This window comes from Sceloporus occidentalis, unplaced genomic scaffold, assembly GCF_023333645.1.
Source record: "Sceloporus occidentalis isolate IW3139 unplaced genomic scaffold, rSceOcc1.0.p SCAF_175, whole genome shotgun sequence".
NCBI classification, from domain to species: domain Eukaryota; kingdom Metazoa; phylum Chordata; class Lepidosauria; order Squamata; family Phrynosomatidae; genus Sceloporus; species Sceloporus occidentalis.
Genome location: NW_028317155.1, coordinates 487,258 through 624,065, shown reverse-complemented (window position 1 = coordinate 624,065; position 136,808 = coordinate 487,258). Strand labels below are relative to the sequence as shown.

The following is a 136,808-nucleotide window of genomic DNA, read 5'->3' as shown; positions in this document are numbered from 1 at the left end:
GGACCTTGAAATGCTTCTTACGAAGCCACTCCTTCGTTGCCCGGGCGGTGTGTTTGGGATCATTGTCATGCTGAAAGACCCAGCCACGTTTCATCTTCAATGTCCTTGCTGATAGAAGGAGGTTTTCATTCAAAATCTCACGATACATGGCCCCATTCATTCTTTCCTTTACACGGATCAGTCGTCCTGGTCCCTTTGCAGAAAAACAGCCCCAAAGCATGATGTTTCCACCCCCATGCTTCACCGTATGTGTGGTGTTCTTTGGATGCAACTCAGCATTCTTTCTCCTCCAAACACGACGAGTTGAGTTTCTACCAAAAAGTTCTACCTCGGTTTCATCTGACCATATGACATTCGCCCAATCCTCTTCTGGATCATCCAAATGCTCTCTAGCAAACTTCAGACGGGCCCGGACATGTACTGGCTTAAGCAGGGGGACACATCTGGCACTGCATGATTTGAGTCCCTGGCGGCCTAGTGTGTTACTGATGGTAGCCTTTGTTACTTTGGTCCCAGCTCTCTGCAGGTCATTCACTAGGTCCCCCCGTGTGGTTCTGGGATTTTTGCTCACCATTCTTGTGATCATTTTGACACCACGGGGTGAGATCTTGCGTGGAGCCCCAGATCGAGGGATATTATCAGTGGTCCTGTATGTCTTCCATTTTCGAATAATTGCTCCCACAGTTGATTTCTTCACACCAAGCTGCTTGCCTATTGCAGATTCAGTCTTCCCAGCCTGGTGCAGGTCTACAAGTTTGTTTCTGGTGTCCTTCGACAGCTCTTTGGTCTTGGCCATAGTGGGGTTTGGAGTGTGACTGTTTGAGGTTGTGGACAGGTGTCCTTTATACTGATAACAAGTTCAAACAGGTGGCATTAATACAGGTAACGAGTGGAGGACAGAGGAGACTCTTAAAGAAGATGTTACAGGTCTGTGAGAGACAGATATCTTGCTTGTTTGTCGGTGACCAAATACTTATTTTACCGAGGAATTTACCAATGAATTCATTAGAAATCCTACAATGCGATTTCCTGTATTCTTTCCCCCCATTCTGTCTCTCATAGTTGAAGTGTACCTACGGTGAAAATTACAGGCCTCTCTCATCTTTGTAAGTGGGAGAACTTGCACAATTGGTGGCTGACTAAATATTTTTTTGCCCCACTGTATATATATAGCCATCCTTTCTTCTAATGTTGTTAACTGACGATGCTAGTGCTTGAGGCTGGGGTTTTAAATCACTGTGTTGTTCCACATTTGGAAGATTGGACGGTGTATTCATAGACATCCTATACGGAAGGAGAATTTAGAAGCATGTTCCAGAGAGGGGTCTCACTGAGTCTTTATTTCAGTACAAGGGCCTCTTAGTATGCAGCGGCCTCAGGAAAAAAAAAAAAAAAAAAAAAAAAAAAAAAAAAGGACTCCTTGGACAGAGCTTCTGTTTCCGCCATTGGGATTTGAAGCAAACAGCACTAATGTAAACATAAGGGGAATGCAATCCCTGGCTGCGCTCTGGAAGGGTAAATGAGACCCAGATGCTGTAAGCCTCATAACAGGACAGTGCAGGGCTGGGAGCAACATGATGTACTATTTGTTACACGGTACAAGACATTTCAACTAGTCATGTGAGCCAGTAGCTAGGCGTAGCCCCATCCATATGTGAACTACGCGAACATTTAAAGGGTCGTCTTAGCAGGTAAGTGAAGGGCCATCTGAGCCATGTCTTACATGCTTTGTGTATATATATATATATATATATATATATATATATATATATATATATATATATATATGTGTGTGTGTGTGTGTGTGTGTATGTATATATATATATATATATATATATATATATATATATGTGTGTGTGTATATATCTATATGTGTGTGTATGTATATAAGTGTATATATATATATATGTGTGTGTGTATATATCTACATGTATATATATATATATATATATATATATATATATATATATATATATATATATTGTGATCCTGCACCCACACAGGGTACCAAACAGCACGGTCCTCTAGGGTATTAACGCCACATCTCAGTTAGGTAATCACCATCGATTTATTTGTAGTCCACGTATGCAGATATTTACAGGATTACATAGAACACAAATTCGCTACAAACAAAAGCCTAGCTCGTCTGAGCGCTTACTAACATATAACTCCCTCACTACTAAGGGTCTAAACTAAAACAAACCATAATCCCACCAACCTCTTTGATGGTCTCTTTTGGGCATAGCAAGCTCTGCTGCTTCCAAACAAACTCTCTCTCCCCCTCTGTCCAACAGGTCAGGTTATATTGCAGTCGGTGCAGCTAATTACCTGCAGCTGACCAGTGCATTGGAGTCAGCTTAAACTCCCGGCCTGGAACCCGCGTCAATCCAGGTGCATGTAAACTGCGGGGTGGAGCACCAGCCTGCCCTATATGTCGTATAAAACCCTGCAAAATCGAGGGGGAATGTATACCCCTTCCACGACAACACCCCGCACCTTGTTACAATATATATATATATATATGTGTGTGTGTGTGTGTATATATACTTGTATGTATATATATATATATATATATATATATAGTGGGAGGGTGAAATGCAGATCATGGAAGGAAGGAATCGTTAATGATGCTTTTGGGTATGTTTACAACAGACTGACGCTTTATAAATAAATGACGATGCTCCTAATAATAACTGTGCGCATGTTTCCTGTAAACGTTTGCAAAGTTAAACTCTCATGATCCTTTGCAATTGCATTTTTGTTCGCTGAATCACGTCCCACTACAGCAGTCTGACAAATTGTTTCCCCCCCACCACTGATACAACTCCCATTACCCTCTGCCAACACAGGGCTGGTGAGAGTTGTAGTCTAAAGAAAAGAGCTGGGGCTGCTGTCGGCTATCTCTGGTTGTCCCGCCATGACCTCTTTTTCAGGGGTTCTATGCTGTCATATATGTTACTCAGTGGTATGTGCTTGATATGCGAGTATTTATGGCCACTATCTGTGTTGCGATCAGATCGCTGATAGTCTACGCTGCTCCTCTCGTTATCACAAAGTATCTTTGTGTCGGTTATTTTTCCTGAGGTCTGCCCCCAAGATTTTTTGGGTCCTGAGCTATAAACGTGCCTTATCTCCCCTCCCGATCAGTGGCCTGATTGTTTCTTGTATCTGTAGCCCTGCCCTTGCTGTCATGTGTCTTGGAAGAGGGAAGTGAGAAGGGCAAGACGTTGACAAATTCCGGGTGATTCTTCAGCAAAGACGTGTAACTGGGGTAAGAATGCATGTTCCTGTACGCATGTATATGATCTTCCGAGCTATTTGTCCAGACGACACGTGTGTTGCGCTTATTACTTCTCTATAGCGGTATTTTACATGATCTCCATAGATTGTAAGCTCACAAGACCAGGACCCTCTTCTCTTTTTGTATGTGGTTTAATGTTATTATTCATTTTAAATTGTGTTTCTTAAACAAATTTTTGCTGTAACAGCGCTACGGAATCTGCTGGCGCTATATAAATAAAACAGTCATTGATACAATGCCATCATTTAGGATTAAATGAAACTATTTTGCCACATTAGCCGAAGAAAGTAAATGTAAAAACATTGGTAAAGATGACACTTTTTAAGTATAATAGATTGAAAGCTTTTAAGACTATATATATATAGTTCTCTTCTTTGTATATAATATGGCTGAAGAAGAGACCTTGATAGTCTCCAAAGCTTGTAATCTATTATAGAAAGAGAAAAAAAGGGGAAATTTGGTTAAGATGACGCCTGAATTGGCTAACTGAAGTATTTTAAGATACCGGTACTCTAGGTCTGTTCTTCAAATAATATGCATGGAGAAGGGATCTAGATGGTCTGCAAAGCTTGCAATCTATTATACTTGTTTGTCAATAAAAGGTATCTTCTTAACCGAAATTTGCTCCAATTCTTCTGATTTGCATTTAATTTTTTAATAATAAACTTGTGCAGTGCAGATCTGTAACGGCCTGAACGCAGACATGTATGTAAAGTTCATGTATGCAAAGTGCTGCGCAATCAAATCATGTATGCAAAGTGCAGCACAATCAGATCATGTATGTAAAGTACAGCGCAATCAGATCATGTATGTAAAGTGCAATGCAATCAGTTCATGTATGCAAAGTGCAATGCAATCAAATCATGTATGTAAAGTGCAGCACAATCAGTTCACGTATGTAAAGTGCAGCACAATCAGATCATGTATGTAACGTGCAGTGCAATCAGTTCATGTATGCCTAGCTTGCCACACGCTGCTATTTACCGTGACGGCTGTTTCTGTCGGTATGCCAGCTCTGTGTTTTGGTAAAGACCCCCCTCCTACCCCCGCACGGGCTCCACACCTCCGGGATGCCTTCGCTTGCAAATGGGAAACATCTGGCTAGCAGTTGTTTAAGGCTGCTTCTGATTGGCTGCGGAGGTGGGGCTTTAAATTGGTGACGTCACAAGGCCGAGGCCGCACCAGGCTGCGGGTACCTGTAGGGGGTTTATTCAAAAGTGGGACACAAACCGGATCGAGAGGGAAGGTCGGTGATCTGCGCGAGGTGAGAGTGCGGGGCAAGAGACGGCACGGCCGGGGGACTGCGGGCTTTACAGCGAGAGACCCAGGGGCTGGAGTAGACGGCGCTGTGCGATCAGGGGGCTTGATAGACACAATGCCAGACACGGGCAATCAGTGTGGTGGGGAGCCTGTGTGCTGGGGGTGTGGCGAGTAGGAGGCACATATGGGCGACATGTAGGAGAGAGGAGGAGGGAAGTCCTATTGTGTGTAAAAAGCATGTGGATGCGCTCGGTGCCCGCGTACAGTAACATCGGCACCGTCCTAAATCAAAGCCGGCATCAGACTTGGTTATAGTGTCATAGGCTGATCATGCAATCTGCAACGTCATAACAGGACGGGGCCTTGGAATTCTTAGTATTCCTACACGACCACATTATGTAATAACTCAGCATGCTGCTCTATGTATATATGTGTAAAAAAAAAAAATATATATATATATGTAATCGGCTACATTATTTCTTAGTTTGATTGTTTCCTCATCAAATCTGTATTGTAACACGATTGGCATCCCTTGTCTCACTTTTCAAAGTCGTTTGATATTCTGTATAGTTGCAGTTCTGGTGCAAAGAGGTTAACCTGGTGCAGTTGCCATGGCAGCCAATGCAATGTCCCAGCTGATTGCTCAAGTTTTATAATTTTATTTATTTTTGTACAAAAAATGTAAACCCTTGTCATTGCTTAACTATTCCATAACTAGGGACTAAATGACATCTCGATTACGTTAATAGCTATGATAGATTGATGTTTAATCTGGAACTTGGCCTGCATTATTTTAATTTTTTAATACATCTTGTAAACCAATTTTCAGACATTGCAAATGGCTTCTGCAAGTAAAAAAAAATGTACAGGAATGGTAAAACGTTTCGGGGGGGGGGGCTTACAATTTTTTTTCTTTCCATAAAAAAACTGCGTTGTATGGCAAAAAAATTCTTGGAATCCCACGGTTTGAGACCAAAACATTATTGTTAATTCTGATTAATTCGCATTAGCTAGCTCATGGCTGATGACTGGAGGCCCTTCTGAAGTCGCATTACCCCTTGATTAGGCTGCGGTATTACTAATTAAGGAGTAAACAGTTACTTTATGTACTCCAGAGCTCTTTTTTTTTTAATTTATTTTGCTGTACAGTGTGGCTTGATCTTCAGGTTTTTATTCAAAGATAAATGGTGTTTTGTGCCGTCTCTGCTCAAAGTTATTAAGGTCAGTAATACCCTGAATTTCTGTATCGCTGCTTGGGAGTTAAACCTCCTGACAGATTGTAGAGGCCTCGCAAAAATGTGTAGCGGATAATGTCGACCAAAGTAGATTAAGTGGAATTATTTTGAACTACAATTTGATGGTTTTCCCCCAAGTTACCTCCTGATCTTGTTTATTTTGGGAAAAAAATGAAGAATAGGTATGAATGGCTTGTTGGCTTTGAGGTGCTCCGTTAGATGGGGCACTAATAGGATTTTTAGGATGAGTGGAAAACTTCTACCAAAATCTCTTACCAAATTAAATATTTTATATATATATATATATATATATATATATATATATATATATATATATATATATATATATATATATATATACTTTCTTCTGTTTGTAGACCGGATTTGTTTTTGGTTTTTTTTATGGATTTTTTTTTTTGTTATAATGTAACCTTATGGGGCTTTCTAAATGAGCTGTCCCTGAGACTTCCGAATGTCACAAGAGGAATACTAGAAGAGTTTCAAGTGTACTCCGATCAGTAAGGAGAAAGATTGAATTGGCTCCAAGCTCGATGACCATATCTGTTAATTAAACCAGAAACTCTGGAGTTTATTCACATTTTGAAGGGTCAACCTGAGTGAGAATCCATTGGGGAAATAACCTCCTTATAACTCTCTCTTTAGTGAATAAACCCCTTTTGATCATATTCCATGATATACCCTTAATGGATGCAAGCATCCTCCCAGTGCTTTAGGATTTAACCCCTGCAGAAGGAGTTATTGGGTTATTTCCTTGGGTTATTGGTAGAAACACTCAATGCACACTTCTATTTGAATGATACCTGCAAGTGTGGATATAGCGCACATCATATCACACCGATCATTGCTGTTATTGTTCTTCTTATTATTATTGTTACCAGAATTAGCCAGTAGGGGAAGTAAGTTTACTATTTTTAATGCTGTATTCCATCAGTTGAGTTATAATGTTTTCATGTCTTGATATTTTCACAGTGAAAAATGGCACGTAATATTAATCCTCTGTGATTGCCCTTTTCGGCTGTCTTCTCCCCACGGCACGACCAAATCATTGTTCTTCCATCACAAAGATTGTTTTAAATATAAATTTGACATCCTTTGATTGTTTGGTTATATAAATAGGGTTTCACTGTTTTCTCACGGGCTGTGACTCGAAGTTGGATATTTTGCATTTTCATCAAATAGCCATTTTTGATAGCTCTGGAAGATCAGTTGAACTTACTTGGGCGGAGTAATTTGCTCCACTTATGCATGCCAGTGAAATAACTTTTTCAGCAAAAAATAAAAAAGTCATACGCAGTTACTTTTAGTTCTGGACAACTTTCTGCATATAATCTTGCATAGGCGTGCATATAAAGAATAGTCAGTGGTGTACAAAGGGTGCTGCAGATCTATGCTTAGGAATTGTCAGTGGGTTAACATTCTGGAATGGACATCTTTGTGTTTGTGACCAAACTCCTAAAACTTGTCTAAGTCTAATATTTCATGAGTAAAACGTAAAGCAAATGAAATCTCATATTATATATATATATATATATATATATATAATGTATATGTGTATGTATATATATATATATGTGTGTGTATTATAAATGGAATGCATAGACAGAAAAACCCACAAAACACGATAGTGGGCCAATAAGTGGCAGCTTTCCACAGCCTCCGTGGTGCTCAATCATGAGGTGTTTTTGTACATTCATCAGGTCGGATGGAAGTAGGGAACAAGGAGTACCTCAAATATGTTTTGGTACAAAACAGATGGGAAATGGGATCATTGTTATTAATCATTATGTGTTTCTTATTTATGATAAGAAAAAGGAAATATGCATACTTGGAAACTCTCCAGGTTTGACCTGGAGTCTCCGGGTGAAGGGCTGCTTCCTAAGTTCTGTGGACCAATATTTCTTATTCTCTGGGCAGGACAGCAGTTTTGACCCTGCCCACTACTCCTCCCAGTCCCTGCCCACTGCTCCACCTACTCCCTGCCCACCTAAGATGCTAACCCCACCCCATGCATTCCTCCACTGAAGGCTAGCCCAGCCCACTTGCGAAGTCACTCCATAGAAGACAATATGGAAATTATGTAATTGTTTTTGAGATTTATTGTTTGTTTTATTACAAAATTATTTTTAAGGTGAAGAATGTACCCCACCCATTTTTGTCTTCGTATAAACGGTGGCTGGATCTGATTGCTGTAGCCTTTTTTTCCTGTTTACTCAGAAATCACTAAGGGGATTATGAATAAGGGGCATTCTTGTGAAACAAATAGTCGCTCCATTCACATTATATACACTTTAACACCAGAGATATTTGATAGGGTTGCCGCATTCCGTTACAAGTACTTCTGAAATAAGGTCACTTTTAAGCTACAAGGCTGGTGTAGATCAGAATAACGAACTGGAATATTTCTACGGTTTAATTCACTGCTAGATAGGGTAATTCATTTTAGCACTGAAGAAAAGTAGGTTTTATTTTATAATTTTATGTATTTTTCTTCCAATAAACTACAGAAATGGAAGCTGCTGTTGAAGGTAGTCGTGTGATATTTTGGGTGACTTTGAAACCGCTTTTTCAAACTGTCTTTATTTTTTTAAACTTTTTTTTTTTTTTTTTTTTTTTAAACCAATGGTTTCAGGTAGCATTTTAGCAATTTGCATGTCATCTAAACCCAATCTACTAGACAAAACGCATTCACTCCTTTATACTGTCTTATTTTTCTATCGGACTTCCTCTTTATATTTTTTACTACTAGGCAGTATAATGGGGAGTCCGAGTGTTTGGTAGGTCGGGCTCAGGTAACACAGCTAGAACATTTTACAAATGGCTAATCTGTATCTGAAAACATGTGAAAACCAGGATTGAACAATTATTGAAAGCTAACTTTTAATGTGATGCTAGTAATAATTAAAAAAAAAAAAAAAAAAAAAAAAAAATATAATAATAATTTTTCTTTCACCTGTTCACAACCCTGTCTCTGTGTGGCTTGTGATGGCAAACTGGCATTTTTTTTAATACTATTTTCTGGTTTCGAGTAACAAATACTTTGCTGAAAGCTAAAGAATTCCTTCCCTTGCAGAAGGTCTGGTTAAAGACCCAGGGAACAATAGCATTAAGTTCTTCAACTCTACCATTTGACCTCCTTTACCCTAAGGCATTATGCCATTTATGTCTTCTCTGCAGGGCATCTATTTTGTAACCTGGTAATTACAGCGGGGGAAAAAAAGTTCACCTTAATCATCATGCACAGTTACTGGGTCCTTCTACACATGCGCATCATTGTAGAGTGTGTGGAGGGGCATTAATAGAACGTTTTAGTATAATATACCGGTATGTATTTTTTTCATAAATCTAGGTATAGCTGTTATCTCCCTTATTAACACTACCTGAATTGACTCCAACCAAAGAGGAGTAGTAACTTGATCATGCAAATCCATGGTTTTACACCTGTAGAGCACTGTGATAGACCCATGTCCAGCAAACATGTTGAGCTTCTAGAAACTAGAGACATCAAAGAAGGAAAGAGTGATTTTTGGGTCACTGCTTAAGTTTGGTTTGTGTATCTGTATGTAAGATGAGATTCAGTTACACCCACTCATACTCTCACTCTCTCCCAGATCACTCAGCCAAAGACTGTTCTGTCTGTTATCCATTGTGTTTCCCATGATGGGCCAAGACTAATATAACACGTCTTAGGTTTGTATAGGCATTAGATTCCATTCCAAAAACAAATTGATCCCCTTTGGAATTTTTAGTATTTAGCACATAATTATTAAATTGCACACATTTTGTTTGGCTTGCAGCAAACTGCATAAGGAAACACTGACAGGCTTGAACGGTGCCTACTGTTGGATCGGTGGAGATTTTCTGCACTGTCTGTGATCTCATGTTGGAAGATACACTTGTTTTCACTCAAAATATATCTAGGAAATGTAATTAAGATCTCTTAAATTGAATCTGAATGGGATTTAACTTTTTCTAACTACAGAGAGGGAAGCAGATTCACAGTCATTTGTAAAGGGGCTTCAACCCCTCCCAGCCTCTAGCCATGCACGCTCCTCAAACACAGATGTCCCGAATTGGATGCCTGAAATGTTGGCTGTATGGATACAAACATATTCAGGCCATCTGGTAAACCGCTTGCTGGTGGCACCGCACACTTACCTTTACCGTTGCTTGCTCAGCTCTTCAGTTCTTCGGTGTGCAGCTGCACGCTGTGACAGTAAAACATGGCTGGATAGGTGCAGCTGCACATACGACTTATAGATGTTATGAACTGTTTGAAATATGTGAAACCTTTTTCTCTTAATGGGAGACTCGAGCCATCAAATGCACTTTAAATTACAGTTGTGTCCCTCGTGGAATTGCATGGATGGATGGATACAGAATTCTCCTGTATGCGTTTACCTCTTGCTTCTAAATGCGGGAGATGTGGTGTTTGGCATAACACGTGTCCTGCTTGTCAAAGCACATATGTGGATTACTCATCAAGGCAAACGCTTCAGGGGGTCTACCCAGACTCTTGTGAGTGCCATGATATTTGGGACCACAGAGAGGATTGTATGCTGCAGCTTCTTCAAAAGATCATGATCTTCCACGCTCTCTGCAAAGTAAAAATTCTCTACACTAAAGTCTGTTTTAAGGGTTGAGAGTTGTGGGAGATTTGAATTTTGCCAGATACCTGATTTTTAGCATTCAATTTTCTTAGAACGGGTATAATGGGCACAAATACTAGATATCTCACTTGGTTGCAAAAATTGTGCTCTCTAAAGTATAACATTGCCAAATATCAATGAGATTGTATAGCCTGCATAGTTTTGGTTTCAAAATAATGATTTTTCTCTGTGTTAATATGGTATAATATATATCAGCTGAAACAGAATTTTATGTGGTTGAGTAAGTAGTCAATATTTTGAAGCAAATGTTTCCTTTAGGCTTAACGAGGTCTTAGGATAAAATTTTAGGTACACAAGTCTTGATCAGAGGAATGTCTCCTGAGAAAAAAGGTGACATCGGTTTCCCTAGCCGAGCATCTGGGGAACACTTCGCAACTGCCCCGTCTTTCAAATTCACAGCATCTTGGTTGTAGGTTTTAGTGAATGTCCATAGTGTTTGAAGTTTGTTGTTTACAGCCACTGGATACCCAGACACATTTACATGCGCAGCTCTACTTATATGTTAATGATACACGATTGCAGCTTTTGATAGTTGAGTGTCGCCTTCAAATTGTTTGTCTTTTCACACCTCTCAGCTCGTTGGCTTGCACGAGATGCATTCATGTGAGCACATCTTCAACTGTGAGTGTGTTGCATACTCCGCAACAAGCCAACCCTTATAAGTAAGAGTTCCAGGAGGCAATAGAGATGGGTGTTTCATTTCCTATGGGTAACAACTGCTTATTATTCTTCATTGTTTCCGGTGACTTGCTACCTGTGTGAATCTTAGGATTTGTTTTTCCAAACGTAAAATTCATTCTCCTGTACTGAACTGCAGAAGTTCTTGTGAATTTCACTTCCCTTTCTATCTGGAGGTGCTTTAAACCCCAAAGTGAATTAGTATTGAAAGTGCGTAGCTAATGAAACCTATGCAGTTCTGTTTTTGCCGTCCTCAGCAGAACATGCGGTGCTGCTGTGTACTCGGTCACCTGAAGGTAAGAATCCATTCACTGTACTCGTTTTGCATTGTCTAAAAAAAAATTAAAAAAAATGGACTCTGACGCTTTTTATAGAAGATTACTTTTGGAAAATACCATCTGTAAAATCATACTCTCCTCATTACAAACATACATCCAATATGCGTGAGCATAATTTCGTATGCTTTTGGATGATTGCAGTTTACCTGTGTGTGTGTGTGTGTATATACACACACACACACACACACACACACACACACACACACACACACACACAGAATTGGCTTGTTTTAAATAACAAATGAATATGCCTTTATATTGTTGCATTATATGCCTTCAGCTTCCCCACTATATAGCTGAGTTACACCCTGCGATCCAGTGCAGGCTATATGTTTGCATTTCTGGTAGAGCTTTTCCTATAGAATGTATATGTATAGGCAGGTATATTATTTATTTTCATTTTATCGATATAGCGCTAGTAGATTCTCAAGCAATAAGACAACGAGGGGAGAATGCAACATTGACAATAAAATAACGTGTGGCTCAGGTTTGGGGACGTTTTTATTAGGCCCCAACACCAGCCTCAACAACCCCCCCCCCCCCCGCCCAGCACAGCTGGCGCTGCGGGTTGCGCTTTCTCGGGTCTAACATACTAAGTCTGAGTGCCAGGATATGATGCCATTTCCCAAGGCCCAGATATATAGTGTGTGAGGACCTTGGGTGAACAGAACTGGTAACTGCCTACTCCTTCCTGAACCAACAAAGGGGGTGTGTCGGTGTGTCGGTGTGTCGGTGTGTCGGTGTGTCGGTGTGTGTGAATGGGTGGGAACAGAGGATTTTCTTCTGTTTACTCACTGTGCATTTTCTTAAATGATAAATTAGAGGCATCCCCCACATTAACATACGCGATGGGCTCAGAGCATGGATGTAAAAGAGAAAGTAGTTAAAAATGAAGTACCACCTCTTTTTCACTCATTAGTGCACTTACAAAACACGAAAGGCACAAGACGCTGAAAATATGAACTAACGCGCAGATGTAAACCGGGGAATGTTTGTGCTGCTGCTTTATCCTTACTTGCGAGTGTCCTTGCCCGTGAATGTCTTTTTAAAGCGGGGTAAGCCTTTATTAACATATCTGCTTTTTGAAAGCATCCTTACTTTATAGCATTTTCACATCTGCCTAAAACTTTTCCAGAGTACTTTGTATAATATATATGTGTGATTTATAATTATATTATATAGGACATGTATAGTGTCTTAATTAATGCCTGGGCACCAATGCCCATCCCATTAGACATGTCTAATGGGATGGGGCTGTCTAATGGGATAGGCATTGGTGTCTGGGCATTAATTAAGATTCCTGATGGCGGCCCTGTATACCACCACCATGGCATGTAGAGGCATTTCACTTTTTTATACCCTTTCATTGGTTTTATGTTATTTGCCCCACCATAAGTATTTGTTGTAAAATGACTGAAATATGGTCTTGTGGTATCTCACTAGTAGTTTGGTTGATTATTGCAGCCACCAGCTGTAAATGAGCGACTGCCTATTATATATTTTCCACATGGCCTGGTTGGGTCAACTCTTTGTAATAATTTGTTGATTGGATGGTGCGGCGTTGAGCTTAAATTTTATTCACTGAAAGGGAAGTTACGAGATGCTTGAAATAAGTGGGATGGAGTGAGGCATAGCTATCCTCCTTCCAGTAACCGCTAACATACTGACAGTCTCAAGCTAAATGAAATACAGCAGTTTGTGGATTGCAACCCTTAAAGTTCCAGACTTTGCATTCTTTTATGACTTCAAGTTGAAGAAGAAAGGGAACTAACCAAGAGCTGCCACCAATATTATTTGGCGTGTGGTGGTTAGAGGAGGGGAATGCTATGTTTTTTCATCTAATAATGTGTATGAGGTTTGTTTTAATGCGTGCACGTACGGCTTTTCCATTAGGATCTGTATACACTTCATACTCCAAGTACATGTATCCGCTTCAAAAGACAAACAAAAGTTCAGTACCGAAATGGCAGCAGAAACCAAATTACATCGTACTAACATCTGCAGCGCTCTTGGCTCCTCAAAAAGTGAGCTCATCTTTCCTTATTTTTTTTTTTCTTCTTAGTCCCAATGCTTTTGGTTCATTCCTCAACTGACCGCATAGCATCGCGCTTTCCCCAAAGCCGACTGCACCATCCCTTTCAGCAAACATTGAGAATTCTTTTTTTACCCCTCCATAAACCCAAAGTCTCCACGCCCTCTGGCTGGATTTAATAAAAAATGGTGTGGGGGGGGGAGCAATGAAATGTACAGGAGCACAACACCCAAGCCACAGCTGTACAAACCTAACAAGGAAAAGAAAAAATGTCGGTGCGCTAAGCTAGTCTCAGGCTCAAATAATACAAATGTATAATATGAGGCCTACCAAACAGTGTGAGCATGCTGCAAATACAGTGTGTTGGCTGTACAATGTATACAAAAAACAAAATACTGTCTGCGCTTCTCACCCTAATAAAGTTGGCAACAAATATATAAACATAATATAAATGAGAGGTTTTGGTTATATGAATTGGCCAAAGCATAATTAAGCTCACCCGCCACGTCAAGGCACACTCTCAATAGGGTGAGAACCTACTCTCACCTCCTACATAGTGGGCACACAAAGCAGTTTATACTGCTACCAAAACCAGATTAATGTGTTGGGGGAGGTGCAATTAAACCTCCTCCCATTTAACCCCTGGACAGCAAGCTGCAACCAGACTGATGAGGAGCCAACAACCTCAAATATGTGCAAACAGGGAAAAGAAAAAATGTCGGTGCGCTAAGCTAGTCTCAGGCTCAAATAATACAAATGTATAATATGAGGCCTACCAAACAGTGTGAGCATGCTGCAAATACAGTGTGTTGGCTGTACAATGTATACAAAAAACAAAATACTGTCTGCGCTTCTCACCCTAATAAAGTTGGCAACAAATATATAAACATAATATAAATGAGAGGTTTTGGTTATATGAATTGGCCAAAGCATAATTAAGCTCACCCGCCACGTCAAGGCACACTCTCAATAGGGTGACCTAACCTAACAAGCCAGACAGACTCCTTTTTCCAATATAAAAGAGAAAATTATTGCAAAGCATGTATTTTTAGTATAACTCTAAAAAGTAAGCGTTTTGGTGGGTTTCAAGGTTTTTATTTTTTTTTTAAAGGGAGTTCCGTGCAAAGGGAAATGGCCGTAAAAAGCGGTTTTTACGCTAGCCTCCTTAACTGCCATAAGAGTAACCTGTGTGTTTTAGAGTGTTAAAGCTACTGTTCCACTACTATGTTGCATTTAATGCTTTTCGATTTAAACCTATATTATATATTTTTTTAATCTTCATGATAAACTATATTAGTGTGTATACTATTTATCTTCTAAGTACGTTTTTTTTTAATATATATATATATATATATATATATATATATATATATATATATATATATAAAAACTCCATATTCCAATACATGAAATATATTATTTTTTTTGGTTCATTATATCTTTGTTACTGATCACAAGGTATCTTTGCAAGGTTACAATACAGCCTGTAGATTTAGTGAATGTGAAAAGGACAAAATAAACCTGTCAAGTCACAGGCAGTCTCTGGAACATCAAAGAAGCCTCACCCTTTGAAGTTAAAATTCACCATAAATAAAAGCCCCCCCCCCCCCTTTTTTTTTTTTTTTTCTCATTCTGTTGTAATCTTTGGGGTATGGTCACGCTGTTGTCAAGGTTGTAATTCAGTGTATTTTCCGGTGATAGAAGAGATGTGTATGCTTTGGGATATACATGTCTTAGAAGTGTTCAGGGATCAGTCACTAGATTTTAAGATCCTACATAACCAGGTAATGGGACGTGCGCAGCGCCAGTTGACTAAAATGTTAGCATTTTGCCAGAATTATGCTGTTGAAGAGGTGCTAAACTCCATAACACATTATTAGAATGTATGCTCTTTATCTGGCTAACATATTATGCTAATCCACTTAATTTCAGGGACCTGTTTGCGTCTCATGCATGCGCATCGTCTTGGTTTACCGTTACAGCTTTCAAGAGTCCTTTTGTAGATGCAACTCTTGCATTCCTCACACATGCTTACATTCTCCCTCACTGTTTTAGCCTCTACCACTTCCGCTGTGAGGCTGTTCCATTTATCTACCACCCTCTCAGTAAGTAAAACCTCTCCATTTAAGGGCTGAGAGTCAGGTTTGGGAGATTTGAATTTTGCCAGATTCCCTTTTTTTTTTTTTTTTTTCCTCAGAACGGATATGATGGTTCTAACCTTATTTGTTTGAATTGGCACAAAAACTAGATATGTGACTCGGTTACAAAAATAGTGCTCTCTAAACTTTGACATTGCTAATTATCAATGTATTGGCCTCGACCACTTCTACAAAGCATGTTGTACCAGATGTAGTCTATTAACTTCCTATTTATTATTATATTTCTATATTCTAATGAACCCCCCCAGCCCTGTGCCGTACATAATAAACATGTGAATAATATGACCTTTTTAGTTTGAGCAGGGCCTTCCTCACCTGTTGTCTCTGTAAGTCAAATTATGTCACATACTACTTGTTATGTCCTGTCCACCCATTGTACAGCGCTACGGAATTTGATGGCGCTATATAAAACAATAAATAATAATAATAATGTATCTGTTTTGTTTGATACAAGATCATTGCTTTCTCACATGCTGATTGCTTTGGTAATGCATTGCTTCCAGTGCAAAATCATTGTGTGCGCTGGTTTTGTTTTTATTATTATTAATAATAATAATAATAAAAAATATATATAGTCTGTGTGAACATCAGCCCTTTGAGAAGCAGGAAGTGTAGTAAAAAGTTTGCACTGCCTGTCCTTTGGGACGTTTAATTCCACAAGTACTACCACCTTTTGATACAAACAAACCAAAAATGCTTCCTGTCGGCGCTCTATTTTTATTTTGTGTTTATAGTAACTCCTTACTAATTATAGCTATACCTTACATTGTTACATTGCTCTTGAATTGCACCAGCAGATTAGTATCGCTATTACAGTGCGAGAATACATGCGCGAACCATATGCCTTTTCTTGCACTTCTAATGCTTGATTGGATTTATTAGATTGTTAAGCAATGGCATGATACCGTTGTGACCGAGGGATTAACGGATGCTGTAAGCGAGTTTTGTATGGAAGTATTGTTTGATTAGTTCGCCTTGTAAGTATGTTAACAGTACATGGGCTTTAAGGGGCGTTTGACCTTCTTACTAGTTTTCCTGTTCCATGTTGGGAAATAAAGCACGTGGACTTATCGGTTCTTGTGCTTAACCCATTAATTGACAGAGAGCTGAGTGACTCCTTTGTTGCAGGAGGAGAGATCGATGCATTGCTTTGCACAATTGTTAATTAGGAAGCTGGAGGGATGTGCCGCGGCCTCGCCAATAGCGGTGTTTTCGTAATAGCAAAACCAATTAAAGGAAACAAAATATTCCGTGACACAGCGTTTCTGCTACACTAGTCGCTTACTGGAAGGCCATTTGGCTTCTATTTAAAACAGGAACTACGCAGCTTTTCAACTGGCGGGCAAAGCAGTGCTGTAAAAGCCATGGCTGGCCGTGCTCTGAATCACAGGCATGCGTAACGGGGGCTAATCGATTCTAGCTTCAGGCCAGTGGCTCAAAAGCCTAGCGCCTGCCTTGCCCCCTGCCACGCTGCCTAATGGAGAGAGAATGCAGGGCTTCTCCGGCTTCCATTTCCTCAGTAGACGGCACCTCACTTCCTGCCCCTTTCTGATAATGGCTTCTGATGGTGGCTTTTCCTGCCCTATTTCCTGTTTCTTTAAGAGGGGGGGATGTAGAGATCAAATAGTTCTCTGTAGTTTTATATTGTGTGGGGAGGTGAGATTTTTCTGACACCTCCATTGTTGAAAGCAGCTGGTTTTCTTCTACCTCTTTAGAGATTTATAATTCTTTTATGCGTGTGACAATTTATTCCAGTCAAATTTCTGCTTCATATCTGCCTGACGCTTCAAGATAGGGGCAGTGCAGAACCGCACAATCCTCTTAATCGTAACAATACAATGCCGTAATCTTTTGTACCACGCCGATTTGCAGCCTCCTTCTCCGAGCCTTGCGATGGATCTGGTACGGTTGTGGTCTAGTTCCCGTAAGGGCCTTATACGTTAATTCAAATTATGAAACGTAATCTTCCCTTTTCATAAAGTCTTTAAAAAGAGTGCAATTTTTTTGTTTTATTGACATAATTATAGCAACAGATAATGAGCTTTACTGTAAAATCAGACATATAGTACTTTTGTCACCACCTTTGTTAGGTTTAAATGGGGAGAGGGGCATTTTAGACACACCTAAAACAAGCAAGATCTCTAACATTTTCCTGAAAATGTTTATCCCAGATTTAGCATGCCTAAAAAATTAGGACATGTCGTGCCACTGTTGTAGTATTGCGATCACTTGATTTAACATAAATTCCAGTATAACATGGTCAAATTCACTGTTATGCAGCTTTGACTTTTCCCAAGTTCTCTTGAGATGACTCTCCGTTGTCTTCAGTGACAGCCAACCTCAGGAACTACGTAGAGTATTCTAGTATGGATATTTTTTTTAAAGAAAAATCTATGATCTTTAAAATGAATGTCATTAACCGAACTAAAAATATGCTACGCATACTATCGTATGTATAGCTTATTCGTTCTTATCACATTCAAAGCCAGATTTCCCATGCGATTTCCCATGCGATTTCCCATGCGATTTCCCATGCGATTTCCCATGCGATTTCCCATGCGATTTCCCATGCGATACACACCTTAGTAGAGCCACGTGAACCGTGGGAAAACAAGCCAAAATATTTGGTTCATGTATCCATGAAAAAAATAAATCCAGGTGGCATTATGGTTGTTAGTCATGATAGAAGGTATCTCAACCAATACCGATTATTTATTTATTTTTTTTCTTTGGCAATCCATTTACTTTTTTTTTTACAGTAGTGTATAAGGAATTCCACAATGTATGTGTTCAGGGGGTGATTTTCTGTTGGTAGGTATTGGATCCAGGCCTGCTACGTGTACTTTCCCATGACAAATCTATGTGACTGATCTGCTTTACAGCAGGAACAAGGAACAGTGGAGTTTAGACACTGTATGGATTACATCTTAATTTTAGAAAGGGGGGAAAAAATGTACATTTTTCTTCTCCTGGAACAAAGTCAAAAGGAAAAAAAAATCCCACGCTGTAACCTAATTAAAACAAATGCAGAGCTTTCATATTTTTTTTTTTTTGGTGGGGGTGCTTTTCAAAACAAAAAGGCCTGTTGAAAAGTTTCAGAAGTAAACATTGTTTTATTTTTGTTTAATGGAGTAAGAGGAATGTTTCTTGAAAACGTGACCCATGCGGCTAAAAATATCCAAGGTTGGCAGCACTGCTTTCTCCTACCCCCTCGTCCGTGCCTCACCCTGGTGATGGGAAGTCCTTATTAATTGTAAATGCCTGACTGGAGAGAGCGATACATTTAAACACAAGCACGCAATGCAGCTTAGCCTGAATGCGGCTGAGATGTCCTTCGCTGCTGCTGCCCTGCGGTGAATTGCGGTGTTGTGTTCTGCATTGGCACTCTTGTTCCTTAATTAGAAAATAACTTAACACTCCAGCTGGCCCTGAGTCGTATAAATCTAGTTTATCCTCCTTTGTCTCACAGCTAAACAGAGCTGTAAAGATGGGTGACCTCTACAATTTCTGTTATCTTAAGTTGCAGCTTAGACCAGCTGGACATGCAGATGTTGGGACCTCAAGCAACTGAGCAGTAGGAACGTATTAAAGACTGTAGCATCCTTCCTAATTGGAGCAAGAGTGATATCACAGGTGTAGGTAGAGTGTTAATATTTTATGTTTACCCTTGGAATTCATTTGCTGGTTTGGAAAACTTTTTTTTTGTATATTTAAGTTGCTCCCAGTGCTCATCTGTGGGCCAGGTCCTTGAAACCCAACTTTTTGCTGCATTCAGAGAATAGAGACAACCAGTGCCCACTTTCAGCACTCGTAGTAGAAAACTTAAGACTCTTGAAGAACAGGATTGTTTGGAGGGATTGTCCATTTATTAGAGCATTAGAAACACACGGATATGTCAGTGGTCCACAATGCAGTCACTTGTCATCGCCATGTCTGTTTAATGTTTCAATAAATTCATTTTTCTCCAAATCCAATCCCAGGTTTAAATAGCAAAGCCCTCCTAGCCCCTCTCAACAGAATATTTATCATAGAATCAAGCCAGTTTAAGTGAGATGTCACTTTATGCTACAAATGGCAGAATGAGTTAAGCCTGTGGCCCTGAGCTCTGCCATTCATTTTCTTTACTGGTCTTTGAAACTTTCTGTGCATGACTACCTATTTAATAACACCATTTTACTGATCAAATCTAATATTGGCTTCCAACATAAAAGAAATGGTGATTTAAGTGATTTTTGGTTAACCATGCTCTCTGCATAAAAAAGGTGCTCCAAGTGGTTTTAGGGCCCCTGGGAAACCAAGTCCACAGTCTTTTGAGGCTACACTACTCCTAAGGGGATATGCAGCCCCTTGCTTCTCCTCCAGACCAAAGTCGCGGGAGGGCCAAATCCTCAGTAGAGGAGACCCACTGAAGTCTTCAAGGGAAGACTAAAATCAATTCCACATGTGTGCCCAACTGCGTGGCATGAGTATTTTATGTTGTAAATACTCGTACCAGAGCTGCTGGTCATTCCTGAGCTACGTGATGGAGACCATGGTCTCATTTTTAATCTTCATCTGCTGTCATGCCGCTTTGCATAAACGTTTGCCATATCGCTGATAACATTTAGTAACCAGGCGTATATAATACAAATTCAGGAAGCCAAACTTCCCCAAGAATAGATGTTGCTGGTTAATAGCATCCTTATTTTATATTGACTTCCTTTCCGGGAGGGGGGGGGGGGCAAGCTCAACATCCTGCACTTTACTTTTTGGTTTTAATGTAAGTTTTTTTTTTTTGGTTAGGAAATATTAAATATTTCATATACAAGTAAAGTATTAAATATATAAATATTGCTGTGACCTGTACCTTTATCATTTCCTGACACAAGCTGTGCCGCTAAGGTGTTGAGTATTGCTTCATATAGTCTGATACATTCAAAAGTTTGAAACCAAATTTTAGCCCAAATATATTTATTAAAAAAAATAAAAATAATGTAGGAAGTACAGTAAAACTTTTTTCGCCCCTATTCGGCCCTCTGCCTTCTCCCACTATAGTGCTGTCGGCTTATCAATTACTGACTAGTTCAACTTTCCTCTTCTATTTGAGTTTTGTAGCAGCTCAATACATCCAGCTCTGGAAACAATGTTTAATAGTGAAGCAGATTTAAAAGAACTTTCTCTTTGGTGAGATTGCCCAAATACGTTTTGGGAGTTTTTTTGTTTTGTTTTTTCGCCCCACTTGAAACAGCATATTAAAATATATATATTAAAAAAGGAACGTAAAATACAATGTTGTATATAGTAATTATCCCGGGTTTCTCTACTCAACATTGCTGTTTTATTCCATGAAAAGTAGTGTTTAGGTAATGTGCAGTCATTCACGTGTACATGCATTACACGTGAGCTGTTATGATGCGGCACATGGATGCCAAGTAAAGGTGCAGCGGGAATGTTTAGACCTAGATATACAGCTGAGGCCCCACATATGGAGTGATGACTGCTTCAGCTCTGATGGAGGTAAACAAGAGGAGGGGGGGTAGGCTGCCTTATATAACCTATGCACAGCTGCTGCCCGAGAGGACAGTCTCCTGTGAACCAGGCCACATGGTGAAATGAGCGAGGAATGTCATGTCTACGTCCAGCCGTGATCAGCGGAGCCCGGTAAACTGCATGAGTCTTTGGCCATGTTGCATAGGTGTGATGCGTTTAACACATCTAGACGTTGCTTATCACTGCTGCCATGTCACAGGTTATAAAGTGTTCATGCATGTTCTTGTGTGTTTTACTTAAATTAGTCATGAAGAGGTGCTGAGCAAATGGACAAAACCTCTCCAGCCCTAGCCTGCTTTGCTACTTAAGCAAATTGAGACTCGTCAATGAATGTTTGTTTTTGCCTCCATTGTTTAAAAAATATTTTTTTTTCTCGCTCCGCCACCCGCATAGTATGTACGTATGTTCTAGACCTTTTTGTTATATGATAACCCCTCCCTGAAAGAAAAGGCTCTTCTCCCCAGACACACAGCCTCCTCTCTGGTAAGTTGGATTGCATTGGGATTTAACACACACAGGGTATAATGAGATAGGGAATAAATCCTCCTCTGTATTAATCACTCTTGATGTAGCACAACGAAGATCTGAAGAAGTTGCCCTGGAGCAAGGATCCCAATCAAGAAGGGAATAGTTGTTGTGTTAATATGACACTGCCCGGATGTGTATGTGTGTTTTTAATGCACTTTACTGGGGGTTTTGTATGAATAACTCCATCCCCTTAGTTAATGGATGTTGTGGAATCCTTTTTTTCGACAATAATAAACAATGATATATTTTTGGAAGTGTTTCCTTTAGCCCAATGTAATACAGAGAGGTTGATTGTCATTGACTATTGTTTGATACAATCACTAAACCATGTGTGAGTGATTTATATCATGGATAAGCTTTGTGTGCTCTGCAAGTATGTATGTGTGTGTGTATATTATTATTTATTGTTTTATAGTGCCATCAAATTCCGTAGCGATGTGTGTGTGTGTGTGTATATATATATATGTTACAGATAATAAAACTTATTGAGACTGCTTTATACGTGCCACGGACAGAGGCATAAATAACTGAGGTCCTACTTAAATGTAAAAAATTGGCATCATTAATCTCCCTACAGCATAGTATGCTATTAGAAATGCATATATGCATTATGTATATTACATTGTATTTTTAGAACGCCAGCAGATACTGTAGAACTATTACAATAGAGGAGAGAGATTTAACAGTGATATACAAACGATCAGTTGCATTAATACACCTTAACGCATGCTGGTGTAGAAGATGAAGAAGAGGGCGCTGATCTCGCAAGCTTACAATCTATTACACACATCTTATGGATGTTGATGTATGTAGTTCTGTTGTAATTCTGCTCGTTGGAGATTTTATCTGGGTGACTGATATCATCACTGAGGGTAAGGCTTCTCTGAGGGCAGGGTAAAAGGCCTGACCTTGATCAGTTGTGCTACTAAGTGGTCACAAACACCGCTTTTGCACCCCCCTTGTCTTTGTTATGTGACAGAAGGGGAAGTTCTTGCTGCTGTGCGGGTAGGATAAGGATTCTCCCTCAGGGGGAGTGCAAGCTGCAGTGTATGAATGTGACGTGGGTCTTGACTTTACATCATAGGAGGGGAGAGAGGGACAGGCGCTGCAGGCCGGGAAGAGCACACGCTGATCCTGGCAGGGATTCAGCCTCCTTTCCCTCCCCAGCCCCCCCAAGCTCCCTCCCTCCTTCCCCGCTGCGCCTGTGCTAGCTAACAATGCAGCACAATAACCAAGGCTACCGGCTCTTAGAGAGCTTCCATGAAGTAAGTGCAAAGAGGAAAGAAGGCAAGAGGTAAGTTGGACATGGTGGGATGGGACCTTCTCATCCTCTTTTTCTTTAGCTGCATTGACCCAGAAATCTGTGTTTATTTGGTAGTTTTCTCTGCGTATGCGATACTGTAGCCTCTCTCAATGCTATGATCGTATAGCAGTTACAGTCGCTACTATCGTCTACATCATGTTTCAGCCCAGAACATCCTCTTTCAAGTGGCCCATCTTGGTTCTGGTGGGCTTTAGTCTTTTAACCATCATGTCTTGGGTTTAGCTATGTGTTGTTTGGCACGCAAAGGTCGTGTCTGTAGACCAGAGGTTTGTAACACGTTCCAGGATGGCTCAGCAAAACTAGTCTGGCATTTCATGATTTGATATTGGTATCCGAATTTAAATGTAAAAAGTGTTGGAAAGATTGATGGAAGGGAATGGTGTCCTAGTAACTCGAACATCTTGCACTCTAGAGTTTTGTAGGACATGCTTGACTGCGGTGCCGATGAGTTTGTAGCTCTCATGTTATTTAGAGCTTGTTAGGATAGTCTGGTTTTTAACTGTGTAACCTAATAATAATACAACTAACGCAACAGTTCTTACCATTTTATTTTATTCCTACCAGCTTTGAGTTTTAAATATTCTTTAAAAGAACCAGTAATTGATGCATTGCCCAAGCTGCAAACTTAGCGAGAGATATTCATATGCGCACGCTATTACCCGTCATTACCGCGTGTTACATTCTGCAAAATGACACCATGTGAAAAGTCATTATGTAGATTTTCTGTACATTAGAAGAATTCCCTGTAAATATCTCATATCGGTGTATAAACTGTTCTTTACTCCTTTTGTTCTGCAGCTGTATATCTGGTATACATATATCTACATACGCATACAATACATAAGTGTGTTTTATTATACACAGAGTTTCTAACTTTTGAATGTGTGTTTTTGGGACTCTCCAGTCACAATGTGGGGTTCTGTTTTGGTTGGTTCCCTGCGTTACTCTGCCTGACAAGTGCAGCAATACAGAGTATGGCACAGCCTGGTGACTCGGGTCCGGTGCTCATCCAGTTGCTGGCTCCCTTACAAATGATGCTGTACAAGGTCACTTTGTTTTTGGAAGCCCTTGTCTCCGTTTCTGTGCCTTCGCCGGTTGCTGAATATCGCACTGAGCAGAATGTATTTATTTCATAACCCGTGCCCTGAGTTTGCGATTTTTCTTAGTATCTGGGGGGGCAGCAAATCAGTATTAAGGAACTAATCCTGGCAAGATAATGAGGATGGCTTCTTCAGCCGACGCAAGGTTCCGAGAATTAAAGGGTATCTGTAGCACCGGTACCATTAATTCTGCTCTTGTGTCTAGTTGGTTTTATTTTGTGAAGGAAAGGGGTTAATATACTGACATGATCTAAAGACATAGCTAGTGGATAAAGGTTAACGATGGCTTCAGTGCGCTGCACATCTGTTGCAGCGCCTTTCAAATCAGTGACAGTGATTCAATGTTTAAGTGCTTTAGCAATACCGTGATTATATTTATCCCAGCAGTAATGGTGTTAATGTAGCCCTGTTCATTTTGCAGCAAAACAGTAACTGCCAATACATTCTTTCTGTCTCGGAGAGACCACGGGGGTCACCAAGTATAGCCAGACAATAGTATAGCCATATAGCCAGACAATATTCGCAGCAATTGTCCAGAAAGTGATTCATAGTAAGTGAATCTACTCGGCTGTCTGGTGGTGTCTGCCATAGGGAGGACGGTGTGTTACTAGTTTGCCCATTTATATCCCTTTTTTTTTTTACCATTTATTATTTCATTTAGATTTTATTTCTGCAAATTGTAGCACATGCAGCTGTGATTGTTCAGAGACTTCGTACCTGATCGATACCTGGGTATCGTGTAACTTCCTGCACTGTTCTCATTACCGCCAGTGCTAAAATGTGCTTGTGAACGGCCCTCTCGGGTTACCATTTCGAAGGCTGTTACACATGGCGTCCTGTACAGAGTAAGCTGGTGACCACTTTGTCCAGGCAGATGATGTCTTTCTATTGTTGCGTGCAGTTTTCAGGTCACATAACGAGGGGCTCTCATTCCTTCGGAGTGTCCTCATATCACTGGCACGCTACATTACTCCGATGTACACAGAATTATTCCCTGGAGCTGGCCTCTTCTGCGTATTCTTGCATGGAGTGGAGGGGCTATTGACCTGCTTGATCTGGTCCTGGGGTGGACTGCTTTGGCGATGCTCTGTTATACGCTGCTAGTTCCCCTCTTACAGTGACTGTCGAGTCCACCGGCTGTATACATCAGCCTGGTTATGCTGAAACCCAACAACTTCATGTTTAACCCTTTGGCTGCAAGAGGAAATGTGCCATCCCCGTCAGTGGAATACATACTTCTCGGTTATCAAATTTGGTGGGCAAAAGTCATTTTCTCTCCTGGCCCGTTCCAGCGTCAGCTCTTTGGTTTTAAAACATGAGTTGTAGTGATCCCACTGTAGTGGCCTATTACAGTATAATGCAGAACACGCTAGTTACCTAGTCTGTGGCGCATGTACCCCTTTGGTGGTTTTCTGGGATACTTCATTACCCAGTGAATAGTAAACCTTAATGGAGGGGGTGATATTAAAGGGTAACATCGTTATTTGCTTTACTTATTTATTGATGCTACTTAAATGCTTGACTATTGCCTTAGACTACTAACAGGATGTTTCTTGGTTATTCTGCTGAGAATAGTGTAGCTTTCATATGGTCATTCATCCTAATTTTAGCCACATCTTTGAGGGATAATGTTTTCGGGTTTTTTTTGTTTGACCCTTCTTGAACCTTAAAGGAACTAGTTACTGGAGTTAGAAAATTACGCTCTTTTTCCTCCTCTTCTTATTGCCTTACTGAATAAATGTGCATGCGCGGTAACAAAGAGAGTTGTAGCAGCCAATCGCAGCTGTCAGCTAGCTCACATGCGATTGGATGCTAGTACACCAAATGTGCTGAAAGTGTACTTAAGTATGCTTTCAGGACATGTAGCTCGGGGAAAAGTCCACCAAGACAGAGGCTTGTATTCCAACTCCAGTAACTAAAGAATGCATGCAGTAAAATGCATTGGAATGGAATCCATGCAAAATAGTCTAATATGTATTGAAAATAATAATCATTTCTATGTCTGGACTGCCCTTATTGATGCGAAAGGACGTATAATGAAACAAAATAAGAGATCCTCAATGTTGTTGTTAATTTCCGACACTTTGTTACATTAGAGGCAGAGGACCGGCTATATATTCTAAGATTATGTCACTGTATTGACACTAAAGTCGCATATTTTTGAAGCTCGTGCTATTTGAAACATTCCATAGTGAAGTGTTTTTAATGTAATTGCCTTCTGTTTGTAAGCAACGTATTAGCGGTCACTGGAGACCATAGTGTAGGGAGCTATGGATCTGCCCTCCTCGATTGACAGGAGTATTGCTCGTACCACCTGAGTCTTCATGCATGAGCTGGTTTCAGATGTAGGGAGTGAATTATCCCTCGTAGTGATGGATTTCAATACCTGCCTTTTAATCTATTTCTGTGCTTCTTGAAGTCTTCTCTCCTTGCAGTGTTTACATTTCATTGTTTCTTATGTCAGTTGCACCAGAATATCCCAGACACAGAAACTGATGACATCAAGGTTTTTTTTTTAAATGAAGATAATAAATACCGTCTCGTTTCTAGTCGAACAAACATTTCTTTATAGTTCAAAACTGATCCTGCATCATTATGACCTATTTAAACACAGACAAGAGATGCGTATGGTCCTGCTCACTAGAGCTTACAATCACAGCACTAGTGCTAGCGTCTATCACATTCTAATATTATCTACTGCAATGCCCTGCAGCGTAGAACTGTGATGATGTTGATCATGGTATGTATTTAAAGACACAGCAGAGCTTGTGAACGCAGATCATTAAAGCAGCCAGGCAGCACGGGCTAACAGATGCGATTGAAAGCTCCTGGGATGAGTGGGATATGGACCACTTTCTTCTACAGTTATTACTACTAGCATTGTGTTCAGGTTAGATCGATGATGCAATCTGATCTGAATATATAATTGTGGTGGGTATTTTTATTATCCTTGGTTATGTGATATTTTATATAAAGCCAATCTTTCCTACAGATGGAGTGACATGCAGCATCTTCAGCGCTCATCTTGTTCCTGGTTATGAGATCACATATAAGGTAAGGAAGAAAAGTGTGTGCGCAGGGGGGTGACCTGCTTATGTCTCTCGGGTTTCAGATAAAGGCATTTTGTATATACATACCATACAGAAAGCTGGGCATTGTGGGAATGGCCTAATCTCCATAATCCTGAGATCCAGACGGAGAATGTCTAGTCGCTCTGTTGTCACTAACCTGTAAACATCACCATTTCGGGCCACATCAAAACACGGAAGGACTGATGGAGTGTATATAACTTATTCATCTTTGTATGTGGTCAGAAAGAAAACCCTGCACTGTTGTGTTTTTTTCCCCCTTTGCTATTGTGTGTTTCTTTTAAATCCTAATACTGGAACTACAATAAAAACATCCAAGGGTATATGCAGAAAAAATGAAGTAATTAACTAAGGCTGCTGTGATTTTTCTGAAACTTTTTGTAAGTAAATAAAAGTTCGCAATTACAGAAACTAAAAGTGAGGAGGGCCTGTTAATAACGAATAAGTAAATGGAGGGGGGGGGGGATTCGGTTGTAATGTCTGTCTGGAAAACAAAAAGATACGGTTGTGTTGCCACTGTGTGTGTCCATATGACGGCAGCATGGTGGAAATGTGTACCGCGTCCCGTGTAAAGCTCTCCTTTTCCGTTTTACAGAGAATGACGTCCGAGGTGGAGGAAGACATCCGTCTTCTGGCTGGAGGTGTACCTGAGCCGCTCGTCATTCAGGAGCTTCTTGATAGGCTGCGGGAAGTAGAGGTGAGGTGTTGGGATGTGAACATTGATGGGAGAATGGTATATGAAGGTGATGTAAAAACCATAGCTTTTGGTACACCCAGTTTGTCCATTAAATGACATGAAATAGATCAGAAATACAGTACAGACATTGTTAATGATGTAAATGACCTTTGTTGCTGGAGGCGGCTGATTTCTAATGGAATATCTTCCTAGACATACAGAGGCCCTTTATCGCTCCCATCACTCCTGTGTTCCAATGACACGTTATGTTTCCTAGTCCAAGTTGAAGTTTTTAAAAGGCTAATTGATCATTAGAAAACCCTTTTGAAATGTATATTAGCACAGTTAGGAATGCCCTTATTTTGTATGAAAACAGTTGTGACCCCAAACTTTTCAACACTAATATATAATCATTGAGGCTTAGATGTGTTGTAGTTTTACTTTACTGGGGCAGGGTGGTAGAAACTTTTAGTCATATAGAGTATGTGGGCACTCCTACTAATTATTGAGTTTAGGTGTTTCAGCCATACCCATTGCGAACAGGTGTATAAGATCAAGCCCATAGGTAGGGATCTCCATAGACAAACATTGGCAGTAGAATGGGTCATCCTGAAGAGCTCAGTGACTTTAAACGTGGTACTGTCATAGGATGGAACCTTTGCCACAAGTTGGTTAATCAGATTTATGCCCTGGTCCAATGTAAGAGCTATTACTGTGACTTAGAATCGGCTAGGAGCAAGCAGGGACATCAAGTGCTCAAGCACATAGAGTGTGAAAAGGATCTGTCCTCCGTAGCATCACTCACTACAGAGGTCCAAACTGCCTCTGGAAGCAACATCAGCACAAACGCTATGCGTTGGGAGCTTCATGAAACGGGTCTCCACGGCCAAGCAGCTGCACACAAGCCAAATATCACTATGTGCACTGCCACTGGAGTGGTGTAGGTCCCGTTAGTGCCCGTGAAGGGCAATGTTAATCCTATAACATTTTAGATCGTTCTATGCTTCCAACTTTGTAGTACCAGTGTTTGGAAAGCACTTTCCTATTGACTGTCACTGTACCCCTGTGCACAAAGCACAGTCTTTTAAGACATGGTTTTAGGAGTTTGGTCTGGTAGAACTCTTGTCCGTGATCAGTGCCTGACCTCCCAAATGCTCTTTTGGCTGAATGGCCACAGGTTCCCACAGACACTCTCCAAAGGGTGGAGGCTGTTATAGCTGCAAAGGGGAGCAACTCCATATTAATGCCCATGGTTTTGAAAAGGGATGTCCAACAACGTCACATAGGTGTGATGGTCAGGTGTCCACATAGTTTTGTTCAAATAGTGTAAGGGGATTGAGAAGAGGCTAATACAGTGATGGCATTTAAACCTAGCTTTATGCCTCTACCATCTAAAACGAGACAAATACAGATTAAGATATTTACATCATTAAAAAAAAAAAAAAAAAGAAGAGACTAGATCGTTATCTTTTATTTATATGGCCCAAACATTTTACATACAATACATATATTCAAGGGGTATTACAAAACTAGAATTGACAAAGACAAACTAATATATTTGGTAAAGAGGGCTGTACTCGCAAGCTGCAATCTATACTAGATGGGCCCAGAAGTTCTTATCTTCTATGTTTGTATCCTGTATTTAGCTGGGGGTTTTCCTAATCTTACATTTTGGCAGACTAGATGAATACATACTTATTATTAAACGTATGGTTGACATTCTTTATTTCATGGGGAAGACTTGGGAAGCTGTTTTAAAAGGAGTTGGTGGTTAACACCTTAAACACTGGTGACTGACTCTTTGACAGACTGATTATTTGCTGTGCAAATATCCAATGTTAGAATACTATTTATTTTATTTATTTTTTTATTTTTTTAAAGCCCGGCTCTAAAGCTGTAAGTGGTGGTTGGCCTTTGAAAGGGTTAAAGGCACTTCAAGGGTATTTTTGGCAGTACTGCAAGCTTGTTCCCAAAAACCAGGCACAAAAAGCAGGCGTCATGTTTTAAAGGGAGGAAGCGTCAGCCCTAATGTGTTGATGCGTAAAACAGACCGTGAACTATGTATTATCTCAAAATAAATAAATATCTTTAGAAAGGTTGAGATTAACAAGAAATGGGTGTTGTTTAAACTCGTGTTTATCATGCATAGAGAATATAAGCACTGGCTCTGCCGAGAGATTATTTTCAGCTGCTCTGGCAGTGATAACCAGAGGAAGAATGTTGGGGTTGTGGATAATGTTATTTCAGTGTTAGTATGATACGCCTTGTAGCTGTGGTGTGTTTTTGGTTTTTTTTGTTAGTAGTTTTGGTAGTGATGGGTTTTCTATTTTTTTTTTTTTCTTTTTTTTTTCCGGGCCATCTGTCGGTCATGAACCAGTAGTGAATAGTGAAATCACTAATTAGCTCTTCACACAATGCCTGTCTGAATTATAATAAACCATTCATCACCGTATATTGGGCTCCCAGCTGATCAGTCTAGGATTTGAGTCTGTATGATGTGCTAGACTGGGGCCTTAGAAGCTCTTTTTAAGGAGCAAGGACAGGACCGGGTTTTAGGGTGCCGCAGCTGGAGAACAGGAGGGCCACCTGAAATGGTTGAAACCAGTTTAATCTGTTGTCTTGAAGCCATGATCTGCAGGATACTTGTCTTGTGTGAGGCCATGGAGACATGGCATTCGGAATATGTACCTGGGAATCTAATCGTGTGTAACAAGGAATGATTTAGATTTTTACATGCACATAAATGCTTTTAAACACTTCCATCATGGAATTGGCTAAATTAGACACAAGTATATGGCAACCTTTTTGTGACCTGTTCAATCCATTCTATCATTTAAGGGGGTGATAAATCAATATATTTATTTTCTTTTCAGATTGTAAAACAATTTAGCTAATATATCTCCTCATTGATCTATACATTGAACTGACTCTCAGGTCTTACTGGCCTTTTGTAATTAAGCTCACACTTTAAAGCCACGTGCTCTTACTAGAATATGGCACATTTAAGTTTCTTATTTGAATTTTCAACAACCTTCTTTAATGGATCCTAGCCCAAGCAAGGTGTAGGAAAGTTGACCTAGTTTAAGATTTTAACTTCTCTTCTTACCCTAGGCTGAGAATTCTGCTCTTGCACAAGCCAATGAAACGCAGAGGGAGACTTACGAACGTTGTCTAGATGAGGTGAGTTCTTTATATAAGAAGTATTTTTAATGCACACGTTCACCGTGAAAAGGTCAAACATGACACCTTGATGAACTGCTTTTCTTCTACTAACATTTAAATGCAGCCTTATTTTATACGGAAAGCACTGTAAGCGACCCATCGATGTTGGAGAATTCTCCCAGTGTGCCCGCAAGGCTCTTTACTCCTGGCAAAATGATTTTGTTCAGCTGTGAAGTCAGAAGAAATAACTGTTCAGGTTAAAAAGTAAATCTGCACAGCTCCTTCTGAATAGTTTTCTTTGTTGATGTGGAGTGTGTCTGAAACACAAGCACCTCACAAAGTGTGCAGTTTTCGGACGAATGGGTTCTCTATATTCCAATGGAGTTTTGAAAATGAAATAAGTCCATGTAACGCTTACAAGCAGCTGTGGGAACACAAATACTTCACAGCCCACGGCTGGCTTCAATTATTATGTCACGCGAATGGAATGCCAGAAATCTTCTGTATTAGAATTTTGGAGATAAGACCCCTTGCTTATAACCAGCCACAGATTTTCTAAGATGTTGTAACTGTGTGTAAGCCGTTGCAATCACGTCACCTTAACCCTTCTAGTGCTGGTGTGCATGCTTTTAGAGCATAAAGTCAGTTTTAGCGAATGACCATAATGAAAAAGTGGTTCCTTGTTGACTCTGAAAATACTTTTTTATGGAAGGAGACCAGAACTGTAACTAGGGCTCTTGCCACCTGCGGCAAGGTTGGAGGTCCTGCCCATCCAATCGGCTTCTCAGGTGCATAGGGCTTCGCCAACAATTGGGTTAACCACACCGCTCGCCTTGTGGCGACTAGGGCAGCTGCTCTCTTACCCAATGGAAACTACAGCTCTGAAGGAGAGGCGCCACATTTTCAAGAATTAAACTGTAGAGTCTGTGACGCATGTTCAAGGTTTTTCTGTGTTTCTTTCCCCAAGGTGGGTGACCCTTTGTTCTTGAAATATGAAAAATCCCAAGAAATTTAAGTTTATTTGGTCACTGCTGGTTAAAAAAAATCAGTGGTGTTGCATGCAAGTGAGCTTTCCAGTTCTTTGCTTCCCATACTTACTCTCTTTACCTATTTAAGCTTGTAAGCAGAATGCCCTCTTCCCATTGCCTTTTTTTGTTTAGATTTGCTTGTGATTGGGATCTAATATATAGCAGACAGGGTTGAAAAAAAAAAATGTTCTGAAATCCGCTTACACAAAGGAGAAGTTGAGATTCAGACACATGTTGGGTCATAGCAGCATGTTGCATATTTCTTTGCACAAAGCCAGTGATTCAGGACCAAAACTTTCTACAATACCTTTCCCAAGACATGGGATCATTGTTTGCATGTGTTGGGTTAGCCATAAGCTCATCAGCATGCATGATGTATTAACTTTAGATATTAAGACTGTATGAACACATACTTGGTCCAATTCCAACTCTTGTGTTAACTGTTCTTTGCCTATGATGAGTTCCTGATATAATCTAATATTTTTTAAGTGTATAATGCTATGTTTTAGTATGTGGATGTATTGTATGATATTCACATTGCTTGTTAACTTTCCTATTTCCTTAACAATAAGTGCCCATGTGGGATGGTTCCATCATATGATGTATTACTGAAACTAAACATTGTAGTGCTTTATTAAATGTGACTTATGTGTCAACCATTCACTTTATGCTAAAATTATTTTCAGGTTGCCAACCATGTTGTCCAGGCCCTTTTAAATCAGAAGGTAAGGTTTTATTTTACTGAAGCGTTTCTGTTATGCCTTCTAGGGCCTTTACTATGCATGTGTGTATATGTGTATGTATGTATATATATGTGTGTGTGTGTGTGTGTGTGTGTGTGTATATGTGTATATATATATATATATATATATATATATATATATATATTCCAATGTAGTGGTCAATTTTCCGACCGTTTGGAATCAAGTGGTTTCACAAGCACGGGCAACTTTGAATGAGTGGCATGCAGCTCTTTTTTATATATATTTTTACATGCGTTGCTCTGATAACCCCAACTTGAAATATACTGTCAAATACTATGTTATATTCACTGCTATGTATCATTCATCAGTAACTCGGCAAATGATCCCATAGCGTTTTATTGTTCTTTCGTGAAGGACACTAATGCAAAGATGATTTCACAAAGCCTGCTTGTAGCGTATTAAAGGCCTAACACTGCGCTCTTTATTCCAACCCTAATATACTGCTAAACAAGCAAAGAAAAAAATCCTTGTTTGAAGATTTAACAACTTAGTTTTGTTACTGGTACAAACTGGAATTTAACCTTTCATGGAAGAGACCGTAGAGGTCCTGAACGCTAATGCAGGTTTATATTTTTTCTCTTCATAGGCGCAATAAAAGGTCAGCTTCAACTAACAAAAAAAAAATGCTTATTTACAAGATTTTATATTGTCTAACCTTCAAACCAAATATATATAATCACAATATTTCTTCTCCCACCCCAGGATCTCCGAGAAGAATGTATCAAACTGAAGAAGAGAGTGTTTGACCTTGAGCGTCAGAACAGGACGTTGAGCGACCTTTTTCACCAGAAGATTCAACGTTCTTCAGGATCATCCCCTGAGGTAAGATCTGTTCCCATGGACAATTAGATTTATATTTCTGTAACATAATATTAATCCCAAAGATTTAGGCTAATTTGTCTAATTTAGAATAGCCAGTAAAAAAATACCTGTAAATACCTGTAACAGAAGCAGTGTTTTGTGACAGTAAAATGCTACAAAGGTCTCGTTTAAAATACTGTAGATCCTTACCTTCCCAAGAGGAAGGAGAATGCTTCTGGGCTGCCTGTTAATGAGTGTTTTGCTCTCCGCGTCTAGCTGCAACCGCTCCAGGTTCTGTCTGACCCTCAAGCAGAGGATTTGGAGAGGCTTTCTGGCTCCCTTCCTCTAGGACAATGTGCTGTACAAAGAGAGGTAAACAAATTAATCTCCTGGTTTTGTTGCGAATCCTACATTCTTCATTTTCATCAGTCACAAATATCAGCAGAGATCCTCTGCCTAACTGTACCTTTTAAACTAGTACCTAGCCTGTTGGTAGTATCTAGCCTGTTATTAGTGTAATAGTATGTAAATTATTTCATTAGAGGAATAGCTTATTCAGGTGAAAAAAACAGTTAAGTTGGCTTTTTAAATATATTAGTGAATAATTTAAATTATCGTTGGTGTGGTTATTCTCAAGCCAATTTGACCATTGAAACATGTTAAGTAAGGAACAATAGCGGGTGTTCTGCTTGTGATGTATGTTGATATCTGGGGGGGATATTGGTATTGGGTATGTAATAAAAGGGCCATTGTAAACTAATTCTACATTATAGTCAGTGTAATGCCACTTCTTGATTGTACTGTAAGCATTTTGGAAAAAAAATGGTTATTAGGCTCACTTGTAAAATAAATGCAATATAGGCTAAACTTAAGACTTAGGCTAATTAGGGTTAGATAATATATGGACTGTGCTTTGGGCTTTTTATCCAGAGGATTTTTTATAGATCAAATTCAGTAATATGCTGTTTCTGGCTCCCATCTGTTTGCCCGCTTGTAATTTAGTTCCTACTTTTTTTTGTATAATTATGGTATGAATAATGAAGTCCTGATCTGGTAATTACCTGTGCTTATTCCTATAGGGGAAACAGCGATCTTCCCGTGCCCAGTCATCTTGCCGCTCTCTAGACGCCATGTCCCCATTCCTCAGGAAAAAGGCACAGATTCTAGAGGTTTTACGAAGGCTTGAGGCCACAGGCTCCCAGGCTGGATTGTCCTGCACTGCTCCACCACTGCTGTTTGGGGGTCTTTCATCGGCAGGTGGGAATGGCCTGCGTTTAGGATCAGAGCAGGGCTTGGATTACTTGAATGGCGAAGGGCTGACGCCTCCGGAACTTGGTGGAGATGAGCCCTGGACATCCTGTCTACTCCTGGCTCAGAGTGGTTGGGAGGAGTTTTTCAAGTGGAAAGCTATCCAACGTGAGCCACCAGCTGGAAGCCCTGGTGAGGGGGGAGGGGAACGTCTTGGACTGACAGCAGTGGAGGAAACACAGCAGTTGGCAAGACAAGCTGAAGGCAGTTCTTCCTCCTCAGATGATGACATTGGGGAACCACCTCCTCCCCCTGACATAAGGCAGAGGCTGCCATTGACAGACTTATCAAAAGGCTTTGGACCTTGTATGTGCTCCCGTGGTACTGGAAATAAGAGGGGCCCTGGTGAGGGACATTCTGATGGGACAGGTTTAAGTAGGGGGCACTTTGGGCAACTTCACTCGTTAACCTGTTATAGTAGAAGCCTACGGGATCTGGTGGAGATTCAGCAGGTACCAGGGACATCACCAGTAGTTATAGAAAAGGCTGATTCTGTACCTCGATCTCATGGGAAACAGCTGGTTTCTGGGAATGTTTCAGATGGTTCCATCCTAAACTGCCCCTCCTCTCCAGGGGCATCCATTACTCCGCAACGAGACACAAATGGACTTGTTCGTAAGAGTTCAACCCAGGAGACGTTAGATGAATGCCCACCTTCAGTGGTCCCTAGTCCATCTTGTACAGAAACAGAAGATGAACTTCTCCCTCCTTGTGAGCCTCGCACGGCACAAGTACCCTCTCCAGCCAAATTCCTCAAGTTTCTGAAGCTTCCAGGTTCAGGGGAGAGGTTACAAAACCCCAACCCTCTGCGACTTAGTCCCCAGCTTACCCAAGCCTCTAAGATCCCTTGCCGTAGCAATAATTACGAGGCTTTCCCCTCTCCTCGTATGAGTAGGAAGACTGTGGAAGAGTTGCCTGGTCCTGGCACTGATGTTGACTCGCCTTCCCCTTCAGAATTCCCCCACTCTGATACAAACAGACAGGGATCAGTTGAGAGGCCCCTCAACATGATTAGTAAATCTGGAATACAGTGCTGCACCAAAAAATCACACGACTATGAAAACATCCCAGTTACCTCTGCTAGAAACTCTGAGCTTCCCAGTACAAATCAAGCTGCTGAGACTATGGAGCCTGCTTCCCATTTAACTGTTGAAGTGTGCTCTCCTACTTGCTCTACCCCAGGACTTTGCCTGCACTCTCAAGGGACTGAGCAACCTAATGCTCAAGTAAGCACTCCTTTTCTTAAAAAAACTGGAGTTTCTAGGAAACCCCCAGAGTCTGCTGGACACCTCCCATTCCGTGAGAGGATGGGAAAGTTAAGGGGCACAGATAACCAACAGTCGGACATTTCTGGAGAAGGAACTGATAGTAACAGGGTGGTGGGTGACAGCCTTGAGCTTCGTCCGTCTATGAAGAGATCCATTGCTGTGAGCAGTCTAAAAACTCCGGAGCCTGGATCAACAGAAAGTTACCCACCAAGATACCATGCTCAAAAAGGAGAGTCTGCTAGGTCTCGTCAGCCTTCTTCTCACTGTTCACCAGGATCACCTCATGGTCCTCGTAACCCAACCCGTGCTCCTCCTGTTCCTAGTAAATCTCCACGCAGTCCTCATGGCAGCCCTACAAAGTTACCGGCAAAGTCCCCAAGTAAGGCAACTGCAAAACCACTGATGTCTAGACCGTTAAGCGAGGAACTCAGGCAGAGCCCGCGGCATCCACCACAATCTAGCGAAGACAAACAGAGGATGCAGTCAACTGATCTAGGCAAAAAAAATGGAACGTGTCCTGAATATGCTTGCACCCGTTCAGCCGGCCAACAGAATGCAGAAAATATTCCTCTAAGTGCTTTGCATTCTGCAATTGAAGAAAAGGTAATGAAGGGTATCAAAGAAAATATGATGAGGCTTCAGGAACAACACCGTGCACCAGCCCCTGATCCTAAACAACGAAATTCTAGTGGCATAGCCAGTTGGTTTGGACTAAAGAAGAGCAAGCTCCCAGCACTCAGCCGGAGGCCTGAAGCTGGCCGACTGAAAGATGAGAAAAGAGAGAGGCTGGGTGGAAGTTCCCCTCGCTCTAGGGATGTGAAGGGGGAGAGCCTGAACATCTCTATGCTGATGGAGAAAGCTGAAGATCTGCGCAAGGCCCTACAGGAAGAGAGGGCCTACATCAATGGACTTTCCTTGGATAAGACTCGAACAGTACCTTCTGTGGAACAGACACAGAGTCAACGGCCCTTGACTGCTGACAACTTCATGCAGCAGCTCTTGAACAGGTATGTGTTTGAGGGCACCATGGTCAGAATATAAAAAGAAAAAAAATTGCGTAACATAATTACAGAACCAACAATACCAGGTATTCAGAAAAATATGATACTTTACAACCTGTGTGTATATGTGCAGTGATTTAGTATTGTGTGGTTCTGGGTAGCAGAGATCAAAACTTCCTTTTTAAAGGAAGTGATATTGAAATATATATATATATATATATATATATATATATATATATATACTATATTTTAGTCTAGTTTTTGATGGTCTTTAAATGGTCATTTTTGTTTTGTGCTTAGGGTCGATGGGAAAGATGCTCCACATGAAAGCCGCATGGACGGTAAGACTCCACTTCGTGACTTTGCAAGGCTTTCACCAGAGAACAAAGATGTCAGGCCTTTCCGCTCTCAAAGGAACGGCATGATTGCGCATGCCGAGCGCTGTGAACAGAAGAGCGTGGAGCAGGTAAGTAAATGAACAAGGTAGCTTTGCTTTGTCTTGGTGAAGATACAGGGAACGTACACATGCCACTTGACAATCCTTTTTTTCTGATTGCAGATCAAAGAAGTGGCTCTCCAATCTGATGACCGAGTTACGGAAGCGGTCGCTTCTCAGCACTTTGCAGGTAAAAGATTGTACAGAAATTTATGTATCTTTGTGTATGAAAAGCACTGGGGATGTCATGCATAAATGCGGACTGATAAAATCGCTAAATGATAAATTATATATAAATCTCTATGAATAGAGGTCTATAAGTCTGTTGGTGTGCCCTATGGACAGGGTGCAAGGAAATCCTGCCCTATCCACAATTGTCCAATCACCTGACCAGCAAGTCAATTTAGCCCCTTTGTGTCAGACGTACACCTGCTTTATTTGTGTTCCCTTATATTTTAAGCACCTTTATCTCATGCCTGTCATATGCTGTTTTGCACTGAATATTCACTTATTCTGTTATCTTCTTCCCAGCTTGTGATTCCCTCACTAGGACTCTAGACAGTGGCATAGGCACATTCCCTCCACCCGATTACTGCGGAGGAACGCCAAATAAAAGCACCCCAAAGTTAAAGCCTAGGCTGGAGTCCCCATCTGTTGTCCCTGTAGGAAAATTTTCTGCATTCCCAAAGGTACCACGGAAAGCAAGGACTTTGGAAAGGGACTTGAGAGGTGTGGAGGAGATGTTTCCTTCTACACAACATCAGAGTGTCCCAGCATTCCATGCTCTGTTGGCCCAGCCAGAGCCCACTTTGGAACACATAGTATATGGAGAAGGTGTGTATGCCACAATAATTTTTAATTAAGAAAAATATATATGTAGATGTATACCAATCAGCCATAACATTATGACCACTGACAGGTGAAATAAATAACACTGAATCTTGGTATCATGTTTAAGAAGCTGGGAAAATAGGCAAGAGTAAGGATCTGAGCGACTTTGACAAGGGCCAAATTGCGATGGCTTGACGACTGGGTCGGAGCACCTCAAAAACTGCAGCTTTTGTGGGGTGTTCCTTGTCTGCAGTGGTCAGTACCTATCAAAAGTGGTCCAAGGAAGGAATAGCAGTGAACCGGCAACAGGGTCATTGGCGGCTAAGGCTCATTGATGCCCGTTGGGGATGAAAGCCGGCCTATGTGGTCAAATCCAACAGACGAGCTACTGTAGCCTAAATTGCTGAAAAAGTTAAAACTGGCTCTGGTAGAAAGGTGTCAGAACACACAGCGCATCGCAGTTTGCTGCGTATTGAGATGCGTAGCCGAAATGTCTGACATTTGTGATTTCAGGAGCCAATATTGCACTGCTTATGATGAGTATGCAAACTTTTCTTCTGATTTTAGTTTGGACTGAAATACTAATGTATGGCTTATATTTACTGAACAGAAGCTGGACTGGATCGGAGCCATTCTCAACAGGCAAAAAACTGGACCTTTCCCAATGCCAAGTTCAGTGCTGGGTCTACAAACAGTTTTAGGTCTAGAACACATGATCTGGAGGAGGCAAGTAAAGTATTTAAAGGGCCAAAGGAAACTAGTGGCCATACTGTGTTTGAGTTCCAAGAATGTGAACCACCAACATTCCCCTATTTTCATCTTTTTAATGTCTTTTTTGGTATTTAAGTTTAATATATCTAACTTTAAACACCTTGTGAGATTAATTGGGTGCAAGACAAACCTTGGGATGGGATGGCGCTGTGAGAACGTTATCCCCTCAGTCTCATGCATTCCTGTTTATTCTTCTGGCTGCACTTGTCTTTTCAACCACCTTTTTGCTGTATCTATTTCGAAGAAAATAACCTCTGCCCCTTACAAATTTCCCAGAACACTGAATGAAACTAAGTACACAGGAAGCATTTCTGTTCCTCACGTCATACCCAGTTGGGAATCCCAGTTCCACGATGGCTTTTAGAATTGGTCATGATCAAGGAATCTCAAGAGTGCTATGGACTACTCTTGAATAACTTTTAACTTTTTGGGAGAGAGGCACTTAGCAAAAGTTCAATCTCATCAACTTCCCCCCCCAAAAAGAGTAGTGTCATCAGATGGATTGTGGCGACCATTCATTTTGGTGTTTTTACTGGCAATTATTCTAAAACTGATATGTCAAGCACAAGTCCAATATTCCTTTTTAACTGCTACTATAATCAAATTATACAAAAAGCTGCCGTAAACATGCGCTTTGTATAAATTCTCATCTTAGAGTCTCTAACTTTGTTCCGTTTCGTTTAATTAGCAACACTTCTATATACATAATCATCCTTTGTTTATACTGTTCTCCCGTGTCCAATGGGCGCCTTTTACTTGATTAAATCCAGACAACAGCCCTTGCTTTCTTGTCTGCTGTCATAACCTTGTAGAAATACACACAAAATAGCACTTTCTTCCAACCTAATACGTGCTTATGTCTTAACAATGTCTCAAATAAATTGCTGCTCGTGGATTCTGCCATCCAGTGGTGAAGATAAGACTCCCGTCTGTTTCAATATCTCCTGATAAATTAATTTGGACCTGTGCGTCTGCCCTATTCCCTGCATGTGTAAATGAGACTGGGATAGAACATCATCCGCTGCATCCTAATGAGCTAGACTGTTCTGTCTGACGTTGGGGACCGAGAAATGAACATCTTCAGTCTGCCTGGAGAAAACGGGGAGGTGTTGCCGCTAGCTCTCAGAACCCATGGCATTTTGTCTGCAATGTTCAAAGGAGGGTACCTTCGGTTAACTCTTTGATTGTTGGTGTTATTACCTCATAGCACTCAGTTAATGGTTTATTGTGTAGGTCTAGATTCCCTCAAGATTGGCCACCTCGCTGCACTCCAGACTAAATTATTATTTTGATGTGTGTGGAGCCTATGTTAATTATTCATTCCTCCTTGCCCTGCAGATACCGTCTGAAGGGGATAGAGACTGTGATGTGCCCGATTACCCACATCCCTCTCTCTGTTTCCCTGGCAGCGTGAGCAGCCGTACTCCAAGCACCTCTGAAGTCGGGGAGGAAGGAACAAGTGAAGCCAAATCTCGGGATAACGAACAGGGTCAGACTCGGTTGGAAAACTCTGAATCCCTGAGCGACTCTTTATACGACAGCCTTTCGTCCTGTGGGAGCCAAGGCTAAAACCATTTCCCACCCCAAATATTTATGCAACCAGTAACCTTAACAACTCGGGCATGGGTGGACAATGCTGGTTGTCTGTGGGTGCTATTCTGTGTGGAGTCCTTGTCCTTTCCATGACAGTGTTGCTTTTCTAAATTTGCCACTCCACCAAGCCTCCATGATCCCAAGTGTTAGCCGCAGACTAGAACCTTGATGTCCTTGACCTTACAGGTAAAGGTCTCAACGCTTCATGTTTGCTTCCTTCTGTCCCAAGCTGAACTCTAAACTCGATCCTACCCTCTGTCGCAGATGGGCATTTTATTTTTTTCCTAGCTGATATAGCTTGCCCCCTTTGCTATGCATTAATACCACCAGCGGATTGAACGTCATTCAGAGCAGTTAGACTGGTGAAGGGGAATTCACGGGTTTCTAGAATACCTCACGTTTCTCTGAGCTTCGTTTTCAAGTAATATGTGAAGCTCTGATTCAGAAACAGAATTCCACAATTTTATTTTCAGTTTAATTTTTTTTTTTCTTTCAAGGAAGAAGTTTAGGTGGATGAAAAATCCACATAGTTTATCTAGATGCCTCTATACTAAGGGGAATTATTACGATCAGCTGGAGCTTTGCCATACATGGCTCTTCACTCCTTGATGTGTATTTCATTTTTTTTCTTTGTGCTCTGATTATATATATATATATATATATATATATATATATATTTACATTTTAAAAAAAATATTATTGTGTAATATGTTTGGTATTTGTTGTGCAATTCATCCCCTCATTTTTATGTTTTCTATATAAACGCTATTGCTCTTACAAAGGTGCTAACCAGTAAAAATAATCCTTGTCCAGTTTCTCCCTCTTCTTGTTTCTTGATGGGTTTTTGTTTATTTTTTTTTTATACTGATGCTTTTTATTTTATTTATATAAGTTATTGTGACTCTGTTTTTCTGCCTCACTTTCTTTTAAGCTAAAAATAAAAAAATCATAAAAATAACCTGTAACCACTGGAATTTCTTTCATGATTTTAAACCCCAGGTAAAACTAAAAAGTACCAAAAAAAATCCAGCATAAATTGTATTCGCCTGCAGTCTCAGCCCTTATTGCTGGAGAAGCTTACCAGGGTCGGCCCTTCATAATCTATACAGAAGTCATATTTTAGATGCTTCTATTAGCACAGTGTGTGTTATTGTTTTGGGAAATTGCACTAATCAGAAGGAAAGGTCTTCTGAAAAATATCAGCTCCTTTAAAACTCTGTGCTTTATTTTAGGAGTATGTGCCTCTGTTTCTAATGCAAGTGAAACAAAGCTCATAGAATTTTGTGTGTTGACCTCTCCGTAGTTCTGTGCCAAAAACATTAGGTACCTAGATCCGGTAAATACGGAGTCAGGGTCGTAGGAATGGCGAGGCAAGAGAGGCACTGTGTGTTAATGGGCAGGTGTGTGTGTGTGTGTGTGTGTGTGTAAAGGCAGTGTAGGTATATGCGTGTGTGTAAAGGTAGCAGTGTGTAAGGGCAGTGTATGTGTGTTTATGGGCAGGTATGTGTAAAGGCAGTGTAAATAAAATAATAATCCATTCTTGCCTCGGGTGCAAAAGGAGCTAGCTATGGCTTGCAATAAGGCAACCGTACATCTGTAGCTAAACATCGGGTTAACATTTTAAATAGCTTTGTTTCAAGATAATCACAAAGACCACAATCTTCTGCAGTTGTTCTTAGGTTACTCCCCCAGCACACTTTTTATATGCCATCTGTTCAATGTTGAACTTTAAACCCTCCAATTTTCTGTAGGCACACTTGCTGCACAATTCTAAATTGCCTCTGGTAGCAACATCAGCACAAACTCTGTGGTTGGGTGTTTTATGAAATGGGTTTCCATGGCCCAGCAACTGTACACAAGCCGAAGATCACTGTGCAATGCCAAGCATTGACTGGAGTGGTGTAAAGCACATCGCCACTGGACTCTGTTCATTCGAGAGAATACTTTTCCACTGCTCCAATCACACTTTCTGGAAGTCTGCCACCTTAGGCCTAGGCTGACTAGGTCACCGGGCTCCATCAGTTTATATGGCCCTGCAAATCACTGTATAAACCATGTGGCATATAACTTGCCTCTTCCAACTCTTGGCATTTGCTGATATGAGCAGCTGTTGCACAACTTGCTTGAAGGTTTTTCCAAATGCTTGTGAAATATAGTTTATTACGATCACGCATTGTCTGCAATCTGCTTTTAAAAACATTTGTGAACATGAAACTAATGAATGGATCCATTAGATTATGTGAGGTCTGCTATTTGGACGAATACGACTTCCATGAATTTATTTTAAGGTAGATTTAGAGTTTTCACTCTTCTTACCTTGGACATTACTAATATTATGCTCTACATAATATTGAATATTCCTATTTTTGATGCCAGTTACATGGGTGATTGCAGGATAAGGCAAGCTTGGCACTCTTATCACCAAGGAATTTTGCACCTGAAATCCTCCTATAATCATCAATTGCTTGGCTGGGCCATTTTGTGGTACTAATATGTGGGGCACATTAAAGATGCTGCTCCATTTACTTAAAATAATGCCCACATTAATCTGTTGTGTAAAAAAAACATTCAAGGAAAATGCTTTGCAGTAAAATTGAAGAATCGGACAAAAACTTTACATTTTCTTTACAGGTACTAGGAGTTATTATTAGTAGTCACATTTCCATATCTTAATGGGACTTCAGATGGCGCTAACTACACACCTTTTTACTTTTTTCATTGCAACTCTTAGAAAAAAAATGAATGCTGACAGTCAATAATAGTAATGTTAGTGTATAATGAGGGAAATTGTCTGTAAAGAACATATTTTAATGCAGGTTCTTGGACTCTTACATTTTGTATTAGGGTCATGTACTAATAATAAATTAATAATATTGTAATATATAATGAAACATCTTATGTTTTAAGATCTTATCGTATAAAATCATATTGGGGAAAGGACATGGGGCAAGTTAAGCAGTTAAATAGCATCGGAACAAATCCGGCTGACAATACACTTAATATATGATGTCTAGTCCTGTCCAAAACTGCCCCTCTTGCCATCCCCTGCAACGGATATTTTATTTATTAATAATCTGGGAAATAGTTAAAGACCCCGTCTCACATTTTTAAAAGACACTGATGTGATGTTTTTGAGAAAAGCAAGGGGAGAATTGTTTGGATTGGTGCTTATGTTGTGCAGAAGATGAGATATTACTTGAAATAAGAATTTTGTGCTTGTGCAATGAGTGGGCTGCATCACTCCCACCGCTTTCGTAGCAGTAACAGGGAGTAGAGACCGTTTCTAAACAACATTCCATTTTTCACAGACCTGCTACTCTGATGGGAGTGTGGATTTATGTGTGGGCCGGAGTGATTTTGTGAATGTGCGTTAGTGTAAAATGAAGCTTGGATTGCAAAAAGGTGGGTAATCAAGTAAAACTTGATTGGCTTTTATCATCCGCGAAAGCAAATTTGGGCATGACGCCCCACGCATTTTACACAGTTTTTTTTTATCATAATGTAGCATCACTGCAATGTGGGACTGTCTGCTGCTTTCCATTGATAGCTTTTGTTTTTGCGCATGTGTCTTTTTACTTAAAGCCCCAAAATAATAAAGAGTTACCAAGGACGTGTTGCTAAAAGTAATCATAATATTAAAAGTTCCAATCATAATTGCCTAAAGGTGAAAGGCATGGAACATTTGCTCATCGTTTCATGTCGCCCTCTTTGATGTCACTGAGCCTTGAGTTTTCCAGGACCAGATCTCTGCCACGTCAGTGAGCGGACTGGTTTATTGGGCTGGCAGTGCTTCAGGGAAATGTTTATTTTTAAGCGAGTCCTCTGATGGAAGTCAGACTTATTTGCATTAGATTTTGCTTGGAGCGATCACTTGACTAGTGATGAAGGTAGCTCGCAGCTGTCGCACTCAAATATTTCTTTACATTTACATTTCTTTAGCATTTTCCTTGCAGGTGGCACACTTCTTGTATGTATGTTTTCTGTACAGATTCCGGTACATCTTGTTAAATGTACACAAATTATAATTGTTATTTTATTGCTAGATTAGCAGCAAACTCCTTGTGGTGGAAGGCAAATCATGTACCAGTTATGAAAAAGTATATAGGGATTTATATAGTGTACAGGTTGTGTATTAAGAGCCCTTTTGGTGACGGAGAAATGCCAAAAATGGTACAATCACTATAGCAACCAATATAATCTTCCAGCTGATTGCTCTCCATTTACCACTTTACACAATCATTTATACTTACCCCTTGCATGACAAGTTTTGGTTGGAAGAAGCAGGCATTGTGTGTCCGCAAAAAGGACCATAACTTTCGGCATTTTTAGAAAAGTGATCTGGAAAAGGAGAGCCAGACGCCCCAGAGCTGATATTTCCAGTAATGCTTTCAGAAGGCAATCCTGAGAATGATACCAGCGATGAGGGCCAGGAGATCCTCTCTACAAACCCAAGATTCCCATTACGTTTATATGTTGTTAATTTTTCTTAGACAAAAGTTAACTCGGAGTAATGACCAATGCATTGTCTGGCACTGGGGTTTTTTAAGGCTTTAACAGAACTATATGTCATATATATATCATCAAGGTGAGATGATCTGAGTTCCCATCAGTAAATAAGTTTCACTCTTAACGAGTGATACACTGCGGTGTGCCCTGTGTTAGTCTCCGTCTCATCTGACTTCCTTAAGAGTAAGTTCAACTTTTTCCCATGAGTTTTTTAATAGTAGTATAAGGCTTTTCTGTAAAAAGACACTTTAAATAGCCTTTGGTTCTTCCCATTTTTCCAATGTTGTCATCCAGTCATGTTATACAAGCTCCCACGGGACCAGTAAAAATAGGGCATCCAGTGGCTTCATCACTATCAAGCCTTTGAAACTGCTCCTATTTACGTAATCTAATACTTACATTAGGCTACTATAGGTGGGGATATTATATGGGGATTGTCAGGACCAGACTGGCCATCTAGCACACCAATGCCACACACTCGCCCGCGCAGCCGGCATCTCCAGCCATCAGCCACTATTACGTCATCTTTTATGCATTATAAGCCTTGAAAAAAACACAAACATTTCAGCATATAAATTATAATGGGCAAACTGTACAGTATAAATTAATAAATACAAATGTGTGTGGTTTAGAAAAGGTGTGCATGTATGTATGTGTAAATGTATGGTGTTGGAGTGGTTGCGTGTGTGTGTATGTATGTGTAAGGTGTTAGATAGTGTTTGTATGTGTGTGTGTATGTTTGTGTAAGTGTAAAGCTGCCCTTGACCATCACACCCACCAACATAATTCATATAAATCATGTCCCCCAACCACCATATTCATACCTCCCATCAACATCATATTCCTCCCCACAATTTCCATTCCCTATCTTTATAACCCCATATTGCACCAAGATCATCCCCTCCACCTCTATACCAAGCACTATTTCCATTTCATACCCTCCCCCAGCATTCCCCAATTCATATTTTTGTATGTATGTTAATTCTTTTTACCTCCCTGGCCTCTGGGTCAGTGTGTCTGCAGGTCTTCACGTCAGTTGACTGGCAGACCTGCAGCCGATGGGAGATGTGTGCCTCAATCTGCACTTTTACGGCCTCAAGTCCGGCCCCAGGTAAGGCAGCCTACAGGGTAGGCCTGTCCAATCCTGCCAGCAATGTGGTTGACCACAGGGCCCCAGATCGTGGGGCCCCTGGGCAAGTGCCCAGTGTGCTCATGCTCTACAACAGCACTGTTGTCAACTATAATATTTTACTGTTACAATGCTTTCAATACCTGTGAAGTTCTACCTTCCTTTTGCTGTTCCTAATTCTATTAAGGTCATCTCCCCCTGCTGGATTCACAAGGTTATGCAAGGAAACCATTGCATCTTCTCAGGGAGTGGGTATAAAGAGGTAATTCCTGGACTCACCTCTTTATCTTTCAAATTTCAAGGAGGAGATGGGCTTGAGCGAGATAAATGCAGCATCAATTTGCTTGAACCTGCTGTGGCAATGTGGCAGCTTGTACTGGGTGCGAGCTGCATTAAGGACAGTCTGAGGCTTCACAGTGTACAAGAGAGTGTGTGTGTGTGTATGTTTGAGTGTGTGTTTGGTTATGGTACTGTGTGGGTATGTTAGTGTGTGTGTTTGGGTATCCTAGTGTGTATTTATCTGTGTATGTTAATGCAGGGGAGGGCTGGCACTTTCTGGCCCCTGGGGCAGGTAAAAGCCAAGGGACCCCATCGGGAACTTACCTTACCTCCACCAGGTAACATACATAAACTATCACACTAACACACATACTCTCATATTAACACGGACTCTAACACACATGCACACACATATACATACTCACACTCTCATCTCACCTTCAGATTGCTTTATGGCTGTTTGAACACACTATGCTTTTACCACGGAGTCTGAGTGTCTAGTTGTGTAAGTGTCTTGGTGTGTGGTAGTGTGAGTGCCTTGTCAAGTTAGTGTGAGTATCTGGCTGTGTGTATTAGTGTTTGTGTGTGTTAGTGTAAGTGACCCTCCTGCGGTCAGGCTTTGAATGCGCCCCTGCACTAAAACCAAACAATAGTTTTAGGTTCTAGGCAACCGAACATGTACAAATGTTGGTTATAGGAGTTCACAGACATATTAGAGCTACAGGAAACATCGTCTGTATTTGTTTTTACCTTATCAAGTCATTTCTTTGCAAGATAATATTGTGGTATTCTATCTCCACAAATACCGGCATTTGATATGATGAGATTATCATATTATTATATTATATTATATTATTATGCACACATTAAGCTCTGTCCTTACTGGTATTTCATATTAATACAGGTCCTTCCATAAGCTTTCCGTTTTGGAGGAGAATAAGGTTTCCAAATATCTCACTATTCACTAACAAGAGTCAATACTGCTGGGTTTCTCCAGCAACAAGAGCTGATTTGGCCCAGCTTAACGTACAGCTCAATGGGTGAGGAGACCATGAAGAAATCTCTCCGATTTATCTATAGCTCATACATTATCAATCAATCTCTGCAGCAGAAGCTCACTGGGCTAATGTATGAAGGAATTGAAACCGGGACCCTTTGGCCAACATCTTTAGTGAATAAACCCAATCTCAAATTCCACAATTCAAAATCAGCGAGCAGTATACACTGCCAGGATCTCAATGCCAATGATTGACGTGATTCAGGGCAGGACAATGATTCTGTGGCCTATTCACCAAACAGTTACAAGTTACAGGCAAATTGTGATGGGATTAAAACATATTAGAAAAGGTGGAGCAAACTGATTAAGCTATTGCATAGATCCCTTTTTAATCTATGTACCAGAGGATGGAGAGGAAGCAAATTCATGTTACACAAACATAATTTATTTTTAGGGCTGCAACTAACGATTATTTTAATAATCGATTAGTTGGCCGATTAGTTTTTCGATTAATCGATTAATCGGATAAAAAAATGCAATTTTTTTAAATTTAAAATAATGTAATAAAAAATGTACAATTTACACTTTCATCTCTTTATCACAATGGCCTCTCTCTATTCACCTTCTTATTTTACTGACATAATAAAAGCTACAAGAACCCAAACACGGTGTTTCTCAAACTAGGTTTTAATACAAAGTTATTAGTAAATATTAATTCATATGTTAACTATTTTTCATATTTAATAAAAACTATGAGGAAAAAAAGCCTTATTTAAAATTTTTTTATTTTCCAAACTGCCCCCGGTTATGCACATCAGACCCCCAGCTTGCCACTCTGCCCCCATATATGCCTTATACCTCTTATATGCCAGATTCCACTGTGCCCCTGATATGCCTTATACTCCTTATATGCCAGTGATATGCAACTGAGCCCCCTGATATACCTTTTACCCCCAGATGTTTTATGACCCCCTGATATGCCTAATATCGATATGCCTTATACCCCCTATATTCCCTGAAATTCATAATACCCCCCATACACCACTATAACTCACCCATACACCACTCTGGCTCCTCCCCCTCCCATACACCACTCTGCCGCCTCCCCCTCCCACACACCACTCTGCCGCCTCCCCCTCCCATACACCACTCTGCCGCCTCCCCCTCCCATACACTACTCTGCCTCCTCCCCCTCCCATACTCCACTCTGCCTCCTCCCCCTCCCATACACCACTTTGCCTCCTCCCCCCTCCCACACTTCACTCTGCCTCCTCCCCTCTCCCATACACCACTCTGGCTCCTCCCCTCTCCCATACAACTCTGGCCCCTCCCCCTCCCATACTCCACTCTGCCTCCTCCCCCTCCCATACACTACTCTGCCTCCTCCCCCTCCCATACTCCACTCTGCCTCCTCCCCCTCCCATACTCCACTCTGCCTCCTCCCCCTCCCATACTCCACTCTGCCTCCTCCCCCTCCCATACACCACTTTGCCTCCTCCCCCTCCCACACTTCACTCTGCCTCCTCCCCTCTCCCATACACCACTCTGGCTCCTCCCCTCTCCCATACAACTCTGGCCCCTCCCCCTCCCATACTCCACTCTGCCTCCTCCCCCTCCCATACTCCACTCTGCCTCCTGTCAGCAACGGATCTTCACTAGACAAGGACTTTCACTGCAGCTTCATAGAAGCCACAGTGTAAGTGAAGTGCAGTAACGGACACTCACAGGCTGACAGAAAATCATCCTCTCTGGGGGGGAGGAGCCACAGTGGTGTATGGGAGGGTGGCTCCCATACACCCTTCTGACTCCTCCCCCCTCCCATACACCGCTCTGCCTCTCTACCCGGCTCCGTTACTGACAGTAACGGAGGCTGTATGTGCGATGCAGACCCCCACCAGCTGACAGAGAGGATGATTCTCTGTCAGCCTGTGAGTGTCTGCATCGCACAGACAGCCTCCGTTACTGCACTTCACTTACACTGTGGCTTCTATGAAGCTGCAGTGAAAGTCCTTGTCAGTAACGGAGCCGGGAGAGAGGCAGAGTGACGTATGGGAGGGGGAGGAGTCTGAGGGGTGTATAGGAGGGGAGAGAGAGACGGAAGTGAGAGACCGGCCGACAGTGAGGGGAATCCAGGTCTCCTGCAGCGTTGCGGGGGATCTGGATTCTGGTGTTATAATCCGATCTCAGTTTGAGATCGGATTATTATAAGGAGAGGAGTTTTTCAGAGCATTTGCTCTGGAAAAAAAACCCTCTTTTTATAATCGATAAAAATCGATTCGATTAATCGATGATGAAATTCGTTGCCAACGATTTTCATAATCGATTATTATCGATTTTATCGATTAGTTGTTTCAGCCCTATTTATTTTTTAAATGAAAACATATGCAGTACTGTGTTAACGTTTTAGGCAGGTGAGAAAAAAATGCTGTAAAGTAAAAATGCTTTGAAATATTTGGCTGTAGCAGAAGGCAGTTTGTTCATTGAAGACCTGGAGAGAGGTACAAGAATGAGCGTTTGCAGGCAAGAGTGAAGGATGGTGGAGGTTGCCTGCATATTTAGGGCTGCATTTCTGCAAATGGAGTTGGGATTGGGTCAGAATTAATGGACTCCTCAGTGCTTAGTACAGGCATCAGGTAGGCATCTGACTGGCCGCAAATGTATCCAGCAGCATGAAAATGATCACAAACATTAATGACTATCATCAGCGTAATGCAGAGTCCTGGAAGTGATGGAATGGCCCCCACAGAGTCTTGATCTCATCATTGAGTCTGTCTGGCATTCCATGGGGAGAGAAGCAATTGAGGCTGCCTACATGCACAGAATTCTCCGAGATGTTTGGAAGAACCTATCTGCCGATTGTGTGCAAGTGTACATAGAAGAATTTATGTCACACTATATACTGGTATTGAGTTTCAGATTTTTCTTCTGTTCACTCACTTTGCATTTTGTTAAACGATATGTCTATTTTTTATTTTTTTTAAAGCATCCTTGCCTTACAGCAATTTTTCACACCTGCCTAAAAAGTTTGCACCGTAGGGCATCTTAGTTTTAACTTAAACTAGATTTATCGTTTAGACATTTTTGTTTGGTTTGGTTTTTGGACAAATAATTTATCAGAAACAAGTTGGATGTTAATGTAGGTGGAAGAATTCCATCTTATTGTCTCTCTTGTATTTTTCTTTATAGACGCTGATACATTGAGGTCATCCACACTTTTCACAGCTGCATGGATTTACCCCAATTGTCCTGTGCTTCTTAAACAGAACAAGCCTAAAATACAAAGCTACATCAATAAGGCCAAAAAAAGTTGAGACCTTTATAAGGAAAAAAACATACCATGTTTCTGCTCATCTAAACTCTACCTTATCCAGCGATCAGAGGGAGGTGATAGAGTATTAACACTAGTAAGGATAGGGCATTGTGTCTCTGCACCTGAGGCACATCTTGGCAGCCGCCATGATATTTGACCTTAACCGGAGTTTTGCCTGCTTAATAAATAACTGCAAATCCTGCACTGTTTGTCTTGTAAAGGATCCAGACAGTTTGAGGCCAAGGTTTTCTGCACAGAACCTGGAGGGGCATTAACTATTTTAAAGCGCTCAATCAACCGTGGAAAATATCAGTAATGAAACCCTACTAGACAATATCTCAAACTGATCTGATGCAGTTTTACAAAGTGCTCCCTTTGTCCTACAGGTGACAACGTTTTACCCAAAATTATAATAAATCTTTTTCAGAGAAAGCAATGGGAGAAAAAAAAAAGCCCAGTCTCGTTTTTTTTTAGTAGTTTATTAAGTTTATTTTAATTGTACAAATTTCATCCATAATTTTTTATTTCAATCAAAAATCCTCACTGTGTTCACAGTCTGAGTTATTTATTCACTGCACTATAAAATAAAGTCATTATGAAATCAGGTTATACATTTTCACATATAGTTATTCATTTATCCTCATGGTAATCCTTGGCACAATTTCTAAAGCAGCTTGCGGAATATCCATATAAGCATGCAAAGTTAAGGGGGTGAGGTGGGATAGAAACAGCCGGGGCAAATAACACTTCAATCTGACCTCCCACACAAAGCCTCATCCCTCAACTGCTCAACTTCCATAGCACACATAACGATGAGGAAATGCAGCTGACTGGATTCTTTTTTTCTCTTAGAAGAAATCCAGTTAGTAGCAATCTGGTTTATGGAGATTGAGAAAGAATTTTGGAAGGGCTGTATCAAATACAGGAGGCTGGAGGAAAGGAGCGGTGGGAAGGGGACATCTTTTCTCAGCTGCAGGAGCCACGACAGTAGATGGCTACTCTGACAAAGGAGAAATGCACTTATAGATAAAAACACACAAGTCTATGAAAAAAACACATCTACACACAGTTACAGCTTATGAATACTTTTTGAGCAGGGTTTTTAACTCAGACTTGCCTTAATATGTCAGGTGAGCACAGAGATTGTGATTACTACATTAGTTGCCCTTTTCTCAGAGGGTTAATGGCTCTAGGTTACAGGGGATTGGAGGGGCATGTGTGTACATTTTTGCTCTAACATTTACCCAGCACTTAAAAGCAGGTTTATTTCCTTCTCGGGCAGGGAATGTGATTGCTGAGTAAACGAAGTTCTCAAATAAAGACCACGGCTAGGCAGGAAGCCAGGATGCAAATGCAGGACCCATCGGCAGGGTGCGGGAATCTCTGCGCATTTACGGCATGATGATCAAGCCTCCTCAAGTCCTTTTATCATTGAGAAGGGCCACAACCCTGCCATGTGTGAACCTTTGGCCCAAGTGGTTACAATAGAGAAAGAGCAAGTGGTGCTTGTCAAAGGAGTTTCGGAGGCATTACAACTCATACTGCATAATTTAGTTTTCAGATGAGTCCTAATAGTCTTTTTCCATACATAGGGCAGGTTAATTGTCAGAAGACCCATATCCTAACACAGTGCTGAAGGAATTGTAATTTTAACTAGCGGAACCCTCATGTACTGCCAGAAGAGGGACATCGTGTGCCAATATAAATATTGTATTAGATCAGGAGAGGATCAAGAGATCAGTGATGCACAAATTAGGTCTTTAAGAAACCGAGAATGAGAATCGGTTAAGTCGTAATACCTGTTAAGCCAACATCTTAGTGGCATTAGGTAAGTCTACTAGAGAGAGGTTTGCTTGTGGGTATGATGACCAAAATTGTGCATCACTATAGTAAAGTGACATGTACTCGTATGAAGACAAAAACCCAAAGTCCCTTTGGAAAAAACTTTAGGCTGGAAGGAGGGAAGATCATATGACAGACTGTACAAACGACTAATTGGTTTCCAAAGCTTTTCATTATAAGACACAAAGCCACCAGTAAGAAAGGTGTGAGAACCCAAGATGACACCGGGCAAGGAAAAGTGGTCCAATTTACTTCCGCTCCTTCTTCTTTTCCTAAAAAAGGAAAGAAAATGAATAGATTGAATATAATGATAATAGGCACAAATGACTCCCTGACTCTTTCCTCTGTTGGGAGCATATGAGTAGTGGGTTAAAGTAAAACAGTGAGATGAGTACTAAAAAACCCACCGTATAATTCTTAAGCAAGAAAGTATTGACCATATTAATTATAGGCTGTACCGCAACATTCACTAAATACAGTACAAGGAAAGTATTCTAGTTAACACCTGTTAGAATCACTCATTTTTTCTGCTTTTACAGAGAGGTGGATTAGTAATAGAGCAAAAAATAGCATTTGTCCAGGTCCCCTTGCTAGTGTGTCATTCCTATATTTGCCTGCGAGGCACAGCAGGAACACTGTGCTTATATGCTTGACATTGCGAGAGTCTAGCTACGCTCCATTGCTGACCAGCGTCGGAACGTGACCATTGGTTCAGCCAATAGGAACAATCTGTTTACAGTCACATGTTGCAGCCAGTAAGTGTGGAAGCAGCATGGTTTTCCGTGTGGAAGGAAAAGGCAAGGCTCGGAGTTACTGTGCGAGGATCTCCCAGCCAGCAGTCAATGGTGTAGGTAAGCAATGGTATCATTGTGCATTAAAGTGTGTGTGTGTATTTGGGAATGTCTATCAATACATATTGTTGTGTCCCAGGTTTCCACATTTCCGTGTAGGTGTGTGTTTATGTGCAAGTATACACATTATTGTCTTTGTGTGTCTGTCTATATCAGCTTTGTACCAGAGAGATTGTCTTTTCTTGTTCTACTATGATGTGTAATGATTCATTTTGAAGTGTTATGTTTATGCTTTAAAAGAAGGATCGCTAGCTCTGTCCGTGTTGCCTGGGGCTCCACCTGATCTTGATCTACCCTGCTTTTACAAATGAGTTCACTATTATGTGCCATGAAACATTATGTATGCCGAACATAGCAAGAAGCAGCAAAAAGAAACAAACGTACACATACCTTCTCATTCATAGCCAGGATTACCATGAGCTTCCTGAAAATGGTGATGAAGTCCAGAAACAGGTCTACACAATGCCTACAAAGAGTAAAAAAAATTTTTTAAAAACAAAAAAGATGGAGTCTTTCCCTGCTTTCATTAAATATGAGTCACATGGACCACAACTGCCATCATGGCTAGTTTAGCTATTTTAACGTGCATGTTTGAAGATGAAATCATCTGTATGTTTCTATGTTTTCTGCGGGGTTCTTTAACCTTTAGAAAAACAGCTCTCATGGTGTACACAAAAATTGCAAACATTTATTGGGCATTAAAGAAAGCGATCAAAATTCAACAAAATGTTTTCTTCTTGCACAAATGAAGAGCAGTAGCCCACGTAAATTATTAACGGCACCTAAAGGGATTAAAAAAATAAAAATAGGAACGTTATGGCTTACCACACATAATCCTTGTCCCCGTGTTCTGCCTTCTCAATGATAAGCTGAGTGTCAAACAAGACGAAGCCACACATGACCAGCAGACCAATGTACATGTGCATCTGGAACAGAGAGTGAATGATAAGCCAAACCCTGCCATTATTTACTTAACAGTGATAGTGAATTTGAGCTCTCCATCTTTTACCCGCCCCCAAAAAAGTTATAGCGCTCTGCATTCTGATCATTGCACATCAACTCCAGTGGAGATGAAAGCGAGAATAAATATGGTAAGGGATGTTACAATAACTTCATAAAGGGGTCTCAATGGTAAAAAGGGAGAAAGAAAAGGAGAGTCTTGGTCCTCCAAAACAAAAATCTATGCACAAGAATACCTGTACTGAGGGATTTTACTCAACATAAATTGTGCGTTTATTTTAAGCAGGAGCACTTAACCTATATAACACCTACCTAACAGTGTAATGTTTCTGCAAACTTAATTATTAACGCAAACATATGGGTAAAATAGCAGAACAGCTCATGTCATCAGCATGGGAAATACCCTGGCTGTGAAGGAATTAGGAACCCACACATTATGATGTAGTCATTGCCGACGGCTTGCAAAGGAGCATTCTTTTCACCTTAAAACCGCACTTTACATACATAACACATGCCAACAGCCACGTGACTTACTTTGAAAAGTATAACAGATCCCACAAACAGGTTGACCAAGGAAGACAGAAGAAGCAGGCTCAGCGCAGACATCAGCACACCTGGACATAAAACAATTAGAAATGGGTTTCTGGAAAAACAACTTACATATTTGCAAGATAAACCAGTTTGTTTTGTATCAGTGTACACTGAAAAATATCACACCAAATACATCCAACACATTGTAAGGCTTAAACAGGTGAACTGAAATGCAACCTGGAATAAAATAGATCATTTAGGTGTACCTGCAAGAGGAGTCAAGCAGATAAGACTGGTAGTTGGCAGTATTAAGTACGATGACCTTTCCGATATTTGTTTCATGCCATCTCTAATAAAGAGGACGTTCCCCGTTTAACTGTGTTTTCTTAATACATCTTGTCACCTATAGAAGCAGCTTCAGGGTTCATCCACTACATTCTTTACAACCGCAGTTCCGCATAGCAATAGGTGTTTTTTACCCCGAGCTAGAGATAACCTTTTAAAGCATACATCAAGAGATAAAGCAACGAGAGGCACTTACCTCCAAGAAACAAGAAGCTACGTCTCCGTGCGTACAGAGCGCTGAGTGAAAAGCAGGTGAATATAACAGCAGTGCCGAGGAAAGCAGTGGGAATGATGCTGTATGGAAACATAAGTAAAGAGTATGTACACCAACACACTAAACAAGCCGTGGTGGTTAAGGGCAAGCCCAGCATAATGCATACTTTAATGAGAGGGGTAAGTTTCAAGAACTCTGACTTAAGTATGCTTTTTTTTTGTAATACAGGGCCACTCGAAGCCATTGTACCATAAGTTCAATGGGGTTTGTCCTTTATAATGTATGGGAAGCTGCTGCTTACCAACTCATTTGTTAGCAAACAAGTACCTCTGAGAACATTATCCATGAACACCACACAGGCACCGAAAGGTTGTATATAAAACAAATAAAACCAAAGAGAAATTACCCAGCTGGGATTGAAATTCTGTTCAGTTAGGTGACTAAAAGTGATGCGCAAAATGTATGTTTGTATCGTTGTATTTAAAATAATTACATTGTTTGGCAAAAAAAAACAAAAAAAAAGACCCCACTTCACGTACCTAGGGTTTATGGCGATGCATAAATTCAAGGCAGGACCCAAGCCAACACCTAAAGAAGGAAAAATTGTTTAAATTCACATGGGCAAAGGATTTTGAATAAGATGATGCAGTAGTATTTTGGACTAATGTTAGGATCAAAATGAAGCAGACGCTGGCTCGGAATCAGAATCAGAGTTTTATTCAGTGAGAACTGAGGTTTTAACTACCCCACTTCACTATTCATTAAGAAAAGTCAGCAAAAGCCAGTTTCTCCAGCAGGAATAGCTGAGCAGGCCCTTCTGTGATCACTAGGACACAGAGATGTGTAGCCTTCACAGGCTTATACAGGCTGTGTTACCCTCCTCTTTGTCAGACAGGGAGACATCACTTTTACTAGTTTACTTTACACAGACCAGGGATAGGCATGGGAATGGTTCACAGCAGACATTTTGTACAGGGCGGTAAAATACAATATCTATTCCTCATCTATCCCCTTTCTTTTTCTTTCCACTCATCCTGCGGAGGGAGAGCAGACCTCTGGTTCATGACATCATATCCTGACACTCCACATCAACCGAGGGCGTACTAAAACAGAGGCCTGTAAAAACAGACCTCACACTGTACCCAGCGTTGAACAGTTCCGCCTGCCTCTGGGTTTAACCGGCGTCACTGTACGGAAACCTTGCTGACCCTTGGCCTGTATCATATTACACAGAGATTAAGTACACAAGTAATGACAGGGTTCAGGGTTTTCTTTTTGCAGATTTAGGTGGTGTGGATTTGGGTTGGGCGAGCTGTTAGAAGGAAGCAAATGTTAGTTGCACATGAGTTAGTATGTTAATAGCAAGCGAGCCAGTATGTTCCAATGCTCACCTGAGAAGAATGCAAATCCAGCCAGGATTCCCAAGCGCTTCTTCTCCGTCTCGTGACTGTGTGGGGTGAACATGAGCCACAACATCATGCCCAATGAGCCTGCAAAGGACAGGAAGCTGCCCTGTATAAAAGAGACTGTGTCTTAGTCAACGAAGGCCTGGCTTTGATCATCCTTTGAGCTGTAATTCTATTTTAAATTGAGTGACGCAAATCAATCTTCACCAACTTTCCGCTGGGAGCCACTTACCTGCAGAAGTCTTAAGACGACGTTTACATAGGCACCGGCAGCAGCCACCAGCATGCAGACAGCAAAGCTGGAGTATACCCTCTTCAGGTGCTGCTGTGTGGAGGCCGAGCTGAAACACAACAGGCAAAGAATACATTAACTTGGGACACAAGACTTGCTTGACTTATAGTCTGCATTGGATATATCACTCTAAACCACTTGTGTGGTATGCCATATATTTAGATTGACGTGAAGTGTAATCCATATAGCGCATATAATGGCTAAAGTACGAGTTTAAACTGGTTGCTCAAGTTAATATGTAGAGAAAAAAAACCAATTAGCGTTTCACTTATTATGCAAGCCTGAATCAGGGGTGGTATAACAATATATTCTAGCAAAAGGAGGTCCAACGGATCATGGGATCATAGCTTCGACGTTTAGCCTGTGCGTGCGCACATGTTGCGGAGCAACCCCTGGTCTAGGGACCATGATGAACATTCAGTATCAAACATAAAATGATCATTTCAAGTGCCTGAAGTCAAATTGCTTTCATCTATAGGACACTGCAGCCACAGGGATGTCACAGTGTTCAACAAAACCCAAAAGCAGGTGCCACAAGTGACTGAACGTTCAAGGAACTTCCCACCAACCATGTAGCGGTTAAGGGTTAAAATTAAGATGGTATTTTGCTTCAGGGGAAAAGCGTTCTGTAGAGAATTGTGCCAAAACCTGCACAACTAATTCAATGATCTGAATTCCTCTCCCTACGCCTTCCTGGGCAGATTAAAAGAAACAAGAAAGTCACTCCCCTCCGCGCTGAACTACAATATGGGATGTGGCGTCTGGGAACGCTGCTAGCAATGGAAACAAATGGATTGCTCAACCTCCGCGCACCCAGGATACCACATCTCTAACTGAAGCATTCTTGCTTTTTTGCCACCAAAAGGCAAACCTCTACAATATCTTTCTTTGAGAGGCACTATTATCAGAAGGTTGTCCAAGTCTTCTATAACACCAGCTCTTAAAACAAATTACAGCTGTTTATCACCCTGGCCAAAGAATCGCTGAATAAGCTGTATTTGAGCCCAAATACAAACGTCCAGCAGCCCTGCTACACCAGGACAGTCCAGGGCAGACATACCGGATGAGGAACAAGTTCTAGGTCAGGGCCGTCCAACGTGCGGCCCTCCAGCTGCTGCAGGACTACATCTCCCATACTCCTCAGCCAGCCCCTTAGCCAAAAGAGCATTATGGGAGATGTAGTCCTGCAGCAGCTGGAGGGCCGCACGTTGGACGCCCCTGTTCTAGGTGGACCAGACTTATGAGGGCAGAGGTTCCTATGGATGCAGTGAAGACTAAGCCCAATGACTCGTGTCTGGTGGGGCACCCACTTGTGTCCCATTATTTGCCCAAACCCAGCCTTAGTTTATTTCACATTCAATAGCATTGTCTTTTTTGAGGCTGTCCGAAGCAGAGAATAAAGTCACTTGCAGCACAGGAAGGGGAGGATTTAAAAAAAATAAAAGAAAAAAAATTAATTATCCTCAACACTTTTATGCTATTTCCAAAAGGGGGGTAAACTTAATAAGGATCCCTTGTGACCCATAGTTAACATTACTGTGCCCACTAGTATACAGACAATAAAGCCTACTTATAAATTGTACTGTACAACGTAATGTAGGGGATGGGAAAGCTCCACTTTAGGAGCCTGATTTTTGGAATTCATGTGTCTACACGGGTTACCTAATAGATTAAAAAAAGCTCAGGAGCCAATTTGTAAGAAGTACGAGCGCCATTATGAGACCCCCTCCCCGATAATGAATAACCAGGATCTGAAGAGAAATCCACAGGATATATTTATATCACACATCACCGAAGTAATGCTTCTGCAATTGTCTGATAAGGCAGCAATCTGTGTGTAGAGGACAGCAAACACTCCAGAGAATATATGATGCAATACACCGTAACGTTTAACGACAGCTATTGTAGCATTAACGACCAACGCTATCCACCATTTGAAAAGATCAAGGTATTAACCAAGGTCATTTTTAAGGAAGGAAAGGGTGGCAGGATTTGGCAAAAGGGGGCCGAGATGGACAGAACTGGATTCAGATAAAAGGGTTCAGAGCCACCACAAGAAGCTGGAGGGTTCCCCGTTAAAAGAATTGTCTGGGAACCATTTAAAAATAGACAAGACAACCCTTATACTATTTCTTCACAAGTATACAAAACACAATAGACGTGCGTAAGAAAAAAGTTAAAGAAGAAAGACTCACATGTGGGAGAACTTGAGGAGAGCATCAAAGTTGATATTTCGATCAAGAAAGTCCATGATGGAGAAGTCTTGTGGAGTCTGTTCTGAACACCTGCGGAGACAGAGGGTCAGGATGGTTCATAACACAGATGTCACAGATACCTTGGGGGTTGAAGTCTTACTCCAGGACAGGATCTCTGAGCCACCGACATGTCCCACAGTTTTGTTTTTGCAAAACAAATCTACAACCAACTTACAACGGGATGCCGCTCCTCCTGTACAGCGCGTGGAGATGCGATAATACGACCTCTCTGCTCGGGCTGTCACCGTACAATAATCATTCTCAGGCTTACCTGCGGTTACTCACAGACACAGGAACACCCCGGGGACCTCTTGATCTAGATGGTGCAATTATTGCGAGCTGTTGCAAGCAAATCGCAGCCTTGGGGTTTTCCACAGAGACACACGCGGTGTCCTCGGTATATGGAGTACCACCTCTACGTAGTCATTAATCATTTTAATTATTCCCCTTAGCAACATCAATGATTACAGAGGTAGAGCTCAGGAATGATGAACTGACACCGCAGAACTATTTACTATGTCCGTCCATACATTTTCAGACATGGCAAAAGCCGGACAAAAGTGAATAGAAAGCAGGATCGCACATTTGGCACAGATACAAAAGGATAGTCAACCGCGAGACGTCATGAAATGCTGATCGAATAAAATCCACAATGGATGCACAAGAAGTGCCGGTGATACCCAGAACAGTCCGGCAATATTATGTACATCCCGATAGCAAATCTGATTAGATTTTAAACAAAGAAAAATAAAAAATAATAATAATAATAAACACCTGGGTAATGGAATTGTTTGAGCGCTACAATGATACACTTGTTTAGTTTTCTGTTTAAAAATAATGTTTTGATTAAACAATATTGCTGATTTTGTCTATGTCCTCTGCAGCCTCACATATGGAGAATGTATATTACTTCAACGCGCGTTCTTTAACGGAGGTTTAAAGCCACTGCCCTTTAGAAGAAGCTGCAAACACTCGCTCCTCGGAGTTTGGTTCTGGATTTGGCCGCCTGAAGCCAATCGCTGGCAGGAAAATGCAACTTGGAGCACTCTCTGCTTGTTAGATCTGCTGGAAGGGACAGAGAGCTGGAGGGGAGTGAGTTTCCCGCATGCGCACACTGGCAAGCAGGAGCTGAGCCCAGAAGAACACACGTCCCGCAAGCCAAAAAAGGCCGAACAGCAGGGGGCAGGGAAATAGTTTAAATAAGCATATGATGGCTGGGGTGTCCCTTTAATGAAAGTATACTACAGGAATTTCCCTTTAAATAAATGCATAATACAATCCCAAACCTGCCAAGCAGGATTAAAAGAGAACAGCTTCCTTAAAAAACAACGACATGCTTCTTGATAGCAGCTAATTATTAAAGAAAGCAAAATCTCTGTTATCTTCTAGCACTATCCACTTTGTTCACCAGGGCATACTAAAGACTGAGGTATTGTGGTCTTACTCAACTCAGATTCCCAGTTTTTGTCATAAGCTTCATGATATAACGGACTCCAAGAACTAATAAACATCCGCGGTCACACATCGCCAGCGATCTCACGATCACTTTCATGCTGAATACAAATCAAAAATCTTGTTCTTCCACATTTTTTTTTCTCAAATGTTCAAAAAACAAAACAAAAAACACGTTGAAACTGCAAGGTGGATGTGAAAGGTGCCGGCATGGAGTCAGCTGCATGAAACATGTCTCCATGCCTCTAATAAGATTACCTGCAATGTCTAGTTTTTTGAAAATATAGTTATAAACTTAAGAGTAAACTTAAAATATGGGATCTCTACAGTGCCTCTAACAAGAAGTGGACCCAGCAAAGCGATCGGTCAAAAATCCTAATGTGAAAACCGAAACGAGCATGTTCTGACCCCGCAACATCGCAGAAACATTCCATAACCATGCGCGCGGGGTACTGCTGTACTACAATATAAATCATACAAAGTTCTTTCAGTAATTGTACGCACCCTAGTAAAGACATCATTCATTCATATTTAGTCCTGTTACTACCAAAATACCGTATTTGCTCGATTATAAGACAAGGTTTTCTCCAGAGCAAATGCTCTGAAAAATACCTCTCGTCTTATAATCAGGGTCGTCTTATAATCAGACCTCAGATAGGTCTGACTATGAGACTAAGATACAGATCCCCTGCAGCGATGCAGGGGACCTGGATCCTCCTGTGTTATGCCCCCCCCCAATTTACCGGCGCTTCTGAGTCCCCGGTGCTTAGTCCGGGCAGCGTGTAGAGCTCTACGCGATTCGCGTAGACAATTTCCACTCTACGGGAATCGCGTAGAGTTCTACACGCTGCCCGGACTAAGCACCGGGGACTCAGATGCACCAGTAAGTTTGGAGGAGGGAGGGAGTGTTAAAACGGGAGGGCATAAGGCATTTCTGGAGGCAGAGTGCTCTGTGAAATGCCTTTTAACCCCCTTAATGCCACTCTGCCTCCAGAAATGCCTTTTAACCCTCTATATACCCTCTGCCTCCTGGAATGCCCTATACCTCCCTATATGCCACTCTGCCCCATAATAGTGGCATATAGGAGTATACGGCATTTCTGGAGGCAGAGTGGCACATAGGGGGTCAAAAGGCATATCATGGGGCACAGTGGCATATAGGGTTAAAAGGCATATCATGGGGCACAGTGGCATATAGAGGGTTAAAAGGCATATCATGGGGCACAGTGGCATATAGGGTTAAAAGGCATATCATGGGGCACAGTGGCATATAGAGGGTTAAAAGGCATATCATGGGGCACAGTGGCAAATATGGGGTATAAGGCATTTCTGGGGCAGAGTGGCAAGCCTGGGGGGCAGGATGAAAAAAAAAAAAAAAAAAAGGAAAAAAAATTTTTTTTTCTCAATCTTAGCTTTCATTAACAAACAATTGTTCACATAGTTTACATGAATTAACATTTACTGGTAAAACTTTTTTCCTATAGAGTCGTCTTATATTCAGGCTTTTTCTTTTTTTCATAAATTAATATTCAGATTTTAGGGGGTCGTCTTATAATCAGGGTCGTCTTATAATCGAGCAAATACGGTAAATGGAAACACCGGGCACATTCCAAAAAACTCCAGTATAATTTGTAGGGGTGCACTAAAAGAGTTAGAAGGAAGTCACTATAGAATAAGAAGATGGCAAAAACCAGAATATTGCTTTGGTTGTTTTTGGAAAACTTTGTAAAAAAAAACCCCTGGCCCTTAAGGGGTTAAACCATGATTTCTCTGTTCTTGTATACAGTAGGTGTCACACCTGAACAATGATCCAATTTATGTTCAGCAACATCTCCTGGTTACAGACATACCCCACATACATGCTTTAAATATTACCACATTTTACATATTTTTTAATACTACTGACTTAAGGGTTTTTTTTGTTTTTGTTTTGTTTTGTCCAGTCGGCAGGAAGCCAGCAATGGTGGGTTCCATCGACAGGGGAAGGTCCAGGCTGTTGATAGACAGCCTGATCTCCCATCTAGTGTTCGGGAGATGTCCCTGCTGCTGCAACAAAGTCAGGACGTATTTGTCCTTACTAATGGGCTTTTTGCCATGGGTTTAAGGACGTACAGATACGTCCTAAGGGGACTCAACGGGTTAATAAATATATGGTAAAAATGACAAAATATATTTTGGTCCTTTGGTTATGAAAACTCCTTGGACTGAGTGGTTTAATCCTCAACTCAATAGCCTATCAGCCTAGAGTTTCAAGAGTAACGAAGACTGATCCACAGGTGGTATGATAAGGAGCCAGGGTGTTTGTATAATAGATTAGGCTACGATAACACAGCAATAGTACATGAAAGGCTGAACTTGATAGACACATGTCTTTTTTCAGCCTATGTAATAGAAGACTGCATTGGGAGGTGGGTCCCGCCAAAAAACTTGCGGGCGGTCAGGCACTGTACCTGTGGGTCCTGGTAATCACGCGCAGTCCCGCAAGGCTGCCTTCGTACTGCTCCCTTACAGTGTCTCTTCCCTTGCTCCGCCCAGGAACAAAGCGGAGTCACGTGATGTCACTTCCCGTAACTCCACTGTGTTCCTGGGCGGAGCAAGAGAAGAGACACTGTGAGGGAGCAACTTGAGGGCCGCCTTGCGGGAAATCTGCAGTTCAGGTAAGGAGGTGGGCGTGATTGAATACACATGCTGCAGGGGCGGGTGGGCATGGACAAAAAAATCAGCGGGAGCAGGATTAAAAAAAGCAGTCCCGCGCAGGGCTCTACTATGTAACTATGTACATACAAATGGCTAATATGCAGCTCCCAAAAACACATTCTATTGTGCAAAAAGTACAACAGTTTTCAAACTAACACAAAATATATATATATATATATATATATATATATATATATGAATACATGGTTAAAATCGGTTAATTGTTAATACTAGTAACAAAAAATTGAGTTCCCCTTTAAGAGTGAACTGCAGAGGACCTGCTTCAAGCTGTAAATTACACAATCGGACTCTTGAAGAATCTTCAAATCGTAATTACAAAAGGGTTAAGGTTAACAGCAAAAGAACTTTGCTCCCTTTCCATAGCAAAAGGAAAAAAAATCAAATTCTTCTAAATATGCATTCCCAGAAAGTACCGGCTGAGGCCGTCGTTATTCCTTTTCTTTGAATCGAAAAAATATTCTTAATAGCCAATCTCCTTCTAATGATAATATGTAACTTATTAGGAAATTAACTAACAAGACAACTTAGTTTGCTTGCCATGAATTGTTAAGTTAGACACCTGTTGTCTTCAGAAAAGATCACATAGTATACATTCTTCTTCACCCATCTGTTAGCTTCAAGAAAGGAGCTACAGAGCAAGATGTGTCTTAACGGCCCCAATTAAATTGTAAAGCGATGCATACTAAAGGTCATAATAAAATATAAATTAAAAAATATATATAATATATACTTAGATGTTATCAGAGTAATATAAGATAAGGCTCCTCCTCCTGAGATGGTTAACACACCATAAAGCATGGATGTATATGATTCAAAAGATAAACATAATGAGTTATATATCTTTCACAATTTGACGTTTTACACATTTTTTATTCAATTAAACTCAAGCGATGTTTAAACGCACATTGCTTAAAGTGTAACATATGAAGCATATATATTAACAACTTGAGCCGAAGGGAACAAAAAGATCAGCCTACACAGATGTATGAAAGCGTTTTCTTCCAATAAACATGTTATACGTGCTTGCATCATGTCATCCTCACAGTACTCAGGACGTGTTTACAGGCTCCCGAACATGATGCAACAGGAATGCAAACATGATGTTATTCAATCACATCCGCAGAGACACTGACCAGCAGCAGCCACTCAGCTGCTGTGATGCAAGCGGGCAGCTTATAATAGAGACCCCGCTGTGACGTCACACGTACCGTTATCGGACCCGCCGGTAGTATGTAGCGCCCACCAAGTGTAAAAGTGTGTACAGACCCAAGCGCGAGAAAACCTCACGGCCATTTCGCCGCACACAGCCCTGAATAAAGGTTGCAAGGTGACTGCACCGGGGATGGGCGACTGAGGGCCCGTCAGCCGTTTCAACCCAAACCATCCTTAACTAGTCGGGCAACAACCTACGCGGCCCTTATCTACACAGCTAAGCGGTTAAACAGGTCAGGCCTGTGTCGAGTTTCACAAACCCAAAGTGAAAGCAATATGGGACAATAGTGCAGTCGGGCTCGTCGTATGCTGAGGCCTATAAGCGGTGTAAAGACGGTACCAAAGGTTATCAAATAGGTCCTTGTACCTCACGTACACAGCACTGTATTCCTCTAATTTTGTCGCTGCTCACCTGTGTTTCCACTGTACTGTTTTCACTGCGTTTCCTCGCTGTTTGTCCCTCCGCTTCCGCCGTACGTGTCACACCACCTAATTCCAACACTAATAGCACCGCCCCAACACAACAAGCTCTTATTGGCTATTGGAAGAGAATAGTGAAATGTCGCGAGGGAGCGTCCTGTCACACGGCGATTGGCTCTGCAGGATGTCAATCAGCTGGAGATCATCCAAATTAAATATGATAATGTTCTAAAGACAAAGCCGGACTGTAACGAGAGGTTGTTGTACATTGGACTGTAAGGGTACAGACGCGCAGCAGTGCGCCTCTAGTGGTCGCGCTAGATACTATTTTAGGTTGCTGCAGCACAGCGCCCCACGCTGGCCGTATCAAATCACTGCAATTACTTGATAGACAACCGCTTACTTACACCCTCACACTAACACACGCACACACTAAGCACACACTAAAACATAGTTTCATATAGCTGCTCACGCACTGTGCAAAGGGCCAGGCTTTTACTATGGGGTCACGTAATGTTGTGTTTCCTTACTCCGCTGCAAAGACTCAATTAAGTACAATTATGGATTTTCTGGGGTCATCTTAGTTCTTCTTGCTGGAGCAGCTTGTCACTGACGGGCCTTCATAATAAATAGTGAAGTAAATCATTTGAAACCACAACTCTGCTACAAACCCTCCTTTTAGTGAATTAGCCCCTCTGTGTACCTCTGATTTGACAGTTTTGAGTCACCAGGAGTAGTTAGGCAGCTTTTATTCGATAACTGGATCCTTTCAGTGGTCCTTTTCTGTAGTCCTTGTTGATTGTATGGGAATGAACAATCTCCAACCATCTTATGCTTTGTCAAACATGCACGTTATATACAATTATAGGAGTGGTGCTCTTGGAAATGTGGGTTAAATTGGATTACAATTCCCATTAACCTTGGAATGTCTCTTGCAGACTGTTATGAGAATTTTAATATGGTAGGATAGTGCATCATTTCTTCTGGTCCACCCCCAAACATTTAACTCTTGCTTTACTCCTGTTTTGCCTGTTATTTCACTTAATCTTGCTCCGGGGCCCCAACTTCACCAAGCAACATGTTCTACAATGCCACCTTTGCACCAAGCAGCTTATCAGTGCTCCCAAACATCCTGCCTGTGCCACCAGCTTGTCAGTAATCCCAAACAGCTTATCTGTGCCATCTGTGCCTCCAAACAGCTTGTCTGTGTCCCCAAACAGTTTGTATGTGCCATCATTGCCCCTAGCCCCCTCCAACACTATGGCATACATATGTAAAATGGCTTACACAAATGTACACCTACACTTACTCATAAACACAAACACACATGTACACACTCATTCTAGTACACACACACTCCCTCCTTTCACACTCCAACTCTCACACACTTACACATCTATGCTCACACACACTTACACATCTATGCTTACAAACACTTACACATACACATCTATGCTCACACACACATACAGTTCCATGCTCACACACACTCATACATTCACATCCATGGTCACATACACTTATACAATAGACATGCATGATCACATACACCTATACATAGACATGCATACAAACATACATACCGCCTCCCTCCTGCCTGCAACTCTCCTGCAGGTGTCGGTTTGCTGCTCGCACACAGTGCCTGTCTCTCTCCAAGGTCGGAAGGGCCCTTTCTGAACAATTTTGAAGCGGTATGGAGAGAGACAGGAAAAATTTACAGGGGTCACTCCGGCCCCCTAGGGAGGCAGTACCTTGTTAGTACGTCACTACTCACTCCTACTAATCATCAGTAGTATTTGTGTTCTCCCACGTTGCTTTTCACTTTCCTCCTACCAACCTCTCCACGGTTTCCATCTTTACTTGAGGACGTTGCTCCGTTCCTATACCCTCAGACTTTCTGCCTCGTACGCAACTTTCAAAACCTCTCTGAAAACCCACCTGTTCAGGGAAGCGCACAACATTCCTTCCCATTACTCCCAACCAGGCCCGGACTGGCCATCGGGCACACCGGGCATTTGCCCGGTGGGCCGGACCACGGCAAGGCCGCATTGACTTGGGGCTGATGGAGCTGCAGCTCCAGGCCCCTACCCTACCTACGGCCGCATTAACCGCCGCAAAACCCCGATGTTTTAATTTAAACCCTGTGCGGCCGCAGACCCCTAAGGCCGGCCATGGTGGGGGCTTCCCGGCCCCTTAGAGCAGGGCCGGCCTTTGGGGTGTGCGACCGCACAGGGCGTCACACTCTAGGGGGCGGTCCGCACCGGGTGCCGCTCATCAGGGGGTGCCAACTTGCGGCACCCGGCACCCCTCCAGAGACGGACAGTAATGTCCGCCGCTGGAGGAGCAGGCTCGCAAGGGAGCGGTATCGGAGGTCTTTAACAGACCTCCGGTTCCCTTGAGTGATTTTAAGCCGGGTTCAACCCGGCTTAAAATCACTCAAGGGAGCCGGAGGTCTGCTAAAGACCTCCGATACCGCTCCCTTGTGATCCGCGCGGCAACAGCTGCTGTGCGCCGGGATTTGTTGTCAGATCCCGGCGCACAACACTGAAGCCGCGCCCACCGCTGTTCGTGCCCTCTGACCCGGAAGAAGACAGAGAAGACAGAAGAACTGAAGAAGAGGAGGAAAAGGAGCTGTAAGGAGAAAAAAAGGAAAGGTAGGAAAACATTCAGTGAGAGTGGATTGGTATATGTGTGGCTTAGTATATATGTGTGGATTGGTATATATGTGTGGATTGGTGTATGTGTGTATTGGTATATATGTGTGTGGATTAGTATATGTGTGGATTGGTATATGTGTGGATTGGTATGTGTGTGGATTAGTATATATGTGTGGATTGGTGTATATGTGTGAATTGGTGTATATATATGTGTGGATTGGTATATATATATGTGTGGATTGGTGTATACGTGTGGATTGGTGTATATGTGTGGATTGGTGTATATGTGTGGATTGGTATGTGTGTGGATTGGTATGTGTGTGGATTAGTGTATATGTGTGGATTGGTGTATATGTGTGGATTGGTGTATATGTGTGGATTGGTGTATGTATATGTGTGGATTGGTGTATGTATATGTGTGGATTGGTGTATATATATGTGTGGATTGGTATATATATATGTGTGGATTGGTGTATATATATGTGTGGATTGGTATATATATATGTGTGGATTGGTGTATACGTGTGGATTGGTGTATACGTGTGGATTGGTAGGTGTGTGGATTGGTAAGTGTGTGAGAGTGATGGGTGTTATGCTGTACCATTTCCAATGTCTTTTTCATGATCTAATTATGCTCTAAAAGTACATCATAACTCCCATCACTCTATACTGTTCCATACAGTGGCAGAGCTGGGAGGCAGAGGCCTTGCACCCCCACCGCAGGACTCCTGAAAGGTAAGTGAACTTCAAAGAGGGAGAGGGTAGATAGTTAGGAGGGGGTAGTTGCGGCGAGCTTAAGGGGCTCTGCGTTAATGCGGCCATAGAGGACCAGTCAGTCCGGTCCTGACTGGGCTTATTTTAAGGTGGGGGCCTGGAGCTGCAGCTCCATCAGCCCCTAAGTCAATCCTCCCCTGCCACAGGTGCGGTCGCAGTTGCTGCTTGTTCCGGCAACAAGGTAAGTAGGGTGAGGGAGGGGGGTGCAGTGAGAAGAGGCAGAGGGGGGTTAGATAGTGAGAAAGGGGGAGAGAGGATAGATAGAGGCGGTACATATTGAGAAGTGGGGAAGGGGGTTACATAGTGAAAAGGGGCAGATAAGATGAAGAGAGGAGGTAGTGTGAATGCGTATGAGAATGAATGAATAAATGTGTGGATGAATTGTGTGAATGAGTATGACAATTAATGAATTCATGTGAGGATGAATTGTGTGAATGATTTGTGAGACTGCATTAATGAATGTGTTAATGATTTGTGTGAATCATTAAATGCAAAGATGGTACATGAAGGGTGGGCTTTAACAATAAATAAATAAATAAATATGGGCTGCTCAGGCTTAAATGCCCGGGCCTATTTTTTGTCCCAGTCCGGGCCTGCTCCCAACCATCATCATAATCAAGCCATCTGAACAATCAACAGCTTCAACACATCATTGGACCCAGATCAACTCATCCCCATCCAAGCAGTCCTCTCCTATCGTCTCACTCCCCTCAACCACGGACTACATTGCAAGCTCGCAAGAGCAGGGCCCTCTTCTCCTTTGCACCAGTTTGTTATTGTATGCGTATCTAAATTGTTCTTCTGACTGTAACAGCGCTGTGGAATCTGCCGGCGCTTTATAAATAAATGTAATGTAATGTACCCTGCTATTCATCTCTCCAAACAAACAAACTGTATTTTCTTCATCTCTTCTCTCTCTCACAACCCTGAACATCTGTTTTTATGCTATTAACACACCCCAGTGTCCCCAGCGCGTTCTTCTCCTTCCAACCTTTCTGCCAAAAACCTTATTTTATTTTAACAATGAAATACATAACACGTCTAGATTGTAAGCTTTTGTAAGACGGGCCGTCACTGGTTGTTTCTGTAAGTCAAATTACTATGTTATAGACTACGTGCCATGTCCTGTTTACCCATTCTACAGCGCTACGGAATATAATGGCGCTTTATAAAACAATAAATAATATATAATGAATAATAATAATAATCATCCTCTATTCCGGATGGCAGAGCAGCCCCTTGTAGCAGCATATACCCCACCTCTGGGCAATCTGTTGCGCTTCTCCGTTTTTCCCATGCATCACACGTTACAGTACCACCAGTAGACAGCAGAGGGCGCTGCATAATCTGAATTGCCGAGACCCTTTCTAGAACCTATAAGAATGGAGGGTCTTACTCAGGAAGCCAATAGAAAATGGGCTGGTGGGCGTGGGTTGGATTGTGTGGTTGGGGTGAATGGAGTTCCACTCAGTGTGAGCTGCGAGGCGGGACTCGTTAGTACAAAGGATGGGTCCAGGGGACTTTCTGCTGGAATAGCGGGGGCGCGCTTTGGAGGAGGGGGGGACACCCGGTTTCTGGGGAGCGGCGTACCGGGGTTCCAAGGATGGGTAACGCGGAGAGCGCGGGGGGTACCCCGGGGACAACTCTGTTACCGCTGAAAGTGCCGATGCCGGACCAGGGAGAACTGGAGGAGAGATTTGCGCTGGTTCTGGTGAGTGCCGTAAAGTTGTAAAAGTGTGATGTACCTCACGGAGGAGGACTGCCCGCGCGAGTCCCCGCATATACGAGGGCTATTACTACGTATAAGAGTATTAATGTGCTGTCCGTGCTCTGCATCTTCAGCATAAAGTAACCCATGTGAGCAGTAACAACGTGCTGCTTCCTGTGGAGGAGTAGGAATAATGTCATTAATGATACCAGTGGATCATGTACCCTGTGTAAGAGGGCTGTTGGTTTTAAGAAGAGCCTCAGTCTAAGAAGAGTATCGGCTCTCCATAGGGTTGTGTCGTCTGCTTTATGCAAGAGAAGTTCTGAGTGTGCCTCTCATGCAGGGGCACGTAATGTTGCAGCGCTCCCGGTGACTGGAGTCAAGCTATCAGACAGTTTCAAATCAGTGGTCATGCCATCAGACGCTTTTTCTTAAGATTAGCAAAATGTGCCTTAGACCTGGAAATGTGATAATAATCATATAATGTTACAATTTTTAGTGGATTTTGCAGAGTTCTTACACAAATATATCTCCCTGCAAAATTAGATACGTTTATTAAACAAATTCAAGGTAAATATCCGCTCATTTCTAGCAAATTACCTTTTATAACATTTCTGCATATATTACAAAATTCCACCGTTGGACCAACACATTTACACTGCACATATCTCACACACACACCCCTATATAATATCTTACAATATGGTGCATTTTTACTGTGGCAATTTAAAGATATAGCACCCCAAATAGCAGTGCAGTACTTGATAAATGTCATATTTCAACATTCTACATGGAATTAAAAAAAATTCCCCCATTGGACCAATACAGTTACACTGCAGATATCTCAAACACAACCCCCTCTATTATTTCTGAGAATATGGTGCATTTTTACTGTGGAAATTTAAAGCTATAGCGCCCCAAATATCATCCCAGTACACAGCAACTGGCATTTTTCAGCATTCTACAGAGGGTTAAAAAAAAATTCCCCATTGGACCAATACAGTTACACTGCACATATCTCAAACACAACCCCCTCTATTATTTCTGAGAATATGGTGCATTTTTACTGTGGAAATTTAAAGCTATAGCGCCCCAAATATCATCCCAGTAGACAGCAACTGGCATTTTTCAGCATTCTACAGAGGGTTAAAAAAAATTCCCCCATTGGACCAATACAGTTACACTGCAGATATCTCAAACACATGCCCCTCTATTATTTCTGAGAATATGGTGCATTTTTACTGTGGAAATTTAAAGCTATAGCTCCCCAAATATCATCCCAGGAGACAGCAACTGGCATTTTTCAGCATTCTATAGAGGGTTAAAAAAAAAATCCCCATTGGACCAATACAGTTACACTGCACATATCTCAAACACATGCCCCTCTATTATTTCTGAGAATATGGTGCATTTTTACTGTGGAAATTTAAAGCTATAGCGCCCCAAATATCCTCCCAGTAGACAGCAACTGGCATTTTTCAGCATTCTACAGAGGGTTAAAAAAAATTCCCCCATTGGACCAATACAGTTACACTGCAGATATCTCAAACACATGCCCCTCTATTATTTCTGAGAATATGGTGCATTTTTACTGTGGAAATTTAAAGCTATAGCACCCCAAATATCATCCCAGTAGACAGCAACTGGCATTTTTCAGCATTCTACAGAGGGTTAAAAAAAAATTCCCCATTGGACCAATACAGTTACACTGCAGATATCTCAAACACATGCCCCTCTATTATTTCTAAGAATATGGTGCATGTTTACTGTGGAAATTTAAAGCTATAGCGCCCCAAATATCCCAGGAGAAAGCAACTGGCATTTTTCAGCATTCTATAGAAGGTTAAAAAAAAAATCCCCATTGGACCAATACAGTTACACTGCACATATCTCAAACACATGCCCCTCTATTATTTCTGAGAATATGGTGCATTTTTACTGTGGAAATTTAAAGCTATAGCGCCCCAAATATCATCCCAGTAGACAGCAACTGGCATTTTTCAGCATTCTACAGAGGGTTAAAAAAAATTCCCCCATTGGACCAATACAGTTACACTGCACATATCTCAAACACAACCCCCTCTATTATTTCTGAGAATATGGTGCATTTTTACTGTGGAAATTTAAAGCTATAGTGCCCAAAATATCATCCCAGTAGACAGCAACTGGCATTTTTCAGCATTCTACAGAGGGTTAAAAAAAATTCCCCCATTGGACCAATACAGTTACACTGCAGATATCTCATACACATGCCCCTCTATTATTTCTGAGAATATGGTGCATTTTTACTGTGGAAATTTAAAGCTATAGCGCCCCAAATATCATCCCAGTAGACAGCAACTGGCATTTTTCAGCATTCTACAGAGGGTTAAAAAAAATTCCCCCATTGGACCAATACAGTTACACTGCAGATATCTCAAACACATTCCCCTCTATTATTTCTGAGAATATGATGCATTTTTACTGTGGAAATTTAAAGCTATAGTGCCCCAAATATCATCCCAGTAGACAGCAACTGGCATTTTTCAGCATTCTACAGAGGGTTAAAAAAAATTCCCCCATTGGACCAATACAGTTACACTGCAGATATCTCAAACACATTCCCCTCTATTATTTCTGAGAATATGATGCATTTTTACTGTGGAAATTTAAAGCTATAGTGCCCCAAATATCATCCCAGTACACAGCAACTGGCATTTTTCAGCATTCTACAGAGGGTTAAAAAAAAATTCCCCATTGGACCACTACAGTTACACTGCAGATATCTCAAACACAACCCCCTCTATTATTTCTGAGAATATGGTGCATTTTTACTGTGGAAATTTAAAGCTATAGTGCCCCAAATATCATCCCAGTAGACAGCAACTGGCATTTTTCAGCATTCTACAGAGGGTTAAAAAAAATTCCCCCATTGGACCAATACAGTTACACTGCAGATATCACAAACACATGACCCTCTATTATTTCTGAGAATATGGTGCATTTTTACTGTGGAAATTTAAAGCTATAGCGCCCCAAATATCATCCCAGTAGACAGCAACTGGCATTTTTCAGCATTCTACAGAGGGTTAAAAAAAATTCCCCCATTGGACCAATACAGTTACACTGCAGATATCTCAAACACATGCCTCTCTATTATTTCTGAGAATATGGTGCAATTTTACTGTGGAAATTTAAAGCTATAGTGCCCCAAATATCATCCCAGTACACAGCAACTGGCATTTTTCAGCATTCTACAGAGGGTTAAAAAAAATTTCCCCATTGGACCAATACAGTTACACTGCACATATCTCAAACACAACCCCCTCTATTATTTCTGAGAATATGGTGCATTTTTACTGTGGAAATTTAAAGCTATAGCGCCCCAAATATCATCCCAGTAGACAGCAACTGGCATTTTTCAGCATTCTACAGAGGGTTAAAAAAAAATTCCCCATTGGACCAATAGAGTTACACTGCAGATATCTCAAACACATGCCCCTCTATTATTTCTGAGAATATGGTGCATTTTTACTGTGGAAATTTAAAGCTATAGCGCCCCAAATATTAGCCCAATTCATAGCAAATGGGATTTTTCTAAAATCTACAGAGGGTTAAAAAAAATTCCTCCATTGGACCAATTTAGTTACAGTGCAAATATCTCAAACACACCATTCTCTATGATTTCTGAGAATATGGTGCATTTTTACTGTGAAAATTTAAAGCTATGGCGCCCCAAATATCATCCCAGTGGACAGCTAATGGGATTTTTCAACATTCTACAGAGGGTTAAAAAAAAATCCCCCATTGTACCAATACAGTTACACTGCAGATATCTCAAACACATGCCCCTCTATTATTTCTGAGAATATGGTGCATTTTTACTGTGGAAATATAAAGCTATAGTGTAATTTAGTTATAAATATAAAGGTCCTGGTATATGTCACTGTCAAACAACCCCCCAATATGTGTTCAGCAACATCTCCTGAGTATGGTGATACCCCACATGTATAGGTTTGCCAGATTGTTTGGCTGGTAAAAGGCTACTTTTGGGACATGCGTAATTCAGGTAGTCTTTTGGTCATTCTGCCTCTATATCCTCTTTGGATCATCTTTGAAGCAGACTACTTCAATTTACCCCATCAAACCATATATTTTTGAAAACTAGACACCACAAAGTATTTCAAATGCTGGTATTTTAACCCTTTTATGCATGAGATTCTACTACCTGTCTTTCCCAAAATTTTATTTTGTATTTTTTTCCACACACATTGTACTTCAGGAATGAATTCATAGCTCCTGGTATGCGTCACTATCAAACAACCCCCCAATGTGTGTTCAGCAACATCTCCCGAGTGCAGTGATACCCCACATGCATGGGTTTGTCGGGTTGTTTGAGATTTAAAATCCCACATTTGGGAAGTGCGCTTTTTTTCTCTATTTTGGTCAGTCTGTACCTATGCCCTATTTTTGAGACAGGCCACTCCAATTTACCCCATCAAGCCATTTTTTATTAAATTAGACACCCCTTGGTTATTTGAAGTGCTTTTATTTTAACTCTTTGTATGTTGAGATTTTAGGACTTGCTCAAAATAATAAACTTTTTATTTTTTTATTTTTATTTATTTATTTTTTTTACACATTTTGCTGGTACTGGATGGTTCCTCTGGTGACATCACTGCATAATTATTTTTAAATGTTTTTTTTAAGCTTTTATTTTCCTTTTTTTTTTATATTTTACTAATCACATTGTGATTAGAAAGCTGGGCTCCATTGACTTGCATGGTTGAGTGCAGTACCTGTATTCAACCTGCAAGTGGAGCCAGAGTTCTCTAGAGGGTCTGGAGACCATCTAGCGAAATTTTTCGTCTTTATTATTTTTTTTTCAGGACGGTCGCCATCTTGCCGATGGTGAAGATCACCGGCAGCGGCGGCTGTGACCGCTCTCCTGAGCGGTCACAGTCCATCCCAGGGTAAGTGTTTGGTGTCCCTGAATGCCTCCTGATCGAGGCATTCTGGCGACACCATTGAAGTTTAGGAGGTGGACCGTCAAAGGTCGTTAAGTGACCGTCTTTCCGTGACGGTCCTGAACCGGCAAAGGTCGTTAATGGGTTAAATAATATAAATATTTTTTTTAACCCTCCGTAGAATGCTGAAAAATGCCAGTTGCTGTCTACTGGGATGATATTTGGGGCACTATAGCTTTAAATTTCCACAGTAAAAATGCACCATATTCTCAGAAATAATAGAGGATTGTGTGTTTGAGATATTTGTACTGTAACTGAATTGGTCCAATGGAGGAATTTTTTTTAACCGTCTAGATTTTTTAAAAATCCCATTTTCTATATATTGGGCTAATATTTGGGGCGCTATAGCTTTAAATTTCCACAGTAAAAATGCACCATATTCTCAGAAATAATAGAGGGGCATGTGTTTGAGATATCTGCAGTGTAACTGTATTGGTCCAATGGGGAATTTTTTTTTAACCCCTTGTAGAATGTTGAAAAATGACGGTTGCTGTCTACTGGGCCGATATTTGGGGCCCTATAGCTTTAAATTTCCACAGTAAAAATGCACCCTATTCTCAGAAATAATAGAGGGGAATGTGTTTGAGATATCTGCAGTGTAACTGTATTGGTCCAATGGGGACATTTTTTTTAACCCCCTGTAGAATGTTGAAAAATGACGGTTCCTGTGTACTGGGCTGATATTTGGGGCACTATAGCTTTAAATTTCCACAGTAAAAATGCACCATATTCTCAGAAATAATAGAGGGGCATGTGTTTGAGATATCTGCAGTGTAACTGTATTGGTCCAATGGGGAATTTTTTTTTAACCCCATGTAGAATGTTGAAAAATGACGGTTGCTGTCTACTGGGCTGATATTTGGGGCCCTATAGCTTTAAATTTCCACAGTAAAAATGCACCATATTCTCAGAAATAATAGAGGGTTATGTGTTTGAGATATATACAGTGTAACTGTATTGTTCCAATGGGGGAATTTTTTTTAACCCCATGTAGAATGTTGAAAAATTACGGTTGCTGTGTACTGGGCTGATATTTGGGGCCCTATAGCTTTAAATTTCCACAGTAAAAATGCACCATATTCTCAGAAATAATAGAGGGGCATGTGTTTGAGATATCTGCAGTGTAACTGTATTGGTCCAATGGGGACATTTTTTTTAACCCTCTGTAGAATGCTGAAAAATGCCAGTTGCTGTCTACTGGGATGATATTTGGGGCGCTATAGCTTTAAATTTCCACAGTAAAAATGCACCATATTCTCAGAAATAATAGAGGGGCATGTGTTTGAGATATCTGCAGTGTAACTGTATTGGTCCAATGGGGGAATTTTTTTTAACCCTCTGTTGAATGCTGAAAAATGCCAGTTGCTGTCTACTGGGATGATATTTGGGGCGCTATAGCTTTAAATTTCCACAGTAAAAATGCACCATATTCTCATAAATAATAGAGGGGGTTGTGTTTGAGATATCTACAGTGTAACTGTATTGGTCCAATGGGGGAATTTTTTTTAACCCTCTGTAGAATGCTGAAAAATGCCAGTTGCTGTCTACTGGGATGATATTTGGGGCGCTATAGCTTTAAATTTCCACAGTAAAAATGCACCATATTCTCAGAAATAATAGAGGGGCATGTGTTTGAGATATGTGCAGTGTAACTGTATTGGTCCAATGGGGAATTTTTTTTTAACCCTCTGTAGAATGCTGAAAAATGCCAGTTGCTGTCTACTGGGATGATATTTGGGGCACTATAGCTTTAAATTTCCACAGTAAAAATGCACCATATTCTCAGAAATAATATAGGGGGTTGTGTTTGAGATATGTGCAGTGTAACTGTATTGGTCCAATGGGGAATTTTTTTTTAACCCTCTGTAGAATGCTGAAAAATGCCAGTTGCTGTCTACTGGGATGATATTTGGGGCGCTATAGCTTTAAATTTCCACAGTAAAAATGCACCATATTCTCAGAAATAATAGAGGGGCATGTGTTTGAGATATCTGCAGTGTAACTGTATTGGTCCAATGGGGAAATTATTTTTAACCCCCTGTAGAATGTTGAAAAATGACGGTTGCTGTCTACTGGGCTGATATTTGGGGCCCTATAGCTTTAAATTTCCACAGTAAAAATGCACCATATTCTCAGAAATAATAGAGGGGCATGTGTTTGAGATATCTGCAGTGTAACTGTATTGGTCCAATGGGGAATTTTTTTTTAACCCCCTGTAGAATGTTGAAAAATGACGGTTCCTGTGTACTGGGCTGATATTTGGGGCACTAAAGCTTTAAATTTCCACAGTAAAAATGCACCATATTCTCAGAAATAATAGAGGGTTATGTGTTTGAGATATATACAGTGTAACTGTATTGGTCCAATGGGGGAATTTTTTTTAACCCCATGTAGAATGTTGAAAAATTACGGTTGCTGTGTACTGGGCTGATATTTGGGGCCCTATAGCTTTAAATTTCCACAGTAAAAATGCACCATATTCTCAGAAATAATAGAGGGGGTTGTGTTTGAGATATGTGCAGTGTAACTGTATTGGTCCAATGGGGGAATTTTTTTTAACCCTCTGTAGAATGCTGAAAAATGCCAGTTGCTGTCTACTGGGATGATATTTGGGGCGCTATAGCTTTAAATTTCCACAGTAAAAATGCACCATATTCTCAGAAATAATAGAGGGGGTTGTGTTTGAGATATGTGCAGTGTAACTGTATTGGTCCAATGGGGAATTTTTTTTTAACCCTCTGTAGAATGCTGAAAAATGCCAGTTGCTGTCTACTGGGAGGATATTTGGGGCGCTATAGCTTTAAATTTCCACAGTAAAAATGCACCATAGTCTCAGAAATAATAGAGGGGCATGTGTTTGAGATATGTGCAGTGTAACTGTATTGGTCCAATGGGGAATTTTTTTTTAACCCTCTATAGAATGCTGAAAAATGCCAGTTGCTGTTTCCTGGGATGATATTTGGGGAGCTATAGCTTTAAATTTCCACAGTAAAAATGCACCATATTCTCAGAAATAATAGAGGGGCATGTGTTTGAGATATCTGCAGTGTAACTGTATTGGTCCAATGGGGGAATTTTTTTTAACCCTCTGTAGAATGCTGAAAAATGCCAGTTGCTGTCTACTGGGATGATATTTGGGGCGCTATAGCTTTACATTTCCACAGTAAAAATGCACCATATTCTCAGAAATAATAGAGGGGGTTGTGTTTGAGATATGTGCAGTGTAACTGTATTGGTCCAAATGGGAATTGTTTTTTTAACCCTCTGTAGAATGCTGAAAAATGCCAGTTGCTGTGTACTGGGATGATATTTGGGGCGCTATAGCTTTAAATTTCCACAGTAAAAATGCACCATATTCTCAGAAATAATAGAGGGGGTTGTGTTTGAGATATCTGCAGTGTAACTGTATTGGTCCAATGGGGGAATTTTTTTTAATTCCATGTAGAATGTTGAAATATGACATTTATCAAGTACTGCACTGCTATTTGGGGTGCTATATCTTGAAATTTCCACAGTAAAAATGCACCATATTGTAAGATATTATATAGGGGTGTGTGTGTGAGATATGTGCAGTGTAAATGTGTTGGTCCAACGGTGGAATTTTGTAATATATGCAGAAATGTTATAAAAGGTAATTTGCTAGAAATGAGCGGATATTTACCTTTAATTTGTTTAATAAACGTATCTAATTTTGCAGGGAGATATATTTGTGTGAGAACTCTGCAAAATCCACTAAAAATTGTAACATTATATGATTATTATCACATTTCCAGGTCTAAGGCACATTTTGCTAATCTTAAGAAAAAGCGTCTGATGGCATGACCACTGATTTGAAACTGTCTGATAGCTTGACTCCAGTTCCCGGTGTGAGCGGGACATATCCCCGCGGCGCCCCCTGTTATGAGGGGGTGTATCCCCGTGGCGCCCCCTGTTATGAGGGGGGCTTGTCCCTGCGGTGCCCCCTGTTATGAGGGGGAGGTGTCCCTGCGGTGCCCCCTGTTATGAGGGGGAGGTGTCCCTGCGGCGCCCCCTGTTATGAGGGGGACGTATCCCTGCGGCGCCCCCTGTTATGAGGGCGGCGTATCGCTGCGGCGCCCCCTGTTATGAGGGCGGCGTATCGCTGCGGCGCCCCCTGTTATGAGGACGACCCTTATGAGGGGGACGTATCACTGTGGTGACCCCTGTATTTGGGGGTTGTATGGTTGCGGTGTCTCCCTGTATGTGGGGGCTTATGGTTGCGGCGTCCCCCTGTATGTGGGGGTCGTATTGTTGCGGAGTCCCCCTGTATGTGGGGGCTTATGGTTGCGGCGTCCCCCTGTGTGTGGGGGTCGTATTGTTGTGGCGTCCCCCTGTATGTGGGGGTCGTATTGTTGCGGAGCACCCCTGTATGTGGGGGGCTTATGGTTGCGGGTCCCCAGCCTTGTATAGTCCTGTGTATTAGAGAAGCAACTGTATTATACAAAGAGTAACATCAGTGAAACCGGTTACTTGATAAAAACCACAACGAGCGATAATTGTATGCCGCCAATTAGCGATTGGTACCTGAAGTTGTGATGGTAAATGAGTTAGAGTGATGATCCCACAGAGTACTCGTTTCCAGTTTGTCCTTTTGCTCGTTTCGTTTTGGTGTAGAACTTGTCCTGTGCCAGGATTACAGGTTAGTAGCGGCACCGCCAGACGTTGTCCTTCTGTAATGTAGCTGAGTGTTGCCCCGTCATGTCAGGACAGCTAGTCTAGCGGTGATGTCTGCTTGCTGCTGTAGTCCTGTGACTGCTCTTTCCAGCTTTCAGTAGAGTCTGTCTGGATTATGTTTCTGGTGTCTCCCTGTAGGGTCTGTCTGGAGTTTGCATTAAAGTTTTGTCTCTTTCGCTTTGGCTTGGGTTACGCGCTTTGGCTTTTGGGTAAAATTATACATGTTTTCTTTTTCCCTTTTTTTTTTTCAGTGTAGGACAGTAAGAAGTTTGTCTGCTTGGCATTTGCGATCCGCATTTGTAAAAGCTTTCTTATTTATTTATTTTAGTTTAGATTTTTTTTCCCTTGCACAACAGTGAAGTCTCTTTGGGATTTAAGGAATTTGTTCATAACTCTATAGAGGGGGCGGGATAGGAAACTTCTCCAGTACAGAGCTGCTACTTACAGCGCAGGACCCCCTCCTTCTTCACTTACAGCGCTTTCAATGGCTTTGTTGTGATCTGGGTACCTGTGATTCACATTCATCCAGCTTCCTAATACCGGAACACTAACCAGCTCCTCTGTACCACTTCCCAAGTCTTTAATATAAATTGCTAACGTATCCATTACTTGTATTTATAGATGATGATGATGACTGTTCTGGAACAGGAACTGAAACACTGGATTTTCCATAGTAAAGATTTTTGGCATTGGATTTAGGCTTTTTTTTTTTTTTTTTTTTTTTACATGCTATATTAAGAAATATCCCTTTTTGTTCTGGGGTAATATGAAACGTAACGTTTAGCACTTGGAGGGGTTACCACTGGCCACGTTGCAACACAAGCAGTTATTTGGGTTGTTGTAGCATTTAGAAATCATTACTGTATGAGACTTCTTATCAGAATATAGTAAGTGTTTTTTGATAGAAAACACTTTGCACCTATGCAAAGGCGATATTTACTATATATGCCCTGTACATTTTAGCGGCTGTTCCACCTACTCAGCTGACGTTAACACTTTTGTCACTATGTGCAGCATTAATAACCCAATTCCTAGCTCTAATCGATGTAAAATTAAGCCTCAATGATGATTTCCGCCACACAGACTTGTCATGTTGCACCGATAGGTTGTTGCCATAGAAGTAGAACAGTGCATTTAAGTAAACACCTTTTAATACTAGCAACAGCTTTAATAGATTAGCATAATCATATAGCACATTAATTGCTTGCCTTTTGATGCACATCTGGGATACGAGTTAAAACCCAGATGTTTTTAATATCACAGTTTTTTTATGGTTTTTCTTTTCATTTTGTAATGTATATTTATACATTAGTATATTTACTAATATTAGTGGTCTTGGTTTTATGTCAAATTAATTCTGTGTAAGGAGACAACCAGGAGTCTTTGAGCACCTATACCCAAACTCAGTGGCTTTATGGCATATTGTGAAGGTGATTTATACCGGGTTTCTAATAGCGGAGCCAAACTCGTGTTAACAAATGTTAATGTTTACATGTGTTGTAAACATTATTGAAAGGCTGTCAATTCAGCTGGATGTTTGCATTAGAACTGATCCTAGCTGCCAATCGGGAAATATTGGAGCAATAACAAGTCGTAAAATATGCTGGTTAAAACTTGAACCCCCAGCCTGCCTTGAACTCCAGTAGGAGCTCCAAACACACATCCAAAAAAATGTTCAGACGTAATCATTGTGGGCTACGGGGAGAGAAAGATGAGGAGGAACAACATGCATTGCATACAGGAAAACTGCTGAACAATGGACATTGAACTACACAAATCCAAGTTAAATAGCTTAAGGAAAACAAAGGAAATGGTTTGTATACCTTGCTAAACCTGTTATAAGAATCCAAATTGTACAATTGAAAATGAACTGCTCAGCGGGTGGTACTCAAGGATGTTTGTTGTTACAGATAAATGAAGAGTTCTAGGTCACCGAACCTCTCGAACCAGGGCTGTTGTTCTTATTTATTGATTTATAAAGCGCCATCATATTCCACAGCGATGTACATTACTTGTTTGTAAAGTCACTTGGAAAACTAATACCGTCAAATGGGGAGTGTGCTTGGGAATCTAACAGCTGGAAATCTCCTTTAGGATCGGATGTACTAACATAGTTACAAAGGCTGCAAAAAGACATGCGTCCATCACGTTCAGCCTTTCCTACATCTGTTAACTGCTGTTGCTGTTGATCCAAAAGAAGTTTGAAGCTCTTTCCAATTTTGCAACAAACTAGGAAAGAAAAAATCCTTCTTGACCCCAGAATGGCAGTGAGATCTCTCCTTGGATCAAGAAGCTATTTCCCCATAATTAAAAAATGAAATCCCTGAATGTTATGTTTTAGCAAGTATTCATTCAGTTGCTGTTTAAAAGTCTGTACAGACGCTGATCAAACTACATGTAACCTCTTTTCTGGTAAAGCAGCCACACCATTGGATTGGCAAACGCTAGATTTCAGCATTATCTTTCTGGGACTTGAGGAATTAAATGAGTTTATGATTTGCTGGATAGCCCCAGGTTTCTGTGTGTTCAGAAGAAGTTGATAGTTTTAGTTAGAGTTGTGCTACTAAGTCTCAATACTTCTAAGAAGTTCCTGTAATACATCTCGGGTTTCCCCTGCAAAACGGGAGCCGGTTCTGAATTACACACATTTTCAGTTTTTTTTGGACCATCTTGGTCCTTTGGTGAATAGGCCTCAAAACCTCTCTGAGAAAATTAGCACAGAGGTTGACAAAATTGGTTTATATCAAGGAGCCAGCTAATTTTTTTCGCATACAGACACTAACATACTTAAACATACGCTAACATACTAACACACATACACATTTTTTTTTTTACTTGTTGGCTGCCTGCTGGGAAATGATGTCCTCTGTCAGCACTTAGGATTTAGAAGGAATTTTTTTAATAGAGTCACAAACATTGGAATCTGATGATTTATGTACACAGATGTAAATTAAACTGACATAAACATATATTAAAAAAGTATTAGTATTTCAAGAAATTAAGAAAGTAAGTCTTGGTTATGGAGGCTACCCGCTTGATGTCATCCTTTCCATTTTGCTGATTATAGTTCCTTGTGTGATAAGATAAAATATGCTGTCTTTGTGAATGCATGGATTTTTTTGTCGCAAAGAGGAAGTTCAGTTACATCATAGGAATTCTAGGGGTTATCCGTAGCCTCCTCAACAATAAACGTTTCTGGACTATTAAACATAAATACAATAAAACCGTTTTACCGTGATGAGGTCATTCGATTAGTACTTGGTGTCTAGGAGAGCCACATCGGACATGTGCGATACGTCGCTCTGATAGTCTTCATGGGATCAGCAGTGATTTAGTGTCCTGAATACTGTTTAGTCCATCTCTTCAGTTGCGTGGTTTAAAGAATTCGCTATACTGTTATAATCAAAGATTTAAAAAAACTTTATCGGAGTGTCTTGCTGTAAACAGTCAAAGTTTGGTTTCCTCAGCAGCCCCCTTTTAAGAGCAATACAGAAGTTGGTGACATCATCAGGGACACCAGTATAATGGCCTTTTGAACTGTGTCCTAGCACAATAATTGCTCCATTTTTGCCAATTATTTTCCTTAACCTACGAGTTCCCTGTTAACAGGCTATGACTGCTTTGTAGTAGAAAGCCATAAAACGAGCAAAATATAGATATTGACAAAGAGGAAGCAATCTCAAATTATGAATAATTAACAGATAAGCACAAGAGAAAACATACTCATAAGGCAAACTTTCCATTTGTTGTGGTGATGTCTTTTGAAGAGTTGCACTTGAATTTTGAACTTGTAATTTCATGGGTAATGATGGGCTATTTTATCCCTTGGGTTTTACTCTGGGTGGAAAAAAGCAGACATACAACCTTTGAGTTTTTTTAGTTACCAGCATAATTTTAAGGTACGGTTCCTTAAAATGATTTTGCCGGACTGTATAATTTGGTTGGGCATTTCCAGCCATCAAAATAACATGATTGTTATGCTACAAAGCATATTTTTGGGATCTTCTTGATCTTACAATTTGTGAAATTTTGATGAATAACGATAATTATATCATTAACTTTTACCTCCTCAATAGACACATTAAGGTCCAGCTGAGAGATGGTGGTACATATATGAGTATCCATCTAAATATTTGGTGTAACCAGCTGATGTCATTCAAGAACATGATAACGAGCATGTGTGATTTTCTGACACTCTTACATAATAATGTTTATGAGTAAATTATTAGCAATATGTATATTTTTTTGTTGTCACGATGAACAGCCCCAGACAGACTGACACAAAGTCAAGAACACACTGATCAAACGTATGCACGCTGTGCGCAGAGACCATTCTCCACCACACTGACTCACAGCAGAACAGCAGGAGTTGTGGTCCCTGAACTGGTAGAGCTAACTCATGGGCTCATTCAGTAAGAGTTCTGGTATTTGACAAACGGCAACAATATAAACAATTTTGTGGGTCACTTGAGATCATCTCAATAATCTGCCAAGGGCAGGAAGCAGGTTAAATAGACCTGACAGGCTAACTCAAGGTGTAACCAGAAGTCTAATGAAAGATCTTGTGGATAAGTAGCGCAAGGATTACATTTTTTTTTGGCCGGTGGCAGGAATGTAGAGATCTGGACTAGAGATTTTAATTTGAAAAAGCTTAATACATAGGCTGTTGTAGGCTCTGTAGAATGACTGACTATACATGAAGTGATGGTTACAATGGTTTCTGTCTACTGGAGTAAAAAACACACAGCCTGGCATGTTTCATCCGATCTCTTTTTAACCCTAGAACACGAAATGCAAAAGTTTCAATTAATTTCAGTAATACTAATGCTATTATTTCTCCTATTTCACTGTAGTACATCGTTTAAGCCCCGGATACAAAAAAACTACCGTAATTTGTTAGCATTTGCAGAAAAGTCTGCTACGTGGTAGTCTTATGTTGATGTCCTCCTGACCGTAGCAAGTGGTAAAAGTTTTGGCGTTTCAGGTCTTTGCCTCTATCTTGGTGACTTTCATTTTATTTCTTTTCTAATCTCTAGGGCATGCAGGAGGGATGGGAAGTAATCTTTGATGGAGGCTTTTATTTCTGTAGGATCTTTACAGACCTTGGACTCATTCATTTTCTGTGTAGGTGTATGGGTTGCATTGAAAGTAGCAACAATGAAGCTGTGTCTTGTTATGGAGTAAAATTGTCCGTTGGGTTTCTTCTGGAAAGCAATTTATCACAGCTCATAAAAATGTAACTACTAGTAAATCAAACAAGGTTTACGTCAGCATGTCATCTATGATAGTAAACGTAAAATCCACACTTTTCCAGACTTTTCGGTCTATAATTTTTTACTTTTTACGTCGATCGGGGTGTATCCCATACTTGTGGCTGGATGTGGAGTGGGGGCTTGCAGCTCTGATCTCAAATTTGCTCTTTGTGGTGCTAACCCTTAGTTGTCCATAAGACAAAAACTAATGGTGCCATATGTAACATATTAACTCCATCTAATAAATAGAAGTCTAACGCAGGCCAGAGGTCCTATGTTTTTGGAACATTACAAACGCACTTTGGAGATGTAGCTATCCATGTCTGTTCTCTTACCCTTTCTCAGACGGTTTATGCCGTTTTTTTCATTTGCTTTGTGTGGTCTTATTAGTTAGCATTCATCGTGCTATGAAGGGGTTCCATGACTTGCAGTCCTCCAACACCCACCCAGTCCCCCTGTGCTTTCCTTACTCCTGACTGTGAAACTTTTCCACCACGGGACTGAAAAGCCTAGAAAGAGGAAACACAGCCATTCCTGTCACGTGGATTCTGGTTTTAGTTCTCTCTGTCCTGCATCGTGGCGTTTCTGAGCGTTGGAGGGTATTTCCCTGGATCCCAAACCACTAAAGCATCATATACTCCTCTGCTGTCACATGAAGCCATCTCATTCTGGATTGGATCTAGAACAATTAACTCTTTAGCTGATTCCGCAAACACCAATGCGTTTCAGAGGTACGAGCTAAAAGCTAATATGGAAAAGCTCTACACAGTCACCGGCACCTTCTCGAGCATCTGCTTTCAAACTACCTAATTAGCGTTAGTATCTAGTAACAAGGTTACTAAAATGCGATCCTTTTCCTGATGATAATGTTTTTGCAGCCTGTTTTTAAATTGCAAATCCAACCTGTAAAATGTACTTCAGTTCCCATGACCTTCACCAGTAAAAAGGCTGCACGTGGGTATGCAGCGAAAGCACGTCTGCTTGCCAAAGTGGAAAATAGGTTGCCACCTCAAATGAAAACTACCTCCGCAAAAATCTGGAACGTATCGGCTTGCCTTGGTCTGTTCATTCTAGTCTTGTCGTACCCCTTGATTGTCTGTATTGTAAGAAACGCTGCGGCAATTGTCAGCGCTATATAAATAAAAGATTATAATAATATGAGGCTGAAAAAGTAAAAAGAAAACTGATAGGGACTGCGTGATGAGCAATTCCTGTGCTAAAAGTGGCACGTTTCATCGGCTGCGCCGCGTTTCCACCTTCCATCAGATTTTCTCTGTACACAAACCCCCAGCGGTTCCGTTTACTGATATTAATGACCAGGAGTTTTGTTATTTGCAACTACGCAGCCTGAAACCATTGGGAAGGGTTTTTCTTAGCGGGATGGAAAGTGTGGGAGTGAAATCATTCAGCAAGCCTCACTTGTTTGAAGAATGACCTCTGTATCAATTTACAATTACACTCTGCTTCAATTTACACAACTTTTCTAATACTTAATCCCTACCCGTACTATAGTTAAATTATACGTCGGGCTACAAGCCCATACAGTGCGAGTTTGTTGGCTTCGGTATATCATTATTAGCATGTCTTCTGTGACATGGGGTGATCAGGCACTATTAATTCAGTTGTTCTAGACAATATCCCGTGGGTTAACGAGGAGGATGGGTACCGGGTGGAATCCAGAGTTTGGGATGAAAGTAACGTTATTCGGTGATCTCTTGTGCTGATGCAAAGAATGTGGTGAAATTATGTACAGCGGGACATTGGAAGAGGATTCTTGCATTTTATCAGCTCAGACAAGGATTTGTTGAGATCTCCTTGTTAACGGCTAGTTTGATGACAGAAACCAGAAATAAATCCCATTCCCTCCTTCACCTTTAGGAATTCTGGAGGGAGTCAAAGCCACTTCACCATCTGAAGAGGAATTAGTTTTCGCTTATCCTCTTAACCCTTCCGGTGCCGGGAGAGAGAGAGACTGTAACCTGAACCAGTGGCCCAGTATTCCTATCCCTCCTATCTCTACCCCTGGCCTTATCGCTCTTTGTTTATCTCTGTCAGCCTTGTGTTTAAAGGTGCTGTACCACTTACACAATACATTAATTGCACTCTGATCTGTTTGTTTGCTTATTCTTTCCTCTGAATGTTTATTCACATAAAACACCCTACCAGGGCCTGCTTTTCAGTCACGAGAGAAGTGTTCCCAGCAAAATAGTACTTGGGTAAATCTTTTTTTTCTGATAAGGGTTTGGACATTCACCAGTACTAGGAATGATGTTCAGGCACTATGATGAGATTAAAGGTACTTCACACATGTTTAGCACTTCCGGTAGATTAATGGATATAGTACAGAAAGCTGTAATTTGGCCCCCTCTTGAGCAATTGTAAATTATCTAATAGAAGGACAACCTGTCTGGATGTTGGGGCTGTATTTAATCTGATTTCTGAGGATAATGGGCATCATAGTCTGTATAAGCCTGTAGTGAAATTATCTCAGAAGATGAACTCGGTGACCCTTTTCAGAGAAATCATCCATATTTCTTAACAAGGTACAGTTATAGGAAGCGGAATGGGATGGAGTTCAGTTCTTACAAACAGTTTTGCAGCCACGGTTGTTAGTAATGGAATGTGTTTGATTATTATTATTATTTATTGTTTTGCTCTGAGTGCTAGCGGTTTTATACATCGTTGTAAGTCACTGGTGTATTCATAAACGCAGAACTTGGTGGGATAATTTTGGTTTCATCACATCATGAATTCTCTGTGCGTTACAAAAGGCCATCCCTGGCTAATTTCTGTTCCAAGAATGGCTGGACGTATAGGTCAATCGGTGAGGTGACTTTCAAGAACCCTCAAAGATTTTATAGAAGTTTTATACAGGGTTATCCATATATATGTTTGGAGCTGAAGCCCACCTGAATTGTTCCTTCTTAATGTGGATTGAAGCCCCGGAGATAACCAAGTCCCTCTGCGGTGAATGCACCTCGCTGTCAAGTACAACACTGTTTAGTTAAAATTTTCATCAATATTTGCCGTTGTGGGTAGCAAAGGATGATGAGAATTTGTAGTTTAGCGGCTGAAGCAGAGCCGCTTGATGTGTGTGCTGAAAAAGGAGTACATTCTTGTGGCTTCATTTATGCATGGAAATTATGTGAAAGTATGATGACTTACAATGACCAGTCTTTTCCACTTCATTTTTCCAAACTTAGATTTTTTTTTCGTGTCTGTATTTGGTCTTTGGCACAGTCTCTCTGCTTTACAATCTGTGAGTACACCTTTAGTCAAGCAGCACTTTTGTACAGATAATCTCAGTGGCCCATATTATATAGCCAGGTAAGGAAACTAGATGGTTTAATTGTGTTATGTTGAGCTGGCCCTGAATAATGCATAGTTAAATAGGTAAGAAAATGTTATATTGGTTATGCATTATGAAGGGCTAGTTTGCCATATTTTATAGTTTTTAATTACTCTTAAAGGGATACTCCAGCACTGTCAGGCGTATGATAGCCAAAAGCCCTCCCCCTATACATTTTACATGGGGTCCCTCTTGCAAATTCAGTAGAGATTTGCATCACTTTTTCGGGGTGTGGAGAAGGGATGGAGCTGCAGGACATAATCTTATTGCTCTACTTGTTTTTCCACTAATCTCGTCCCATAGATGCCTTTAATACCCAAGTGTTGTGTTTAGGAGGAACAGGTCCTATTATACATTGTCCTTCTTTAAGGACATTTGCGGGCTATATGTTAATATGTGTGTAATTGTGTAAATTAAATATTCTTCTAAATGGATTATTAAGTTACATAGAGAGCTATCAATAGTTTTTAAGCACCAGAGGTTCAGTGCTTCTCTGTGAAGACAAAAAGGTGGAAAAGGTGCTGTGTCCTGTAAGGGCCACGGCAGCCACCAGATCCCCCCAATCTTCGTCTTCGGGGTGTGTACTCCCCGGAAGGATATGGACTCCTTCCTTCCCTCCTTAGCCACCAAAGGGGTACAGGAGGACCTGATCTGCTTGTTCCTTTCCTACAAGGGGAAGGACTACTGGAGTCTCTGTCTGAGAGAGGTGGCAGCCCAAAAGCTACCTGACCTGCCTCTCCAAAAAACCCAAATCTCCAGGGGATCAGATTCGTCCTTGACCATTTTTTGTGATTCAAAATTAAAAATACTACACATGCCCTGTGCAAGAAAAAGCGCAAGGTGAAAAAGAAACATTTTAGTGCTTGGGGTAGTGATAGGAAAAACCAAAGTGCATGAAAATGTGGAAGTACATTATGCAAGTGAGCTCACAATCAACATGTTCTCTGAACAGAACTGTGAATTGCGGGCCTTATCTGGGTCCAGCTAAAAACATCTCGATGCATCAAACATTTTTGGCCTTAAGGCCAGAGGACCAAGCTTTCCCCCTTGGCCATCGGTATTATGTCGATAGGTTACGTTGTCTCTGAATCCACGACCTTTACCTAAGCCTTTAATCGCTCCTCCTGAAACGAAAATATCCAATACATTTTTAAACCAGATATCTTTTTAATTAGATAAAAAATAAAAAAAACCTCACACTATTGATACTTAAAGGGAGCTGCAACAGAAGCAAACCACAACAAACAAACAAACAAAAGAGGGCAAGTGATTTCAATGGGGCGAGGAACAATAATGCAAATCCTGACAACAGAAGGTGGCTGCTCCCATTGTATACAAATGAGCCTTGTTTTTAATACACACATCGCTTCTTTTAAATCGTAAATACCTTTTGTACATGGACTTTTTTTTTGCATAAGTGAGCCATTTGTCTTAAGAGTACTCAAAGCACGAGGTTCTCTGTAATTAGCACGTAACAGTGGTGATTCCAGAAGGCAGACACTTTAACCGGAAAAAGTTTCTACCAGCAAGGATTCCAGTTAGGCAAGATTGAAACAAATGCACAGAACTGCAAAAAAAGTCAAATTAAGTCTTCCTCGGTGTCTGCACGGCCAGTAGCTTCTTCTTCCTTGATGTCAGCATTCCTGCTTAAAAAAAGAAATTAAAAAAAGTCTCTCCTGAACCCACGGGACTAGCCTACGTGCCAGAGATTTGAATGTTCCTTTTAGATGGGAGAGGAACATGTGAACTGAAGGGAGGCAATTCCATAATCTGAGCGAGGAGCCTGCCCCAGATATGGAACTGCATAGGATGACATTAAGTGATCGCTCCAATGCACATTTATGGGAGATTACTCCGAGATCAAGCACCTTACAATGTTGGCTGAGGATGGGTCTTATGGTGTCTGATTGTTTTTGCAGACTTATACTTGACTAAAGGGCTTATTTTTTTTTTATATCGGTTGCGATGGTCAATGGAGAATCGCTGCTGTAAAGATCAACGCTGAGCTTATATTTGGCAGAATAAATGCTTTTGGATCCAATATCTATCACACATTTTCACGAATACTACCTTGATTTGGAACATGGGGCGAGGCAATTGCAAAACGGAACATTTATTACGCCTTTGGTAATAATGGTCTTCTGTATGATTTGGTGTGTTGTAGGGCTGAAACAACTAATCGATAATAATCGATAATGAAAATCGTTGTCAACGATTTTCATTATCGATTAATTGAATCGATTTTTATCGATTATAAAAATTATAATCCGACCTCAAACAGAGATCGGATTATAACACTAGAATCCAGATCCCCCACAACGCTGCAGGGGACCTGGATTCCCCTCACTGTCGGCCGGTCTCTCACTTCCGTGTCTCTCCCCCTCCCATACACCCCTCTGACTCCTCCCCCCTCCCATACATCACTCTGCCTCTCTACCCGGCTCCGTTACTGACTTCATAGAAGCCTCAGGGTAAGTGAAGGGCAGTAACGGAGGCTGGCTGTGCGCATCGTTTAGACCCCCACCGGCTGACAGAGGATCATCTTCTCTGTCAGCCGGTGGGGGTCTGCATCGCACAGACAGCCTCCGTTACTCACCTTCACTTACGCTGAGGCTTCTATGAAGCTGCAGTGAAAGTTCCTGTCAGTAACGGAGCCGGGTAGAGAGGCAGAGCGCTGTATGGGAGGGGGGAGGAGTCAGAGGTGTATGGGAGCCACCCTCCCATACACCACTCTGGCTCCTCCCCCTCCCATACGCCACTCTGCCTCTCTACCCGGCTCCCTGGTGTCTTGTGAACCTCCGTGGCTGACAGGAGGCAGAGTGGAGTATGGGAGGGGGGAGGAGGCAGAGTGGAGTATGGGAGGGGGGAGGAGGCAAAGTGATGTATGGGAGGGGGAGGAGCCAAAGTGGTATATGGGAGGGGGAGGAGGCAGAGTGGTGTATGGGAGGGGGAAGGAGGCAGAGTGGAGTATGGGAGGGGCCAAAGTGATGTATGGGAGGGGGAGGAGCCCGAGTGGTGTATGGGAGGGGGAGGAGCCCGAGTGGTGTATGGGAGGGGGGAGGAGCCAGAGTGGTGTATGGGACGGGGAGGAGCCAGAGTGGTGTATGGGAGGGGGAGGAGCCAGAGTGGTGTATCGGAGGGGGAGGAGCCAGAGTGGTGTATGGGAGGGGAGGAGCCAGAGTGGTGTATGGGAGGGGGATGAGCCAGAGTGGTGTATGGGAGGGGGAGGAGCCAGAGTGGTGTATGGGTGAGTTATAGTGGTGTATGAGGGGTATTATGAATTTCAGGGCATATAGGGGGTATAAGGCATATCGATATTAGGCATATCAGGGGGGCATAAAACATATCTGGGGGTAAAAGGTATATCAGGGGGCTCACTGGCATATAAGAGGTATAAGGCATATATGGGGGCAGAGTGGCAAGCTGGGGGTCAGATGTGCATAACCTGGGGCAGTTTGGTAAATAAAAAAAATTTAAACAAGGCTTTTTTCTCATAGTTTTTATTAAATATGAAAAATAGTTAACATATGAATTAATATTTACTAATAACTTTGTATTAAGACCTAGTTTGAGAAACACTGTGTTTGGGTTCTTGTAGCTTTTATTATTATGTCAGTAAAATAAGAAGGTGAATAGAGAGAGGCCATTGTGATAAAGAGATGAAAGTGTAAATTGTACGTTTTTTATTACATTATTTTAAATTGAAAAAAAAATATTTTTTTTTTTATCTGATTAATCGATTAATCGAAAAAATAATCGGCCAACTAATCGATTATTAAAATAATCGTTAGTTGCAGCCCTAGTGTGTTGTGTGGCTTTGGGCCCCTGTGGAATTACCAATGTACCATTACTGTATTAACGGTATTGGTGCCCATATCGCTTCAGCAAAACCAAAGCCATAAAGTGAGGTCCTGCTGCTGTTTTAGTCACGGGTCACATGATTAGTTAGCAAGTAAGCAGAAAAAAGCAGTAAAGAAAATAATCAGGAGGTATTTCTAACTGCAAGCTGCTTCGCTGGAAGCTTATTGTGTCCTTTACAGACTCTTCTCATTTTTGGTACATCCAATTTTTAATGATAGTTTTTTTTTTGTTGATTTGGGAATTAGGTTTAAAATCCCATACAGGGATCAAGGTCTTTCTTTTTGGGGTTTTTTTCCTTTTCTTGTGATGGGTTGTTGTTCTTCATCAGGCAATTATAATGTTCTTCTTTTAGAGCAAAACGTTTATAAACATCCTCTCTGGAACAATCCAAAATGGTCACTTAGGTCCTTCCAGTTGTTCTAACGCACAGGCTGTCTGGCTTTGTTTGATCTTTGGCCAGACTTCTAAGTTGTGAAAAATAATTTTCTTCCAAGTAATATCCTGATTGCTATGGGTAGCTGTGGTTTAGGAAGCATGGCCACTGTATTACCCCCAGGATCTGCCCCAAATGGGGTTCTCCCACCGAACTCACGCAAGAGTTAACACTCTTAACACATGTCATTTGTAACTGTCACGGTTGCCGTTGCCCTAATCCCACAGATAAATGGGTATAAGTACAGTTGTGTAAAGATTTAATGCGCATGCAGATCTTTCTTCTGCATACTTATTCCTACTTAAACCAAAAGTGAATTTCATGTCAAGCCATACTAATGTGAAGTGGGCTTACTGTGAACACCAGTGGGATGTTTATTTCTGTGAAGCTATATAGAGCATGTGGGCTTCCCACTCGTAGGCCATAGCTCATGTAATGAAGATCAAAGCTAATAATACTCATGCCCAATTGCATTTAAACTATACAATCGGCTACCACAATATTTAGGTATGGTAGGTTTTTCCCCTCTACCTTCAGAAACATTTTAAACACTATAAAATCTTTAAATTATTTATAGGGAAACCACTCTTAGTGGCATATTTATATTGGTCCGTACTAATCCTGACAAAGGGCGATTGCTATCACATGTGGTCCCACCAACACCATACATGTTGTTTTGATGTCATCCTATGATCACACTAGCATTACCTCCTTTTCCTCCGATTCGCTCAATGGGCACTGCCACTGGGTTGTAATAGCCAGGCAGTAAGGTCACTTTGTCAGGACTATCCTTACAAATGTAGGACTTTTAGTAGTCCTGGCATCATCATCATGTACCATATGTTACTTTAGGGCTGTTAGAACACTAGGTTTAAGGAATACAATTCAGTTTTTGCAGGTTGTTCTCTAATATTAATTAGATAAATCTGAAGACTTGATGTAGTCCCTTGATTATTTATTTCTAAAATGAATCTGTGTAGTATAAAGAACTAAACACAACACTGCTTTTTATTCCCATTGGCAAATGTAGATTCTCTTTAAAGTTGCTTTGTATCTGTATTTGATCAAATGCGTTGCAGCTTTATGGGCAATGTGGTTTTTTAGTATTAAGAAATCCCCTTTCAGAGCCCCAAATAAAATTGGCATATACAATCTCTATAACTGTGTTTGGTTCATTGACAAATAGGGTAGAGAGTCATTTCTTTCCACCCCCTAAAGACTGAATAGCTCTGCGTTGTGTACCTTTGTTTTTTTATAAAGCACGTCCAGGGTCCACAGTGCTGTAAAACTGACGTGATGACAAGCAAGCTGAAATCCAGCCTTACGTACATTATGTGTGGAAAAAAACATATCATGAGTCTCCAGTACTATGCAGGGTTGCTAAGCCGTCCACTGTTTGGATCGGGATAATGGGACTCGTGGTCCAACAGCATCTATTGATTGCATGCATTAAGAACTGACTTTGCAAAAGTGTTGAGCCCTGTCTTTTGTTAAGTAGTGTTTGGAAAGGGTGTGTAGAACAATTTGAAAGGGGATCTCCAGCTACTCGAGAGTACACACATTCAGGCCCATATTTAAATTAATGAGAGGGATTAGCATACACGTGTTTATTTACCTGGGCACCTTTGGCAGGTGCTGCCCTGCAATATGGCAAATTCATATATTCAAATAATAAATACTTATATGGCACAATTACATAATGCAATGCCCAAGTATCTAGGCCTATTCTACCTTACATAGCGGCCTGGTTATTCCGTTGGTTATTTTAGTCATTGGCTATTTCCATTTTAGCACAAAATACTTGGATGTGTGCTAATGTGGGACTTGACAGGAAATGGCGTGCATTTTTTAATTGTAATTCCCCAGTGTGTGGGTATTATACATTTGCAAAAATAATATAAAATAGCTGTGGTTTTAAAATGTGAACAATTTCCTTTTTAAAGTTTTACTATTTCCACAGAGCTGAAAATATATTGTTATATTAAAATCTATTTCCAATGCATTCAATGTGGTAGCTACTTAATAGAAGCCGCTCCAAAGACATTAATTCAGGGTTTTTACATGTTTCCTGCTAGGCATGTTTGCAGGACATTGGTTGGTTCAGTACTGGAACAATGATATCACCTGGTTTTGGATTTACATCAATGACATCATTTAAGAGAGTTAGGGAGATACTATATAATGAGGCATACTGACCCCAGAACTGCAATAGAGGCTACATTACATCTCTTACGCCCTTTGTTTTTAAAGGGAAAGTTTGAGGTCCGATGCAGACCCATCCTCTAATGTAATAGACCACTATGAAAGAAGTATGCTATATATGCATTAAAAATCTCAACATAACAAACAATATCCTAAGGTACCCATTGTAATGCTACCAGTATTGAATGACCGGACCCTCATGGAGCCTCCAGGAGCATATAACATATTTTGTACTTTGATTGTTCCTACATCAACATACACAAAGTCCAAAAAGCTATTTTTTATTAATTAATTGAAAATATCCAAAACAAAATAATGGTGGTAATTCAAATAGTTAACTGCACCTTCTAAAGAAGCCAGAGTCCCTCTGTACTAGAAATATATATTCTTTTTTTTTGAACCAGGTTGCTTCCATTTACTAAAGCACACCTATCTCAGTGGAACGCAACCCAAATCAGATCTCTAACCAGCAGGGCTCCATTAACCTGCTTGAACTGCAGGGATATAGCACATCACCCCGCTTCCAAGAACTTCAGGATTATGGAAAAAAAAAAAAGAAAACGCTATAATCACATAAACTAAAACTACATCTGATGATCCAAAAAACCTGATTATTCCTACATACACTCGGCCAGTAAGGTTACATCATCTGCCACCGGGTCCAGGGCTAGGTAGTGTGCAGGATCGCTAGTGCTACTTGGTAATGCAGGCCGGCAGTATGTACACATCTGGGATAACTGATTATCTTAATAACCAAAAAACCTTAGTAAGAAGCATTACAGCAATATATCCGAGGGGTTCTCTTTTGAATACATGTTATGAAATAGGGGGCATAACAAAAGGTCTTTATTCTATGCTGTTACTTGAGGATGCTTCATGTCTCTCAATATAAGACAGTGGGCTGTTGTGTCCCAAAGACTTTCAGTAAAACAAACTTTCTTGGTAATGACTACAGAGGTCTCAGGTCAGACCATCATTAACCTTGGGGTCTATGACTTATATTATTGTTTGGAGGAGGGTGTACTGTCGTATTCTTCAAAGAAATGCAATAAAGTGAGTCACCGCCTCATGCTTTGCCAAGGCACATTTGTGAATTTGTTGGATATAAAAGCCTTTACTGTACGTTGAGTAAGAGTGATAGTGTCGAAAAAAGTAAGGGGAACCCCCAAAATGTGTTGACTTTTTCACCCTGTTTGACACTGCGGGTTGTTCACTAACCCAGGAGTCTGCAGGAGAGCTAAGAGTTATTTCACTCATACGCATTGGGCATTAGAAATATGTTATTGAACAAACCTGGGTACTTTTCTCCTGCATAGTGCATATTTAAATTGGTGAGATGAATCGAGACTCAAGTTCCCCACATTAACCATAAACTTTAAAGGGCCAGCTCAGCCCTTCTTGCAGAAGACGCTCCTTGGTGTTGGCCCTTCATAATGCACCTCGTATGCAATAATAGCTGCTTGGTGATGTTCCAAGAGAGTGTGGAGCCAGGGTATTGTGGCTCTTCTCTTCATTTCTGTGAATTCTAATAAGGAAAATGGAAACAGAAATATTGGCTCTTTTTTATTAAACTTTCATAGAAAAATATCACTTTTGACCTAAAGAATCCTTGCTGTTCCAGGTTTAATAAATTGGGTCAGCATATTCATATCTACTGCACAATATATGTGTTAAATCCGATGTTTGGCTTCCTTATTACTGTCTGCATCAGAGAGCAGAGCGAAGCTCCCACAAATGATGGCCAAGTTTTAAGAAAGCTATCTAAACTGGGAACACTGTAATCATCTGTCTCGGGCTTTGCCCTCCTGTGTGAGCCGCTTCAGCCAAGGTTTAATTAACATTCAAGCCTAGCTGTTGGGATTGGCTCCAAAACCATTTGGGACACATTAGCATCAAGTGTGGGCTGCTCACAGGGAAGGTATGCGCTGGCTTTTCTTTTCCACCTCTGTGGGATTGGATCCACTATTCCTAGTAACCCAACCCAGGGGGCTGTTAACTTCAGTTTGCGGTTATATACCTACATTCACAACTCTAGGGAAAATTAAAGCGGATCAAACAGTGTAAATGGTCTGTTGGTTGCTATGGCGATTGTACCACTTTTAATAATTTACACCAGAAAGTCTCTCTGTTTAGTAAACACCAGTATTTTCAAAGTCGCATACAAGGTCCTGGAAAACATACCTTCTAAAATGTTATAAGAAATTATATTTTAGCTCCATCTAGCCCTTTTAAAAAAAAAAAAAAAAAGTTCAGATGAGACAGCAGCTTTTGAAGCTTTCTTCTAAAATTGCATATCGTGCTTCAAAAAATGTAAATAAACATGTTCTACCCTGACAAGTGCAATTTTTCATTGTCGGGTAATGAAAACGGTTAAGCCCAGCAGGATTGTACCACTGCCTTCTGTCTGCCTTGCAACGTCAGCACCTAATTCACTTCATTAGCTGCCTCCAACCTTCTGCATCATCTAGGAAACCAGACGCTGCCATCCCATTTTAGACCACAATATAATGGATTTCCTGTTTCCTCTTCAGTGGGCTTGGTTCTGCTTCTCTGGATTTTTTTTCTAGGGTGAGTGAGGCTGACGGATGAGAGTTTATCCTGTGGCCTTTTCAATAGGTGGAAAAAACAACCTCAAGCCAAAGCAATCCTCTTGTTGAACTAGCCGAGCGGAGGAATCTAATATTCATTGGATACTTGGGTGTGGTTATAACTCTTTCATCTTCAGACAAACCCATAATTTGAGTCCTGCCTGTCACTCGTCCAGAATGGAACATGGTTTCTCTGACTCCCCTAACATGGTACAATTCTATACCTCCTCCTTACTCTCACATATCATATGAAACGGGGCGTAAGTGTGAGGGCCTACTACTAACACCAAAATATATATATATTTACTCTTTATTTTTGTTCCTCATGGGTCACAAAAGCTTATTATTATTATTATTATTATTATTATTATTATTACTTTGTGTTGGCCCAATAAAAGCTATCGACTTAAGACTCGATCCAAAGTAAAGAGGAAGAACCTGGGCTGCATCTCAGCAGTCCAATGGTTGAACCTCTGGTATACTAATCTCAATTACCTATGAGATTTGGGCATGACATGCACCCAAGGTGCTCTTTCATAAAAAAGGTTTCATAATTTGCCAACACGTTGGTTAGTACGGTGCATATGTGATATTACTCATTCTAAAATATGACACTTTCTTTACATGTCCTCTGACTGTTCTGAGAGTTCAAAGAGTCAGTGGGATTATAGAGCTGGAGATGTCATCATGTAACTGCATGATATTCCCTGATCCTCAGCTGGTTAGCACTGAAGATGTATGGTGACATTTATTCACCAATTTGCCTCATGAGAAGGGAAACCATTCCATTAAAATATTTGTAAAGAACACTTTAAGGATGAACAAGGGATGTATCCTTGATGCATTGTGTTTAGGAGAAAACTCACACAAAAGGGTCTTAAAGCTATTGCGACTCCACCACTGTCACCGTTTTGTGTTGAATGTTCTTTATACATACCCACAATGTGTGTATTGGTCAGATCATCTCCCAACGACCATTCTCCTTTCCCTATATATCCCTCCAACATAAGGCAACATTTTATATACTCTACCAGTTATCACTGGTACAATCCCTCTTGTCATTGTAACAGATTATCCCCAGACTCTATTCTCAAACCATTACATATTATATTTACAATGTTTCTTTTCATTCAAGTCTCATTTAGAAAGTTCACACAAAAAGAAAGGTTGGAATGCAGCACTCAGTAGTGAGATGGTGCACGAGCCAGGGTACCATCAAGGCTTAAGAAAGACCTGTGTGTCGAAACGTTGCCTGCGTGAAATAAACTCACCTTATCATTTGAGTGCTGAGCCTCTGCTTCTTTATTTTGGATTCATTTAGAAAGTTGTCTTTGTTATATTGCTTTTGTTGGACTGGTGCTCTTTCGTTCATAAGATTACTACATAGAATTTGACAGCTGATAAGAACCATTTGGTCCATCTAGTCTGCCAGTTTATTGTGATGTAAAGACTCAGACCTTTATCAGTCCTTGGTCTTGTCTTGTCAGATTCAGGATAGCTTTATGTCTATCCCATGCTTAAGAGGTATTAGCCTCTACCACTTCGGCTGGGAGACTTTTCTATTTCTTTACTACTCGCTCAGTAAATTAAAACTTCCTTGCATTACATCTAAACCTCTCACCATCTAGTTTTAGATTAGGACCACTTGTTTCAACATTTATCCTCCCTTGAAATAAACTGCCCTCCATTGATGTATTTAAATGTTCCCATCACACCTCCTCTATCTCTTCTCTCCTCCAAGATAAGCTGATTGGGATCCCTCAGTGATTCCTGATCATTTGCATTATATGTTTGAGGCACCCTATATGGAACAGCACCTTTTTAATCTGTGTATATTGTCATGGCCAGGGGGACAACGGTTTACCGAGGCTTTTTATGTAAAATTGTAAACTATTTATAGCTATGCAACTATGCAGGGTATTTAGACAAATAAGGATGTGTTTTATTTACACAATGAAATATATTCATTTTACATACATGGAATTTTGACTATTAGGGCTCCAGCACTTTTAGAGAAGTCCTAGAAACCGCTTTGCCAGATCTATACACGCCTTGAGTTTTTAATTTATTACTCAGACGTGATCGGCTTGCGCCAGCCTGCTTATGTGTCATCCTCACCAACCATTGATTTTAGTGTGGTTGCTGCTGAGAGATGTGGTTTGAGTTAAGGCTACATTTCATATTCTTGATCACACAAATTCTGTTATTGGTATAAAATCTATGTGGATTGAATAGGATACTCCACAAGGGAGTTTACCGTACTGAGCAGTTCTTGGAAGCAGATATGTTCTATATGTTATCCACATTGTGTATGGCAGTGGCCACATAGCTTGTTGTTGTTCTTCTGCTCCTCTCAGAATTCAGTTTCATCTTTAGCAGCTGGATCTTCTGGGGAAATCCTGTGGAAAACCCAAACATTTTTCTTTGAACATTAAGGAGGGTGTTATACGCAGTAATGCCGTTTATCATTGAAGAAAACAACCTGATTTTGTTTCATTTTGTCTTAATGAACTTACATTATCTGTACACCTGGAGGCTTGCCTTTGTAGGAAGTCATGTGATTTTCACTGTTCAAACAACACACCGAGCTGACTGTTATGGCAGTGTTGATGAAGTCACACTTATCCAAAGCAGCTCTTTCCTAAATAGACTCTCATGAGTCATACTGTAAGTCAGAGTGATCGGGACTGAGCCATTCCATTGTTCACAATGTCAATATGATAAGGAGTCTAGTAAATTAGGCTAAAATGACAAAGCTAGAAAAAAGAAAATGGCACAATATTTTTGAAAACATATTATAAACAAAAATGTTGGGTTCTGCATCCATGCTTTGCTGTAGGCCAACACTAGGCTTTCTCAAACATGCTCGAAAACATAATCTAGGGTCTCAGCAATACACAGCAGTGCATTAAGTACTTATTGTAGACATAACTAAAATACATTGTGACAAATTACTGCACATTGCTCTACTATCCTCCCTGATACTCAGAAGGGTTAATTATATACAAGGAACATGTGCTGTAATAGACACCAATTATAAGCCATTTAACACAGATCCAATAATTGTTTTCAGATTGCCTGGTATTTATATGTGTCCTTATAGATGGAGACAGTCAGGTTTTTTATTGTACAAAGATATAATAACAAGCCAGTTGGGTAATTTTTGTAAATGGTGTTTTTCTTTTTTTTGGTTGTGGTTACATTTGTCACTTTTATATGTATTTTATAATGAAATGTACATGTAGCCCAATGTTGTGTAACTACCATGGTAGTTACCGATTTTAACAGGCCGTCACAATAACTCATGAGAAGTAGGGTCACCACCTCCTGATGACTTAGCCATTAACACATCTTTCTTACTTGGTCTTAGAAAAAAGTGGCGACATTCCAAAAACTTAGAATGCCATAATCGCCATAGTCAATAGGAACTGAAAAATCCAGCCAGCTAAAGAAAAACTAACCATGAATGTGATGTGCTTCTGAAAGTTATTACACGCTACTATAAAGAAATTCTCATAAGTAGAGCAAATATTATTATATCTATTTTATTTTTGCCCAGGGGCCAGGATTCACCTCAGGTGGCATGATTAGTAAATTGTCTGCTGGAAATACATCTGGTAAAGATTGTAGGAATCTGCAATGAATTTAATTGTCCTGAGAAAATCTGGGAGGACTGGAGATCCTTTTATTGTGGAGCTCGTCTGGGTTACTTACAGCAAAACTCCATGTATAGCCTTGGCTTTTCAAGCAATTGGACCCCTTTTAAGATTTTTGGTAGTCACAGCTGGTGGTTAGTATGTATCCCCTGCAGTACAAATAGCTGGTGCGCCGGGAACGATATAGAGGAGCTCTTGATTAATCCCATATGTAGAAAAAAAAACATTCAGCTATCGCATGCATTGAGGTGCATATAATGGCTGGGGTGTCCCCAGGAAGAGCCAGTAAAGTTTAGTTTCAATCACTTAAGAGAACAATTGCACAAACCTTACTTTTCATATAAGTAAAGTATGGCTTAAGAGTTTGATTAAAAACAAAACAAAAAACCTGCTAATCCCTTCCTGTTGTGTGCTTTTCCCCCTCCCCTTGCCCGTGTCTACTGAAGGCATGAAGTGTACTTAAGTATGCCTTCAAATCAACCAATCGCAGTCTTCAGCCGGCACACATAAAATTTGCTGCCACAGCTCCCGCGTGACAGCAATCTAATTTTCTAACTTCTAAACAACTGAACACGTTCAGGGTGCTAGACTGTCCCTTTTTAAAATATTAATATATTATATGGAAGATGGTATGCGTGTAACATTTTGTATCTCCAGAAACCTCTAATTTCATAACAAGCGTACATAGTGTTCTGCAGATTTTGGATAACCATCTTCCCACTGTTTTCTGCTGGACTGAAGCAACCAGCTGAAGGATGAATCAGCCGCCCCTCCCTTCCACGAGGAAACCGTATTCTTCGGGCACAGAGAGCCACGCGGGGTGTCTCTGCCATCCCCGATGCTGCCGTAACCCGCACATTAAGGACTGCCATTGGGGTTTGTCAGTGGTAGTGTCTGTTACTGCTACTTTCTCCTATTATGGAATTGTGTGTACTTCACACAAGACTAAAGTTTAGCAATCCCAGCAGGCCTACTTATTATTGAAAAAAATGATTTCTTAACTTACTACGTTTTAAAAGCACTGCATCATATCCCATTCCACCCTTGCTTCTGGGGTCAATTATGACCCAGCGGTGCTCTATCAGTAACGTTGGCCTGCAAAATGCATTAGGACAAAAGGATTGTGCTTAACCCATTAACTATAGTACAGTGCAGAATAGGCAGACATTTACCCATCTTGAATTCCTGCACCAGTTGTAAGCCAATTTTACAATTATTGGGAAAAAAGTTTGCAATCACAAGTTATATGCTTGCAGGACATAGTATTCAGCATGTTCAAGACAGGTTGTGTTTGTGCAGATCTCTTGAAACAGCTGAACATTTACAAATGTAAGAAAATGGACAAAACAGTGCCCGTTAGGTGATACTTTTTTTTTTTTTTGGCATGTTCATGCCTACACAAAGTACGCTTGCAAAGCTATTTATAATATATATATATATATATATATATATATATATATATATATATATATATTTTTTTTTTTAATTAATCAGAAGCTTGGAATTCCAGAGGTTTTGTTTTAATCATTCACATATGCACATGTATACAAACAAGCTAAAGGAAATGGTTCCATTGTGTTCAGTGGCCTCTGAGGATATAACAAATTATTATTATTTTGCACATGAGCGGGTACAGCAGAATAGAGGAGGAAGGATGTGTGTCTGTAGGATTTTGCTATTTTTAACCCCTTAAATTATATTCAGAGACAGAATTTCTTCCCCATAGGAATAAGAATCAACGACCAGCTTCTCTCATTGTTTAACTACGCTTCTCATGATCCAGTGATGCTGGGATCAGTAATCGAACAGGTGGAGAGCCGCAACCTGCTTGGTTTAAGTTAAGCTGCTTTTCTTGTACCCAGTTAAGCAGAAAGTACACCATAGTGCTAGTTAAATTGTTACCTTGGGTAGGAAATCTCAGAAAACATAAACTGTATGGGATTGTGGCTAAGATAAAAAAAAAAATAGTCTAACAAAAATGTAAACAAATTGCCATAATTAGGTCATTAGAGTTAAAGCATAAAGCAGCAAGCTCCATGTATAATGTGTTTCATGCTAGTAGTAATTGTAGTTATTGAGTCATAAAAATGTTTCTTGGTAAAACACAATCTGGTCCATTTCTAAATACATAGACATTAATATGTTGGTTCTCCCTTTGGCCCTATAATCACTTCCACTCTTCTGGGAAGGTTTTCCACAAGATCTTGGAGTGTTTTTGTGGGAATTTCTGCCCAATCATCCAGTAGAGAATTTGTGAGGTTAGGCAATGATGTTGGATGAGAAGGCCTGACTTCCAATCTCTGTTACAGTTCATCCAAAGGTGTTCGATGGGGTTGAGGTCAGGGCTCTGTGCGGAACAGTCACGTTCTTCCACATCAAACTCCTTCAACCATGCTGGAATAGAAAAGGGCCTTCCCCAAACTGTTCCCACTAGGTTGGAAGCATACAATTGTCTCAAATGTCTTGGTATGGTGATTATAACTACATCCTGGCTTGCAGAAAATCACCCAGTCACAGCAGCAAGGCAAGTCTGTAATGGCCTTGGTCCCCCTAATAGTTACATAGAGTTTCAAAGGAAACACACACTCAGTTGCTTGAATTATGGGTGTATTAGTGCCAATATTATTTATTAAGCAATCATGTGCCTGAGCTTTGGAACAGATGGGGGTACCGGCCTCCGCCAACGCACCAACTCTCAAGCAATGGCAAAAGTGTTTGCTTTTAATCTTTATAGTTTATTGCACTGGCCGTCAGCAGCCCAGGTGGATGCACAAAGCACCCAGCAGATTAATTTACAAGAAGATGGTAGTATTGCTCCCTTCACATTCTGTTATTAACGGTTACTTTGGAAATACAGGGAAATACCAAAAATCTTTAACTTGGAGCAGTCTGGGAGGCAATAACTCACCGCTTCCATACTAAAAGGGGTTCATTTCCAGCCTTACAGACAATGTGCTCCGCATGGCAAATTCCCAGTGTCTGTATTGTTTTAATGCATTTAATGCTGCACATAATGGTAATTGTTATAGGAAGCCTATTGCAGTATTACATCAGTGAGATCTGATTAACAGCAAGTGACCTTCCCTGCTTTCCCATTCTGCTGGATGTATTCTAGAATCCTGTAACATATGTAACGAGTGCTCTGTACGCATTCAGTATTTACATTACAACAGCCATCGACTGGCACATATAAGATCAGGCAAGGATAACTGTGCAGTACAAAATGTTTAATGGTATTTATCAAATACACAATGACTTACAATGGGATGAAAGTATATATGTATATATAATAGATACATCATATTTAGAGCTTTAGCGATCACTGCTTCACAGAAATACTTAATGGTTTCTAAGGGATCCCTTTGACCATGGGGGGGGTTGATGCACTTGTAAGATAGAAAGATGCTTGTAATGAATCTATATGTCTAAGACCTTTTCTATAGGTTAAATCTATAGAATAGACTACATTTCCCATCAGGCTTTGGTCATACAGAGTGAGCTGCTGTGTTAGAGAGTAAAGGAGCCCCAGTGTGTGCTTTTAGCGTGCCATGTCTGATCAGTTCCCGGTGTTCTGTATTATATCTTCCTCTGTGACACTTCACTGTGCTACACCATTTCCCACTCGCAAATAATATCCTGCAAACTCACCAGGAATCTTTTCACTTTTCAAAGGATGTCAGCGAGTCCTTACTCGTGTTTGTAAAGCTCCTACATGTATTATACCGCTGCACACTGGAGAATCTGGGTATTAGCGTTTGGGGCACCTTGCATCATCTCCAATTTAACATAAATTCCTCTTGTTTTCAGGCTGTTGGCGTCCATCAGTGCCTGGAGTTGCACGGCGCTGTTAATGCGTAAACAATACTGGGTTATGAACCTTAGCATAAATGTGTAGACATTGATCCATTACAGGAAGAACATGCTTACACGAAAAGGTTTTTACAGGTTTATCAGATTGTGCAGAGACTCTGTAGCAAACAATTGTGCAAAAGACATATTCAGTTTTATTTATATAAAAAACCCAAAACCCAGTACTAATGAAAGCTCTAAAAGCGAGCTTCTTACTAGAGCATCAAATTAGCAGGAACATCACATTGGTTGCTCCAATTTGTAAAACCCTTTTTATTACTCTTTATAAATAACCCCCATTATCTCTTTCCCCACCTCCGCTTAGAGTTATGCCGTGTTAGCCACGGAAAGCAAATGGGCAAATTTGGATATCTGTGATTGGCTAACTAAATTGTCATAGACTGCATTCTTTTGAGTCTACTTAGGTGCCTATGCCCGAACAAGTGACCCAAGTAATCTTAAAAGGTGGCAATCTATTGCAATTCATTTTGCCAATTAGGGAATCACATCTTGCTTGGAATTGCTATTTTTGGGGGTCTTTAGTTCCGTTCGGCGTGTGTAGTTCAGCATTCAAGACTAAAGACTGGAATAAATGTCAAATATTCTGCCAGAGAGAACATGAGTCTGACGTTGCATTGTTCCATGTCTACATGTCTTGGAGAAAGACCTATGAACATGTCCGATGCCCATTTTTACTTGCGTTTCATACAATTTTGCTGGTTCTCAGCCTGCAGCCTTTTGTGAAACCAAGGCAAAACAATAACTGCTTATGAGGTGTATCCTACTTTTTGATTAAAACCATCTATTTCAGAGAAATGCCTTTTGCTACACCACAGCACTTAATTAGTTAACAGGAAAAATAACAAAAAGGTTTGACCAATACACCCACACTATTCTAAAAAGCCTAGTTTCCAGGCCAAATCTAGTTGAAGTGTCCATTTTGTGAGGTCATTTGTTACATGTTTTATTTTTATTTTTTTTGCCCTCTTTTTGTGCTATTTTAGGTGTCCCAGAAGTGCAGTAGGAGTGGTTTTTTTTCCATTTTATTTGTTTATTTGGTTTATTATTGTGGGGTAATTGCATGCTGACCCATGTACGCATTAAACTCTTTCAATCCCCAAAACGTCTCTTTTTAGATGTCTTTTTTTTTATTTTTTTTTATGCGACTCAGTGCTGCCATATCCTTTTATCTCCAGGCAGACAGTGGTACTTCATTACTCCAAGCCTCCATGGCTGTGTTTACAAACTTTGTGCTAGAATGGAAGGAGAAAAAAAAAACCCACAAAAAATTCCAGAATAAGGGAAGAGGCAGCAGCCAAACCTGCACAGAGAGGGGCTTGTGATTTCTGAAAACATTGCACCCTCAGCGACGGGCCAGCTGGCTCCTGTTAAAGCACTCGGTCTGAAAATAACTCATTGTCTGTAGGCTAGCTACTGCAAAAGGGGCACTTTTCAGGGGTGGGAGGTTGAAGGTGGATGGGAGATTTTGGAATTTGAGATGTGTGTGTGTGTGTGTGTGTGTGTGTATATGTGTTCTGACTGCCGGGAAGGGAGAGGTGGGCCATGCTGGGAGCTTGGACAGATGTGCTCCAGTGTAGCAGGAGAGCACATAAGTAAAGCCAGCCACCTCCCCCATATAATAACCCCTGCTCTTCTTTCTTCATTACATTAGGAGAACTCCTATGGCTTTTCGATCTATCAAAAGTGCACCTTTTAACATTCCAGCAAGCAAACACGCTTAATACCCGCTCTTTAAAATATATCCTGCTCAGTGTGTTGCAGGAACGATGCAGCACATTAAGTCTGAGCTTCACTAAATCTGCCCGTAATGAGATCCTTTGGAGAACAAAATCTCGAAATTGCCAAATTCTGCCAAAGAACGTGCTCGAGAAACTGTGTTGCAAAGGCTGGTTGTGTGAAGGGTAGGCTTGCCTTAAAGGAAGAGATTTGATTTGGGTACTCGAGGCTTGAGCCCAAACGGTTAATAATGCCTTTACATAGGGGAAATCGGCACAAAGGCACAGTGTTTGCACTAAGGCAGAGCCGCAGCAGGTAACAGTTCATTAATTGTTAGCTGAGCCTTATAGACTCACTGCCTGCTTTTCATTACACTGGCACTTAGGTACTTGGTAGCCAAAAAATGCCTTTGTTCCAATGAGGAAGATCAAATAAGATCGAAAATAGTCCCATGTCCATATAATCTAATTGGAAGTGTCCGCAATCCTCATTTTAAGGGTTGCTTCTCTGTAAATCTAGATTTTACATGATTTAGGTTAGAGTATTCCCAAGGCATCCCTGTGTTCTGTTGAGTATTTCTTATGTGAAACACTCTGCAAGGCTGTTAATTTTTGTATTCTCTTTGTATTCTCCAGCACATCTGGAGTTGTCGATGGGTCCCATACCTAGCTGCTGGGATAGAATGCATGTATTCCAAATGATTGTGCATGCATTCACAGCCTGCGGCTTGGTGGTACTACTTGACTAATCTAGTCTGCTTTAATGATCAATTAGAAGAAAACAACAATTGTTCCTAAGAATGGCTGGTTTCTATTTCCTGAGATATATTTATCTCTGGTAAATTTAAAAGAAGTTTTCACATAGACGGACAATATGAAGATTAAATTCACTATGAAATTTTTAACATCGGTTAGAATTTAGATCAAGGCTTAATATTGATGCAGTAGTCTTGGTTAATTAACCATGAAGGTATGGATGCTGTGTGATCTATTCGGTAAAGTGATACCGGGGAGACGAAGAAAGAAGAAAGAACAAAAAGACTCTAGGGAAGAAAAGGAGTTGCTGGAAAGAAGACAGGGGCACAGATATGTGTGAGAGCGTGAGTACGAGTGAGTTTGTGAGTGAGATTGTGGGTGTTTTTTACATTTTAAAGTGTGTGTAGGGGGTTCCTAATATGAACGCTCCTGCCAGAAAGTTACTATCTACACGGGCTATAAGTGTGTGGGAAGCAGTGGGCTGTTTTTCACAAGGGCAGACAGCATACCCAGTGATTATCGGTGATCACACTAAACTACGTTTCTGTTTTTGTGTGTTGGGAGTATCCCTGTCCGGCACAAAGGAAGGAAGCGGAAAACTGATTCAGAAGATCCAAAATGAGCCAAGGGTAACATTAAATGCAGAATATTGCATTTAAATGTGAATATGCAGAATACTTGCATGTTAGCTTCATCCACAGCTATTGTGGTAATCCTTTTGATGCACTAGTTTATATTTCATATCCTCCAATAAAAAAAAGCAAATGTACTCTGTATTTATATATTCTGTGGTGTGCCTGACATCGCAATATGTGTGTGGCTTTTCTTATTTATTTTAAATGTATTATTTGAACCCCGTGGCCAGCCAGGCATGTTGGTGTTGTAATATTTTGGATTACGTTTCCCTATTGGATGGTGGGCTATGGAATTGAAAGTTCTGAACATGTCTCGTTGCCTGGCTCCGGTTTGGTTAATATTTTGTTAGTGAGTTTGTGTATGTTCACTGCAAAGGAACACATCTTTATCTGAACACTATGCTTTGGTAGAGTGCTGCGTACGCAGTTATCACAGTTTGTCCCTAAACTTCTCTTCATCTACAATCTCCATTCGTTTTTTCACCGCTGAAATATTGTATTGGTTGTAGTTTGCAAACTGTTTTACCTGTAGATTTTGCTGAAACATTCTTGGTCGCCTTTTCCCTTAGGTTGGAAAATTGAAGCATTCCACCGGTTTGCTTGAGCGACTTCGCCACTTGTACCGGATTTTACCAGACCTGCTCAATAGACATAAACCCAGAACTAATTGACATGTCTTACTAAAGTTGCTAATATGTTAAACGGGAATGCGCATCGAAACGTTTTTTCAGTTATCACTTAAAAAAGTTGCACGATTTTAAAAGCTTTTCATTTATTTTTTTAAACATGGTTTTCACATAATATAATATTGTTGACAACAGTATGTTTCATACCCATGTGTGCTTTATCTCAGTTTAACCCACTCTGCTGGTAGGAGCTAATAGGAGCCACGTATGTGGCCTTTGACAGTGAGATTGCTTTCCCTCTCTGCTCCACTGTGATCGCGAGAGAGGCAAAGATTAATTTATTTGAATAAACAAGGTCAACTTTACTCTGGTAAATCATTTTCTGGAAAGGCTTTGGACACTTAGACATACTAGAAATCAAGCTTTTAATGCAATCATTCAGGATTAGGCATCATCCTATTATCTACTATTTTTACTTATTTGTCACATTTAAATGTTTCTGATCATCCAACTGATTGTAATAGTTAACACAATGCAATATTTAAATGGTCATTTATTTATTGAAGGTAAGAAGTAATGAAACACTATCACTCATGTGAAAAAGTAATTACCTTACTAAACCCTATAACTGGTTGTACCACCCTTGGCGGCAACAACTGCAAATGTTTGCGAAAATTGGCAATGAAGCTTTTAGATTGCTGTGGAGGATTTTCAAGCATGAACTGCCTTTTTTAAGGTAATTTCATAGCATCTCAAGTCAAGACTTTGACTAGGCCACTCCAAATTCTTCATTTTAATTCTTTACAGCCATTTAAAGGTGGACTTTCTTGTGTGCTTTAGATCATTGTGATCTAAAGCTCGAGAGCAGTTGGGTTATGCAGCAGGACAAATTGAAGGGTGGACATTTTGCTTCAGCATTTTCCGATAGAGAGGGAAATTTATGGTTCCATCACTTATGGCAAGTCGCCCAAGTCCTGAAGCAAGCAAAGCTGCCCCGGACCATCATACTACCACCACGGTGTTTGACTGTTGGTATGCTGTTCCTATTGTGATGGTTTGATCATCTGAAACATTTATGTGTGACTAATATGCAAAAATAGGGAAATCAGGAATGGGGCAAATACTTTTTCACAGCACTGTATAATATTGTTAATGTTGAGCATTGTGCTTTTAATTCTGTTCAATTATTTGCTATGTGTATATATATATATATATATATATAATTTTTTCCTATTATTTTTCCTTCTCAGAGCTCCATGAACCTCCCTCCAGACAAGGCCAGACTTCTGCGACAATATGACAATGAGAAGAAATGGGATCTTATCTGTGACCAGGTAAAGAACACTTAATGTGAGCCTTTTTGGCTGTTAAGGGTTAACCGGCTCTCCAGTCACTACAGTAGAAACCGGGCAAAAATAGTTATCTTTTGCAAAAGTATGGGTTCGAGCTGGTATTTATGGAACCAGGGTGCTGAAAAGTGCTACTTTACAGTGACTATTTGCCAATGCAGAGTAACAGATTTGAAATGGTTTTGCTGAATTTCAGAGAATTTGGAAAACACAGCATTATATTATACCTTTTTGTTGAAACATTTGGTTTAAAAAAGGTTCCACTGTAATCTTTTACAGAATGTGATAGTTGAGGAAATGAATCCCTGATCCATGATCACCAACATTACTTTGTATTGGTAGCTGCAATTTATTTAGTTTATTCTTACTGTGGTTTTCTTTTTTCTTCCAAAAGGAACGGTTTCAAGTTAAAAATCCTCCACACACCTATATCCTTAAACTTCAGTCCTTTCTAGACCCGGGAGTTACACGGAAGGTAATGTAGTATTTGTTTTATCTTCTGGATCTCAAAAACCCTTTGTTTTTATGTGATTTTTGAATATTCTCACTGCTTCCGTTACTTGCACACAATGCCCAGAACTTGTCACTTAGTTTTATATTAATGGTGGCTGAAGGTCATGAGAATAGTAAAAACAATGAGAAGTACTGGTCAACCGCTTTAAGACTCTATTGGTACATTTTTGTTTAGTAACTGATATGATTACTTACTTTTTGGTACCTCCTGTATTACATTACCCTTGCTGAGTTTCTTATGAGCTGTTTAAAGAATGCAAGAACGAAAATTTTTAGTATTGGTTTTATGTTATTTTACACTGAAATGTATTAAACCTGCATACGTATTGTTTTAAATTATTTTTGTTTTCAAATTTTTTGTATTATTATTATTATAAATCATGCTTCTCCACTAATAAACAGCCCAATACTCAGAGGATGCTGGCAGTTGGATGTCATTAAAATAGTAGAATCAAGAATATACAAAAATTAACTTATTTATTCTCTGAAAACTTTATCCCTTCAAAACGAGAGTAGAAATAAAACAGGATGATAAGTATATTAGTGTTAACAGAGTCATTTTATGTCATGTTTTAGAAGTTCAGAAGAAGGGTTCAAGAAAGTACTAAAGTTCTTCGTGAGCTAGAAATCTCTCTCCGGACTAATCATATTGGGTGAGTACCAAAGAATTCTAGAAATTGGTTTGTTTATCTTAAATGAAAAACAATGTGCAACTTGCCTCCATATTTTAATATGCCTTTTAAACTACACAAATGTCTTTTTTTTGTAAACAAAGTGTTATATAGAACATTGGCCAAAGGAACCATGTCTGATTTTAACATCATTCACTGCGCCACAAAACATGGACTCCAAAGACGCACGTGAGGTTGCACTGAGTAACATTAATGAGGTGGCATAATTACAGCAACGTATTGGGTATATTCAAAGACATGGGGCCCTCAGTGATGTTTTTTTTTTTATTTAAGACATGATTATAAGTTTAAGAAAAAGTTGCATTATAGTTGTGACTGGACGTCCTGTACCCCGACTGGGTAGTCCCGCCAAACTACGATTCCTCCTCCCGAGACACAAGCAGTTAACCCCTTTAGCGCCAGACAGAACCAGCGTTGTAAAGAGAAGGGGGATGCCGCTGCACTAGAGCTGCGTTGGCGCTGTGGCTAGCTTTAGCTTAGCGTATTCAGCGCATGTCCTATCCTGAAAAGGACTGCGAGTTATTACAGCAGCCCACCCCAAGCATCAGACAACATCGATGTTAAGGGCGAAAACAGGACTCGGTTTATTTGGAAAAAGCACAGCTATTTATATACAGAAACATAATTGGATCAGGGGTATAATCCCATCATTTCCAGACAGCCAGACGCCTTCATACAGTTCTACGGCCAACAATGCCCACCCGACAAATAGTCACTATTTCGGGCTGATCCCGAGGTACCAATGGAGAGCTCAGGGTCCGAGTATGTTTTATTCCAAAAAGCGACTTAATCTAATGTCAGGACCCTGAGCGTCAATGTCCCCGGGAATAGTCTGCACGGTAGCCGGGCCAGAGTTCCATAGCCGCAGCTGGATAAACCCCGGTCCTAAAGATTGGTAACCAGGGTTCCCAAATGAGCTTCCTCTCTGTAACCACCTCCAGAGTGTTGTCCACGATGAGCATAGTGTAACCCTGAAAGAGCGACGTGGTGGGATGTCCGTAGCGACACAGTCCCGATTGTGGGTGGCATTGCCGTGGTTCCTGGTCAGGCGCATGGAGTGTGCATGTAGAGTCCCCATAGCCAGCTAGTTCATGGGAGTCTGGTTCCGGCAGACCAGACAGGATTTCCTATTCACCCTGTGCCCCCCCAATGAGCACAGGATGACATAAAAGGGGACTGGGCAGGCAGGTAATGAGTCTCCCCAGGAGTCCATAATTGCCCCCTTCCAAACTCAAACATACCCTCGTGTCCTCAGCCTCAGGGGGTTGCCGTGACTAAAGTGCTATAAAATTATTCTCATTTTCACCGCTCCTGTATTCTCTAAGGGGCTCCTTAGACCAATGGGGTCCTTGGGAGCTGCTTAATCTGTTTTATATGATAGTGCCACTGCAAGTTCTTGCAGTAGTCCTCTTGTCCAGTAGCTTTGGCATAGATAATTGATCAGCATGCTTTCATGGTGCTAATGAAACAATGATTGGATATGATTTGAAACTTATTTTGGGCAGACATACCTGAGACCTTCTGTTTACCATATTAGGCTGTAGTTTGGGCAGAGTTTAGGGACAAAAACATTTCTCTTTTAGTGCAGTGATGCAGTTGTCTGGTATCATTAGTGGTAGGACAGTCGTAGGTGGCAGCTGAAAAAGAAGCTGGAAGACAGGAATATGGTCACTTCCTGCAGACTGTTCACTCTGTGGGAGCCTTAGCAGCTGGAGATCCTTCCTACTGCCGTCTTTGTACCTCAATGGTACATTCCCCACCAGGTGCACGTTCAGGGATCCTAATATGCCTTCACCACTAGGTCATTTCTGTACATCTCACCTTTTGTGGTGCCTATAGAAGATCCTTATTTAATACTGACTATGCTCAGCACAATACAAGTTTTTTTTTATATAAGGAAAAGTCCCTGACTGGTTTAAAGCTTGTTGGTGCTCTAGGCAGTGATATGTTTTATAAGCAATGATGTACTTGGGATATATCTGTCACAGATCTGGCTGGTCTGACCGACTACCTCCGCTGACTTGTGCTTCCTTAGCCTGGGACACACACTTTCTCCGGTTTCCCAGTCACTAGCCGACACTCAGTGTAGGGTATGACCAAAACGAAGACTGCTTTATTTCTCACACACAGGGCTGGATATATCCAGAACATTAACATAAAACAAGATATTGGGATACAAACCGCCCCCTTAATCTGCCTCCCAGAGACAACAGGGGCAGTAAAGGGATTAACAATACAATAGGGTCTCAACCTCCACTATCTATTACTGGCCGAAATCAGTTCCAAGGATGGCCGGGGTAAATGTCTGTAGTGGTGGAACTGGGGGGAAGGGGGGGGGTAACATAGTAGTGCCTCATGGGGTGGGGGGGTCTGATATTAAAGTAAAACAATGGCGGTCACTCCCTGGTTGCAGATCTTGGCTGTCTGGGAGAGATAAGATAGATAGTGATGAGATAATATCCTGCTGGGGTAGCCACAGAAGTCTTTACAAAGTCAGGGCCCATAGTCAGTAGGGAGGAGGCTGGGAGCCAGGCCTCTCCAGGGGCCCTGGTGATGGAGGGTTCCGTCACAATATCCATACTAAAATCAGAGCTGCACATCCTTCTGAGGCAGAGTTTTCTAGAGTGTAAACGGGCTGGTTACAATGGATCTCCTCCATGGCCTATTGAGCTGCAATGCAAAGCCTGATTGTCCTATAGGATGATCTTCCCCAGTTAAGTGGTAATGGGGCTTCTGTCCCAGGTCGGAATATGCCAGTGTCTCCACACTAAAATGTCTCCATACTTCCCTAGCAAGTTTTAAGCAGAATCCTCATTTACCTTGAACAGGAGGGAGCTTATCCATACTGGTCTAATGGCTGTAGAATATAGGATTGCTGCGTCTAGTAGTATAGATCACCCTAGTACTGCAATCATACAATGCATTGCCAGAGAAATCTGTGCCACAGGTAGAACAAATGTCCTTATGTTGCATGGCAGTACAAGGGGGACAGTGGGTCACATTGACTTTTATACAGAAGGTAGGGTGCCGTGAGACTGGGACCCTTACACACCTTAATGTAGGGCAGGCCCTTTCCATTGGCCACCCGAATAACTTTCCGTGTTATTCATGTAGCAGGAGAGATAGCTCTGTCTATCCATTTAGAGCAGGACTCCTGCATGGGGCCTGTCTGGAGTTATGTGCTGCCTCTAAGATTACCCTTATGGCTGAAGCAATCCCGGGGACTATAAGGAGAAGGGGGTCCTAGAAAGATCTGGAGCATTGCTCTTACTTCTGGGGTTAGATAAGTACGGATTTAGCTGCAGCAATTGGAGGTTCGGCATCTGGAGTTTAAGGAGCTTACATTTGGCCTCAATTCAGTACCTTGTGCCCTTACTTCATCCACTAAAGAGAATAATTTGTATCTTCTATATTCTCATAATCAGAACCTTACAATCTCTGGGAGACTTTAGATGGATGTTTAATAAGAGGTTCCATCCAAGACTCTCCTCTTCAGAGGGTATTTCTTCAGACAGCGAGGTCCAGAATCTCATAACATCTGTTACAGCTTTGCAACAGTGGAGATGCAATTTTCCATTCCTGTTATGCTGGCAGATTTTCCCAGATGGTTGCTGTAGAAGAGAGACTGCAAGTAGGCATGTCCTGGTGGATCATGTGTGTACAATGTTCATGACATATGCCAGCCTAGAGTTGGGGAGCTGTTATACAAGACAATTTTCCTCAGAAAGTATTCTATAAATCTCTTGGAACTCTTGGAAGTCTGAGAAGCTCTAAATTAAAGATTCTTCAAGTAGCGGTGAAGGTATAAGAATCACTGCCTGAAGAACTAGACTGGCCCACATAGAGCCCATTGAACAACTTTGGGTCAAACTGAAATGGAGATTGCGAGTCAGGCCTTCTCGTCCAACATCAGTGCCTGTTCTCAAAAATACTCTGCTGGATGAATGGGCAAAAATTCCCACAGAATCACTCCAGAAGAGTGGAAGCTGTTTGATGCAAATGGGGGACCAACTTCATATTAATGTCATCAAAGTCCCTGTTGGTGTAATGGTCAGGTGTCCCAAAACTTTTGTCCATATAGTGTTTCCTACTTCATGCTACCGGGAAATGACGAGGAAAAGAAATTGTCAGGTACAAATCTTCTGTTTCCTTGTTCTTCTGAGGCATGTGGTATTGGTTTGTTTTCCAGTGTGACAGAGTTTTTAAGAGCAACTCCCTCTTCTATCGTCATTATTGGCAGCTACCCCTGATTATTCTGCCAGTCATGATGGGGACTTCCCTGACAATGATAATCTTGCTAGTAACCATAATGCTTGATACTTGTCCGGTGAACAACTTTTCTAATATCACATGAAATAATTTAAGCATAATTTGCAGAAAATGTTTTGAAGTAAAATAGGGTAAAACAAGAACAATTATTGCAGAAACACAATTTCCGTAATCTGTTTTCACCAGTTTTTAATTTAAAAAAGAAATGCATTCTTTATGGGAACATATAAAGTAGATATATGTGAAAGAAGAAAACGTAACTTATTCTTGCATCGATATAAATGTTTTTTGGCATCTTTTAGGTTGCTAATGCGTTTCTACCTCTGTATACGTCAGCTGAAAGCATCCCCAGAAATAGAGCATGCAGTCAGACAGGAAATGAGCAGGAGGTGGTGGTGGGGGAATGGAGAGCAAGCAGACAGGAAATAGGCGGGCCGCTGGCCTGGGAGAGGAAAAGACAAAGCCGACAGCTTTAGTGTCAGATTGAATCATTTGCCAAAGCCTGTGTGTATGAGCAAGAACAGCTACGGCTTATAAGTGGGATAAGACTCACGGCCAGGGGTTTAAAGTAGTCCGAGACATTGCAGCATGAAGAGAAGCAGTAGTTACCGGGTTAAGCTAATACAGCTGTCTTGGGGATCTTTGGGGTGATTTCTCTTCTTCTACTTTTAGTTTTTTCCTTGATGCCTCTCGAGTAAACAATATGCTGCACCAAGCTTTGACATGAAAACAAGTCAAAAGGAACATGTATTTCCTGATTGACTCTGCCAATTGTCGAACAGGGCTCATGCGTATACATAGAGACATATGCATCATATACAGAAAGGCCTGGAAAATGAATAGTAGGGTGTGTTCCCTTTTCTGTATATTTTTTATGCAGAATTGCAGGTTCTGACCAAACCTTAGGGTTGAGCACCCCACCTGCCAAACAGTTGCCTCATGAATGGTGTCTAGAGAGGGCTTTAAATTGCTTGAGAGTCTAAGTAGGTTAAAATACAAAGCAGTCCCACTAATTCAGCTCTTTTTGTAAGCAATATAGCCATGTCAAATTAGATAATACTTGCAGAAAATGGGGTACTTTGAAGTAATTGCAGGCTAAACAATATATGGCCATATAATTGTGATGGAGTCCCGAATGTTAATGCTTCAGTTAGGCGCTATTAAATAGCATTTGCTGGGTGTGCGCTGATCTCTTGCTTTGTTGTTTGTACATGTTGGTCTTAATTTAGCAGCACCCTGGAATCTGAATGTGTAAGCTTTTTAGGGTGTGCTCCCCTTTCTGTATATTTTGTAAAATAATACTAATAAAATACGGAAAAAAATAACCAGCCGGGGTATGTAGGAACAGTCAGCTTCATTTTTGTTACACAGGTAGACTATGTGAGTCAAGACTAACTGGAAGCATCAGAGGTTTCACCAGCGTACATTCTCGATGCAGTAATGTATTACAGAGTCTTAGTGATACAATAAATACAAATTCATGGGGTCCTTAATCACAATCTTTAATAATTGTAGGTTAATTCACCTCTGTGCGCATGCCCCTTTGTTTTTGCCTTACTGTTGCCTGGGGGAAAATTGCATTACTTCCCCATTTTAAGAGGAGATACACATGCACCCAATTCAGGGGTGAGCCTAATGTTAGTGGTGCCTGGGTGCAGTATTTCTTTGGTGCCCCCCTTAACTTACACACAATACACTCTAATACCATACAATAACACACAATGCACATACTAAAAAGCTATATGCTGATGCACACTCAAGATTGTAAGCAGGGCTCTCTCCACCTACTGTATCGGTTTGTCTTAGTCTGTCAATTCTCATCTTGTCATACCCCTTGTATATATGTACTGTACTGAGCTCTGTGTAAATCGTTGGCGCTATATAAATAAAAGATAATAATAATAATAATAATGCACACTCTGACCCATACATTAAGCCTAACATCATATGGTAACAGACCCACACACTATGGAGAAACATACAAAGTCCAACACCATATACTCATATACTGACAAACATGCACACATTCACTCTAACACCATACACTTACACATATATACACACTCCCTCCAACACCACACATTCACATTAACTCTTGTCACTAACACATACATAAACACACACACTCCTGCTCCTCCCGTACAGCTGGGAGCTCTCCCTCCTCCTCCTCTCACCCTCTTACCTTGCATGGAGCCCTCTCTTCACTGCAACTTCACGCTTCTCACCACCACAATTTTACCCCTGCCACAATTCTAGTTTTGATTACTGTAAAGCAAACATTTACCGTGAATTGGGGATGAAGACATTTGTGATTTTTGTGTGCTATTTTTCTAAACAATGAGGGATAGATCTGTATTGAAAACCAGACACAATTGTTCGTGCAGGCGAGATTGTCAATCACCTTGATGAGTACTGTGCACAATGCAAATGTCCAAATAATTCTCTCTTCTAAGGTTTATCTTGTAAAGGTCAAACTGTCTTTGCGGTATCAAGAGAAAGTAAGAGTGATTTTCATCACTCACGTTTTGACGCCTTGACCAAATTGTTCCACAGATGATCATTTTTCACGAATTCACTCATTTTGGTATACATTCCACGCCACCCCCATAACACTTCAATTCAGTGCCCAGGATATGATGTCAGTGCTGCTGAAATAAGTATGGAACGACCACCCAGTGTACATAGATCTTTATCACTCAACTGTTCCATAGAGATGTCATTTCCATTTTATCAACATGCTCTTAAAATACCCATTTTTAACACTGTGCACAAACAAGTCCTATTTTGACTTGTAAATGACAATCCATTGGGATTTATTCACTAACCCGTGAGATGAAACATTTTTCTTACCTGCTTAACCAAATGTTATTTGAGGTTGCTTCAACGATCCCTTAAAATACGGACGTGAGTGACGCTTTAAAGGCATTTACGTCTTCTCGCTGTCAACTTCAAACGTACACTTGACCTGTATCTGTGATGTTGCCCATCCTTGTTATAAAGCATACGCTGATTTGTTTCAGAATGCCTGCGAAGCTCAAACTTGTACAGATTCCTTTTTTATGTGTTGAGTATTTCTGTTTATGTGGTACTATTGGAATGCCAACAAATGGATACTTTTAAAACAGAATCTGGAATTAAACAATTTTGGCAAATCGTTTCCTTGGACAAAATGAAACTCCTGGTCACGTTTGCCAAGTTGAAAGCCACCAACGTACGTGTTGAGTGTCTGCTCAAAAGTATGTTTGCATTGCATACAATGTAGCAGGCAGCCATAGTCCCATGCCTGGAGTATCAAATAGAAGGGGGTGGTGGGTGATGGAATTAATTTCTTTAGTTGAATTAAATTAATATAGTTTTTAAGACTGGGATTAACATTTCTAGGTATGACTATGGCATTCGGTGTAGAATATTCAGGCCCTTCTGCATGTTTCAGCAATGACTCCCTGGCTTCTGTTTTCTCCAGCCCTGTCTCAGTAGCACCGTTGGTAGTTGCATTACTGGGCTAAACATTTCAGAACACCCAGATGAATGAGGCATTTAGTGTCTCCCACGTACCATGTGACCGAATCCAAATATTTGCCTCCTCCACATATTTTTCAAGACATATACAAATAATAAGTACACATTTGTAGCAAAATATGAATCTGCTAGATCAGCGTAAAATCAAATAATTTGAGATCAGTCGGGAATTGGGAATCACTGTTTTGAGTATCATTCTCAGTATTATTTGAGAAATACATTTCTATTACCATATATGCACAAATTAACATTTAGCTTAATGGTAGAACAAAAATAGCTCCTCTAAATGACTTTAGAAACATAAAAAATCTACAATGTAGATTCATTAGGAGTTTATGCTAACGCTTTGGCCTCACGCTAGCATGGTGGGAAAATGGCTATATTGTACTGTCTGGCGGGGGAAAGGTTAAACAGATCAGTGCCTATACTAAACGTTGGTCCTGTTTGTGGCCCCTGTGTAATAGCTCAGCCATTGACTGGGCTCCCCGTTAAGCAGTTTGATCATTACATCCACTCGTCTGGATTTATTTCCGTAAGCTGGGTGATTATGTTCTGAACTATGTTAGCAATTATTTAGATGAAACTGGAGACTTGTGTAGATGGGAATTGACCGACCATAAACTCCGAAACAATATTATAATGTTATGTTGTGTTGCAGACATTCCATTAAAACCAAAACAGGCACAAAGACTACGGACACACTGCCTACCATTGCAGTTTCACTTCACATCATTCTTTTTTTCCTAGGGAGACATTATTATTATTATTATTATTTATTGTTTTATGTAGCGCCATCTTGTCTGCCCATTTTCCCAATGAAGAGATTTAGACCTTAATCGGCCCTTGGTCTTGTCTTAGATTCACACTGTATTGGCCTCTACCACTTCTGATAGGAGGCTGTTCCATATATCTACAACCCTCCAGGAAAAGTAAAACTTCCTTATATTATGTCTAAATCTCCTGACCCTCTAGTTTTGACCTCCTGTTCTAAAATATATATATTTTTTAATATGGTTGTACCATTTTGTGTAGGACTAGAGCATATAATAGATGAGTTTGCCGGTCAGAGTATGCTGTCCCTTGAACATCTGTCAATCATATTTGGCTTTAGCTTTAGTCCATTGGATTGCATGAGTCTCAAAATGCATGACTGATTGTAAATGTAAATTGGATAAAGAGGATTCTGAAAACCCAACTTTTCCCCCCCAGTCTCAATATGGCTTCCACGGGCTACGTGTGCGGGAAGTTTGGAGGGTTTTTTTGACTCTCAACGTAACATACAAGCAAGGGAGCTGAGCGAGCCCACGTAGTTTGCAGAGTATTCTATGTGGTTCACATTTATCCTTTCTAGAAGGAAGTCATGTTTACTCGTATAAAGCCCCTTATGGCTTTAGGCATCTGATGTTTTTTGTATATTTGTCATATTAGGTTTGTGTTAATTTGGGAGATTTATTATTTCATACAACCGTCGCCTATTTATACTGATAACCAAAGGCAAAGTCTGAACTACCAAGCTGCAAATTATGGGTTAGATGCTTCAGATCACTTTTACTTGCCACCTAAATGTTTCCTTTAAAAGGTAGAAATGTATTCTGTATTTATAATCCACATCTACAACTAGAGACCAATCACAATCTACATTTTTGAGAGGACAAATGGGATAAGATCCAAATATAAAGTCGTGACCACGTCTGTTCTAGATTGCAACTATAACTTGGCAGCCTTGGCTGTGGTTGAGAGTGTTCGGCGTTATAGTCCTCAGCACCTGGAGTGTAAGAGGTTGCCTGAGCATAGCAAGATGCTAAAAATATACGAGCGTTGTTCTATTCTGGACTTATTTGCTTCTATTCTCTTCTAATGTTTTACAGGTGGGTTCGGGAGTTTTTAAACAATGACAATCAAGGTCTAGATGTGCTTGTGGAGTATCTGTCCTTTGCCCAGTGTGCGGTTATGTAAGTACTGCTTTAAACGTTGTATTGCTGTTGCTAAATGCCATTCTCTCAAGGTGCTTGGCTAGCTATGGTCAACAAATTGTATTTCTGCTGGGTGTCAAAATAAGCAGGGAAGCCTGTGGATCCTCTAAACCTACTGAGGATTAACTGATCTGTGATTTACCCTGCCCTGGAAGCTGGATCAGCTTGCATCCAAATAACATTGTCTGTGTGCTGCCTTGTCTTTTTATAGCTGAGATTGCAAATGCTGAGTGGTTTTTTTTCCCCCTTAATATTCTCCACTGATCGGACCGTTACCCTATTCCATCCAGTATTGTGTACCTGTGCTGCGTAGCGGCCATGCTTTATCCATTTTCCCCCTCTTCCTCCCCCAGCCGCTGAAGCTTTTTGTGTATCCCTCTGATGTAGGTTTGATTTTGAGGGCCTGGAAAACGGGGAGGATGGCTTGATAGAAAAGTCCAAGCCCTGGAGCAGATCCATCGAGGATCTGCCGCATCCCAATTCCCTGTCTGCCCCTTTCACCAACGGCCTCGCTCGCTCTGCCCGCCAGTCTGTGCTCCGGTATGTATATGTGTGCCAGCTCCTTGCCGATCCTTCCTGCAATCAGCCTACCATGGTGTGATGTTTGTGACCTTCCTACTTTGTGTGCTAAGAAAAATCATTCCATTACTAAAATGCATGCTACCTTGACAAGATGTAGAAGCAGAAAAGATAACATAAGGAACAGTGGTCTGGAAATGCATAGATTTCTTCAGAGTAAAGAACAATGTATTTTCATATGAACTCATTTAGCTTTGTAGAAGCCAAAAGTGTTCAATTTTCCTTTTTACATACTTTTAGGAACGTATTGCGTACTTTGTGAATGGTTCTTGGCATGTTTTATTAAATAGTCTCACTGTGAACTCTCTTAATAGAAGCTACAACACACTACCTGGCAAAAAAGCCTTGAAGAACTCACGGTTGGTCAGTCAGAAGGATGATGTCCATGTCTGCATTCTGTGCCTCCGGGCAATCATGAACTATCAAGTAAGGGGTCATTGTCATGAATATGCCTCAACAGGCTGTTATCTGTTGTAAAATTCTGATTCAATAAAGAGAGAGTTGTTAGGAAAGTTGTGGTTTTAACTCCTTCACGATATGTTATGAGGGTCAAATACTAATGAGCTTCTACTGTAGGAAGAGCTTGGCTGGCCCTGTATAATGTATTGTTAGAGATTGCCCTTCATAATTAATACAGAATTAAAAGAGTTGAAACCAGAACTCGCCTGACACCTCTCTCTTTTAGTGAATAAAATCATATTTTAGTACATATACCCAGATGTTTTGCACTAGAGTGAGAACTCTGTGTTTTATAGCCTGGTTCATCTCCCCTCGTACATAAGTCTGTCCCAGTGGGTATTGCAGCATATTCCCACCAGTATAAGGATCTATTGCTCTACATGCGACATTGTTCTTGTTTTCCTTAGTATGGCTTCAACCTGGTTATGTCCCATCCTCATGCTGTGAATGAAATCGCCCTCAGCTTAAACAACAAGAACCCCAGGTAACTTCATGGTCCCTTATTTGTCTAATGAATGCCCTGTTTTGCTCCAGTGTTCCATAAAAAAAAACCCACAAAAAATGGGAAGATTGCTATAAACGAAATTGTCCCATCCTTGGTACTGTGTATCCCATGGAGTCCTTGGGGGTTGGAATACTCTGCCTGTGGAATCTCAGGTGTTGATACCATTTCAAATGTTATTTAATTGGACATATTAGGTTGATATTAAAGGTATATGCTTGAAAAAATACTTCTACTGCTACTATATTTGCGTGGTGAAGTGGAGTTTTTAGATAAGTGGGTTTTTAAAGTGATAAGTGAAACCACTGTAAAAAGCCACATTTCAAACATTTCCATTTTTGACATTTCCTTTGCATAAAGACAATGTGTCATTTGCATAGTAAATTATTGCCTACATGAACCTTTTGAACACCTGCGGGTATGAGCAGTGCTGCCCACCCATGCACATAAGCTAAATGACACCTCTGTTGGGAGGAAAAAAACTAACGGGTATATTTACAGAAGGTGAACATTTCCCAGAATTCTTTAAAACCATTACTGGTTTATCACTGTCATTTAATGTACTACCAAACCCTGTGGATATAATTATCACTGGAAGAAAGGATTTGACCCTGCAGATATTAATCAGTAGGCTAGGACAGCAGATTTACCCCCTGAGACACCATCAGCATACATATCTGCTGAAACCCATGGACCTCAATGAGTACTATGGCCGTGAACTTGGTCTGGTTCTTCCAAAACAGTATGGCCGAGATTAGTAATGAATATGGTAAGTAGAGGGAGGAAAAAACAAAAAATATCTTAATTCTAAGTTTCCTGCCTTTTAGCAAGTATATTACCTCAGATACTTTAGGTTATACCGATTTAAGCTTCTGTCTCTGTATTTTTTTTTAAAATATATTTTATTTCTTTTAAGGACGAAAGCTCTGGTGCTAGAGCTTCTGGCTGCTGTGTGCCTGGTCCGAGGGGGACATGAAATCATCTTGTCGGCATTTGACAATTTTAAAGAGGTATTGTAGGTTCAAGCCAAATCTGTTTATAACCACATCAAAATAATAATAACCTCTTTTTGGGGTGTCAAAGCCTGAGCATACTCTGTTTTAAGGTCAGGTTGATGCCCACATTTAGGACAGGTATGGTTATATGGTTACAAGTCACAAACAATAACAATATACTTCTTTAGGGCAGCACCCCCCCCTGCTACAAAACCAGGGGCAGATCACCCTGTTTGGTTATTAGGGCCATGGGCCAGATTGGAAGATCAGAGGTCTCCCTTGTAACCAGCCCTGTTACACAATGGGGGCTGGTGCTTAGCTGGGGCAGTCCCCACAGTATCCTTACCCAGAACCACCTGTTCCTCTAAGGCAGAGCACCAGGATATGATGTACAATTCCAGCACTCGATAGAGATGACAGCACAGATGCCCCTAATATATTTAAATAAAAAAACCCAGTGAGGAACAGGTCTCCTATGGAATCCTGCTTTTCAGGATGGGGCCCTGAATCGTTTTGTTAGAAGATCATCCATGTCAGTGCATAATGCAAGGGAAGCTTTTGCTGGTATTTAAAAAGGTTTGTGAAGATGTATAAATATTCTATTTAGGAATAAATTACTTGTGTGTTTTTCCATCATTCAGCTATTTGTATCCATAAGCTGCATACGATCCAGGTAGAATATTCACATAGCTTTTTGCCTTTTTTTCTATTACACTTGTGTAAATCATAGGTTTATTGGAATGTATATTTGTGTATAGAAGCCTATGAATGAGCAAAAATAAATATAGTAATAGATTGATTTTAAGATTTGATGTTTTCAGGTCTGTAAAGAGAAACATCGTTTTGAGAAACTCATGGAGTATTTCAGGAATGAAGACACCAACATTGACTTCATGGTGAGACCAGAAGCAGGAGGAATAGATCATCTCATCAGCTAGTGTTACGTCACAGATGTAAAAGGGATTTTTGCTTTCTCTAGGTTGCCTGCATGCAGTTCATCAATATTGTCGTTCACTCTGTGGAAGATATGAATTTCCGAGTGCACCTTCAGTATGAATTTACTAAGTTAGGCCTTGAAGACTTCCTGGAGGTAATCCAAAAATTGTTGAATTGTATATGGGCATTCGCCTCCATGTTCTACCATGATGTCTAACTGGATGTCTGTTCACAGAAGTCTAAGCACACAGAAAGTGAGAAGCTCCAGGTGCAGATCCAAGCATATCTCGATAATGTGTTCGATGTTGGGGGATTGCTCGAGGATGCAGAAACCAAGAATGTTGCACTGGAAAAGGTGGAGGAGCTCGAGGAGCACCTGTCCCATGTGAGTAAGCTTTCTGACTTGTGTTTCTCTTAGCACAGGAAAGTGCTATGGTTGGAAGGTGACGAGAATAAATATCCGGTGGAGATCAGGGGTCCCTGCATAACCTGTCTGTCCCAGTATCTAAAAAGTCAGTGTCTTGCAATGAATAACTTTATATCCTCTGTAATGAGAATTCTGCATTGTTACTGATCTCTATACTAGATTATTGTAAGGCTGTAGTGTGCAGCTATTGTAATACCAAAAAACTGCTAAAATTACCTCCAGATTGCACTGTTCCATATGTACGCACAGAAAATAGAAATAAAACATTGGATAACTTGTCAGAATCCAGCAAGATACACATTACGCAAATGACACTGACAGCATTACCTTCCAAAGTTCCCCTTTTTGGAATTTACGGTAATTTTACAGGGATTTTTTTATTAGTAAGTGTAAAAATCCAAAACCCAGGATTTCTTTCGCTTTTGATTTGTAATCGGAGATGATCACATGCCATGAAACACTGGGTTTGCCTTCTGGGAAAGATTTTGCTATCTATTCAGTCGGGAGACATAAAGATTAAATGAGTGTTTAGAGAATAGTCTCTTGTCTTCCCATAGATGACCGAAAAACTGCTGGACCTTGAAAATGAGAACATAATGAGAGTGGCAGACCTGGAGAAGACCCTTCTGCAGCGAGAGAAAGAGCTAGAATTGATCAAGGTGAGTGTCATGGGGGCAAAAATATTAAAATTTACCAGCCAGCCATGATGCCCCTATATTATTGTGATTTTCTGGACTAGCCTAAAGAACATAATATTGGCTAGAAATATTAGAGACTCGCATATATCTCTGTACAATTTTTTTACGTCCCATGCATGGCTTGTGTGTGCCGTGTTCTCTTTACAGACTGTAATAAAGGTACACTGGGTCATAGCTTTTAAGTCCTAAGGAGATGCTGCCCCCTGGCGTGTTTGGTGGAACTGAAGCACATGTGCAGAATTTCCCTTTAGACGCATGTTCTATGGCTTGTTCTGTTACCAGTGCTAGTACATTCCTAATCACTATTGTGCTCCGATTGTCTCAGAGAACAAGTCATGGCCCATGTATTAATTTGACACGCGCTTACTTTCACTTACTTTAGCACATTTAGTAAGAAAATAAGCTAGTGCAATGCTGATAAAGATGTTGCGAATGCCTACTAACAAAATGACAATTGCTCTATATGGCGATGCTAGTATCATGGGACCCACGTGGAGACCTATGTGCCTCCTTGGAAAAGTAGAGGTCTACTCTGTAACTTAGTTGAAGAGCAGTTTGGTCAAGCATTGTTTGCAATATATTGAATCTGCTTTTACAGGAAACCTATGAGAACACGAGCCATCAGGTGCACACACTGCGAAAGATCATCAAGGAGAAAGACGAGGCATACCAGCACCTCCGCCAGCGAGAGCAAGCCAACACCTTCCATATAAACCGGCAGGGGCCCGCTGGAACCGTCCATCCAATTGTCGTTGCTCCTGGTGGAGAGACCCCCTTGCCTTCAGAATTTCCACCCCCACCCCCTCCTGTCCCTGTTGCTGCACCTCCGCCTCCTCCTCCACCACCTCCACCGCCACCACCACCACCTCCTATGCCAAGTAAGAAAGCAGCAATTTAAAAAAAAAAATTTTTTATTGTTAAATTACTTCAATAATATCAATATTAAATCGCTAGAATCCAATTTGCTGCTGAATGCTTCATGGATTTTTCTGACGGCATAATTCTGATTGACGCTCATTCACGCTCTTGAACTCGGCAGGATCAACTAAATTGAGCCAATTCTTGGAAGCTTCCTTATAGTCTACCAGCTCTTTTATTTCATGAATATTCATATTAATATATGTATCTTACATCAATAGGCAAATGTCCTCCTCCACCTCCTTTGCCATCTTCTTCACCATCTGTGATCCTCACTACGGGCTTATCAGGTAAACATATGACCCATTGAATGAGATGTTGGTAGCACAGCATTACATGGAGACATTTTTAGCAACTTATTCTGTGCATCTGTTTTTAAGCATGTGTGGTGTTTTATTTGTTATATTCTTCCTTTTATAGCAATCCGTATAAAGAAGCCTATCAAAACAAAGTTCCGCCTTCCTGTTTTTAACTGGACTGCTTTGAAGCCGAATCAGATCAGTGGAACAGTATTCAGTGACTTAGATGATGAGCGGATATTGCAGGTGAAAGGGGGGGCTTTGTGTTTTTGGTGGAATACTTGTTGTGTAAAGTGTTTGGATTTCATGCTGAAATATTGTAAAAGTGCCAAGTTGACAACACTACTAAACTGTGGACAAATTAGAATTTGTATATATAATATAGAAGTATGCATTTGTATATAGAAACGTTAGACTCGGCACCAAAGTAGACAGATGCCTATAATAATAATTTTAAAGCATAATATTGTAACCTTGTTTCATACCACTTTATAGAGCCAGAATTTATATATTGCTATATCAATGCCAGTAATTCACATTATAGTCAAAATGTTACATTGCAGTGTGCATTGTCACTATATACTAATAATAGAATCCTGGCATCTTTACCCCCTTTTTCTACCCCAGACTGTTAAACCCCCCTTTATTCCTTTTTTACATGCACAGGACCTCGATATGGATAAGTTTGAAGAACTGTTTAAAACCAAAGCACAAGGAGCTGCCATCGACGTGACTTGCTCCAAAAACAAAACATCTCAGAAAAATGTCAGCAAGGTGACACTTCTGGAGGCCAACAGAGCCAAGAACCTCGCGATCACTCTGCGTAAAGCAGGCCGGACGACGGAAGAAATCTGCAAAGCCATCCAAATGTAGGTTTTGCTGCCTAGTAAGAATTGGTTTGCACACATAACGTGCACTTCATCCATGCTTGATTTAAAAAAGCAAGAAGGCGTCACATGGAAGAAGGACAAAATATAAGCTCGGAGATAAAGCGCTCTTATCTATCCCCTCTTGCTTAGGTTTGACTTACGGACGCTGCCCGTGGATTTTGTGGAATGCCTGGTGCGTTTCCTGCCCACAGAGGCAGAAGTGAAGCTGTTCCGGCAGTATGAGAAAGAGCGCAAACCCCTAGATGACTTGTCCGACGAGGACCGTTTCATGATGTCCTTCAGTAAGGTGGAGCGTCTCTCCCAAAGGACGTCCATCATGACCTTCATGGGTAACTTCAATGAAAACCTGCAGCTGCTTACACCGGTAAGAATGATTATACTCACAAGGTTCACACTTTTGTTGGTGCTATGTGTGATGTAAACATATCACAATAGGTTGTGAGTTAAATGCACTCTCTAGTATTGACAAATTTGTCAATCTATTTTTCCCTCTGTAGGTTTAATAGCATGAAAACAACACAAAAAATTCAGTTTTTAACTGTTCCCAGGAATTATAATAAAGAATAATTCTGAAGAAGGATTTGCACATTTATCAGTACTAGGAATGCTGCATTTAGTTACAAAAGTACATTCAGCAGGGTGGGTTAAGCAGCACCTTTAACTTCCGCATCGAGTAATCTAGTATATTCATTCGGAATGCATTGTTACCGTTTCAAATGTTGTTGGTCATATCTCTTTTCAGCAACTGAATGCAGTCATTGCAGCTTCTGCTTCTGTAAAGTCATCTCCAAAACTGAAGCAAATGCTCGAGGTTAGTGAAAAGAAATTAGGAAAAGTAAAAGTATCGCTTTTTTCCACACCATGATGTAACTGTGTAATATATGTCTGTCCTTTCAGATTATCCTTGCACTTGGCAACTACATGAATAGCAGCAAAAGAGGATCTGTCTATGGGTTCAAACTCCAGAGCTTAGACCTGGTAAGCCTGGCTTTCTTGTAATGGTTTGCCTGTTTGAATGCATGGCTTCATTATAATAACCGAGCTATTAATGCCTTTTGGTGGGAATATGTTTGGGTTTGGTGCCATATCAATATATCTATGGAAGACATAGGGGATAAAGGGCTGCAGTGTTTCATGTGGCATGCTTATATGTGTGATGATTTTTTGATCATAATCTTCTTTTCTTCAGCTTCAAGACACCAAGTCAACAGACCGAAAAATGACACTCCTAAATTATATTGCATTGATTGCTAAGGAAAAGTACCCTGAAGTGGCCACGTTCTGGACTGAGTTACACTTTGTTGAGAAGGCAGCTGCAGGTGGGAAACGGCTGTGTTACCCATTTTCCTTGCTTGAATAGCTCATGACAATAACAATAGACAACACTACTTTGAAGCAAGAATATATATATATATATATCTATGATAGACCCAGGGATACGTAATGTTCTGTGCCATGTAGGTGTCGGTAAATTATTGTAGAGATAAAGTGCTCCTTGAGGTTCCTGCTGCTTGTTTTATGTTCCCAAGACCTTTCTAATTTACATTATTTCTACAGTGTCTCTAGAAAACGTCCTACAGGATGTGAAGGAGCTTGGGAGGGGAATGGATCTGATCCGGAAAGAGAGCAGTCATCATGATAACAGCATCCTGAGGAACTTTGTGAGCACGAATGAATCAAAGCTGGATAAGCTAGTGAAGGACGCAAGGACTGCAGAGGTAGGCAGACTGGGGGAGCTTCGAGGTCACTGCGGCAATCACATTAGATGAGCAAGAGTAGAATACCAATAGCCAAAAGCATAAGAATTTGTAGACTGTTGTGGACTCCTGAGGTAGGTAACAATTCTAGAATCCGGAAACTACCCAAGATGGCGGTCCTGTATCGTGGCGCTAATTGATGCATCGTTTCCAGACGCTTACAATCATTTGCGTTTTAACCTGTTATGCACTGTATTATTTAACTATTTACCGATTTAGTTTTAGTGTATTCTGATCTTACTACAAGTTTGGAGATTACTGATTGACAGATTTATGGCAGGCTATTACATACAGAGGAAACACAGTATATTTCTTTAAATTCAGGCTTATTAATCCTTTTCAGCATTAGTTATATTTATTGACTGCCAATAATGTGTGTGTTACTCTCTCTTGCTATCGGTGATGACTTTCCCAGGCTTTCCAAGTTTTCCTTAATATCAGAACAGAGCTTATATCTCTTTTCTTTCTCCTCGGCAGGAAGCATATGCAGCTGTGGTGCATTATTTTGGAGAGAATCCAAAGACAACGCCTCCCTCTGTTTTCTTTCCAGTATTTGCCCGTTTCATCAAATCATACAAGGTAGAGAAACCTAAAGCCTCTCGGGCACAGAAATGTGTGCGCCTGTGTGTTTGCTGAGACGCTTCCACCTGGGAAAACGTCTCAATGCTTTGAGATTGTCCTAGGAGCCCAGAACGCCGGCCTTTTCCTGCCATTGTTTCAGCAGGAAGAGGTTCTTCGTTGGCGTGCGGTCACCTGGGCTGCATGTAACATGTCCTTCAAGTGTTACAAAGGCATGTGCAGGCACCATATTAAGTGCATTTACCCTAGTAGATAGTACAATTACACAAAACTTACAAAATGTCTAGTTATTTCGCAAATCATAGTCTCCATTGATTAAAATGTTTTTACTACACATAAAATTGTCAATCAATGAAAGCTATTCAGTCTAACAGATAGACTGTCCAGGGTCCCCTAGGTATGGGATAATTTTATATCGGTATAATGTGCAGGACATCTGAAGTGCTTTACTGAACACATCTTTTTCTCAACTAGGAAGCTGAGCAGGAGAACGAGATGCGTAAGAAGCAAGAGGAGGTTTTACGAGAGAAGCTGCTGGCTCAAGAAGCAAAGAAGTTGGATCCAAAGGTATTGGCCATTGTGTCCATTTATGGAGGTTAAATGGAGGCAATGTTGTTCTCTTGGCTTTCTGCATAGCCAACCTTTATGAGATGTATCTACTTTTCAGTAAAGTTATAAACTCAATGCATGCTTGTCCAATGTATCTTACAACTGAGGATGACATACACACATGAAACTATAGGCCTCCAAGAGTTAGCACAGCCTTCTTGGTTTCACGTTTTGGGGTTTACGTGGTACTAGTGTAGCTGGTTTGCTGCTCTGTGTATGGACCAGTGTTAATCCTGACTTCTGTGACCCCAATGCATGTGCTTTTGGATGCCATTTATATCCCATTTCATGGTGGCGTTTCTTTTTTGTACTTTTCAGTTTCAGGATCGCTGCCTTTACACTGGTAGTTTCTAAAGCACTGTTCTGGTTGTCACAAAATGTTTTAGTGAGGATGTTTCCATTGTGAACAGTGGCTCTAGTGATGATGAGCTGTCACAACATACATTGGCTGCGACAAAGGGCTTAAAAGTGCATTTTACTATTCTCATGTTAGAGGATTTGCATGTCAGCGTGTGCCTAAATAACACCTTGTATTTAGTAAGCAGCCTTCATTTGCGGTACCTTACTTTTCCCCCAGTCTCCGATGCAGAAAAACAAGCGACAGCAGCAAGATCTCATTGCAGAGCTGCGCCGGCGACAGGCCAAGGACCATCACCCTGTATACGAAGGGAAGGATGGAGCCATAGAAGACATAATCACAGGTGGGTTTCTGTGCCTTGAAATGGTAGATTGCAAATGCATTCTTTCACAGTCGGTGCTTAAAAGGTCTTTTCAACCCAAGCGGAGTGTCCCTTGCCTCATCATTTGTCTTACAGTGTCCATTTTTTGATTGTGTATATATTTCTTTGTTTTCCCTCTGAATGGATGCAGTCCTGAAGAGCGTCCCCTTCACAGCCAGAACAGCCAAACGAGGCTCTCGCTTCTTCTGTGATACATCCCTGTTTGAGGATTCAAACTGTTAAAACTCCATGCCTTTAAAAAATATTGAAAGGTACATAGACTCTTGCCAATGCATGCACTGACTCTCCTTGTTAAATGTTCTCATGGAGGACATTGGAGTGCATGCGTGGAATAATGGGAGAAGCCTGTCCCTTACATTAACACTACATTTCAATTTTACTAATACATATATTGCATTTGACTGCATGAAATCTGTGCCTCCAAATGCACAAACTGTCATGGATGTGAATCGGTCTGGCCTAGACAGATACAAATGTGCCAATGTATATCTCTGGATATAGTGAGTGATACAGAAACAAACTACCGTATTTGCTCGATTATAAGATGAGTTCTTTTCAGAGCAAATGCTCTGATAAATAACCATTGTCTTATATTCAAGGTCGTCTTTTAATCAGACCTCAAATAGTGGTCTGACTACAAGACTAAGATCCAGATCCCCCACAGCGCTGCAGGGAACCTGGATCCTCCTCTCTGGCAGCCGGTGGACGTCTATGCAATGCGCGCAGACAACCTCCACTGCTGCCGGCACTTCTACCGAGGCTTCTGTGACAGAACGCCGGCATCATATGACTTTCCGGTGCTCCACCATAGAAGCCCCGGCGGTATAAGGCATATCTGGGGAGCAGATTTTCATAAGTGGGGGCACATTGGCAAATAAAAGAAAAAAAATGAATTTTTCTCAATCATAGTTTTTATTAAATATGAAAATTTTTTTACATGTGAATTAATATTTACTAGTAAAACTTTTTTCTTACAGGGTAGTCTTATATTCAGGCTTTTCCTTTTTTTCCCTAAATTAATAATCCAATTTTGGGAGGTCGTCTTATTATCAGGGTTGTCTTATAATCGAGCAAATACGGTATTATTTTATGCATTTCTCTGGCAGGAAGCACAAGTAACTTTATAGGTGAGAGGGCTGTATATAAATCAAGTTTGGTTCCTACACCCCCTTTCAGAAATGGAACCAACGGCGGATGTTTAAATATCACAAGCCAAGACAATGTGATTGAGCAACCTGTGCTCAGGCCCGTTTCTGTCCAGTACTATACCGGTACTGGAACCGATGTGCCTTTAATGTTCTGAACTCTGGGGAGCCACCTCGCCTGTTTAATTGTTTGTGCCCCTGCCGGGTACTATCAGAAGCTATGCTATTTAACTGCTTTTCAGCTGGAGGGTGCATGCACCGGGGCAAGGCATGGGAATCTGCATGGATGGTGGGTTCTATGTTTGCCCCTTTTTATTTCATGTTTAGGCTCCAGATGAGTACCCAAGTCCTCCTAAAAGATACTCGAGTATTTGTTATGTATGCATTTCCATTTTCTCTCTCAGATTAGCAACCAGGAAGATTCATCTCTAGTTTCCCCTTCTCTTGCAGAGGGTAAGAAACTGTAAGAAACAGCTGTGCAAATCCATGTATAGCTTGGCTAATGCAGGCTCTGCCGCTTCTGCTTAGAGAGCTCTTGTCTACAGCAACTCATCACCAAAATGCTGACAAATAAAAAAGACAGATTTTATACTAAGCCTGCTTATTATGCTTTCACAACACAGCATTAGCACTAGCCAATACATGTTTGTAAGCCCCAGTCATCTATACAGCCAATATACAGTTTGAGAAATACAGTGCCCTTAAAAAGACACATTCTCATACAAAGTGAAGATATAAGAAATGCACCGTCTGCATAACAGCCCCCATATAAATTGTAAGCGCTCGTAATTGGGTTGTCGGTTTAGATAAAGTTTGGTCACTCAAAGCCTCCGTAGTGTTTCCTGATAAGGTTGGTATGTAGAATTTGCTTCTTCTTTTCCAAACCAATATTGCTCCTCAAATGCCACGGCTGCTTCTGCCACAGAGCTTACCGCACCCTCATCATCTTATTTCTCTCATTGACACATCCGTTTGTCCTTTTTTCCAGACCTTCGCAACCAGCCCTTCAGACGCGCAGATGCAGTGCTCCGGAATGCTTGGCGAAGGATTTAGTGCCGACATGCTGCATCGGGTCACTGTCCCTTTGGGCTCCTTTTTTGGATCTCTGTTCTTCATTCCATACCATATTTCAAGGGACCAAGCCAGGACACTTTGAAAAGTGCCTTAAAGTTACAGTATTACTGAACAATTTTATTATTTTTTTTTAATTTCTTTTACTATTTATATATTTTTTTTAACATTTTACTGTTTAAATGTGTAAATATTTTTGTAATGTTCTCTCAACCAATAATTATTAGCCTTTCCAGTCAGCATTGGTTGCAAAAAATAGAGGAAAAAGTGCCTTGTAAGTGTATTTTGGGCAGGTGGATATAATGAACGCTAATATGTTATATGGTCGGACCTTTCCTTATTTGAAAGTGCTGGTTATGTGATAGTTAAATATATATATATATATATATATGTTTGGCAGAGCCAATGTGTCGTCTGCCTCCTTTAAATGTAAACACTATGCACCTAATGTTGGTTAGGGGGAGAAAGTGCAGGAAATGTGCCAAATTTGTTTGAAAGTTTTAGGAAGTGCATCCAAATATTCCACACCAAACAGCATCCGTACCAGTGCCTAGCAGGACTACATGAGAAAGTAATGGAACGGAATATGAAGTATTTTAAAGCAGCGTGTGATACTAGATGGCGGAGTATCTGCCTCACGTTGTCGATGTGTTACAGCGAGACCAGGAGTCAGCCAAAACTACTTAGTGCGACTCGCAATTATTTAAAGGAACCTCAACACTTTTACTGTGCACAATGCCATTTCGTGAGTCTCCCTTTGGGTCCTGCCATTCAATGCTCGGAGCGCTAAAGTGCAAGAGGATTAATGTTTTCTTGCAGCAGTTTCTTTCACTAATGTGCAATAGAAAGTGGGTCAATAACCGCGTTGCCACCCCGAAGGGCCACATTTCTCCATCAGCTGTTTATTGACAAACTGTATTAATCCCCTCCAATTTGGCAAGTGCCTTGTAATACCAAGAATATTTGGTAAACATAATGGGGACAAAGGGCATGTTCTAGTGGCGTAGTACTACACCAACAAGTGTGCTGCACTGCATTGTGGGAAGCGACTGCAGAGCTTCCCGTTTAAATCGTATCACTGCCGTTTTCGCTAGCTGCAGCATCTGTATTTTTCTTGGGTTGGTTCCCGGTCGTTGTCAGGATGACGATTACACGCTTATTTTCGCACAAATGGGTCTGCACTGCCATCTGTAGTTTTGGTTGGCTGTAAAATGTGTTAACTTAAATGGAGATTATTAGTCCCCATAATGGCTTGATGACTGTCAGCAGCTCCAGCATATCACGTTTCATTCCATTCTCCTCTTTAACAAGAAGTGCCGGGCTTTACCTTCCCTGCAAACACTTATTACAATCACGCCATGCCAGCTTACCCCGATTGCCCTCTCACTTGTGCCTTAACGGTCCATAAGCGCGACCTTGTGGCTCCTCCGTACTTAATGAATGAATGAATGGTCGTCGTATCCATTGCAGGCATGCACCTTATTTCCTAAATAGATAAACTGCTTTCCAGGCTCTGGTCAGGTTATGCATGTTAGAAAATAATCTACAAAATGACAGGTGAATACTAAGGTCACCGCAGTGGTCCTCAAAATGATCATTTGGGTTCTTAATGAATAAAAGCTCCCAATCTTTATTTTATAATGTATTTAGGGCTCCATGCACTCCAAACTCCAAATGTTAAGGACATTGTAAATGGTTGAAGATTTGTCTGCACAGTCTCATACGCATCTCTATTTTACAATTTATCCATTCCATTTTATCAGCCAGTTTTAATGTAATTATTCCATTGTATCGCTCATGTATGAAGCAGTTAACTTGTGCATGTAAAATACATTCCAAACCTCCAACGTTGCCAGAGGAATACCTTTCCAGGTCACACTCTCACAAACAGTGGGGTTTATTCATAATATTGAGTTGTCCTTTTTGTTATGAAGAACCAAGCGTGGCCCGGGGCTGGCCACTCATAATTAAAAATGCCAGGACTGGACATTAATGTAAAGCTAGTGCGGTGAGGGGAACCACTCGCAAATCACTGTTTAGTGAACTAACCCCACTGTGTTGTAGTTTCACTGGCATTGATGGGGGAGCTGTGCCTTTTCTCAATGTATTAATTGTGTACAGTATATTTTTTTAATATAATGAAGCCAGTATTTGTTTGATACAGGTATTTTTTTCTTCAGATTTCAGGAAAAAAAAAACATTTCTGCCCTCTGTATCTTTTCTTGTTTTTGTCAACAATAAACTTCTGGAGAGCTTATTTTGCAGTCTATGAATGCCTTTCATCTGGAGGTACAGGTTGTACTTACATGGATTCGCCCTCAACCAAGTGGGGAAAAATTAAATCACATTAACAGCCACCTAAAGTGAGGATACGTCGCTACATGGCTGCTGCTCAGAATGCTTTGCTTTCTGAGGGGTGAGATTCTTTTGGCCCTATAGAACTTGCTCCAGGGACTCACAGGAGCTAAAATTCACAGCGATTCTGCAAGC

The 136,808-nt window shown here is 40.9% G+C and overlaps 3 protein-coding genes across 3 annotated transcripts; 2 read left to right on the top strand and 1 right to left on the bottom strand.

The window, feature by feature from the left end:
- Positions 1–22,965: 22,965 nt before the first annotated feature.
- On the top strand, positions 22,966–40,876 carry LOC149279014 (nck-associated protein 5-like). The gene is made up of 12 exons (XM_089501504.1): positions 22,966–23,042; positions 23,871–23,881; positions 27,165–27,226; positions 27,857–27,958; positions 31,049–31,117; positions 32,814–32,852; positions 33,594–33,713; positions 34,772–37,275; positions 37,570–37,735; positions 37,829–37,895; positions 38,237–38,394; positions 40,646–40,876. The coding sequence occupies exons 1-12, from the start codon at positions 22,966–22,968 to the stop codon at positions 40,874–40,876; spliced, it is 3,606 nt and encodes a 1,201-aa protein (XP_089357630.1).
- Positions 40,877–53,170: 12,294 nt separating this feature from the next.
- Positions 53,171–59,813, bottom strand: LOC149279013 (bax inhibitor 1-like). The gene is made up of 9 exons (XM_089501516.1): positions 59,758–59,813; positions 57,503–57,611; positions 57,256–57,376; positions 56,404–56,452; positions 55,847–55,944; positions 55,309–55,388; positions 54,640–54,740; positions 54,205–54,280; positions 53,171–53,235 (listed from the first exon to the last, which is right to left on the bottom strand). Exons 1-9 carry the CDS (start codon positions 59,811–59,813, stop codon positions 53,212–53,214), a joined length of 714 nt encoding a protein of 237 aa, XP_089357642.1. The 3' UTR covers positions 53,171–53,211.
- Positions 59,814–70,653: 10,840 nt separating this feature from the next.
- LOC149279012 (formin-like protein 3) lies at positions 70,654–132,324 on the top strand. The gene is made up of 26 exons (XM_089501483.1): positions 70,654–70,761; positions 110,650–110,733; positions 111,143–111,223; positions 111,838–111,914; positions 121,610–121,693; positions 122,102–122,254; positions 122,611–122,719; positions 123,160–123,236; positions 124,171–124,264; positions 125,071–125,145; positions 125,229–125,339; positions 125,421–125,570; positions 126,170–126,271; positions 126,909–127,188; positions 127,450–127,518; positions 127,649–127,773; positions 128,194–128,396; positions 128,547–128,781; positions 129,160–129,228; positions 129,315–129,395; positions 129,607–129,736; positions 129,975–130,135; positions 130,652–130,753; positions 131,228–131,320; positions 131,940–132,063; positions 132,233–132,324. Exons 1-26 carry the CDS (start codon positions 70,654–70,656, stop codon positions 132,322–132,324), a joined length of 3,069 nt encoding a protein of 1,022 aa, XP_089357609.1.
- Positions 132,325–136,808: the final 4,484 nt, after the last annotated feature.

Excerpts from the sequence above, each read along its gene's own strand:
- LOC149279014 (XM_089501504.1), top strand. The coding sequence starts at position 22,966 with ATGCAGCACAATAACCAAGGCTACCGGCTCTTAGAGAGCTTCCATGAA. Across the intron at positions 27,227-27,856 it reads GTTATGAGATCACATATAAG|AGAATGACGTCCGAGGTGGA; the intron begins GTAAGGAAGAAA and ends TCCGTTTTACAG. Across the intron at positions 33,714-34,771 it reads CTTCAGGATCATCCCCTGAG|GGGAAACAGCGATCTTCCCG; the intron begins GTAAGATCTGTT and ends TTATTCCTATAG.
- LOC149279013 (XM_089501516.1), bottom strand. The coding sequence starts at position 59,813 with ATGGACTTTCTTGATCGAAATATCAACTTTGATGCTCTCCTCAAGTTC. Across the intron at positions 57,612-59,757 it reads CTCCTCAAGTTCTCCCACAT|CTCGGCCTCCACACAGCAGC; the intron begins GTGAGTCTTTCT and ends GTTGTGTTTCAG. Across the intron at positions 57,377-57,502 it reads TCGTCTTAAGACTTCTGCAG|GGCAGCTTCCTGTCCTTTGC; the intron begins GTAAGTGGCTCC and ends TCTTTTATACAG.
- LOC149279012 (XM_089501483.1), top strand. The coding sequence starts at position 70,654 with ATGGGTAACGCGGAGAGCGCGGGGGGTACCCCGGGGACAACTCTGTTA. Across the intron at positions 127,189-127,449 it reads ACCACCACCTCCTATGCCAA|GCAAATGTCCTCCTCCACCT; the intron begins GTAAGAAAGCAG and ends TTACATCAATAG. Across the intron at positions 130,136-130,651 it reads AGGACGCAAGGACTGCAGAG|GAAGCATATGCAGCTGTGGT; the intron begins GTAGGCAGACTG and ends TCTCCTCGGCAG.